Source organism: Equus caballus, chromosome 12 (genome assembly GCF_041296265.1).
Source record: "Equus caballus isolate H_3958 breed thoroughbred chromosome 12, TB-T2T, whole genome shotgun sequence".
In the NCBI taxonomy this organism is placed as follows: domain Eukaryota; kingdom Metazoa; phylum Chordata; class Mammalia; order Perissodactyla; family Equidae; genus Equus; species Equus caballus.
In genome coordinates this window covers 36985894-37095262 of record NC_091695.1, presented here as the reverse complement: position 1 = coordinate 37095262, position 109369 = coordinate 36985894, and the positions used below count along the sequence as shown (strand labels likewise).

Below are 109369 nucleotides of genomic sequence, written 5' to 3'. Positions count from 1 at the left end.
CTTTTTGATAATAGCCACTCTAACAGGTATGAGATGATATGTCATGGTTTTGATTTGCATGTCTCTGATGATTAGTGATGTTGAGCAACTTTTCATATATCTGTTCGCCACTTTTATGTCTTCTTTGGAGAAATGTCTATCAGGTCCTTTGCCCATTTTCCCTTCCTCGCTTAGTACTTTTTTCCTCAAATACATCATTTATATTTTGCAGGTTTTGGTACACAAAATTTATTCCCATTTGTTCCAGCAGTCGTGGCTTGAATTTCCTCTAAGAAATCACCATTCCCATACTCCCAAATTATGCTGACTCTACCCCTTAATTCTCCTTGATTGGAGCAATGGCAGAATTACATCAACCCAATTACAGTAACTAGTTCTTGTACCACTTAGCCTTGTGAACTAAGAAAAACCAGTTGTACCAATGACTGACATTTCCAATGAAAGCTATTCTCAGCAGGAAAGAGAGGAAAGAGAGTCTACTTATTTTCTCTTTCCTTTTGGGCTTGTGAGGATGTTGAACTGTGACAATGTAAATCTGGTGATATTAGCAGCCTTCATGATACTCTTTGAACCTGATATCGAACCTGAAGTGAGTTTAGTCACCCATCACAGCAAGCCAGTCTCTGGTACCAGGTGTAGTGGAAGAAAGTAGGAATTTTTTATTACACAGCACTGAAAAAGGGGAATGGGTATCTAACGCGACAATACCAAACTCTTCAAAAAGCTACAAGCAAGGGTTTTTACTTGGGGTTTTAGCTAAGGGAGGGGGAGCAAGTGGCCTTGCTGGTCAGCAGTTTCTAAGCAGCCTGTGTTTTGTCTTGCGAGGCTGCTTGCAGAGAGGAGGAGGAGATAAGGGAATCCATAGACGGCTTCCTTGGTTTTCTGCCTCAATGCTGGATGGTGCATTCCATGCCAGGGAGCCAAGGAGTTGGGCTCTGGGAAGCTTCAATTCCTTGATATTCTCTGGACATGAGTTTCCCTGTCATAAACTTCAAGGAGCTGTGATTAGCCAAAACTTTAGTGTGAGCCCAGCGTGAGGCCACCTGGTTTTAATAACTTGTAACTTCTTGGTAGTAAAGATCAGGGAGTCAAAGGTTAAAGAAACAGATATTTACATATGGTTGTAACTAAAGAAGCAGGGAAAAGCAATGGGTGCTTTTGGTTTTAACCCCCTATATGCTGGGTTCAATGTACGGGAACTGGTATTAGGGCAGGGATCAAACCTATCAGAGACAAATGCTTACTGATGAGAGCAGAACTGAGAGGTATCTAGTAAGAGGTCAGTTCCTAACAATGTCAGTTGTGTCTCTAAGTCAAGGTATACCTGGAGATGGATCAACATCTAGGGTTGGGCCAATCCCTGAAGTTCTAAATATATAAAGAAATTAAAATACAACTATTCAAGTAGGGCAATAACTGGGCAAAATCTTCCAATGGTTTCCTTTCGGCCTAAAACCCCAGCTGAAAACATTTACCTTTTTCCCTTCATGGAGGTGGATCTGAGTTTTAATTCCCGTCTCCTTGACTGGCTACCTTTCAATAATAAATCTTTTTCCTTGTCACAAGCCTGGCCTTCCAGTTATTGGTCTTCCTCTGTGGCAGGCAAACAAACCTGTGCTTGTGTTCAGTAACTATAACTTTCCTGGAAGTCTTTATCCAACACCCCGAGTGTTCATGGAAGACTCTGCGTTCCAGCTGCTTGGAACTTGAATGTTTCCCACCTCTGTGTGAGTTCTAATAATCATTCAGCTTGGACCTATCTAACTACTTGGGTATTCTATGGTTGGACTTTTGGAATTTCAGCCTGTAAATGTATACTATTTGATGATAAATTTAAAAGGACTCTCTTCCGGATTTCAGGAACTTTGTCTCCCCATAACTACCTACTTTATGCTTCTCTACTCACTAATTCTAGCTGCCTCAGCTCCTTCAACCTCTGATTTCTATCTTCTCAGTGCAATAATATCTGCTGAAGTCCATCTTCTTGACCATGATCTAGCAAGTTCCTTCAAGCAGAAAATCAAAGCAACTGTTATATTCACATTTGTTTCCATTTTCTCAATGTGGAAAGCCCTGCATTGACTACTGTCCAATGTCTGCAAGTACTATTTAAATTTTTCTCCACTTTTATAATTGTGCAGAATGGGAAAGTAAACCTGGTTCCAGTATGACTGGGAGAATTGTGCTTTAATTTTAAAAGGATGCTTATAAACAGAGATGGCTTTTCCTCATTCTGTTGACTCGATTTGGAAATCCCTTACTCTCCTTTGTCTAACTCTCATTTCATTTGTCTGTCTCCTCCTTGTTCCACAAGTCTCCAGCTAGATGTCCCCTTCTGCAGGAAGTTTCCTCTGCATCACCACTGTAGGATTAATTGATCCTCCTATAATCTCTCTTAGAATACTCTTCTTTACCTTGCAGAGAACTGATTATCCTGAATTACAATGCTCTGTATGCTCCATAATCTATAAGCTCATTGAGGGCAGGATCTCTATCATTTTTCCCCATTTTGTCTGCAGCACATAGCACACTGCTTGGCTCATAGCAATTTTTTTCTAATAGAATGTTAAATGAAAAAGAACTGAACACAGCTTTGCTTTCCTCCTCCATATAAAGTAAATATTGCTTTTATATTACAAGTGGAGAATCTTAGGTTCAGAGAAATAACAAAGTCATGCAATAAATGGCTATTAATTAAAATGGTTTTAATAAACATTGGGCTTGTCTTAGTCAAAGTGCAGACTCTTTCTGTAACACTAGCTTCCTCATTTATATGGAAAGTGCCAAATTAATCACTGGTATCCAATCAACCTTTTGACATTTTACAGACATTCATCTCTAATTGTGGGGTTTCATGTAAACAATACATGAAAGTTGTGTATAGCATGGCAAGACTCAGTTCTCTAGGGAGACAAGGGGAACTTTTGAAATTGTGAAAAGCTTCTCAAACGATTTTAAATGCCATTACATTAGTTTGTGCATATAAAGATCTTTGAGCAGAGTCCGAAATAGAGGAAATCCTCAACCACTGATTTCCACTGATATTCACTATGTACCCGACATACCATTAGTAGTGGTAGTAACCACCATTATTTTCCTGTAAAAGACTCTATTAGGCAGTCACTACTTGTTCAATATATTTTACAGTAGACATCTGCACACATATTAGGAACACAGACTCAGGCAGCACTTCCAACATGAAAAAGGAAGTAACTGTGCATGTGAGACATATTTAGCACTGCCTTTGGGGTTTAGAAAAGTGTCAGGAGAGGAGGAAGGCAGATTAAAACTGAGTGAGGCATGGAGCAGGGGCAAGTGGTTGTATCTGGACTGAAGGCACTTGCCCAGAGTCTCTGGCACTCATAAGACACACGCACGTGTTGCCGGCTTAAAGGTTTTTAGGTTGATGGTTTCCTCATCCATTGGTTCTAAGATCACTGGGAGAGGGAGAGAAGAGGAGGTCACCTCCCATGGTACAAGGTGATATTCCAGGTTGGGGTGGGTCGAGTGCAACTTTAAATGTATGTTTGGGAGGTTCAAGGAGCCAATCTTTGCTGCAGAAGATGGAGATAAGGACAGGCACCTGACAGATGATGCTGGATTAGCTTGTTTTAGTTACTTTTGTTCTCTAACCCCCCAGGCTATGAGAAAACGGAGAGCAATATTTTACACTTTTGACTAATTACTTCATGTAGTCTTCATGCTCCTTCTTCCATGGTCTTATTCTCTGTCTCTGACATGTTAGTTTTATATTCAACATTTAAGAAAAATATCCGCCACATGCAGAAATTGTTGGAGATGTTGTAGGGCAAAGGTGCGGTCCCCAGTCTTATGCAGGCCCTGGGATAGTCTGGGGCCTGACCTGGTTCCCCAACTATCTTTGGCATCATTCATGAGAACTCAAGGCATAAAGTGAGGCTGCTCATAGGAAGTTTGCTAATGAAAGAGACTTTGTAGATTTCTAGCATTCTTGGGATCAGCAAGAAGCTTGAAGGCAATTTTGCCCAATGCATTCTTTACTTGGATGAAGTAAATGAAACCCAGAAAAAGGAAATAACTTATCCAGAGTCATACTAGTTGCTAAAAGAGCTAGGAATAGAACCCAGACTTCTTGATTCCTATTACCAGCCCTTTCCCTGCCCAAGTCACCATTCTCTACGTTGAAATCACCATCCTTCTTTAAACCATCCAAGTTCAGGCCTCATTTGGGGCCTCTATTGTATTTCATAAGTTTGACAAGGAAGGAGATGCAGCCCCGTCAGACCATCCTTGGTATTCCTGGCAATTGTGACCCATAAGGGGGATGGTGACATAAAAATAATGAAACAAAAGATTAACGTTGGTGCTGATCCACAAGGAAATTGGAGCCAGTAGAAGCAGAAGGGAGTTTTATAGATTTCTCCACATCTGTAACAGGAACAACAATAAAAAAAGACACTGTAGTTGTCAGTCCCAATGTATGTGACAGATGATGTGACAAGACTAGGATTCAGCGTCTTCCACAATCTGGAAGAAATGTCCCTCATCTCTATCCAATATTCTCTGTTGTTTTGGTCTCCTTGAAATATGAATATAGAAAACTGAAGCCCTGGAGGATAAACACAAATTTTTGTCCTTCGGGAATTTACATTCTGGAGGTAATTAACACATGGATTTCTATGATATGCAGGTAGGAGCAGTTATATGAACTTATAGCCAGGATTTTTAGAAAAACAGAGCACCAGGTCTGAGAGACCAAGACATGACATGTATTACCACAGAACAATGGAAAGAACATAAGAGTCATTTGAAAGCATTATTTTAATATTTTGTCTGCTCTGGGGGAGCTCACAGCCTTATGAAACACGGAGGGAGAACCATAAGTGATGTTTGATAAGACTGAACCTAAATTTCCTGAATCCTCAGTCTGAAGGCATGTCTGAGAGATCAATGCAGAGGTTCCTAGTACTAGTTACTATGTATTTAGTATTCATGCACTGGTTTAAATGCACCATCTCATCACTAAATCCCCACAGTAGGTAGGCACTATTAGTATAGTATAGACTTATAGAAACAGAAGATTAAGCAACTTGAGTAAAGAGTGGCAGAGCTGGAATTTAAATCTAGGTGGTATAATTCTAGAGCCTCTTTGCCTAAGAAGATCCACTCTACTAGTCTGGTGAGTGGAAGAACTATTTTGTTTGCACATTTGTCAACTCATCAGTTCATGGACATTTGGTGTGTTTCCATCTTTTGGCCATTCAGGATAATACTGCTAATAAAATGTGTATACAAGTTTTTGCATGGACATACATTTTTGTTTCTGGGGTATATACCTGGGAGTGGAATGGTTGGGTCATGTGGTAAGTCTCCCTTTTACATTTTGAGGTACTCCCGAACCATTTTCCAAAGTAGCTGCTCCAATTTTCAACCTCAACATCAATGTTTGATGGTTCCAATTTCCCCACATTCTCACCACCACTTGTTATGGTCTGTTTTTATTTTTTCCATCCTAGTAGGTGTGAAGTGCTATCTCATTGTGGTTTTGATTTATATTTCTTTAATGACAAATGATGTTGACATTTTTCATGCTTATCAGTCATTTGCATATTTTCCTTTGAGAAATACCTATTCAAATTCTTTGGCCGTTTTTAAGTTTGGTTTTTATTTTATAATTGAATTTTAAGGGTTCTTTATGTATTTTGGATACAAGTCCCTTATCAGATATAAGATGTACAAATATCTTCTCCCATTTGGTAAGTTTTCTTTCCACTTTCTTCATGGTGACCTTTGCAGTAGAAAATTTTCTAAATTTGAAGAAATTTAATTTATCTTTCTTTTTAGTTACTTGAGCTTTTGTTTTTATAGCTAAGGAACCATTGCTTAACTCAAGTTCACAAAGACTAACTCCTATCTTTTCTTCTAATAGTTTTTATTTTTAGTGCTTGTATTTAGGGCTTTGACCCATTTTGAGTTTTGGGGTTTTTTTTTTTAGTGTGAGGAAGGGTGTAACTTTGTTCTTTTATATTTTTTTACAATGAATTAGGAAGTGTCTTTCCTCTTCTCCTTTCTCAAAGAGCTTATTTATTTTTCTGTGAGGAAGATTGGCCCTGAGCTATAATCTGTGCCAATCTTCCTCCATTTTGCTTTTGGGGTGCCACCACAGCATGGCTTGATGACTTGCGTGTAGGCCCCGATCAGGATCTGAACCACTATGCCAGGTTGGCCCCTACATTTATTTTTTCAATTATCAGTCATTTGTTTTCTCATAATATTTTCCTCTCCACTAAAAAATTACACAACCCACTCCTTATCTTTATTGATAACTGTTGCTTTTCTTCATTCTTACTTGAAATCTAAAGTTACTCTCTTCACCCATCTCCCAAAGAGCACAAGGACAGTACAAGACAAATTCTCATCATTCTAATGTGAAATTTTGCTTTTTGTGGATCTAGCATTTTATATTTTGTCCCCATGCTTAACCTAATAAATTAGATACTGTTGTTCTTATTTTGTACAAACTGTGTACACATGCATGTTTACCAGTTGCTTGGCTCACCATTCCTTCTTGTAACATGCAACATCCTTCTGGGTTTTGTGTTTTTTTTTTTTGGAGGAAGATTAGCCCTGAGCTAACTACTGCCAATCCTCCTCTTTTTGCTGAGGAAGACTGGCCCTGAGCTAACATCCATGCCCATTTTCCTCTACTTTATATGTGGGACACCTACCACAGCATGGCTTTGCCAAGCGGTGCCATGTCCACATCTAGGATCCGAACTGGTGAACCCCGGGCCGCCAAGTGGCGGGATGTGCAAACTTAGCCACTGCACCACCTGGCCAGCCCTCCTTCTGGGTTTTATATGCCTTATTATTATTATTTTCTTCCTGAGGAAGATTCACCCTGAGCTAACATCTGTGCCAATCTTCCTCTATTTTGTATGTGGGTTGCCACCACCTTAGGGCTACCAATGAGTGGTGTAGGTCCACACCCAGTAACAGAACCTGGGCCACCAAACCGAGCATGTCAAACTTAACCATTAGGCCACAGGCCAGCCCCATGCCTTACTTTTGAAGCACATTGTTTAGAAGTTCTGTTTAGTAAATGTTTGTGCTAGTAAACTCTATCACGTGTTTACTTATCTTAAAATGTCTTTATTTTACCCTTGATTGTTTTTTTTAAGATTAGCCTTGAGCTACCATCTGTTGCCAATCTTCCTCTTTTATTTTTCTCCCCAAAGCCTCAGCACATAGTTATATATCCTAATTTCAAGTCATTCTAGTTCTTCTATGTGGGATGCCACCACAGCATGGCTTGATGTGTGGCATGTAGGTCTGTGCCCAGGATATGAATCAGTGAACATTGGGACACTAAAGCAGAGTGCACAAACTTAACCACTTGGCCATGGGGCCAGCCTCTTTACCTTTGATCTTGAAGTACAGTTTTGGTGCAGAACAAATTCTAGGTCTATAGCATTTGAAAAATACTTTCTGCAATTTTCTTTCTATTCAGATGTGAGCCACGTGACATCTTAATTTGTATTCAAATGAGTAGATGAAATGTTCATGTGACTTAAACCTATCCCCACATAACCTGATTGGGTTACTATATTGGGGAGAGAACATGGCATAAGAGCATTATGTTTGTGCTTTCTGTCTCAGAAAGATAATTTTATGTGTCCTTGCTATTCATTGGCAAGTCAGGATTTAAAGCATTTTAATGGGACAAGAGATTAAATTCTTGGTGCTAAGGATATGACTCAGAATCATAAATTCCATCCCAAAGTCCAGTGTTTATAGGGTAGAATCCAGGATTACACAAATTGTATTTAGTAAAGATGAACCTGGAGAAGGTTTCCAGCTCCGAGCATGTCACTGTGCTCTGGTTAGAAAAGGTAGACTGCAAAATGCTGGAAATTTGAATGTAGATGATTCTGTGAAATTTATTACTATTACAAAAGTTATCTTTTGAGCCAGCCCTGATGGTCTAGTGGTTAAATTCGGCTCTCACCACTTCAGCTGCCCGGGTTTGCTTCCCATTTGGGTAACCACACCACCCATCTGTCAGTTGCCATGCTGTGGCAGCTGCTCACATAGCAGAACTAGAACTACTTACAACTAGGATGTACAACTATATACTGAGGCTTTGTGGAGAGGGGAAGAAAAGAGGAAGGTTGGCAACAGATGTTAACTCAGAGCAAATCTTTCCCTGTTAAATACCAAATGGAAAAAGACTTAAAAAGAACAAGTTTTCTTTCAAAGGAGAAATGACTGTAATCAAGGGAATATGCAATAATAGGGATAGAGATAAAATCTGGAGTGTAGACTTGACTTATGAACTTGAGGACATTTCCCTAATTGGTGGGGCACTGCATATTTCCCTCAATTCCATCCATATTTCTATCTTTCCAATACTTTATAGCATCTTTATGTCACATGGCATTTCTCTTTCTCTCTTTCTCTCTCTCTCTCTCCTGGTTCTACTTTCCTGGCTGGATTTTGAAATGATGACATTTTGCAAAGATTTCCTAATAGCTGTTATAATAGAGGAAGGGCATGTAGACCAGAGGTTGATCTATCATTTCCAGAACCTCATCCTAAATTATATTTCTTATTGTAGCACCTTTTCTGCTGCAATGACAACCATGCAAGGAAAGGAAGAGACCACAACAACGGGTGGCCCTGTTGTATACCAGCCGGGAGATCATGCTTCTCTAAATACATATCTGTGGAAAGGGATGCCAGAGAAGTTCTTGAAGGGGAAACCCAAAGTCCTCGGGGTAAGCCAGCTACGGACCTTGGAGAAGACCAATCATGTTGTAGAATCACATGGATGAGATCTAAGACCAAATACGCTGTCCCACTACCACGTAATACATCAGCCAGACCTAGGAAGATCAGTATTTTGTGTTCAGGCCTTATCATTTGAAAAATGACACAATATTCTATTATATCATGCTTCTGATTAAGCTGTACTTAAAACGTAGTGAATTCAGGTCTACTCTAAGGTTGTGGGTCATCCAAGATAAATATATTTAACCTTAGCATGGAAAGCAACAAAAGAAAAGGACACATGTGCCCCAGCTGGTGTCCCATCCGCAGACCCTCCTAATAGCTGATGGCCCCATATTGCTACTATCTCTCTCTCAGTAATTTTCTTAGCCTTCTTCTATCTTCTGTGCATTTCTGTCTGGAGTCTCAGGAGGATGTGACTAAAAGAAATGATGGTTTAAAGAAAGATAGGTGAGTGCAGGTGGGAGGACAGTGAATACAGAGGTTTATCTCTAGCCCAAGCTTTAAACCAATGGGACAAAGTCATGATGACACTTTGGATCCTTTCGAGTGCCACGGGGTAATGTACCCCAACTTCTCTATTTTATACCCCTATACTCACTCATGTACTCAAGCCCCAGACCCCAAGAAAAGGGCATATTGCTCTTCTCTTTGTCTTCCCCTGTACATACTCTCCTTCCTTAGATTACTCCTCCTTACTAGAATATTTGCTTCCTAATTTCTGGATCACATCTATTTGAGCATGTGTGAAGAAGAGCAACAGTTGTGGTAAGAGTAGCATCATAGGTAGGTATCATAAAGCACCTCTGGGTAGGTCCTGTTACACTCTTCTTTATGTTGAAATCAATGAGGCAATTGGGATAGACCAAGAGATAATTTTAGTAAATTAATATATCCACAGTACTTTATATGAAAGAAAAGTGACAGGACAATATCAAGAAGACCGTCTGACTATTTCAAAAGATAGAGAAGGAGGGTAACTTAGTGGTTGGAAAGGGGGTGGCTTGGGTGCCATTTTGTGGTAGGTAGTCCATTTTTACTTCCTTCATCATTCCTAGGTTGTGCAGATCCTGATTGCCTGATGAACTTGGCCTCGGGGATAATAATGATTAGCGTCACGCTGACATTTCATGGAGGTTATTATGACTGTCCCATATCAGTGTACACGGGGTAGACAGTTTGAGGGTCGGTGATGGTGAGAAGAATACCATCTGATGCAGCTGGAGACAACATAACATAGTTGTTAATATCCTGAGCTTTGTAATCATATCCCAGCTCTGTCTTGTAGTTCCATAACTTTCAGAAAGATCTCTAACCTGTTTTTATGGTGGGTTTTTTTTCAGGAAGATTAGCCCTGAGCTAACATCTGCCCCCAATCCTCCTTTTTATGCTGAGGAAGACTGGCCCTGAGCTAACATCTGTGCCCATCTTCCTCTACTTTATGTGTGGGACACCTGCCACAGCATGGCTTGAGAAGCGGTGCCTAGGTCTGTACCCGGGATCCGAACCAGCGAACCCCGGGCCACTGAAGCAGATCGTGTGAACTTAACTGCTGTGCCACTGGGCCAGCCCCTCTCTAACCTGTTTTTGATTTAATTTTCTCATATTTAAAGTAGGAATGACAATGTAAAACTCATAGAAAGCTAAGATTAAATATTTAATGTGTATCAGTTAGGATATATTACAGCAGCATGTAGAAACAACTCCAAACCAGACTGGATTAAACATTGAAAGTATTGGATTATTTTACAACAAGAAGCCCAGAGCTAGACATTTCCAAGGTTCATTAACTCAGAAATTACCTCAATGAGGACTACTGGAAGACCATAGCAGACTTGTTGGCACATCTCCTTGTTCATAAATGTTATGTAGTGCATACATGTTTTATATTCCCAAGCCAAATATGGGCAAAGGTCATGGATTTGCCAGTATTGGCTTGAGCTACTCAAGATTCATGTCTGTGGCTGGGAAGGGTTCACTGAAGCTCATGGGAGACTGAACAACATGAGGATTTTGTTAGCAAGGAAGAAGAGGAGACACGGCTGGTATGCAGGATTTTATAGTCAACTATCAAATCTTAGCAAACTGTTAGCCTAGCAAACGCAACTGCTATTGCATACATTTTTTCTCATAAGTTTAATTACAATAACTATTATTAAAATTGAATTAAAATTTAAGAAAGAGTAAAAATTTCACCCCACAACAAAATGCAAGAGAATTTCACTGTAAATTGAGTGTAAATAGAAAATAAAGCAGCAAGTTTTACCTACTGGCAAGAGGAAAATACATTATAAACTGGGTGTATTAGATTCAGGGAACCTCTTCATCTCTGCAGAGTTTACATTTGTGTACAAAGTTGAGAATGAGATGTTCAGAGTTTAAAGTCTACAATGAGCTGAGTTTTTGTGCCTCCTTGCCTGTTTGTAGGAAAAACGCAAGCTTTGAACAACAGCAAATGCTATTTTCTTTCCGGGCAGTTGTGCAATGCTTCATGTATCCGATCACACTGATGTCAGTAGTAGCTTTTATTAAACTCTAACTATGATCTAGGCACTCTGCTAAGTGCTTTGTACGTGCAATTCCATTTCAAACAATCATCCCAAACTTCTGAGAAAGGATTTATCATTGCCCTCATTTTAAGGATGAAGAAATTGCAGCTTAGATTAAGTAACTTGCCCAAGAGCACACAATTTTATGGTATGGCAATCAGGGCTCAAATAGGGCCAGTCCAATTCCAGGATTTCATACATCTGACCACTCTAGTTTTCTGCTTCCCCTTTCATTTCTTTTTCAAGACCACATTGGAAACCAGGTTTTGTAATTTATACCTTTACACATGTTCAGTAGATTACCAGGAACTGCACGAGCTGTGTTTGTCAATTGAGACATCGCTCAGACTCTTGTAGGTATCTCACTAGAGGAACCTTTGTTAACTGGGGGGACACTTTTTGCTGCTACCTTCAGGTATTCTTTCAACCTTCTTTCAGAAACCTCATCTGTGATGTGCCTCCTTCTCTCCCTTATGTAGACAAGAACCGAAACCAAGAACCAGTCACAAATCTCTCTACTATTTGGCCCTTTAGTCTCCAGTAGAGCTAAATGTCCTTTATTGGAATTATATAAAATTATCCCCACATTAGTCTATTTATTCAAGTTTTCTTTTGTGTACTTTTGGAACACTGTAAAGTTTTATTTCTATATATCTTTCACATTCCTTGTTAAGTGTTTTTCTATCAGAACTTTATAAATTTTTTGCTATGGTAAATGAAATTCTCTTATTAAATCTTATCTTCAAGCACACAAACACACACCTATTTATTGTATGTACCTATCATTTCTGTACATAATGTTGTTCCCATGTGGCTTACTGAATTTGCTTAGAGCGTATAGTAGTTTATAGTTGATAATCTTGGATTTTTGCAGTATAACATATTCATATTTAAATAACAGTAATTTCAACCATTTTCTTCATGTATTTTTCTTATATAACCATTTTGGTTAACATACTAGGAATAGTAACACATAATAGTCTTATATGTTTATCTGGATTTTCACTTTAATGAGACAGTCTTAGTGTTTCCCCATTAAACATGATAAAGACTTTTAGACTGTGACTGATGTTTACCATGCAACTCTTTACATTTTATAGATAATTTTTGTCAATAATAATGTAGAAGTCTATTAAATGTCTTATCAAGATTGTAAACATGAATAGCAGTTAGCATATGAGTTTTCTCCCTGAATCCATTAATTTCATAAATTATAAGAATATTTCAATATTAAAAAATGTAGACATTTGAAGAAATATCCACATGTTCATGTTTTATTTCATATAATATGGACGATTCTCCCTGCTGTTTTTTTTCCTGAGGAGACTTAGTTTATGTTAATCATCTCTGTGTCTTGGTGATTAGAAATTTGTTGAGGAAATTTATCAAGGTGGTTCATTAGATCAGGCTTTTTGGGTATTAAGACAGAAGTTTTGAAACTTCTGAAATCAAATACGGAAAGCAAACTCAGAAACTCAAACTGTTAAATAGTTTAAGGCAGGGAGTCCAACTGACTTCACTCCAGTCATTTGATCTAAATGTAAAATAATTACCCAAAAGATGGAATCAAATGAAGTAGTACAAACTAATCATCATCTATATAGAATTTTAAAATTTTCTTTGCTACAATTTTATGTACAACTTTTAATAGTCATTTTAAATGAAAGTAATCCTTAGGTTTTTTTCTTTTGTGAAACCTTAGTAAATTTTGATACCATATTAGAGTTACTTCATATCAGGAAATGAGAAGCTGTCTTTATGTTTCAATCCCCTCAAACAGTTTAAATACCATCACAGTTAGACACTCTCTGAGGCTCAATAAATTCTCCTGTGAATTCATCTGGTAGAATTTCTTTTTTGTTTCTGAGAAAAGGGTATATTTATTTACAAACTTCTTTGTTTCTTCTAATACCGTTGGTCTGTTTAACATACTTATCATATTTTGGGACAAGTTTTAGTAAGTCATGACTTCACATGTTTGTTTAAAGATTTTTATCTGTATTTTTCTTTTTATTATTAGTTTCTTACTTCAGGTTCCTTGTCAGTTGAAGCAGGAACTAGAACTACAAGAGGTCTGGTTATCTTAATATTTCCTCTTTTTTGGTTCCAAAAGAAAGATTAACTAAGAATATGTTCTGACAGAATAGGAAACAAATTTTTCCTATTCTTAAAAAGTTAGGGGAGATGGTAAGTTTTACCTAGTTGAACTGATCTTTCAAAAATTGTAATACAGGGGCTGGCCCCGTGGCCGAGTGGTTAAGTTCGCGCGCTCCGCTGCAGGCGGCCCAGTGTTTCGTCGGTTCGAATCCTGGGCGCGGACATGGCACTGCTCGTCAGACCACGCTGAGGCAGCGTCCCACATGCCACAACTAGAGGAACCCACAACGAAGAATACACAACTATGTACCGGGGGGGCTTTGGGGAGAAAAAGGAAAAAATAAAATCTTAAAAAAAAAAAAAAAAAAAATTGTAATACAAAATTGTCTGACAATAGAATTACTGACATGAGGATGAACAGTCGTTGGGAAGGTACTTCCTGGGAGAATCTTTATGAAAATACAGAGAAGTCCTGAGAAGGTACGTCCAATGTATCGGTCATACAAACCCTACAACCTGAGATCCAGCCCCCATGACTGTGGCAACAAGTGTTGGTGTGGTGTCATATTTATTGACTTATTGATGAAAATATGTACTCCAATTGTACACAGAAAGGATTTTGATTCAGTTTTCAATGAAAGAAATTCATAATAAGGCTGTTAAAAAAGAAGAAGCAAATTTAAAACACAGCTTTCATGCCAAATGTCTTTCCCAAAGCCAAGAAAAGGCAAAAGCCCAGATCTCAATAAAAGTTTTTCTAGCTAAAGCCATATTTGTATTTTCTTCACTCAAAGGATAAATATCAAACTATAGAGATGGTCACTATGGCTTTTCCAAATCTGACCTCAATCCATCTCCCTAGCATGTCCTCCAGTTATAACCATTAAAATCTACCTTGTGCTACAGCCACTCTAAACTTTTCACACTTTCTTCAGGAATTTTAGCTCTTGCAAAAAGCCTCAAAACTTCACTGAGAGAAGAGAATATAAGAAAAGGAATACACAGCAAAGTGAGACAATACGCAACAGGCATAAAGGCATGAGAGGCAAGTGGCATTTAGAAAATAATGAGAAGTTAGGCACCTGACAGAGAACATAGTAGGAGATGGACACAGACAGAACTATCTGACTAAAGCGTAAAGGATATTGAAAGCCTTGCTAAGGAGATTGGAATTAATCTCATTGTCCCATGGGAGTCATCTGAAGGATTTAAGCGTGGGAATAACTAGATCATATTTGTGTTTTGGCAGGAGATTAGAGTTGAAGCTTCTATAAGGAAAGAGACAAGTTGGGAGACTATTGCACTAATCAAGACAGAGAAGATGAAATGGGTTGGACAAGAAGTGGTGGGTGTAAAGTGATTGATGGAGACATATCTGGGGGTGTTGTTGGATTGTTTAATCGCTTTTCCTTCCTTTCTAGGTCCAAGGTAGCCTAGGAGTGAACATCACCAGCTCTGTCTTTGCTGCATCAGGGATCATAATCACTATGATCAGCATGATTATTCTTTCAGACAGTTACTATAACTGGAACTATAGAGAGGGGTTGGAGAATTATTACAAGCTCATACATATTTTAATGGTTAGTGCTTCCTTTTTTCATGGGATACTGTGGTGGAAGCAAGTAACAGGAGCCTGGGCTCTGGCAAAAATAGCAATCAGTATTCCCTAATTGGTGAATCACTTTGGAAAGTTAAAAGTTATTGAGACATAGGGCAATCTTTCATTTAGGAGTCAGGACCACATCTCATCTCATCTTTCTCTTTGTTCCTTCTCTAAATGTGATGAGGAGAAGTAGGAAGAAAGCCCTCGTAGCTATGGGACACAGACTCTGTAATGGTCAGTGTGCTAAGAATTTTGCATAATTTTTCCTGTTTAATTTCAAAATACCTGTAAGTTTGTACTGTTACCTACTCTAAAACTAGAGCTGGATGTCAGTCTCTCTACGTCCCACGGCGTTCTGTTGGAGCCCGAAGCAGTTGCCTGGTTCTCTAATAATAAAGGAAAATTCTCTTGATCATTAGCCTACAAATGGCGAATAACCCAGTATCCCTCCCAACACCTCTGGATGTTCTTACAAGATTAAGCACTTTTGGCCTCAACATCCAGCTCTTGGAAAACTCTCAATCTCTGTTTCATATTTCACTATCTTTCTCTAGCACTTGTCCTCATCCAAATATTAGCTTAATTGCTTTATTCTCCAAATTACCACTTACACAAGATTTTGTAGGTGGTGAAACATCTAGAAGTTTTGGATAAGTGCGGGAAGGAAGAGTTATTGCTGCACCCGTAGCAGACTAAAATGCAATGGAATCTTTATTACTAAAAAGTCTACTAGTCATTCTCAACACCATGGAGTTTTCTGTTACCTCCCCTCCATATGAGCTTCTAGCCTTTCACTGTGCTGCTCAGTTCTTTCTCTCATTGTCTCCTTTCCAAACCCAAATTTGGAAACTCAGCATTCTTTCTAACTTCTCATGCAGGTAAATTGCATTAACTTGTCTTCATTCCTACCTAATCCTAGGTGAGTCTCAAGTGCTATATATTCACGCCAAAATAACCCCTTCAGTGTTTTTGCTGAAATCATTTACTCCCCTTGAGATTTCTAACTGTTCTTACAGTAAGAAATTTTGTTTATTACCACCCCTTCAAGATAAAAAGAAAATTTCTTCCAAGAACTTTAGAGCTTTTTCCAAGATCACGCAGTTAGAAATTGACAAAAGCAAGATTAGATCCTGGAACTTCCTGCTTCTAATCCACCTATTATTTAATGTTTGCCATGTATTTATGCTGAAGAGGAATCTTACTTTCAGTGTCGGAAATTCTCTCCACTCATAGACTTTAAGGGCACAATGATAGGGACAAAATCTACGATGTAACAGCTTCATAGGGCTGGCTGCTGGGCATGGGACTTGTGTGGTCACACAGGGCTTTGTAGACAGAAGTTTTCTGTCTTTGGTTTACTGCTCTGCTGTTGCTGCCTTAAATTCTTAATACTGTTTTAACAAGAGGCCCTGTAGGTGATGTAGCCAGTCCTGCCTTCATCTCAATCACCATCTCCCAGAGGCTGTCACCAGTTCTTACTAAACACTTTTTCTGCCTGTCCTTATAGCAGAGCACATCCATAACGGCTTCTTGGGATCTGATGCATCCAATTTATTCCTACCTGGATACCTGCACAGTTAGTAAACAGGTCTATGAGCCTATACTTTATGCTCAGTCCTGGGTTGGGCATAGTGGGAGACATAAGAAGGAGACCAGTCTTTACCTTTAGGAAGCTCCAGTCCTCCTGGGAGAAAAGTAGAAATATTGGAAAGCAGTTAGAGATTGACAAAGGACCAAGGGCTTACTTTTAACTATAATTTTAAAAAGAGGTTAGAAAAAGGTGAGTTCTTTGTAAGAAAGGTAGAGTGCACACTGCATGGAATCATTAGGAGAAGCAGATGAAATTGCCAATGATCAACTGTACTTGATCTAAAAATACAGTGATTTCATATGGCTCAAATTATATATATTACATGTATTTTTCTACTTATTCCTGGGAATGAGCCTGACACTTGTTTTTTGTAAATAAAGATTTATTGGAACATAGCCACATCCATTTGTTTACGTTTTGTCCATGGCTGCTTTTGTGCTGCAGCAGAGTTGATGGTTAGTGATCAAATGTCCTGCCACACCTGAAGTATATTCCAGCAGGCCCCTGATAGAAAGTTTGTTAACTCCTGTTCTACCTCACTAGATGGAAAAATCCCTGAGGTTAGGGAAATTAACTGTTTTGTTTGCTGCTCTGTCATCTATACCTACAATTTCTGAAACATATAGGCTGCTGAATATGTTGAAGACATGAGTAAATAGATAAAGAAACGATGAATGCAAATATTCTCAAGGTTCACTTGAGTCAGTGTCACTCATGTCCTGGGCTCTTGATCTATTGGCTCTTCCACAGAAGAAGCACCATTCCTATCTGTGGAGAAAAAAGGAAGAATATTTAGACCAAAGAATCCCAGGAATCAATGCAGGCATCTAATTCAAGTTTTTAGGAATAAGAGTACTTGCCAAAGTTTCTAAAATCTGACCATTTTTGGCTAAAGATTAGACCTAAAGTCAATTCTGTAAGAGGGATTCAAGACCAACTAACTTGGTGTTCATTGTTTCATTTGTTTCTTATTGTTGCTGTAACAAATTACTACAAATTTAATAACTTAAGACAACATAAAATTATTATTATCCTGCCTACAATTATTAGTCTGCCTTCAATTACTAAGATATGAGGTCATATTATTGTGCCAACTGTAAGGAATCTGTAGTGTCTGAAAGAACTAAGTTGATTATTATCTTGATAATCTCTTCCCCCATTTTACAGTATTTCACATTCTGTATCTACAATAGCATTGGAAAGTAGAGGGTGGGGGAAAATGCTCATTTCAGTAGTGATGAAAATAACAGGATAAGTGACATTCAACAGGCTATGAACTAGATAAGAGTATGGCTGCAATTAGGAGCCAGTTTTTCTGACCTCTGACCAATGGTTCGTGTCTTTTGGTATTGTAATCAGTGGTCGTTCTTTTGGGTTTCTCATCTCTGTTCTCCATGTTCCCTTGTTATGAATTTGTTCTTAGGGTATGGATGGTATGATGCACATTTTAAGTGTGCTGGAGTTCTGCATTCCTATGACTGTCTTTGGAAGTAATGTAACCTGTTGTAATCGTGATAGGGTGAGCATCAGGCTTCCCTTGAAGATACCTGCATTCATTTTCTATTGCTGTGCAATGGATTACACAAACGTAGAGACATAAAACGACACACATTTATTATCTCTGAGTTTCCATGTGTCAAGAGTCTGGGCACAGCTTAGCTGGGTTCTCTGCTCAGGGTTTATAAGGCTGTAATTAAGGACTTGGCTGAGGCTGTGATCTCAGCTAAGGCCTCTGGTCCTCTTCCATGCTCATATGGCCGAATTTATTTCCTCTCAGCTGTGGAACTCGTGAAAACTTGTTTCTACATTGAGGCCTAAGGGAGAGCAAAAGTCTTTGGTGATTTCAGCCACCTTTAAATGGCTCACATGATTGGACTAAGTCCATCCAGAATAATTTCCTTTTGGATAAACTGAAAGTCAACTGATTAGCAGCCTACTGACAGCGTGATATCCCATCATAAACACAGGTCCCACCCATACTGCAGGAGAGGGAATCACACTTGGGCATGTGTGACTTGGTGTCATCTTAGAATTCTGACTATCACAATGGATAAAGAAAAGTATTTTTCATCATCTTTAACCCCTCAGAGGGCCTTCTCTCCTAGTCCAGATCAGAGAACACTTCGCAATGGAAAGGTCCACGAGGAGTGCTTGATGTTACTGCATTATCCTATAATTCCAGCCTTCCCTGGCTGTTGAAGAAAGGCAGGGTTTCACACTTCTCTGTCAGTGTGCGCATACCTGCCCATTCTCTTACCCTGAGACCTGCAGCAGATACTCCCGGCTGCTGAGCAGAACAAAACGGCAACTGGAAAGGCTTGGAAAATGGGAGGAGAGAAGAGATCCAGAGGCACTAGGAAGAATAGAACAAGGATATTTTCCAACAGTTGAGCATTCCAGGGTGAGAAAATGGGTAGTACAGGCCGGGCAATGGTCATTAGTTTCATTACCCAAAGACATTGTCAAACAAAGGCCAAAAACAAATCATAAAACAATAATAGTTTGATGAGATTATTTTTATGGTGCTCTTCTCCCCCATTTGGTGCCTCTTTACTCTCTTTTGGGGCTCCCATGCTACACCACATACCCCACCCCCAGAGCCCTTGCCCATAGAAAAGAGATTGACTAAATCACATTAACTTTATTGGTGGACTCTTCAATTATGAGACCCTAATAGCTAGTTTCTCAGCAATTCCCAGTGATTTTGTAATTTCATTAAGTGAAGCATTTGAACCAGGGAGCAAACTCCTTAGTAACGTTCATATCATAATATCTAGCACTGTGTCTCCTTCTGCTCCTGGATTAGTTATATAGCTGGGAAATGTTGCTCCTGCTAATTCCACTGCTTATAGAATTAGGAAGTGTGAATCAAGAAAAGCAATGGTGGGACCGGCCCAGTGGCACAGTGGTTAAGCGTACACATTCCGCTTTGGCAGCCCACGGTTCATGGGTTCGGATCCGGGGTGCGGGCATGGCACTGCTTGGCATGCCATGCTGTGGTAGGCGTCCCACTTATAAAGTAGGGGAAGATGGCACAGATGTTAGCTCAGGGCCAGTCTTCCTCAGCAAAAAGAGGAGGATGGGCAGCAGATGTAAGCTCAGGGCTAATCTTCCTAAAATAAAAAACAACAGGAAAAAGAAAAGCAGTGGCTTTGGGCCATATAATGCCCAAGCCTCTATCTCTTCCTGGATCTCCTCCAACACGCACTCTTCTTGACAGTTATGCAAGAACACCACTTGCGAAAGCACCAGAATCCAACTCTTTATATTAATATATATATATACATAAAATTCGGAACTATATTCTCATTTTCCCCCAAGAACTCCACAACACATTTCATCATTCTTTATGCACAATAGCAGAAGTTAAATAAATATATCATGCGTTTTATGAGTCAATAGCCCTTGAAATTTTTCATCCATCTTCAGGATTTTGTAAAAAGACATGAAGGTGGTAAATAAGATTTGGTGGAAAAAAAGGCAAAAAGATATTGTTGAAGTGACGCCTCCATACAGACTATGTATTTCTGCTTCCCTGGCCAATACTCTTCCCACTTGTTTGACTTTCGTTTCCTGCCTTTGGGAATGCAAGGCGTTTTTACTGGTAGAAATTTGAGATGTATGGCTCTTCCCTCTGTGTCCTTTTCCTGCTAGGCTTCTCCCATAGAAAATACCTTTGACTGGCACAGTCAGTACTTGTATGTGCACAAACCATTATTTGAGTATAAATACACGTGGAGTAAAAATCACATCATGGTCAAATTCAACTTATATTTTCTCTCTCTTTCTTTTCACCTTCCTTCTCTTGCCTTTCTCTCTCCTTCTCTTTCCTACAGGGCAGGGTTACATCCTAATCAAATTTGTATCCGGTGCCATATATGATTGAGCACACACATGGTATTTACTGAATGTTCATTAAATACATTTGACTTATTATAGAGCAAAAATAAATTAAATAAAATTAGAAATAATAAGTCCAGGTACTGCCTACTTCCCATTCAGATATGATATGGCGGAAAGAGACTGTTGATATCAGGAAATATAGTATAGTAGTGAAGAATGTGGGTTTTATAATCAGCAACCCTGGGTTTTCATCTCAATAACTCCATTTCTCTCGATTGTTACCTGTGTGACCATGGACATGCTGCGAAATTTCTCTGTACTTCATGTTTCTCTTCATTAATTTTGTGATTATATCACCAGGCTGATAGACACGTGATAAATACTTGATACAATATAGGTAGAGCATCAACTACTCCAGCTGGCACATACTGAACTGTAAGGGTTTTAATTTACACACATACTTGAGTATATGCACATGTGTATTCATTTGTATACATATAATATCAATTCATTATCATTTTTTTCAACACGTATTTATAAAATGCCTATGATGGGCAGGTATTGTTTTAAGCATATGAGAATCTAGTGGTGAGCAAGAGGGATGACGTCCTTCCTCTCATATAGGTTAAACCAACAGGGCAGGACATAATTGAACATATAAGTAACCAGTCAAAATATTTTCATATATTGTTAGAAGCTACATGGAAAGTTATGTGTACGGTAATGAGCTAGAATGGTTGGTGGTAGTGCTGGGGGAGTATGGGACATTAGAAAGAGTAACCAGGAAAGTTCTCTCTGAGAAAGTTGTAGTTTATATAAGCAGCCTAAGACTGGTAAGTTTTTAGCTATAAAAAGTTCCTACAAACATCTAGGCTATTAGAGCAAGATGTTATGATTCTAACTTTTAAAGAAGACTGCCTGCATTTCACATCATGTCCTTTTAAACTTCTCAGTAACTTAGAGGTCTGTTTTAATTGATTGATTTTTCTCCTGGTTATTGTCATTTTTCTGCTTCTTGGCATGAATAATAATTTTTGATTGGATGCTGGATATTGTTATTTTTGTGGTTGATTGCTCAAATTTTTTTCAAAGAGTGTTGCACTTTGTTTCTGGCAGGCAGTTAAATCCAGTTTGAGACTTTTTAAAGCCTTTATAGGGAGGCTATAAACTTGTTAAACTTGTTATGACCCTTGGCTAGTTTAGATGTATTGTCAAGGCATAATGAAAGTGAGGATGAAGGAGTTACAATTTCCCTTTATTAGGGTGAAACTCTGCCTTGTACCCAGAAGGTTAACGTGGGAAACACAGTAACCCAAGTTTCGGGGCTTGCTTTGCAGAAGAGCTGGAGAACCTAACCAAAGTTTCGGGGCTTGCTTTGCAGAAGAGCTGGAGAACCGCTGATAAGAGAGCAGCTTGCTGACTGCCCCTGCCCCACCTGACTAAGCATCACATAGGAGCATTGAGATGCTAAAATGACCAGTTGTCAATTTTAGACATCACAGACTAAAAATCCACTGCATGCAACACAGAGAACGCCCCCTCCCAAATTTGCACATGTGATCCATGTAGGAATATGAAAGACAGTCCTGCCTGTGCAGAGGATTCTTAGAACTTCAGCCCCAAAGCCCCATGTCCCCTTCCTCTGCCCCAAACCCCAGATGAAAGCCTTTTCCTTTTCCCCTTCAAGGAGGAGCATCTGAGTTTTAACTTGCATCTCCTCGTCTGGCTGCCTTTTGATAATCAACCTCTTTCCTTGCCACTAGCCAGGCGTTCCAGTTATTGGCCCTCCTGTGTGGCAGGTAAATGAAGCTGGTTATTCTTTGATAGGACTTCTGGAATGTCAGCCTGTAAATGTGTACTATTTGACAATAAATTTAAAAGGAGTCTCTTTCAGATTTCAGGAGCTCTGTCTCTACAATGGCTACCTATTTTATGGTTCTCTACTCACTAATTCTTGCTGCCTCAGCTCCTTCAAACTCTGATTTCTTTCTCCTCAGTACAAGAAGAGCCACAGGAATCCATCTCCTTGACCATGGTCTGGAAAGATCCTTCATGCAGAAAATCAGAACAGTTGTTATTTGTATATTTGTTGCCATTTCCTCAATGTGTAAAACCCTGCATTGACCACTGTCCAATGTCCTCAAGCGTTGTTTAAAATCTTTCCCCAGTTTTCTAATTATGCTGAGTGGAAGAGGAAGTCTGGTTCCATAATGACTGGAAGATTTGTGCTTTAATTTTAAAAGGATGCTTGTAAACAGAGATGGCTTTTCTTTATTCTATTGACTCTGTCTGGAAACCCCTTACTTTCTTTTGTCTAACTCTCCTTTCATTTATCTATCTCCTACTCATTCAACAAGTTTCCAGTTAGATGTCCCCTTCTCCAGGAAGTCTTTTCTGCATCACCAAGGTTGAATTGAGTTCCCTATAAGCTCTGTTAGAACACTCTTCTTTAACTTGCAGAGAACTGATTATCCTGGATTTCGATGGTATGTTTACTTGTCTGGCTGCCCCATGATCTTTAAGCTCATTGAGGTCAGGAACTCTATCATTTTTCATCATTTTATCTGCAGCACATAGCATACTGCTTGGCTAATGGGAATTTTTCTCTAAGAGAATGTTGAATGAATGAGAACTGAACACCACTTTACTTTCCTCCTCCCTATAAAGTAAATATTGATTTTATATTATGAATGAGGAATCTTATGTTTAGAGAGACAACAAAGTCATGTAATAAATGATTGGTATTGGGTTTGTCTTAGTCAAAGACCAGGCTTTTTCTATGATACCAGCTTCCTCTTTGATTTAGGAAAGTACCATATTAATTATTGTTATGCAAGCAACTTGTTGACATTTTACAGACATTCATCTCTAATGGTGGAATTTCATATAAACAATACATTTAAGTTATGTATAATATAACAACATAGTTCTCCAGGGAGACAAGGAGAATGTGTGAAATTGTCAAAAGTGGCTTTTCAAATGATTTTTAAATGCCATTAAATTAGTTTGTGTGTATAAAGATCTTTGAGGAGAGTTTGACATCCAGTAAATCCTCAACCACTGATCTCCACTGATATACACTACATACACTAATAAACCACTAACAGTGGTAATAGCCACTATTATTTTCCTATAAAAGACTGTATGAGGCAGTCACTGACTGTTAGCAAATGTCACAACAGACTTCCACACCCATATTAGGGACACAGGCTCAGTTAGTACTTCCGATGTAAAAAAGGAACTAGTGGTGCGACTCAGAAATATTCAGCACCACCTTTGGCATTCAGACAAATTGCCAGAAGAGGAATGCACAGGTGTGGAGTGGGGACAAGTTATTGTACCTAGACTGAAGGCACTTGCCCAGAATTTCTGGCACTTATAAGACACCTGCAGACGTTGCTGGCTTGAAGAAAGGTAGGTCCAAGGACATGCCTTCCTAGGCTTTAGGGCTTATGGTTTCTACATCCACTTGTTCTAAGATCCCAGGAAGTGGAATGAGAGAGGATGAGGTCACCTCCCATGGCACAAGCTGGTATTCCAGGTTGGGGTGGGTTGAGTGCACCTTTAGATATATGTTTGGTGTTTGGAGGAACAATCTTTGCTGCAGAGGATGGGGGTAAGGACAGGCTCCCAACAGCTGATGCTCGATAAGGTTGTTTTAGTTACTTTTGTTCTCTAAATCCTCAGGATATCAGGAAACTGAAAGCAATATTTTATACTTTTCACTTATTATTTCATGTACTCTTGATGCCCTTTCCTGCAAGGTCTTTATTCTCTGTCTCTGACTTACTATTTTTAATTTAACATTTAAGAAAATATCTACCACATGCAGAATTTGGTGTAAATTTTGTAGGGCAAATGTGGGGTCCCCAGTCTTACGTAGGCCCTGAGATAGGCTGTGACCTGACCTAGTTCTACAACTGTCTTTGACACCATTCATGTGACACCCAAGGCATAAGCTCAAGATGCTCATGAGGAAGTGGGTGAATAAAAGAGACTTTGTAGTTTCTTAGTATTCTTGGGACCACAAAGAAGGACGAAGGCAATTGTTCCCAATGCATGCTTTCCTTGCATGGGGTTAAAGAAAATCTAGAGAAGGCAAATAACATATCCAAAGTCACACTAGGCAGTAAAACAGCAGGGAGTAGAACCCAGACTTGTTGAATCCTAGTTGAGGTCTTTCCCTGCTCAGGTAACCATCTCTACATTACCATCATCATCCTCCACCAAACCACCCAAGTTCAGGCCTCCTTATGCGCGTCTATTCTATCTTATAGGTTTGACTAGGAAGGAGATGTGGCCCCTTTAGACCACCCTCCTCATGGTCCCTCCTTGGCAACTGTGACCCATGAGGGGAATGGTGACATAAAGATAAGGAAACAAAAGATTGATGTTGGTGCTGATCCACAAGGAGATTGAAGGCAGTAGAAGAAGAGAGGGGAGGTTTCTAAGCTTCTCTACATCTGTAATGGGAACAACTACAAAAAAGACACTATAGTTGTCAATAGCCAAATGCATGTCACAGATGACTGGACAAGACTAGATTCAAAGTCCTCCCCAAACTGGAAGAAATGTCCCTCATCTCTATCCAATATTCTCTGTTCTTTTGGATTCCTTGGTATTTGAATATGGGAAAGTTAAGCCCTGGAGAATAAACACACACTTTTTTCCTTAACACATGGATTTCTATGGTATGAAGGTAGGAGCTGTTATATGAACTTATAGTGAGGGGTTTTAGAAAGACAGAGCACCATACCTGAGTGGCCAAGACCTGACGTGTGTTACCACTGAACTACGGAGAGAACAGAAGAATCATTTGAAAGCATTATTTTAATACAGTGTCTGCTCTGTGGAAGCTCACAGTCTTATTAAGTATAGAGGGAAAACCATCAGAGATGTTTGATAAGACTGAGCCTACATTTCCTAAATCCTCAGTCTGTAGGTGTGTCTGAGAGATCAATGCAGAGTTTCCTTTGCATTAAAGAGAAGTAAGCTCAGGTACACTTTTAGCTGGATTAAGAATTATTGGTACTTACCTTTACAACACTTTTGGTCTCTATGCTGTAAGAGAGAAATAACTAAGATTTCTTAAACTCTTCCTTACCACCATAGATTGAGTAAGCCATGTGTGGGGAATGGAGGAGGTGGGGAGTTGTACTGAGAGAAGGCAGAGACTGTGAAGCACTGTCAGTGTGTGAGGAGATCAAATCCTGGGCTGGTGTGTTTATGGGGGAGGAGGGGTTGTAGTTGTTGCAGGGTGTCTGTGGGAGGTGCAGAACATTCTTGACAAGGGGTTCAACATGTGCAAATGCCGCCATATAGGAATGAAATTACTGCTCTGGAAGTATTAAAATAAGTCAAGTGTATTTGTGGCTTCAAAAATCAAAAGAGAGAGATTCAAGGTAAGATTAGGACAACGGGTGTGGGCTGAGGGAGCAGAGCTGCTCCTTCAACGACATTACCCATTTTAACTTTACAGTGAGGGCCCCGGGGTGCCAAGGGAGGATTTTAGAGAGGAGGGTGACAGAATTCTTTTTGCACTTTAACGCGATCATTCTGCCTACAAAGTGGAGAATGAGCTGGACATACATGCTCACAAGTGGACACAGGAGAACATTAAGAGGCTTTGAGAAAATTCCTGATAAAAATTGGATGATATCTTGGTCTGAGGATGTAGGAGAAAAACTCAGATTTGAAATAATTGTGTAGGGTTGGAAGAACATGATTGATTTGGAGATCGAGGGTGGGTAAGAGAAGGTGTCAATGACGACCTACCAAGTTTTTTTAACATGGAAACCTGAGCTAATTGTTGGGCTTTCCAAAGACGACCTATCAAGTTTCTTAACATGGAAACCTGGTCTAATTTTCGGGCCTTCCATTAAGAAAACTCTTGGAATCCCATAACGCTCTCATGATTCTTGTTACCTTTAGCTTTTGCCATTCTGTATTAGGAACTAATTGTAACACTCTGAAATAATCTGCAAAAGAGAGGAAGACCCAACCCATGACCAAATGGCACAATGAATAACATGCTCTAACTAATCATATAAGCCCCTCTCCTCTGCCTCTCCAGGAGCCCTGTGACAGGAGCAAGTGGGAGCTGGGGATGTCAGGAATAAAGTTCCTCTCTAGCATGTCCTTGAGTGGCAGCAAGTATTAGAGGAAGTTTATGTTTTATACATTAAACATAAATTATCCAAAAATGGATAAATAAGAGTAGAAACAACAATAATAATAGTTAATATGTGTTTAGTATTCATCATGTGAAATGCAGTGATTTAAATGCATTATCTTGTTATTAACTTCCCACAAGAGATAGGCACTGTTATTTACAGTAGAGAGTTATAGAAACACAATAGTAAGTAACTTGAGCAAAGAATGGCAGAACTGGAATTCAAACCAAGATAGTGTAATTCCAAAGCCTCTTTGCTTAATAAGATCCACTATACTAGTCTGGTGAATGGAAGAACATTTGGAGGTTTTCTCTCTTTTGGCTATTAGAGATAACACTGCTAACAAAATGTGTATGCAAATTTTGGGTGGACTTATGTTTTCGTATCTCTTTGTTATATACCTGCAAGTGGAATAGTTGGGTCATATGGTAAGTCTCCCTATTACATTTGGAAAACAAACTGTTTTCCAAAGTGACTGCTCCAATTTTCAATCTCAACACCAATGTTTGAGGATTCCAATTTCTCCACATTCTAACCAACAGCTGTTACTGTCTTTATTTTTTCCTTCTGAGTTGGTGTGAAGTGGTATCTCCTTGTGATTTTGGTTTACATTTCTTTCACGATAAATGATATTCAGCATTTCTTCATGCACTTATCAGCCATTTGTCTATTTTCTTTGGAGAAATGTCTATTTAAATTCTTTGTCCATTTTTAACTTGGATTATTTTTCTCTTTCATATTTGAATTGTAGGAGTTCTTTGTATATACTGGATCCAAGTCCTATATCACATATAGGATTTGCAAATATCTTCTCCCATTCTGTGAGTTTTCTTTTCACTTTCTTCATGGGACCCTTTGAAGTAGGAAAATTTCTAATTTTGAAGAAGTCTGATTTATCTGTTTTTTCTTAGTTGCTTGAGGCTTTTATTTTTATAGTTCAGAAACCATTGCCTAACCCACGTTCACAAAAACTAACTCCTATGTTTTCTTCTAATAGTTTCATATTTTTAGCTCTTATATTACGATCTTTCACCCATTTTGAGTTAATTTTTTTGTTTGGTGTGAAGAAGGGTCTAAGTTTGTTCTTTTACATTCTTTCACAATCAGTTGGGAAGTGACCTTCTTCTTCTCGTTTTTCAAAGAGTTTTTGAAGGAGTTATTAATATTTTAAAAAATGCCTAATAGATTTCACCAGTGAAACCATATGGGCTTGGGCTTTTCATTGTGGGAATCTTTTAAATTACTAATTTAATTTCTTGTTATAGATCTTTGTAGCTTTTGTATTACTTCTTGATTCAGTTTCACTAGTTAGTGCCTCTATAGGAATTTGACTATTTCATCTAAGTTATCTAATTTAATAGCATACAGTTTTTCCTAGTATTCCCTTTTAATTTTTTAAAATTTCTGTCAAGTTGGTAATCATGTTCCCTTTTTCATTCCTGGTTTTAGTAATTTCTTCTTGCACTTTTTCCTGTTCAACCCAGCTAAAGGATTTCCAATTCTGTTGATCTTTTAAAAGACTACTCCATCCCAAGCATTCATTAGTGTTGTGGCTGTTGTCTGTTTTTTTGTTTTTTTGTTGCTATTTTTTGTTTGTTTGTTTAGTGACTCCTTGGTTCTGTGAAGTCTGTATTTTTTGTAATCTGTGGACATTGAACTTTCTGCTTGATTAGTTTAATGGTCAACTAATGATTTAACAGTTGTCCTTAAGAGCCCTAAAATAGTAAGTCTCCTCTTCTTTTCTGTTAGGCTTTTTGTGTGTATGCACTGAGGCAACTTCAGAGTTTACAACTCTGTCTTAGCCTTTCCTTCTTACTTGCATAGATTCTTAAGATCAGCTATAGTTGAGGAATCAGGGACTTCTCAGCTCTTTCTTGGGCATAGACACAACCCTCCACATGTGCATGACTTTCTAGATTTCCATGGATACATTAGGAATTTTTCAAAGCTCCCTGCATGTACCTCCTTCTTGTCTTTTTCTTTTAATTTTTTTTAATTCAGCTTTTCTTTGCCTGAACAGCTATCACTGCCCAGGAAGGTGTGAATTAAACAGTTTCTAATGATTGTTTTTGACAAACACCTTGGAGTTAGGGTTTCCTTCACTGAATGAACTCTTAGTCACATCAAATAAAGACAATATCTACGAGTGTGGCTCTTCTAGGTAGTTGCCAAACAGATCAAATACTCATAATACTCTGGTGATGGAGCTTTCTGGGATTTACAACCCTGTTCTAACCCCTCCATAGCCTGTTAAGCTACTGGTTTTTACAACTTCCGTGGTTCTAAGGCTTCTGGTTTTCAGAGATACCACAAAGCACAGAGTTGGGAGAGAGGAATGGGATTAGAACAAGTAAAAAGATGACAAAGCTCAAAAAAGAAAAAAACAGTGGAGAAAATCAATGAAACCAAGAGTAGCTTCTTCAAAATATCAACAATATTGACACAACTTTAGTTAGATTAACTAAGACAAAAAGATAGAAGAGCCAAATAACTAAAATTAGAAACAGAAGAGAGGACATTCTTACAAATTTTACAGAAAAAATAAAGTGACTATAAGAGTATCATGAGCAATTATACTCCAAAAAATCAGATAATGTAAATGAAATGGATAAATTTCTAGAAACATACAATCTGCCTAGACTGAATCAAAAATAAATAGAAAATGGGGAGGGCCCTATAACTAGTAAAGAGATTGAATGAATAATTTAAAACTTCCCAAAAATGAAAACTCAAGGATGAGGTAGCTTCATTGGTGAAATCTACTAGATATTTAAAGACGAATTAACATCAATCTTTATCAAACTCTTACAAAAAATTCAAGAGGACCAAACGCCTCCTAAGTCATTCTATGATGTCAGCATTACCCTGATACCAAAGCCAGATAAAGACATTACAGGAAAAGAAAACTACAGACCACTATCCCTTTTGATTATTGATACAAATATCCTCAACAAAGTACTAGCAAACAAAATTCAACAGCACATTAAGAAGATTATATTTCATGACCAAGTCAGACTTATACCTAGAATGCAAGTGCAGTCCAACATTTGAAAATGGATCAATATAATATACTGCATTAACAGAATGACATAAACAATAATACGTGATCATCTCGCGTGACGTAGAAAAAGCAATGGACAAAATTCAACATTCTTTTATGATAAAAACATTCAGAACACTAGCAATAGAAGGAAACTCCCTCAACATAATAAAGGCTATCTATGAAAAAACCCACAGTCCACCTCATACCCAATAGTGAAAGGATGAAAGCTTTTCCTCTAGGCTCAAGAGCAAGACAAGGATGCCTGCCTTTGCTACTTCTAGTCAACATAAAAATGGAAGTCCTGGTCAGAGCAGTTAGGCAACAAAAAGAAATAAAAGGCTTCCAAATTGGAAAGAAAGAAGTAAAATTATCTCTGTTCACAGATGACATGCACTTCTATTTTGTAAACACCAAAGATTCCATACACAAAAAGACGGTAGGTGGAGGAAAATTCAGTTAAGTTGTAGGATATGAAATCAACACACAAAAATAAGTTGCTTTTCTATACACTAACAATGAACAATGAAAAGGAAATTAAGAAAATAATTTCATTTATACTGGCAGCAAAAAAAAAAAAATGTTTAGGCGTAAACTTAACTATTGAGGTGAGACTTTCACACTGACAACTACAAAACATTCCTGAAAGCAATTGAAGATGACACAAAGAAATGGAAAGACATCCTGTGTTCAGGGACGGGAAGACTTAATATTATTAACATGCAAGTATTGAATAGATTCAATAAAATATCTATCAAAATTTGAGTGATATAGTTTTTTCAAGGAATAGAAAAATCAATCCTAAAGTTCAAATGGAATTTCAAGGGAGTTTGAATAGGCAAAGCGATCTTGAGAAATAAAAACAAAGTTGGAGATCTCACACTTCCTGATTTAAAAACTAACCACAAGTCCATGGTAATCAAAAAATTGTAATACTAGCATAAAAATAGATGTGCAGATGATGGAATGAAATAGCACAGAAATAAACTCTCACATATATGGTCAAATGATATTCAACCAGGGTGCTAAGATCTTTAAACAGGGAAAGGACAGTCTTTTCAACACATAGTGTTGGGAAAACTGGATATCTGTATGCAAAAAACTGACGTTGGACCCTTACCTTACACCATATAAGTACAAAAATCAATTCAGAATAGATCAAAGACCCAATTCTAAAAGCTAAATTATAAAACTCTTAGAAAAAAACATAGATTGAAATTTTGATGACATTAAATTTGGCAATGATTTTTTTGGATTTGACACCACAAGTAGAAGCAATGACAACAAAAAAACAGATAAATAGGACTTCATGAAAACTAAAAACTTTTGTTCATAAAAGGAGAATATCAACAGGGTGAAAAGGCAACCAATGGAATGGAGAAAATATTTGCAAATGGTATATCTGATAAGGAATTGATATCCAGAGCATATAAAGAACTCAACAACAAAAAAACAAAACAAAACAAAAAAAACTGATTAAAAATTGAAGAAAACTTGAATAGACATTTCTCCACAGAAGATATACAAATGGCCAAGAATCATATGAAAAGACGTTCAACATCACTAGTCACTAGGAAACTGCAACTCAAAACCACAGTAAGATACAACTTCACACCCATTAGGAAGGCTATTGTCAGAACAACCCCCCAAAACAACAAAAAAACCCCAGAATGTAACAAGTTTGGCAAGGATGTGGAGAAATTGTAACCCTTGTGCATTGCTGGTGGGGAGTAAAATAGTGTCACAACTGTGGAAAACAGTATGTTGATTTCTAAGAAAATTAATCTTACAATTACCTTATGGTAATATGATCCAACAATTTCACTTCTGGATATACACCCTAAAACAGTGAAAGCAGGGACTTGAACAGATAATTGTACATCCATTTACACAGCAATATCATTCACAAGAGTCAAAAGGTGGATGCAACCTAAGTGTACATTGGCTGATGATTGGATGAACAAAATGTGGTTTATACCTGCAATGGATTATTATTCAGCCTTAAAAAGAAAAGAAATTTTGATGTGCGTCTACAACATAGGTGAACTTTGAAGACATTTTGTTAAGGGAAATGTCAGTCACAAAAGAACAAATATTTTATGATTTCACTTACGTGAGGTTCCTGGAGTAGTTAAATTCATAGAAATGGAAAGTAGAATGGTGGTGGCCGCAGGGCTGGGGGAAGGTGGACACGTGGAGTTAGTATTTAACGACTACAGTTTCAGCTGAGAAAGTTGAAAAAGTTTTGGAGATGGAGATGCTAATTTTTGCACCAAAATGTAAATGTGCTTAAAACCACAGTACAAAACTGCAGGCTTAAAAATGGTTAAAATGGTGAATTCTAGGCTATGAATATTTTACTACAAACAAAATGACCATGCTCAATATTTTTACTGAGATTCGGCCATTTTCTTTGAATAAATGCTCCCAGGATTGAAGCAAGGTCTTGGTTAGTGTCCAGAGTTCTGAAAAAGTTGATTTTGATAATTTTTGCAGTGTTCTCATTGCTTTTAAAGAGGAGAGGATTCTCAGATGCCCTCGCTCGGCAATTCTGGAGGTGCCTTGCTCTCTACCATATTTTTGCTTACTGCTTGTCTCACTTATTTTTCTGCTCATTTCATCTCCTTTTCTGCTTTTTTAGTTGATGGATTGCATTTATTATTTTAATTATCATTCACTTGTTTTGTCATAACATTTTCCTCTCTTTACTGAAAAATTAAACAACCCGCTCCGTATGCTGAGTGGTAACTCGATGTTTTTCATTCTTACTCGAAATCTAATGTTACTTCCTTCACCCATCACCCAAAGAGCACAAGGACATTAAAAGACCAACCCTTGACATTCCAATCCCAAATTTTGCTTTTGGAGGGTCCAGTATTTTATATTTTGTCCTTATGTTTAACCTAACAAGTTAGATATTGTTCTTAATTTTTGCAAACTATGTGTGTACATGCATGTTTACCAGTTTCTTTGCTCACCGTTCCTTCTTGTATGGTGGAACATCCCTCTGGGTTTTATATGCCTTACTTTCGAAGCACATCATTTAGAAGTTTTATTTAGTAAATGTCTGTGCTGGTAAACTCTGTCAGGTGTTTACTTATCTGAAAATGTCTTTATTGTACCCTTGATCTTAAAGCGCAGTTTTGGTGCAGAACAAATTCTAAGTCTATAGTTGTTTGAAAAATATTTTTCTGTGGTTTTCTGGATTGTTGTCAGTCTAATTGCTGTTCCTTCGTGTGTGATCTGACTTTTCTTTTCTACGACTTTGAAGATCATCTTTGTTCTTTGCTATCTTGTAAATTCACTACAATGTGTTTCAATATAGATCTGATAAAGGTACTCCTTGGTGTATGTTATGTGACCTGTGTCTGTGGGTTTAAGTATTTCATCAGTTAAAGAAAACGTACAGATATATTACCATGCCAAACGTTGCCAATTTTGCCCATCCTCTGGTTAATATTTTCTCTTTCTAGTACTCTAATTATACATATTCTCGAACTTTTACTCTTTATTTCTAATCTTTTAACCTGTATTCTTTTATGACCATTTCCTTTTCTCTCTATATGGCTTCTGGGTGATTTCTTCAGATTTACCTTCCAGTTCACTAATTCTCCTTTCAGTTGTTCCTTGCTGTTTAACACTTTGGTCAAAATTTTTTTTAATGTCAACGTTATCTTTTTTCATGACATGTTTTAAATGTGTCATGTCAGTTTTTGCACTTTATCCATGCTTTCTCGCTTTTTTGATTCCATTTTTTAAAATACTTTGTCCATATTTATTACATACTGTGTATTTGATTATGCTAACATCTGACACACTTGCTGTTTCTCCTGGTTAAATCTCACAGACTGGCTTTAGTGCATCTTATGATCTTTGGTTGTGATGATATATTCAGGTGATCCTAATCTGTGGGATTTCTTGGAGACTCAGGCCAAGAATGCTTTCTTCCTTCTTTGTGGACTCCAGCCTAAGACTTAGTCAGAGACAGATGGCCATCTACAAAAGTGGCTTTTTGATGTGATTTCTCTTTTATTCATGCCTTTTACTTCCCAGAACTATACTTGCCCAGAGAAACTACTGCTATCAACTGGTGCATATATTCTCAGGATTATAAACAAGAATATATGTTTTATACCTCAGTGAGTCTCTCATCTTTGAGAAGTGTATTCTGAACATCTGCGGCAGTAGTGTCCTGTTTTTTCTGATGATGTCTCTACTTTTCCCCTAAATTCATCCTCACACAATCTTGGTTGTTTTCGACAATCATTTCATCTAACTTATGGGGATTTTAGTTATTTCCTAGTTTCAAAATGCACTTCCAAATTTCTTTCTCTGTGTTGATTTTAGAAATTTTTTAGAACAGAAAAAGAAATATTGAATTTTTGGTTACATTCTCTTGTTTACTTCTTGATCTCAACTATTTTAGTCTCCTTCACCTTATGTATTGCTTATGAATTTTTAATTATATTTTTCTTATCATTTTCTTAATTTTTATTTTACTCATTCTTTTATGATTTGCTCTTTTGTACTTTTCAGAACTTAGAATGCATATGTAACTAAAATTAAAATAATGTTTTAAATGATTAATCTTGTATTTTGATTTTGGACTTTTTTTTCTATCTATCTTTAAAATAGACTCTTTTTTGGATCTCCGTCAGTTTTATTGCTAGTTAACTAATAATGTAGTTCCTTTGGCAAACTGAATATAAATACAGGTTAATAATCCTTTCCATAGAAATCTGAATTAATCAAAGTACACACATCTCCAACCTTGAGACATTTATCAATACCAATGAAGCGTAAATGGTATCAGAATTGATTGGCTTTGGCAGAGTCTTACCAAGTTTCACTTCCCTCAAAATTTATGGAAGAGAGCCATGCAACATCTGAACATGGATTCAAAAGAGCAGATAAAAATATTCACATGGGGGCTGCCCGGTGGTGCAGCAGTTAATTTCACACATTCCGCTTCAGTGGCCTGGTGTTGGCCGTTCGGATCCTGGATGCGGACTTGGTACCGCTTGGCAAAGCCATGCTGTGGTAGGCGTCCCACATGTAAAAAAGCAGAGGAAGAGGGGCATGGATGTTAGCTCAGGGCCAGTCTTCCTCAGCAAAAAGAGGAGGATTGGCAGCAATTAGCTCAGGGCTAATCTTCCTCAATAAAAAAAAAAAAATCATGTGACTTAAACCTATCTCCACGTAACCTGATTGAGGTTACTATATTGAGGAGAGAAAGTGGCAGTAGAGTATTGTGTTTGTGCTTTGAGTCTCAGAAAGATAATTTTACGTCCTTGCTGTGCATTAGCAAGTCAGTTTTAATTAATTATCAATTTAAACATTAATTTAAAACATTTTAATGGGACAACAGACAAATTCTTGGTGCAAGGGATATACTTCAGAATCATAAATTCCACCTCCAAAGTCCAAAATTTATGGGGTAAAAGCCAAGATTACATAAATTGTATTTAGTCAAGATGAACCTGGGAAAATTTTCCAGCTCTGAGAATGTCATTCTGCTCTGATTAGAAAAGGAAGACTACAAAACGCAGGAAATTGGACTGCAGGTGATTCCATGTGTTATTACTGTTGAAAAACTTGACTCTCAAAGAGGAAATGATTGTAATCAAGGGAATATGCAGACATAGGGATAGAGATAAAATCAGAGTGCAGATGTGATATATGAACTTGATGACATTTCCCTAATTTGAGGGGCCCAGCATATTTGCCTCAATTCTATCCACATTTCCCTCTCTTCCATACTTTCTAACATATTGATGTCACAGGGTATTTCTCTCTCTCTCTCTGTCTCTCTCTCTCTCTCTTTCTCTGTCTGTCTCTCTCCCTCCCTCTCTCTCTCTGTGTCTCTCGCCTTCTCTCCTTGTTCTACTTTCCTGGCTAGTCTATGAATAATTACATTATGTAAAAATGTCCTAATAGATGTTGTAATAGAGGAAGCGCATGTAGACCCGATGTTGTTCTATCATTTTCATGACCTCTTCCTAAATTACATTTCTTACTATAGCATCTTTTCTGCTGCCACGACAACCATGCAAGGAATGCAACAGACGACACCAGGGGCTGGTGCTGGTTTTTACCAGCCAGGACCTCATGCTTCTCAAAACGAGTACCAATGGCTAGGGATGCCAGAGAAGTTCTTGAAGGGGGAACCCAAAGTCCTCGGGGTAAGTCAGCAGCGGATCTGGGAGAAGACCAATCCTGTTGTAGAATCACCAGGGATCAGATCTAACATCAAATACTCTGTCTCACTAGCCTCATAATACATCAGCAGGCCCTAGGAATATCAGTATTTGGTGTGCAGAGCCTATCACTTGAAAAATGATACAATATTTTATTACTTCCTGCATCTGATTTAGTTGTATTTAAAATATAGTGACTTCAGATCTACTGTAGGGTTGTGGGTCATCCGTGACAACTATATTTAACTTCACCACGGAAGAGCAACAAAAGAAAAGGACATATGTGCAGCAGCTCGTGTTCCATCTACAGAACTTCCTGATAGCTGATGGCCCCATATTTTTTACTATCTCTCTCTGGGGAGTTTTCTTAGCCTTCTTCTGTGCTCTGTGCATTTCTGTCTGGAGTCACAGGTGGATGTGTCTAAAAGAAATGGATGATGTAAAGAAAGACAGCTTAGTGCAGGTGGAAGGACAGTAAATATAGAGGATTATCTTTAGCCCAAGATTTAAGCCAATGGTACAAAGTCATTATGATGCTGTGGATCCTTTCGAACTCCATGGGTTAATGTACTCCAATTTCTCTATTTTGGACCATGTACTCACTCATGTCCTCAGGCCCCAGGCCCCAGACCCCAGGAAAATGGCATATTTCTCTTCTCTTTGTCTTCTGCTGTACATACTCTCCTTCCTTAGATTACTTCTCTTGCTAGAACATTTGCTTCCTAATTTCTGGATCACTCCTGTCTGAGCATGTGCGAAGGAGATCAACAGTGGTGGTAGGAGTAGCATAATAGGTAGGTATCATAAAGCACCTCTGGGAAGGTCCTGGTACCATCTTTTTTATCTTGAAATTAATGAGGCAATTGGGATAGATATACCAAGAGATAATTTTAGTAACTTAATATTTACACAGTACTTTGTATGTAAGAAAAGTGACAGGACAATATCATCAAGATCATCTGACTATTTCAAAACATAGAGAATAAGGGTAACTTAGTGGTTGGAAAGGGGGTATCTTGGCAGCAAATTTTGTGGTAGGTAATCAATTTTTACTTTCTTCATCATTTCTAGGTTGTCCAGATTCTGATTGCCCTGGTGAACTTCAGCTTGGGAATAATAATGATTACTGCTGTGGTGTCATTTAATGGAATTTATGATCGTCCTTTAACAGTGTACTCAGGGTACACAATTTGGGGGTCGGTGATGGTGAGCAGAATACCGTCTGACATAGTTGGAGACAATATAACATAGTTGTTAATCTCCTGGAGCTTTGGAATCATATCCTAACCCTCTCTTGTAGGTCTATAACTTTGAGAAAGATCTCCAACCTCTTTTGACTCAATTTTCTCATAAATGTGAATAATAACATAAAACTCAAAGAAAGCTAGGCAGACTAAATAATTAATGTATCAGGGTATATTACAACACCATGTAGCAAAAAATCTAAACCAGAATGGTTAAAAAATTGAAAGCATTGATTACTCCACAAGAAGAAGCCTGGTAGTTAGTCATTTATAGGGTTGGTTTTTCAGGAGTTACCTCATTGAGGACTGCTGGCATAGCATATCAGACTCATTGGCACATCTTCTTGTTCATAAACGTTCTATAATGCATAAATGCTTTATATTCCTAAGCCAGCTATGGGCAAAGGTCATGTATTTGCCATTATTAGCTTGGGCTACTCAAGATTCACCTCTATGGTTGGCAAGCGTTCACTGAAGCTCATGGAGTCTGAAAAAAATGAGAATTTTGTCAGCAAGAGAGGAGAGGATACATGGCTTGTATGCAAGCAATTTACAGTCAAGTCTCAAATCTTTGCAAATACCATTCCATTAGATACATTTTATCTCATAATTTCAATATTAATAACTATAAATTAAATTAAAATTTAAGAAAGTTTAAAATTTCCCCCCAGAAAAAATTGCAAGAGAGTTTCTCTGCAAATTGAGAGTGTAAATGAAGCATAAAGTATCAAGGTTTATCTACTGACAAGAGGAAAATACATCTATGAACTGGATGTGTGTTAGACTCAGGGAATCTATTCAAGTCTGCCAAGTTTCCCTTTATCTACAAAGTTGAAAATGAGACAGTTTAGAGATTAAAGTCTATAATGAGCTGGCTTTGTGCGCCCCCATGCCTGTTGCAAGCTTTGAAGAACAGCAAATGCTAGTCTCCTTCTGGGCAGTTGTGCAATGCTTTATATATCTGATCATATTCATGTCAGTAGTAGCTTTTATTAAATTCTTACTGTGCTCTAGGCACTCTGCTAAGTGCTTTATATGTGCAATTCCATTTCAAACAATCATCCCAAACTTCTGAGAAAGGATTTATCATTGTCCTCATTTTATGGATGAAGAAATTAGGGTTTAGAGAGATTAAGTAAATCGCCCAAGATCACACACTTATTTGGTAGGGGAATTAGAGCTCAAATAGGGTCAGTGTAATTCCAGTATTTCATGCATCTAACCACTTGGGGTTTCTGCTTCCCTTTCCGTTTCCTTTTCAAGACCACTTTGGAAACCAGTTTTCATAATTTACACCTTTACACATGTTCAGTAGATTACCAGGAACTGCAGGAGCTGTGTTTGTCAATTGAGACATTGCTCAGACTCTTGTAGGCGTCCCACTAGATGAGCCTTTGCTTAACTGGGGGAAAATTTTTTCCTGCTACCATCAGTTATGCTTTCAACCTTATCTCAAAACTTCACCTTTGAAGTGCCTCCTTTTCTCCCTTATGCAGTACAAGAATAACACCAAGAACCACTCACACATTTCTCTTCTATTTGGCCCTCTAGTCTCCAGTAGAGATAAATGTCCTTTATCACAATCCCATAAAATTATCCTTACATTAGTCTATCTGTTCAAGTTTTCTTTTGTGTACTTTTGGAATATTGTAAAGTTTTATTTATACGTACCTTTCATATTCTTTGTTAAGCGTTTTGTCTCAGAAACTATAAATTTTTTGCTATGGTAAATGAATTTCTCTTATTAATTCCTATATTCAAACACACAAACACATGTTTATAGCATATATATATATAATTTCTGTATATAATGATGTTCCCTTGTGCCTTAGTGAATTTTCTTAGAGTGTATAGCAGTTTTTAGTTGATAATCTTGGATTTTTGCAGTATAACATATTTATATGTAGAAAGAAGTAATTATAACCATTTGCTTCAAATATTTTTCTTATATAACCATTTTGGTGAATATACTAAGAATAGTATTACATAAGAGTCTACATCTTTATCTTGATTTGATTTTATGAGATGACCCCAGTGTTTCCCCATTAAACATAACAACCTTAAGATTGAGACAGATGTTCTATCATATTATAGAAATTGCAACTCTTCATATTTTATAAATAATGTTTAAGTCAATAAGAACATCAAATGCTATTAACTGTCTTATCCACATTGTAAACATGAATAGCAATTAGCATCTGAGTTTTCTCCTTAAATTCATTAATTTCATAAATTATAAAAGCATTTCAATACTAAAAAAACTAGACATTTGGAGAAATACCCACTTGTTGTTGATTCACGTTATATTACATGATGGGTGATTCGACCTGCTATTTTTTTTCAGAAGAGACTTAGTTTACATTAATCATCTGTCTTGGTATTCATAAATTTGTTGAAAAAATTTATCAAGCTACTTCATTAGATCAGTCTTTTTTGGTATGAAGATAGATTTTTTGAAACTTCTGAAATCAAATAGGGAAAGCAAACCTAGAAACTCAAACAGTTAAACAGCTTAAGGCAGGGAGTCCCAGCGACTTCACTCCAATCATCTGAGCTAAATGGAAAATAATTACCCAATTGATGGAGTCAAGTGAATCAGTATATTAGAAATATCATCTAATATAGAATTTAAAATTTTTCTTTGCTACTATTTTATTTACAACTTTTAATAGTCATTTTAAAAGAAAATAATCATTAGGTTTTAATTATATATTAATAATAAGATATTAATCTTGTTAAATTTGGCCTCATATTAGGATTACTTCATATCAGGAATTGAGAAGCTTTCTGTATGTTTCAATCCCCTTAAACAGTTTAAATGCCATCACTGTTAGACATTTTCTGAAAGGGTTGATAAATTCTCCTGTGAATCCATCTAGTAAAATTTCTCTGTTGTTTCTGGGAAAAGGCTACCGTTATTTACAAATTTTTGTGTTTCTTCTAATATAATTGTTCTGTTTAACATAATTGTGACTTTTGAGGATAAGTTTTAGCAAGTGATCCCTTTACATATTTGTTTAAAGTTTTTTACCTGTATTTTTCTTCTTGTTATTAGTTTCTTATATCAGGGTCCTTGTCAATTGCAGCAGGAACCAGAACTACAAGAGGTCTGGTGAGTAATGCTTCCTAGTTTTTGCTCCAAAAGAAGAAAGATTAATCATGTATGTATTCTTCCAGAATAGAAAACAAATTTTACTTTTTAAAAATCAGAAGAAATTGTAAGTTTTACCTGGTGGGATTGGTCTCTCAAAAATTGGAATAAAAAATTGTCAGATAAGAGAATTATTGACATGAGAATGAACATTTGGGAAAGTACTTGCTGGGAGAATCTTTATGAAAATACAGAGAAGTCATGAGAAGATACATCCAAAGGATCGGTTAAACAAACCCTACAGCTTGAGATCCAGCCTCCCATGACAGTAGCACCAAGTGTTGATGTAGCATCATATTTATTGACTTATTGATGAAAATATGTATTCCAATTATATACAGAAAGGATTTTGATTCAGTTTTCAATTAAATAAATTCAGAATAAAGCTGTTAAATAAGGAGAAGCAAATTTAAAACAAAGCTTTCATGCCAATATGTCTTTCCCAAAGCCAATAAAAGGCAAAAGCCCAGATCTCAATAAATGATTTTCCTAGATAAAGAACATTTTTTAGTTATCTTCACTCAAAGGATAAATATCAAATTATGGAGGTGATCAATATTGCTTTTCCAAATCTGACCTCAATCTGTCTCTCTAGCATCTCCTCCAGATAGAAACATAACCATTAAAATCTACCTCGTGCTACAGCCACACTACGCCTCTCATACTTTCTTGAGGAATTTTAGTTCTTATAAAAGCCTCTATAACTTCACTGAGAGAAGAGAATACAGGAAAAGGAATAGAGAGAACAAAGGGAGATAATATGCAAAAGGCATGTAGTCATGAGAGGCAAGAAACAGTGAGAAAATAAGAAGTCAGTCACCTGAAACAGAACGTGATGGGAGATGGACACAGACAGGACTGTCCAGCTAAAGGGTAAAGGGTATTGAAAGCCCTGCTAAGGAGATTGGAGTTGAGCTCACACGCCCATGGGAGTCGTCTGAAGGCTGTAATGTAGGAATAATAGTACGATATTTGTGGTTTGGCAGGAGATTGGAGTTGCAATTACTATAACAAAAGAGACAAGTTAGGAGACTATTGCTATAATCAAGACAGAGAAGATGGTTGGACAAAAAGTTGTGAATGTAAAGTTATTGATGGAGACGTATCAGAGAATGTTGTTGGATTAATTGATTTTCCTTCCTTTCTAGGTCCAAGGTAGCCTAGGGCTGAACATTACCAGCTCTATCTTTGCTGCATCAGGGATCTTAGTCACTTTGAGCAGCATAATCGTTTTCTCAGTTACTTACCCTTTGTGTAACTATCATCAGAACTCGGAGAATTGTTCCATGCTTGTATCTGCTTTACTGGTTAGTGCTTCCTCTTTTCATGGGATACTGTGGTGGAAGCAAGTCACAGGAGCCCGGGCTCTGGCAAAAGTAACAATCAGTGTCATCTAATTGATGAATCACTTTGGGAAGTTAGAATTGATTGAGAAATAGGGCAATCTTTTATGTAGGAGTCAGGCCCATGTCTCATCTCTCTCTTTGTTCCTTCTCTAAATGTGATAAGGGAAAGTGGGAAGAAAGCTCATAGTAGTAGAACATCCACTCTGTAACAACTAGTGTGCTAAGCATTTTGCTCAATTCTTCCTGTTTAATTTCAAAACACTGGTAAGTATGTCCTGTTATCCACTCTAAAAATGGAGCCCAGATGTCAGTCTCTGTATCTTCCAGGGAGTCCTGATGGAGCCTGATACAGTTGCCTGGTTCTCTAATAATAAAGGAAATTGCCTTGAACGTTATATTACAAATGGTGAAAAACCCAGTATACCTCCCATCTCTGGATGTTCTTGCAAGATTAAGCACTTTCTGCTTCAATGTCCAGCTCTTGGCAAATTCTCAATCTCTGTTCTGAATTTTACTACTTTTCTGTGCCCCTTGCCCTCATCTAGATAGCATCCTAGTTGCTTTATTCTCCAAATTAGCACTTACACAAGATTTTGTAGGTAGTGAAACTTCTTGAAGTTTTGGGTAAGTGCGTGGAGGAAGAGATATTGCTGTACCCATAGCAGACTAAAATACAATGAAATCTTTATTATTAAAAAGTCTATTGGCCATTCTCAACACCACTGAGTTTTCTGTTGTCTCCTCTCCATTTGAGCTTCCAGTCTTTCACTGTGCTGCTTAATTCTTTCTCTTATTGTCTCCTTTCCAAACCCAAATTTGGAACTCAGCATTCTTCCTAACTTCTTAAGCAGATCAATCGCATTACCTTTTCTTAATTCCTAGTAAATCCTAGGAGAATCTTGAGCGCCATATATTCACTCCAAAATCACCCCTTCAGTGACTTTGCTAAAATAATTTACTTCCCTTAGGTTTCCAGCTCCTGCTTCCACTTATAAGTGTTCTGTAGTTATTTTGTGCTCACTGCGTAATCCATAAAACCCCTCCATCTCATGGTCAGCTATTAACCTTAGTTCCATCTACAAACTTAATTCTCCTTTTCCCTGTAACTTGAAATATTCACTGGTTCTGGGGACTAGGATGTGGACTTCTTTGGCTTATTGTTATTCTGCCTAAAATTATCACTCCACCTACAATTACTAAGATATGAGATCATATTATTGTGTCAACTATATGGAATTCCTAGTTTTGAAAGAACTAAGTTGATAATTATCTTTATGATCCTTTCCCCCCTTTTATAGCATTTCATATTCTATATCTACAATAGCACTGAAAGTAGAGGACAGGGAAAAAATGATAATTTTATTGGTGAAAAAGTGAGAGGATAAATGACATTCAGCAGGCTCAGAACTAATAAGTGTATGTCTGCAATTAGGAGTCAGTTTTTCTGACCTCTGGCCAATGGTTCTTCTCTTTTAGTATTGTAATCAGTGGTCAATGATTTGAACTCATCATCTCTATTCCTCATGTTCCTTTGTTATGAATTTGTTCTTAGGGTATGGATGGTATGGTGCTCATTTTAAGTGTGCTGGAGTTCTGCATTGCTGTGTCCCTCTCTATCATCGGGTACAAAACAATCTGTTGTAATCGTGGTAAGGTGAGTATCAGTCTTGCCTTGAAGATACCTGCCTTCATTTTCTAGTACTGTGTAATAAATTGCTCAAACATAGAGTTATAAAGCAACCTACATTTATTATCTCTCAGTTTCTACAGCTTCTCTCAGTTTGGGCATGGCTTAGCTGGGTTCTCTGCTCAGGATTTATAAGGCTGTAATCGAGGAGTGGGCTGAGGCTGTAGTCTCAGCTGAGGCCTCTGGTCCCCTTCCATGCTCAAATGGCAGAATTTATTTCCTCTCAGCTGTGGAACTCATCACAAATTACTTCTACATTGAGGCCTCCAGGAGAGCAAAAGTCTCTGTTGCTTTAAGGCTTTTTAAAATGTTCCCATCATTAGATCATGTGCATCCAGAATAGTATCCTTTTTGGTAAACTCACAGTCAACTGATTACTAACTTACTCACAGGATTGATATCCCATCAAACACAGAGGTCTCACCCATACTCTAGCAGAGGGAATCATGCAGGAGCATGGGTGACCGGGTGCCATCTTAGAATTCTGCCTATCACAATGGATAAAGTAAAGCTATTTTTCTTCATCCTTACTCCTTCGAAGGGCCTCCCTTCTTACTTAGGATCAGAATATTTTACAATGGAGAGGTCCCCAGGCAGTGCCAGATGCTGCTCCATTATCCTATTATTGCAGCCTCCTGCTGCAGAAAGTCAGGGTTTCGCAATTCTCTGTGAGTGTGTGCACACCGGCCCATCCTCTCACCCTGAGACCTGCAGCAGACCCTCCTGGCTGCTGAGCAGAAAGGATGTCACCTGGAGAAGATTGGGAAATGGGAGGAAAGAAGAGACCAAGAGGTACTAGGAAGGATAGAACAAGGATATCTTCCAAGAACTGAGGGTTCCAGGGTGAGAAAATGGATGTTAAAACCTAGGAGGTGCTCATTAGTTTCACTACCCAAAGGCCTGGGTCAGACAGAAGCCAAAACCAAATCATAAAATAATAATAGTTTGATCAGATTATTTTTCCACTACTTTCTTTTTTTTTAAAGATTGGCACCTAGGCTAACAACTGTTGTCAATCTTCTTCTTCTTCTTTTTTATTTTTTTAAGGATTGGCACCTGGGCTCACAACTGTTGCCAGTCTTTTTTTTTTTTTTTTCCTGCTTTATCTCCCAAACCCCCCCATACACAGTTGTATATCTTAGTTGCAGATCCTTCTAGTTGTGGGATGTGGGACGCCAGCTCAACGTGGCCTGACAAGCGGTGCCATGTCCGCGCCCAGGATCCGAACCCTGGGCAGCTGCAATGGAGCACACGAACTTAACCCCTCGGCCACGGAGCCGGCCCCTCCACTACTTTCTTTTGGGGCTTCCATGCTAGACTACATCCCCCACCCTACAGCCGTTCCCCGCAGAAAAGAGATTGACTAAATCAAATGAACTTTATTGTTGGACTCTTGCATTATAAGATCCTAGAAGCTAGAGTTTCTCAACAATTCCCAATGATTTTGTAACTTAATTAAGTGCAGCATTTTTTTCATTACATGAAACATTTGAACCAGGCAGTAAACTCCTTAGTAATGCTCAGATCGTAATATCTAGGCTACTGTTGCCTTCTGCTCCTAGATTAGTTACAGAGCTGAGAAGTTTTGCTTTCCCTAATTCCACTGGTTACAGAACTGGAAAGTGTCAATCAAGAAAAGCAATGGCTTTGGAGCATATAATGCTTAAGTCTTTATCTCTTTCTGGATCTCCCCGCCACATACACTCCATTTCACACTGAGTTTGTGGAAGAAGAACCAGCATTTTCCTTAGTTTCCTGATGATTCCTCCTATTTTGGGTCAATGTGTTTTTTTGCAATGCTTTACTCATGTTCAGCAAATCAGTGATTTGGATAGGTTGTTGCCATCAGCATGAACGACCAGGTTTGGAAGAAGAGCTCTGTATTTTCCACAACACTTGGGTTTACCCGACGTGTTGAGCACCATCATCCACATGTATGATTGATCTACTTGCAAGGCCACAGTAACAGCAATCAAGATCTCAGGCCAAGAGCTATCACTGAGTGTTTTTCCTAGATCTAGCCTCATCTAAAGAATGCCTGAAAAACCCAGAAAATTGATGTTGAGACTGAATTCAGAGAAGAAATTGTAGACTCTGATGATGGTGACATTGTGTAGACAGGTAATGCAAACCCCAAGGTTATTTGTTGACTCACCTATGGCATTCTGATTGATTCCGCAGGTTGTGTTCATTGCTTCGTCAAATCCTCACGTGGCATAAACAGCATCTCCTGCACCAGTTACAGGATATTTGATGCCACCAACAGATCAACAGGGAAATGTTCCAGAAAACCTTTCTTGACAGTTATGCAAGAACCCCACTTGGGAAAGTAACAGAATCCAACTCTGACTTTAATATATTTATCTATATAAAATTCAGAAATATGTTCTCGTTTTCTCCCCAGAGCTCATTTCGCTGGCTCTTTATCATCAATAGCAGAAATTAAATAAATGTAAAAGTCAATAGGACCTGAAAGTTTTTCATCCAGCTTCAGGACTTTTATAGAAGGACATAAGGTGGTAAATAAGATTTGGCAGAATAAGGGCAAAAAGATATTGCTGAATGAGGCCTCCATGCAGACTACATATTTCTGCTTCCTTGGTCAATACTTCTCCCTCTTGTGTGACTTTCTCTTCCTGCCTTTGGCAATACAAGGTATTTTAACATTTAGAAAGTTGAGATGCGTGGCTTTTCCTTCTCTTCCCTTTTCCTTCTCCTATTGAAAATAACTTCGAATAGCACAGTCAGTCCTTGCATGTGCACAAACCATTATTTGCGTGTAAATATACATAGAATAGAAATCATATCACGGATCAGATTCAACTTTTATTTTTTCTCTCTCTCTCTTTACCTTCCTCTCCTTCCCTATCTCTCTCATTCTCTTTCCTACAGGGCAGGGTTATATCCTAATCAAATTTGTATCCAGTGCCATATATGTGATAGAACAACACATGGTATTTACTGTTTGTTCATTAAATACATTTGACTTATTACAGAGCAAAAATAAATTAAACAGAATTAGAAACAATGAATATCCATTTCTCTCATTTGCTAACCAAGTGGCCATTGCTATACAATAACATTTCTCGGTACTTCATGTTGCTCTTCAGTAAAGTAGTGATAATATCACCTAGCTCATAGACCTGTGATAATTGCTTGATACAATATAGGCAGAGCAACCATTACTCTCATTGGCAAATACTGAGGCTTAGGTTTAATTTAGACACATACATGAATATATGTACATGTATATGTATTTGTATATATGTAATACCAATTCATTATCATTCTATTCAACACGTTTATAAAGTGTCTATGATGAGTAGGTATTGTTTTAAGCAAATGAGAATATAGTGGTGCACAAGAGATATGACATCCTTCGTATCATGTCAGTTAAACTCATAGGGCAGGGCATAATTGAACACATATGTAATTAGTCAAAATATTTCCACATGTTGTTAGAACCTACATGCAAGTTAATGGGCTAGAGAATAGCTGGTGGTATTGGTGGGGGAGTGTGGTACATTAGAAAGAGTAACCAGGAAAGTTCTTTCTGAGGAAGTGATAATTTTATTATGATAGGAGAAAAGAACAAATCTTTGCATTTTTACAGACTTTTTTTTGGTTTCAGTTTTTTCCAGCTTTATTGAGGTATAATAGAGCAATAAAAATTGTAAGCATTTAAGGTATACAACATGATGTTTTGATGTAGGTATTCATTGTGAAATGATTACCACATATCCATCACCTCACATAATTAGCTTTTATTGTTTGATGAAAACACTTAAGATAAACTCTCTTAGCAAATTTCAAGTATAAAATACAGTATTATTAACTATAGCCAACACGCTGTACATTAGATCTCTAGAACTTATTCTTCTGACTGAACTGACCAACATCTCTCCATTTCCCTCACCCCCCAGCCCCTGGGAACTACCATTCTACTCTCTGTTTTTATGAGTATGACTTCTTTAGATTCCACATTTAAATGAGATCATAGGGTATTTGTCTTTCTGTGTCTGGTTTCTTTCACTTAGCGTACTATCCTCCAGGTTCAACCACGTTGTTGTGAATGGCAGGATTTCCTTTCCTTTTAAGGTTGAAAATATTTATGTCTATACATACGTGTGTGTGCATGTATACATATGTATGTAAGTTATATACATAAAAATTTTCTTTATGCATTCATCAGTTGACAGACCCTTGGGTTGATTCCATATCTTGGCTATTGTGAATAAGACTACACTGAACATGGGAATGCTGATATCTCTTCTAGATAGTGATTTCATTTCCTTTGAATATGTACCAAGAATTGAGATTGCTGGATCATATGGTAGCTCTATTTTTAATTATTTGAGAATGAACATACACTTTTCTCTAACGGCTGTACCAATTTACATTCCCAACAATAGTGTACAAATGTTCCCTCTTCTTCACAACCTCGTCAAAACTTAGTATCTCTTGTCTTTGTTTTTTGTCCTGAGGAGAGATTTTCCCTGAGCTGACAACTGTAGCCAATCTTTCTCGCTCTCTTTCTTTTTTGTTGCTTGCTTGGGGAAGTCTAGCCCTGAGCTAACATCTGTGCCAATATTCCTCTACTTTGTATGTGTGTCACCATCACAGCAAGGCTGATGAGTGGTGTAGGTCCATGTCTGGGATCCCAACCCACGAACCTGGGCGGCCGAAGCAGAGTTTGCAGACTTAACCACCGTGCCACAGGGCTGGCCCCCTCTCTTGTCGTTTTGACAACAGCCACTCCAGCAGGTATGAGGTGATATTTTATTGTGTGTGTTTTTTTTAAAGATTGGCACCTGAGCTAACAACGGTTGCCAATCTTCTTTTTTTCCCCTGCTTTTTCTCACCAAATCGCAGCAGTATGCAGTTGTATATTTTTCTAGTTGTGGGTCCTTCTTGTTGTGGTATGTGGGATGCCACCTCAATGTAGCCTGACCAGCGGTGCCGTGTCTGTGCCCAGGATCTGAACCAGCAAAACCCCAGGCCACCCAAGGGGAGCAAGTGAACTTAACGGCTTGGCCACCAAGCTGGCCCCTCCATTGTGGTTTTGATCTGCGTATCTCTGATGATTAGTGATGTTGAGTGCCTCTTCATATATCTGTTGGCCATTTTTCATCTTCTTTGAAGAAATGTGTGATCAGGTAATTTGCCCATTTTCCCTTCCTTACTTATTATTTTTTCTCCAATACTTCATTTATATTTTACAGCTTTTGGTACATAGCATTTATTGCCATTTTTTCTGATAGTCGTGGCCTGAATTTTCTCTAAGAAACCACCACTCCCATAGTCCCAATTTATGTTGACTCTACCCCCAACTTCTCCTAGATCTGGGCAATGACAAAATTACATTAACCCACCTAGAGTGACTGGTTTTTACATCACTTAGCCTTGTGAATTAAGAAAATTATATGAATGACTGACATTTCCAGTCAAAGCTAATCCCAGCATTTCTGCTTCACTGACCAGGAAAGAAAGTCTGCCTCTTTTCTCTTTGCAGTTGGGCTTGTGCAAATGTAAATCTGCTGCTATAAGCAGACTTCATGCTACTATTTGAATTCTATCAGAGACAAATGCTTACAGAGGAGAGCAGAACTGAGAGGTTCCAAAGGAAAGATGTGTTCCTAACAACGTCAGTTGAATCTCTGAGTCAAGGTGTACCTGGAGTTGGGCCAACCCCTGGAGTTTTAAATATATAAAGAAATTAAAATAGAACTATTCAGGTAGTTCAATGACTGGAAAAAATCCTCCAGTGGCTTATTCTCTAATTCAGAATAAAAGCCAAAGCTGATACTAAGCCCTACTACACCCTACATCACCTGATCCTTTGTTATCTCTTGGATTTTGTAAAATACCCTGCACTCATATTTGCTGAGCTGTTACTTTGGATTTATTTTAAATGGCCAGCGAATGTCATCTTTGGGTGAAAATTTTTGCATCCATGAACCTTTTTGTCTTCATATTTACATAAGCAATCTAAGAGTAGTGCGTTTTTAGATGTAACAATTTATGTGAACATCCAGGCTATTTGAGTAAGGTGTGATGATTCTAACTTTTTAAGCAGATGGCCTGCATTTCAGATCCTGTCCTTTGAAATTTCTCAGTAATTTATTGGTCTGTTTGTATTGATTGATTTTTCTTCTGGTTATTGCCATTTTTCTGGTGCTTGGCGTGTATAATAATTTTTGATTGCATGCTGGATATTGTCATTTTTATCAGTTGAGTACTCAAATTGTCTTTCTTCGAAGTATGTTGCACTTTATTTCTGGCAGGTATTTAAATATGACATCCAGGTTGATTCTTTTGAGACTTTTTAAAGTCTTCAAAAGGAGCGTTTAGACTTGTTATTACTCTTAGCTAGTTTAGATTTATTATTAAAGCATAATGAAACTGAGGATGAAAGAGTGACAATTTCCCTGGATTAGGGTGCAGTCCTGCCTTGTACACACAGGTTAAAATGGGAAACAAAATTACCAAAGTTTCAGACCTTGCTTTTCAGAACAGCAGGAGGGCTGCTCATGCTGACAGCACCCCACATCTGACTAAGCATCGCACATCGCACAGGAGCATTGAGAAACTAAAATGTCAGATTGTAAATTTTTGACATCACTGACTAAAAATTCATCACATGAAACACATAGCACCCCCCGAACTTGCATGTGATCCATAAAGAAATATGAAAGACAGTCGCGCCCATGCAGAAGATTCTCAAAACCTCAGCCCCCAAGACCAAATGCAGCCCCTCCTCTGCCTAAAATCCCAGATAAAAGCATTTACCTTTTTGCCTTCGAGGAAGTGGATCTGAGTTTTAACTTCGCCCATTCTGTTGACTCTTTCTGGAAACTTTTTATTCTCCTTTCAATAACTCTCCTTTCATTTGTCTGTCTCCTACACATTCAACAAGTCTCCAGTTAGATGTACCCTGCTCCAGAAAGTTTCCTTTGCATCACCAAGATTGGATTAATTGATCCTCCTATGAGCTCTCTTAGAATACTCTTCATTACCTTGCAGAAAACTGACTATCCTGGATTATGATGGTATGTTTACTTGTCTGTATGCTTCATAATCTATTAGCTCATTGAAGGCAGGCTCTCTATCACTTTTTACAGTCTTATCTGCAGCATAGCACACTGCTTGGTTCATAGTAAATTTTTCTAAGAAAACATTGAATGAAAGAGAACTGAAAATGACTTTGCTTTCCTCCTCCATATAACATAAGTATTGATTTTATATTACAAATGAGGAATCCTAGGTTCAGAGAAATAACAAAGTCATGCAAAAAAAATGATTGGTATTGAGTATGTCTTAGTCACAGGCTCTGCTCTTTCTATGATACCAGATTCCTCTTTCATATGGAAAGTGTCATATTAATTATTGCTATGTAACCAACTTCTTGCCATTTTACAGACATTCCTCTCTAATGGGGGAATTTCATGTAAACAATACATTTAAATTGTGCATAGAATGGCAACACACAGTTCTCTAGGGAGGCAAGAGGAACAAGTGAAAATGTGTGAAATTGTGAAAAAGGGCTTTTCAAATGATCTTAAATGCCTTTAAAATAGTTTGTGTATATAAAGACCTTAAGCAGAGTCTGATGTGCAGTAAATCCTCAACCACTGATCTCCACTGATATGCACTCTATACACTGATATACCACTGACAGTGGTAATAACCACCATTATTTTCCTGTAAAAGACCCTTGTGAGGCCATCACTGCTTGTTCAGTAAATTTCACAATAGCTATCCACACCCAGATGAGGGACACAAAGTTAGTGCTTCTGACATAAAAAAGGAACTAGCTATGCATGTCAGAAATACTTAGTACTGCTTTTGAGATTTAGAAAAACTGCTAGGAGAGGAGTTCGGACCTCAACTAGTGAGATTTGGAGTTGGGGCAAGTGATTGTATCTAGAATGAAGGTATTTGCCCAGAATCTCCAGCACTCAAAAGACAGACACACACAGACGTTGCTGGCTTGAAGAAAGGTAAGTCCAAGGACATGCCTTCCTAGGCTTTTGGGCTGATGGTTTCCTCATCCACTGGTTCTAAGGTCCCTGAAAATGGAATGAGAGAGGATGAGGTCACCTCCCATGGCACAAGCTGGTATTCCATGTTGGGGTGGGTCGAGTGCACCTGTAAATGTACGTTTGAGATGTTTGGGGAACAATCTTGCTGTAGAGGATGATGGTAAGGACAGGCACCTGATGGCTTTTGCTGAATGAGATTGTTTTAGTTGCTTTTGTTCTCTAAATCCCCAGGCTATCAGGAAACTGAAATCAATGTTTTACACTTTTGGCTAATTATTTTGTGTACTCTTCACGCCCTCCTTCCATGGTCTTTATTCTCTGTCTCTGACATGTTATTTTGTTACTTTTCTTTTTTGAGGAAAATTGGCCCTGAGCTAACATCTCCTATCAATCCTCTTCTTTTTGCTCAGGGAGAGTGGCCCATCTGTGCCCATCCTCCTCTATTTTATACGTGGGAATCCTACCACAGCATGGCTCGATGAGCAGTGCATAGATCCACACAGGGGATCCAAACCATCAAACCCCAGGCAGCTGAAGTGGAGCACGCAACCTTAACTGCTACGCCAGCAGGCTGGCCCATGACTTCTTAGTTTTATATTCAACATTGAAGAAAAAAGTCTGCCATTTGCAGAAGTTGTTGGACATGTTGTAGGGCAAAGGTGGGGTCCCCAGTCTTATGCAGGCCCTGAGATAGACTGTGGCCTTACCTAGTTCTCCTACTATCTTTGGTACCATTCGTGAGAATGCAAGGCATAAACTGAGGCTGCTCATAGGAAGTCTGCTAATGAAAGAGACTTTGTAGATTCCTAGCATTCTTGGGATCAGAAAGAAGCTTGAAGGCAATTGTGAACAATGTATTCTTTCCTTGGATGAGGTAAATGAAAAACAGAGAAAAGAAATAACATATCCGGAGTCATGCTAGTCAGTAAAAGAGCTAGGAATAGAACCGAGACTTCTTGATTACTGGTACAGCTCTTTTCCCTGCCCAAGTCACCATCTCTACATTACCGTAGTTAGCATTTTTAAAAACATCCAAGTTCAGGTCTCCTTTTGGGCTTCTATTTTATTTCTTAAGTTTGACAAGGAAGGAGATGCAGCCCCTTCAGACCATCCTTCTCATGCTTCCTCCTTAGCAATTGTGACAAATGAGGGGATGGTGGCATAAAAATAAGGGAGCAAACGTTGTTGTCGGTGCTGATCCACAAGGAGATTGGAGCCAGTAGAAGAACAGAGGGGAGTTTTCTAGGTTTCTCCATGTTTGTAACAGGAACAACAATTAAAAAAAAGTCACTGTAGTGTCAATGGCCCAATGTATGTCACAGATGATGTGACAACACTAGGATTCAGAGTCTTCCACAATCTGGAAGAAATGTCCCTCATCTCTATCCAATTTTCTCTGCTGTTTTGGTCTCCTTGATATATGAGTATGGGAAAGTTAAGTCCGGGAGGATAAACACAAATTTTTGACCTTAGAAAATTTACATCCTGGAGGTAATCCATGGATTTCTATGGTATGAAGGTAGAGCGGTTATATGAACTTAAAGTCAGGGTTTTTAGAAAGACAGAGCACCAGGCCTGAGTGACCAAGACCTGATGTGTATTACCACAGAACTACGGAAAGAACGTAAGAGTCATTTGAAAGCATTATTTTAATATAGTATCTGCTCTGGGCAGACTCACAGCCTTATTCAATACAGAGGGAGAACCAGCAGCGATGTTTGGTCAGACTGAACCTACATTTCCTAAACCTTCCGTCTGAAGGTAAGTGTGAGAGACATCAACGCAGAGGTTCCTTTGCTTTAAAGAGAAGTAAGCGCAGGTAAACATTCAGCCAGATTAAGAAAAATCATTGGTAGTGACCTTTACAATAATTTTGGTCTCTATGATATAAGAGAGAAACAACTCAGATTTCTTAAACCCCTCCTCCTCATCATAGATTGAGTAAGCCCTGTGTGGGGAATGGTGGATATGGGGAGTTGTACCTGAGAGATGGCAGAGACTGTGCAATCCTGTCAGTGTGACGAGATCAAATCCTTGGGGATCGTTGTTTCAGGGTGTCTGTTGGAGGGGTGGAACATTCTTGACGATCGGTTCAACACGTGCAAATGCGCCCTTATAGGAATGTAACTGCTGCTCTGGAAGTATTAAAATAAGTCAAATATATTTGTGGCTTTAGAAATAAAAGGAGAGATTCAAGGTAAGGGTAGGATAATAGATGTGGGCAGAAGTAACAGAGCCTCTCCTGTCAATCACATTACCTATTTTAACTTTACAGTGAGGGTTCGGGGAGGCCAAGGAAGGATTTTAGAGAAGAGGGTAACAGAATTGTTTTTTCACTTTTACGTGATAGTTCTGTTTACAAAGTGGAAAATGAAATGGACATACATGCTCACAAGTGGACACAGGAGAACATTAAGAGGTTTTGAAAATATTCGTGATAAAAACTGTATGATAGCTTGGTCTGAGGATTTGGGAGAAGCACCCAGAGTTGAAATGGTTGTCTGGGGTCAGAAGATCATGATGGATTTGGATATCGCAGGTGGGTAAGAGAAGGCATCAATGACAAACTAACAGGTTTCTTAACATGGACCACTGAGTTAATTGTTGGGCCCTCCTTTAAGAAAACCACCTGGAATCCCATAATCCTCTTACGGTTTTTGTTCCCTTTAGCTTTCGTCATTCTGTATTAGGAACTAATTGTAACACTCTAAAATAATCTCCTCTACATACTTTTCATTGCACCATTAATTTTTTGAAAGAAAAATGTTGAGGAAGACTGGATATCTTCTGTTTTGGTCTTCTAATGTTCAAAGTGAAAATTCTCCCTATTCTTCTCTGGGACAAGTTTCTAAGTGAGGATCACATTATGGGCTTTATTATAATTACTTTAAATTCTGCACAGAGGGGCAGATCACCCAGGAAAAATTGGATTAGAGGAGGTGGATTAGATTGAAGGCTAAAAAGAAAGCTATCTATTTTATTCTCTTTTCTCTAAATTGAGATATTGGGTTCTGTTCAGGGAATGCTCAAGTATGCAGAAAAGTCTGAACACACCTACTCAACATGTAATATGTGACCCATCTCACAAACTCAGTTATCATTGGGACAGACTGCAAGATAAAAAGTAGAGTCTCCTGGCCTGCCTCTATGTGGTCTTATATGTAGCTTATTCCATGAGAGCAGAAAATAGAGGACAACCTTGACCTTTCTAACCAATCTTTGAGACAAACTGCAAAAGAGAGGAAGACTCAACCATTGACCATATGGCAGGATGAATAACATGCTCTGACCAGTCATATAAGCCTCTCTCTTCTGCCTCTCCACATGCCCTAAGACAGACGCAAGTTGCAGCAAGAGGATGTCAGGAATAAAGTGTCTCTCTAGCATGTCCTTGAGTAGTAGGAAGTGTTTGAAGAAGTTTATGTTTTATATGTAAATCAAGAAATGGGTAAATAACTAGTAGCAACAATAGTAATAGTAATATATATTTAGTATTAGGTATGTGACATGCATGGTTTAAATGCATTATCTCATTATTAAATTTCCACAAAAGGTAGGGACTATTATTCACAGCATAGAGTTCTAGAAACACAAGATTAAGTAACTTGAGTAAAGAGTGGCAAAGCTGGAATTTAAACCCAAGTAGTATAACTGCAGAGCCTTTTTGCTTAAGAAGATCCATTATATTAGTCTGGTGAGTGGAAGAACATTGGGTGTGCTCCAACTTTTGGCTATTATGGATAATGCCGCTAACAAAATGCGTATGCAAGTTTCTGTGTGGACTTATGTTTTTGTATCTCTTTGGTATGTACCTGAGAGTGGAATGGTTGGCTCATATGATAAGTCTCCCTTTCACATTTTGAGGTACTGCCACACTGTTTTCCAAAGTGGATGCTCCAATGTTCAATCTCAGCATCAATGTTTGAGGGTTCCAATTTCTCCACATTCTCACCAACACTTGTTACTGCCTGTCTTTATTTTCCCCTTCCTGGTTGGTGTAAAGTGGTGTCTCATTGTAGTTTTGATTTACATTTCTTTCACGACGAGGATGTTGAGCATTTCTTCATGTGCTTTGGCCATTTGCCTATTTTCTTTGATGAGATGCCTATTCACATTCTTTGTCCATTTTTAACTTGGAGTATTTTTAAGTTTAACTTGGATTCTTTTTCTTTTTTTGTAGTTGAATTGTAAGATTTCTTTGTATATTCGGGGTACAAGTCCTGTATCAGATATAGGATTTGCAAACATCTTCTCCCATTCTGTGAGTTTTCTTTTCACTTTCTTCATGATGCCCTTTGAAGTAGGAAAATTTCTGATTTTGAAGAAGTCTAATTTATCTGTTTTTTTTTTAGTTGCTTCAGCTTTTATTTTTATAGCTAAGAAACCATTGCCTAACCCAAGTCCACAAAAACTAACTTCTATGTTTTCTTCTAATAGCTTCATGTTTTTACCTCTTATATTTATGCCTTTGATCTATTTTGAGATAATTTTTTTGTTTGGTGTGAAGAAGGGTTTAACTTTGTTCTTTTACATTCTTTCACAATCCATTGGGAAGTATTCTTCCTCTTCTCACTTTTCGAAGAGTTTTTGAAGAAGGGTTATTAATTCTTTTTAAAATGCTTAATAGATTTCACCAATGAAACCATATTGGCCTGGGGTTTTCTTTGCGATAATTTTTTAAATTACTACTTTAATTTCTTGTTATATATAGATCTTTGTAGCTTTTGTATTTCTTCTTGATTCAGTTTCACTAGTTAGTGTCTCTATAGGAATTTGACTATTTCATACAAATTATCTAATTTAATGGCATATAGTTCTTCCTAGTATTCCCTTATAACATTTTTATGTCTGTAAGATTGGTAATCATGTTCCCTTTTTCATTACTGATTTTAGTAATTTCTTCTCGCAATTTTTCTTGTTCAGTCTAGCTAAAGGTTTTCCGATTTTGTTGATATTTTCAAAGAAAACTCCATCCAAGGGTTCATTATTGCTGTGGTTGTTGTCTGGTTTTTGTTTGTCTGTGGTTATTTTGTCTTTGTTTAGTGACTCCTTGATCTCTTCTGTGAAGTTGGTGTTTTCTGTAATCTGTGAACATTGAATTTTCTGCTTGATTGGCTCAATGGCCAGCTAATGATTTAACAGATCTCCTTAGGAGCCTTAAAATAGTGAGTCTCTTATTCTTTTCTGTTAGGCTGTGTGTGTTCATGCACTGGGGCAACTTCAATGCTCCAGTAGTTTGCAACTCTTTCTTAGCCTTTCCTTCAACTTGCACAGAGTTTTAAGACCACCCATAAATGAGGAATTAGGAACTTCTCAGGTCTTTCTTTGACAGGCACATAACCCTCCACATGTGCATGACCTTCTAACTTCCCAGGAATATAACAGAAATTTTTCAAAGCTCCCTGCATGTACCTCATTCCTGTTTTTCTTTTTTATAATCTTTTTATCAAACTTTTTCATTGCCCCAACTGTTATCACTGCCTCAGGAAGCTGTGAATTAAGCAATTTCTGATTGTTTTCAACAAATGCCTTGTGGTTAGGCCTTCCCTCACTGAATGAATCCTTGGTCAGATCAAATAAAGACAATACCTATTAGTGGGGCTCTTCTAGATAGTTGCCAAGCAGATCAAATTGTGGTAATTCCATGTGAATGAGGCTTTTTAGGGATTTACAATCCTGTTCTAACCTCTCCATAGACTGTTAGGCTACTGGTTTTTACAGCTGCCATGGTTCTAAGGCTTCTGGTTTTCATGGATACCACAGAGCATGGAGTTGGGAGAGAGGAATGGGGATAGGACAAGTTAAAAGATGACAAAGCTCAAGGAAAAAAAAACCAATAGGGAGAATCAATGAAACCCAGACTTGGTTCCTCAAGAGATTTAAAAAAAAAAGTGAAAAATTTAGGTTAGCTAAGACAAAAAGATAGAAGACTCAAATAACTAAAATTAGAAATGAAAGAGAGGACATTCTTACCAATTTTTCAGAAATAATAAAATGATTATGAGAGTACTATGAACAGTTGTTCTCCAAAAAAAACTGGATAATCAAAATGAAATGAACACACTTCTAGAAAACACAACCTACCTAGACAGAATCATAAATTAATAGAAAATTGGATGAGTCCTATAACTAGTAAGGAGATTGAATGAATAATTAGAAACCTCCGAAAAATGAAAAGCCAAGGATGAAATAGCTTGACTGGTGAAATTTACTAAATATTTAAAGAAGAATTAACCTCAATCTTTATCAAACTCTTCCAAAAATTTCAAGTGGGAATACTTCCTAAGTCATTCTCTGAGGTCAGCATCACCCTGATACCAAAGCCAGAGAAAGACACTACAAGGAAGGAAATCTACAGACCATTATTCCTTGTGATTATTAATGCAAATATCCTCAACAAAGTACCAGCAAACCAAATTCAACAGCATATTAAAAGGATTATATTCCCTGGCCAAGTGGGACTTCTACCTAGATTGCAAGGATAGTCCAAGATGTGCAAATGTACCGGTGCAATATACCACATTAAGAGAATGACATAAGCCATAACACATGATCATCTCAATTGATGCTAAAAAAGCATTGGACAAAATTCAACACATCCTTTCATGGTAAATACCTTCAGAAAACTAGCAATAGAAGGAAACTACCTCAACATAATAAAGTCTATCTATGACAAACCCACAGTCAACATCATCCCCAATAGTGAAAGAATGAAAGCTTTTCCTCTAAGATCAAGATACAAGACAAGGATGCCTGCTTTGCCACCCATATTCAACACAGAAATGGAAGAGCATTTAGGCAACAAGAGAGATAAAAATTCTTCCACATTGGAAAGAAAGAAGTAAAATTATCTATGTTCACAGATGAGATGCTTTTGTATGTAGAAAACCCCAAATATTCCATATAGAAACAGAACTAAGAAATGAATTCAGCAAAATTGCAGGATACAAAATCCACACACAAAAATCAGTTTCATTTCCATAACCTTACAATGAACAATCTGAAAAGGAAATTAAGAAAACAATTTCATTTATAATAGCATCAAAAAATAAAATTTTTAAGCATAAGCTTAACTATAGAGGTGAGACTTTCACACTGAAAAGTACAAAAGATTCCTGAAAGAAATTGAAGATGACACAAATAAGTGGAAAGACACCCTGTGTTCATGGACAGGAAGATTTAATATTGTTAATGTGTAAATATTGAATAGATTCAATGCAATATGTAAAAAGTTCAAATGACTCATATTTTTTGAAGAAATCGAAAATCCATACTAAAATTTAAATAGAATCTGAAGGGAATCTGAGTAGCCAAAATAATCTTGAAAAATAAAAACAAAATTGGAGGTCTCACAAGTCCTGATTTAAAAACTCACAACAAATCCATGGTAATGAAAGAGCGTGGTACTAGCATAAAAATAGACATATAAATCAATGAAATGAAATAGCCCAGAGATAAACTCTCACATACAGGGTCAAATGATATTCAACAAAGTTACCAAGACCATTAAGTGGGGAAAAGACAGTCTTTTCAACAAATAGTTTTGGCGAAACTGATATCTATAAGCAAAAATGAAGTTGGACTCTCACCTTACACCATATACATACAAAAATTAATTCAAAATAGTTCAAAGACCCAGTTATAAGAGCTAAATTGTAAAACTCTTAGAAAAAACATAGGTGAAACTTTCATGACTTTAAATTTGGCAATGATTTCTTGGATATGACACCAAAAGCATGGTGACAACAAGAAAAAATAGACAATTGGATTTCATCAAGATCAAAAACGTTTGTTCATAAAAGGAGACTATCAACAGAGTGAAAAGGCAGCCCATGGAATGGAGAAAATATTTGCAAATCGTATATCTGGTAAGGAATTGATATCCAGAATACACAAAGAATTCAACAGCAAGAAATCAAAAAAGTGATTCAAAAATGGACAAAATACTTGAAAAGACTTTTCTCCACAGAAGATACACAAATGGCCAAGAATCACATGAAAAGATGCTCAACGTCATTAGTCACTAGGAAACTGCAACTCAAAACCACAATGAGATACCACTTCACACCCACTAGGAAGGCTATTGTCAAAACAATGCCCCCAAAACAACAACAAAAAAACCCCCAGACTCTAACAAGTTTGGCAAGGATGTGGAGAAATTGGAACCCTTGTGCAAACTGGTGGGAATGTAAAATAGAGCCACCACTGTGGAAAATAGTACGGTGATTTCTAAAAAATTAATCTTAGAATTACCTTATGGGAATAAGATCCAACAATTCTATTTTTGGATATATATTCTTAAAAAGGTGAAAGCAGGGACTTGAACAGATAATTGTATACCCATGTACAAAGCAATATTACTCACAATAGCCAAAAAGTGGATGCAACCTGAGTGTCCATGGACTGATGACAGGATAAACAAATGTGGTTTATACATACAATGGAAACTTATTGAGCCTTAAAAATAAATTTTGCCACATGGCTAAAACATGGTGAAATTTCACAACATTTTGTTAAGTGAAATAAGCCAGTCGCAGAAGAACGAATATTGCATGTGTCCACTTATATGAGGTTCCTAGAGTGTTCAATTCATAGAGATGAAAAATAGAATGGTGGTTGCCAAGGGCTGTGGGGAGGTGGACACGTGGAGTTAGGATTTAATGGGTATCCTGTTACCTGAGGAAGTTAAAAAATTTTGGAGATGGAGGTGCTAATGTTTGCACAGCAATGTCGATGTACTTAACACTATAGAACTACACACTTAAAAATTGTTGAAATGGTAAATTGTAGGCTGTGAATATTTTGCCACAAAAAAAAATTGACACAGCTCAACATTCTTGTTGAGATTCAGCTATTTTCTTTGAATAAATGCTCCTAGGATCATTGCAAGATCTTGGTTAATGTCCATAGCTCTGGAAAAGTTGATGTTGACAATTTTTGCAGTGTTCCCATCGCTTTTAAGAAGGAGGGGACCCTCAGATGCCCTCACTCAGCAAGTCTGGAGATGCTTTGCCCTCCAGGATATTTTTGCTTTCTGTTTATCTCACTTATTTTTCTGCTCATTTTATTGCCTTTCTTGCTTTTTAGTTGATGAATTAAATTTATTTTTTTAATTATCATTCATTTGTTTTCTCATAACATTTTTCCTTCGTTACTGAAAAATTACACAACTCACTTCTTATCTTTATTGGTAAGTCTTGATCTTTTTCATTCTTATTCAAAATCTAAAGTTACTCCCTCCACCCATCTCCCAGAGAGGGCAAGGACATTAGAAGACCAACCTCCCGTCATTCCAATCCCAAATTTTGCTTTTGGGGGATCTAGTATTTTCTTTTTTGTCCTCAAGTTTAACCTAATAAGTTAGATATTATTGTTTTTATTTTGTACAAACAGAGTGTGTAGACACAAGTTTACCAGTTTCTTTGCTCACTGTTCCTTCTTGCATCGTGGAACATCCGTCAGGGTTTTACATGCCTTACTTTTGAAGCACGTCATTTAGAGGTTCTATTCAGTAAATGTCTGTGTTGGCAAACTCTGTCAGGTGTTTACTTATCCGAAAATGTGTTTATCTTACCCTTGATCTTGAAGTACAGTTTTGGTGCAGAACAAACTCTAGGTCTACAGTTGTTTCAAAAATATTTTTCTGTGGTTTTCTGGCTTGCATTGTTCTCAATCTAATTGATGTTATTTTACACGTGATCTGACTTTTCCTTTCTGTTACTTTGAAGATCATCTTTGTCCTTTGTTATCTTGTAAATTCGCTATAATGTGTTTCAATATAGCTCCGTTACTGTTTTGGTGTATGTTACATGACCTGTGTCTGTGGGTTTAAGTATTGCATCAGTTAAAGAAAACGTACAATTACTATCATTTCAAATGTTGCCTATTTTGCATATCCTCCGTTTAATATTTTTTCATCTTTCTAGTACTCTAATTATACATATTCTACAATTTTTAATCTTTACTTCTAATCTTTTAACTTGTATTCTGTTATGCCCATTTCCTTGTCTCTCTATGTGGCTTCTGGGTGATTTCTTCAGGTTTATCTTCTAGTTCACTAATTCTCTTTTCAGTTGTTCCCTGCTATTTAACATATTGACAAACTTTGTTTAAATGTCAACATTATCTTTTTTCACATTTGAAATGTGTCATGTCAGTTTTTGCACTTTATCTGTGTTTTCTCTCTTTTGTGATTCCATTTTTTAAGAATATTTTATCCATATTTATTACACATTCTGTACTTGATAATGTTAATATCTGAAGCACTTCATGTTTCTCATCACTAAATCTCATGGTATCTTGGTTTTTGTGCATTTGATGATCTGTGGTTGTGATGATATATTCAGATAATCCTAATCTGTGTGATTTCTTGGAGACTCAGGCCAAGAATGCTTGCTTCCTTCTTGGGGATTCCAGTATAAGACTTATTCAGAGACAGACAGTTTTATTCAAAAGTGCCTTTTTGATGTGATTTCTTTTATTCCTGTCTTTTACTTCTCAGAACTATACTTGCCCAGAGAAGCTACTGCTATCAACTGGTATGTTCATTCTCAGGATTATAAACAATAATATAGGTTTTATACCTCAGTGAGCTTCTTATCTTTGAGAAGTGTACTCTGAAAATCTGTGGCCAGAGGGTCCTGTTTCTTTGATACTCTCTCTAGATTTTGCCAGAATTCATCCTCATGGAGTCTTCGGTGTTTTTGACAATCATTTCACCTAAGTTATGGGGATTTTAATTGTTTCCCATTTTCAAAATGGAGTTCCAAATTCCTTTCTCCATGTTGCTTTTTGAAATTTTTTAGAACAGGAGAAAAAACATTGACTTTTTGATTACATTCTCTTATTTACTTCTTGATCTTAACTATTTGAATCTCCTTCATATTGTGTATTGCATATGAATTATTGATTATTTTGTGTCTTCTTTATTTTTTAAATTTTTACTGTACTTATTATTTTATGATTTGCTTATTTTGTATTTTTGACTTTACTGCTTTCCATAACTTAGAATGTATATTTAATCAAAATGAAATTAATATTTTAAATGATTAATCCTTTATTTTCATTTGGGTTTTTTTCTCTATCTTTAAAATTGACTCATTTTTTGATGATTTCCATCAGTTTTATTGCTAGATAAGTAATAGTGTAGTTACTCTGGTCTACTGAATATAAGCATATGTTAATAATCCTTTCCAGAGAAATCTGAATTATTTTCCAGTACATAGAAAATCTGTGCTACTAGAACGTTCTTTTACTTTGTGCTATCAATAAATCGCACACATCTCCAAACTTCAGACTTTTACAGAGCACCAATGAAGCATAAATGGTATAAGAATTGTTTGCGGTTTTGTAGACTTTTAACAAGTTTTACTTCCTCAAAATTTATGGAAGTGAGTCGTGCAACAGCTGAATATGGATTCAAATGAGTAAATAAAAACGTTCATGTGACATAAACCTGATTCGAGTTACTATATTGAGGACAGAAAGTGACATAAGAGTGTAATGTGGTGCTTTGAGGTTCAAGAAGATAATTTTATATGTCCTTGCTATGCATTGGCAAGTTGGGATTTAAAGCATTGTAATGGGACAAGAGATTTAAATTCTTGGTTCCAAAGATATAACTAGGAATCATAAATTCCATCTCAAAAGTCCTGAGTTTCTAAGGTAAAATTTAAGATCACACAAATTGTATTTAGTATAGATGAACGTGGTGAAGGTTTCCAACTTGAGAAAGTCACCATGCTTTGATTAGAAAAAGAAGACTGTAAAATACAGTTAATTGCAATGCAGATGATTCTGTGCAGTTTATCACTATTATAAAAGTTATCTTTCGAGCTCACCCTAGTGGACTAGTGATTAAAGTTGGTGCTCACTACTTCGGCAGCCCAGATTCATTTCCTGGTCACAGAACCGCACCACCCATCTGTCACTTGCTATGCTATGGTGGCGGATCACTTGGAAGAATTTGAATGACTTACAACTAGGATATACAACTATGTACTGGGACTTTGGCAGGTAGGAGAGGAAGACTGACAGCAGGTTTCAGTTCAGGAGGGAATATTTCCCTTGAAAGAAAAAGATTTTTTAAAAAGTGATCTTTCAAAGGAGAAATGGCTGTATTCAAAGAAATATGCAGTAATAAGGAGAGAGATAAAATCTAAATGCAGACTTAATGTATGATCTGGAACACATTTCCCTAATTTGAGGGGTCCTGTATATAGGCCTCAATTCTATCCATATTTCCATCTCTCCAATACTTTCTAGCATCTTGACATCACCTGGCATTTCCCACTCTCTCTCTCCCTCTCTCCTTGTTCTACTTTCCTGGTGGGCCTAAGAAATGATGATATTTTGTGAAGATGTTTTAATAGCTGTTATAAAACATGGAGGGCAAGTAGACCAGAGATTTTTGTAAAATTTCCAAGACTTAATCCTGAATTACATTTCTTGTAGCACCTTTTCTGCTGCTATGGCAACCATGCAAGGAATGGAACAGACACACCAGGGGCTGGCCCTGTGGTGTACCAGCCGGGACATCATGCTTCTCTAAACGCATGTCTGTGGAAAGGGATGCCAGAGAAGATCTTGAAGGGAGAACCCAAAGTTCTCAGGGTAAGTCAGTTGCAGATCTGGGAGAAGACAAATCATGTTGTAGAATCACAATGGATCAGATCTAACACCAAATACTCTGTCCCAATAGCCTCATAATACACCAGCCAGCCCTAAGAACATCAGTATTTTGTGTTCAGGCCCTATCACTTGAAAAATGATACAATATGCTGTTACATCATGCTTCTGATTTAGTTGTATTTAAAACATAGTGGCTTCCGATCTATCTAGGGTTGTGGGTCATCCCTGATAATTATATTTAACTTTAGCATGGAAGCGTAGAGAAAGAAAGGACACATGTGCACCAGCTGGTGTTACATCCACAGACGTTCCTGAAAGCTGATGGCCCCCGTTTCTTAGCCTTCTTCTCTGCTCTGTGCATTTCTGTCTGGAGTCACAGGTGGCTGTACCTAAAAGAAATGGGTGATTTATAGAAAGACTGGTTATTGCAAGTAAAAGGACAGTGAATGGAGGGGTTTATCTCTAGCCCAAGCTTTAAACCAATGAGACAAAGTCATTATGACACTTTGGATCCTTTTGAATACCATGGGGTAACGTACTCCAACTTCTTTATTGTAGACCCCTGTGCTCACTCATGTCCTCATGTCCTAGACCCCAAGAAAATGGCATATTGCTCTTCTTTTTGTCTTCCCTTGTACATACTCTCCTTCCTTAGATTACTTCTCCTTGCTAGAATATTTGCTTCCTAATTTCTGGATCATTCTTATTTGAGCATGTGCAAAGATCAACAATTGTGGTAAGAGTAGCATCATAGGTAGTTATCAGTAAAACAACTCTGGGAAAGTCCTGGCACACTCTTTTTTATCCTGAAATTAGTGAAGCAATTGGCATAGGTGTACCAAGAAATAATTTTAGTAAGTTAATATATCCACAGTTCTTTATATGAAATAAAAATGACAGGAGAATATCAAGAAGACCATCTGACTATTTCAAAAGATGGAAAATGAGGGTAACTTAGTGGTTGGAAAGGGGGTGGCTTGGGCACCATTTTTGTGGTAGATAATATGTTTTACTTTCTTCATCATTTCTAGGTTGTGCAGATCCTGATTGCCCTGATGAATTTCAGCTTGGGAGTAAAAATGGTTACTGTCACGTTGTCATTTGAGTCAGCTTATTATGAACGTCCCTTGTCAGTGTACACGGGGTACACAGTGTGGGGTTCGGTGATGGTGAGCAGAATACCCTCTGGTTTAGTTGGAGGCAACACAAAATTGTTGTGAATATCCTGAGCTTTGGAGTCATGTCCTAACCCTATCGTTTGGTTCTATAACTTTGAGAAAGATTTCTAATGTCTTTTTAAGTCAATTTTCTCATATTTAAAGTGGGAATAATAATATAAAACTCATAGAAAGCTATCAGATTAAACATTTAGTGTGTATCAGTTAGGGTGTATTACAGCACCATGTAGCAAAAAATCCACAGCAGAATGGATTAAACATTGAAAGCACTGATTATTTCACAAGAATATGCCCTGGTAGTTAGTCATTTCCAGAGTTGGTAAATTCAGGAGGTACCTCATTGAGGTAACCTCTCTGAGGACTGCTGGCAGACCATAGCAGACTTTTTGGCAAGTCTCATTGTTCATAAACGTTTTATAATACATAAATGTTTTATAGTCCCAAGCCAACCGTGGGCAAAGGTCATCGATTTACCATTATTGACTTTGTACCGATCAAGATTCACCTCTGTGGCAGGGAAGGGTTTACTGAAGCTCGTTGGAGACTGAACAAAATGAGGATTCTGTTAGCGAGGGAGAAGAGGAGACATAGCTGGTATGCAGGCAATTAATAGTCAACTATCAAATCTTAGCAAACTGTTAGCTTAGCAAATGCCACTGCTATTAGATATATTTCGTCTCCTAAGTTTAAAAATAACTATAATTGAAATTAAATTAACTTTCAAGAGAGTTTAAAAATTTCCCCCCAGAACAAAATGACAGAGAGTTTCTCTGCAAGTTGAGAGTGTAAATAGACTATAAAGTATCAAGTTTTACTTACTGACAAGAGGAAAATACATTTATACACTGGGTTTGTGTTAGACTCAGGGAATCTATTCAAGTCTGCAGAGATTCCATTTATCTACAAAGTTGAGAATGAGGCAGTTTAGAGATTAAAGTCTATAATGAGCTGGCTTTGTGCGCCCCCATGCCTGTTGCAAGCTTTGAAGAACAGCAAATGCTAGTCTCCTTCTGGGCAGTTGTGCAATGCTTTATATATCTGATCATATTCATGTCAATAGTGGCTTTGTCAAACTCTTACTAGCTCTAGGCGCTCTATCAAGTGCTTTATATGTGCAACTCCATTTCAAACAATCATCCCAAACTTCTGAGAAAGGATTTACCATTGTCCTCATTTTTACTGATACAGAAATTGGAACTTGGAGAGATTAAGTGAGCCACCCAAGATCACACAGTTTTTTGGTACGGGAATGAGGGTTCAAATAGGGTCAGTTCCATTCCAGTATTTCATGCATCTAACCACTGTAGTTTTTCTCTTCCCCTTTCACTTCCTTTTCAAGACCATTTTGGAAGCCAGTTTTCATAATTTATATCTTCTATACATGTTCAGTAGATTACCAGGAGCTGCAGGAGCTGTGTTTGTTCAATGGAGACTTCACTCAGACTCTTGCAGGTATCCCACTAGATGAGCCTTTGCTTAATTGGGTGAACAATTTTTGCTGCTACCTTCAGGTATTCTTTCAATCGTATTTCCAAACCTCACCTGTGAAGTGTCTCCTTCTCTCCCTTACGTAGTACAAGACCCAACACCAAGAACCATCTACAAATTTCTCTTTTCTTTGGCCCTTTAGTCTTCAGATGAGCTATATGTTCTTTATTACAATCCTACAAAATTGTCCCCACATTAGTCTATTTGTTCAAGTTTTCTTTTGCGTACTTTTGGAACACTATAAAGCTTTATTTCTGTATGTCTTTCACACTCCTTGTTAACTTTGTTTCTCTCAGAGACTTTATATATTTTTTCAATGTAAATTAAGTTCTTTTATGAAATCCTATCATCAAACACACAAACACGCACATATTTATAATATGTATATATAATTTCTTTGTATAAAGATGTTCCCGTGTTCCTTAGTGAATTGTAGTTTATAGTACTTTGTAGTTGAGAATATTGGGTGTTTGAAGTATAGTAGTATTCATATTTAAAGTACTTCAATGTTAACCATGTGCTTCAGAAAGTTTTCTCTTATAATTATTTTGGTTAATATACTAAGAATAGTAGTACATAAGAGTCTCCATCTTTATCTTGATTTGGCTGTATGAGATGGCCCTACCATTAAACATGATAAAAGATTTTAAGACTGAGACATATTTTCCATCATGTTATGGAAAATGCAACTTTTCATTTTTTATAAGTAATGTTTGTCAATAATAATTTTGAATTCTAATAAATGTCTTATCAACATTATAAATGTGAACAGCAATTAGCATGTGTTTCCTCAAATCCATTAATTTCATGTTATAAGAATATTTCAATACTAAAAAAATCTAGACCTTTGAAGAACTACACCACATGTTCATGATTTGTTCCATATAATATGATGGATGATTCTCCCTGCTATTTCCTTCCAGAGGAGACTTAGTTTATGTTAATTATCTCTATGTCTTGGAAATTGGAAATTTGTTCAGGAAATTTATCAAGGTGGTTCATTAGATCAGTCCTTTTTGATATTGAGATAGAATTTTTGAAACTTCTGAAATCAAATATGGAGAGAAAACCCAGAAACTCAAACATTTTAAGGCAGAGATTCCAATCGACTTGACTCTAGGCATTTTAGCAAAATGAAAAATAATACCCAATTGATGGAGTCAAATGAAATAATATATTCTAATTATTGTCTAATATAGAATTTAAAAATTTTCTTTGCTACTGTTTTATTTACAATTTTTAATAGTCATTTTAAATGAAGATAATCTTTAGGCTTTTTCTTTTGTAAAACATTATTATATTTTGGTGCCATATTAGGGTTACTTCATCTCAGGAATTGAGAAGCTTTCTTTATATTTCAATGCCCTCAAACAGTTTAAATACCATCACGTTAGATACTTTCTGAAAGGCTTGACAAATTCTCCTGTTAATCCATTGGGTGGAATTTCTCTCTTGTTTCTGAGGAAAGGGGACAGTTATTTACAAACTTCTGTGTTTCTTCCCATGTAATTGGTCTGTTTAACATATTTATCACATTTTGGAATAACTTTTAGTGAGTTATGACTTCAATATTTGTTTAAAGTTTTTTACCTGTACTTTTCTTCCTGTTAGTTTCTTATTTCAGGGTCCTTGTCCATTGCAGCAGGAACTAGAACTACAAGAGGTCTGGTTAGTAATATTTCCTCTTTTTTGTTCTCAAAGAAGGATTAACCATGTATATATTCTGCCAGAAGAGAAAACAAATTTTGTTTGTTTTTAAAAAATCAGGAGAGATTGTAAGTTTTACCTAGTTGGATCAGTCTTTCAAAAATTGCAATAAAATTTGGCTTATAATAGAATTACTGACATGAGAATGAACAGTTTGGGAAGATAGTTGCTGAGAGAATCTTTATGAAAATATAGAGAATTTCTGAGAAAAAAGTCAAATGGATGGGTCATGCAAACTCTCTAAATTGAGATCCAGCCCACTATGACAGTGACACCAATTGTTGGTGTGGCATCATATTTATCCATTTGGACGAAAATGTGTATTCCAACTCTGTGCGGAAAGGATTTTGATTCAGTTTGCAATGAAAGGAATTCACAATAAAGCTGTTAAAAAAAGAAGTAAATTTAAAACAAAGCTTTCATGCCAATATGCGTTTCACAAAGCCAGTAAAAAGCAAAAGCCTAGATCTCAATACATGTTTTTCCTGGCTGAAGACCATATTTGAGTTTTCTTCACTCAAAGGATAAATATGGAGATGATAAATATGGTTTTTCCAAATCTGACCTCAATCTCTCTCTAGTATTTCCCCCAGATATAACCATACCCATTAAAATCTACCTCGTGCTACAGCCACACGAAACCTCTCATACTTTCTTGAGGAATTTTGGTTCTTATAAAAAGCCTCAATAACTTCCCTGAGAGAAGACAATGTAGGAAAAGGAATAGACAGCAAAGGGAGATAATACACAAAAGGCATATAGGCATGAGAGGAAAGCAGTATTTGGAAAATAATGTCAGGCATCTGAAACAGAACATGGTAGGAGATGGACACAGACAGGACTGCCCAGCTAAAGTGTGAAGGGTATGGAAAGCCCTGCTAAGGAGATTTGAGTTAATCTCATGTGCCCATGAGAGCCACCTGAAGGATTTAAGTGTGGAAATAACAGGGTCTATATTTGTGTTTTGGCAGGAGATTAGAGTTGAAACTACTATAAAAAAAAGAAGACACAAGTTAGGAGACTATTGCAATAATCAAGACAGAGAAGATGGCCTGAGTTGGACAAGAAGTGGTGGGTGTAAAGTGATTGATGGAGACACATCTGAGGGTGTTGTTGGATTGTTTAATTGATTTTCCTTCCTTTCTAGGTCCAAGATAGCCTAGGACTGAACATCACCAGCTCTATCTTTGCTGCATCAGGGATCTTCACCACTGTGATCAGCATGATTATTTTTTCATCCAGTTACTTTTTCAGTAACTATGATCAGAGGTCGGACAATTGCTCCATGATCCTATGCATTTTAATGGTTAGTGTTTTCTCTTTTCATGGATTACTGTGGTGGAAGTAAGTCACAGGAGCCCAGGCTCTGGCAAAAGTAACAATCAGTATTCCTTAGTTGATGAATTGTTTTGGGAAGTTAGAAGTGATTGAGAAATAGGGCGATCTTTTATATAGGAGTCAGGCCCACATCTCATCAGCTCTTTGTTCCTTCTCCAAATGTGATGAGGGAAAATGGGAATAAAGCTTACCTACTCTGTAAAAATTAGTGTGCTAAGCATTTAGTTTAATTTTTCCTGTTTAATTTCAAATCATCGGTAAGTATGTACTGTTATCCGCTCTAAAAGTGGAGTCCAGATGTCAGTATCTATATGTCCCAGGGCTCTCTGATGGAGCCTAATGCAATTACTTAGTTCTCTAAATATACATTAAAATTGTACTGAATATTATCCTACAAATGTTGAATAATCCAGTATCCCTCCCAACATCTCTGGATGTTGTTGCAACATTAAGCAATTTGGCCTCAACATGCAGCTCCTGGCAAATGCTCAATCTCCAATGTATATTTTACTACTTTTCCGTACCACTTGCCATCATCTACATATGATACTTATTGCTTTATTCTCCAAATTACTGCTTACACAAGACTTTCAGGGTAGTAAAATCTCTTAAGGTTTTAGATAAGTGTGGCGAGGAAGACTTATTGCTGCACTCATAGCAGACTAAAATGCAATGAAATCTTTATCATTAAAATGTCTATTAGCCATTCTCAACACCACTGAGTTTTCTGTTATCTCCCCTTCATATGAGCTTCAGCCTTTCAGGGTGCTGCTTGTCTCTTTCTCTCATTGTCTCCTTTCCAAACCCAAATTTGGAAACTCAGCATTCCTCCTAATTTCTTATGCAGATCAATCGCATTACCTTTTCTTCACTCCTTGCTAACCCTAGCTGAGCCTTGAGTGCCACATATTCACACTGAAAGAATCCCTTCAATGTCCTCGCTAAAATAATTTACTCCCCTTGAGATTTCTACCTGCTCTTGCAGTAAGCAATTTTATTTCATGCCACTCACTCAAAATAAGAAGAGTTTCTTTAGGGAACTTAAATATTTTTTCAAATTCATACAGTTAGAAATTGATAAAAGCAATATTAGATTCTGGAACTTCCTGCATCTCATCCTCCTTTGATTTAATTTTGTTCAAGTATTATCTGAATAAGAATCATACTTCCCATATCTGAAGTTCTTACCACTCAGACTTTAAGGGTACAATGACAGGGACAAAGTCTACAATGGACCAGCTTCATAGGGCCGGCTTCCTGGGCCCCGGACCTGTGCCGTCACACAGGGATTTGCAGTGACAAGAGCTCTCCACTTAGTTTACTGCTCTGCTGTTGCTGCCTTGAAGTTCTTAATACTTTTTTAACAAGAGGCCCTGTAAGTGTCCTAACTTCATCTCAATCACCTTCTTCCAGAGACTGTCACAAATTCTTATCCTGTCCGCATTTTTTCTGCCTGCCCTTAGAGCAGAGCACATGCACAAGGGCTTCCTGGGATCTGAAGAATCAGGTCAATTCCTATGTGGGCACCTCAGTCCAGAGGTCTACAAGCCCACACTTTATGCCCTGTTCTAGGATTGACACTCTGAAAGACGTAAGAAGACCAGGCCCCTACCTTCAGAAAGCTCCAGTCCTCCTGAGAGGAAAAGACAGAATTATTGGAAAGCAGCTAGAGGTTGACAAAGGTCCAAGGGCTTACTCCGGAGTATAATTATAAAAAGAGGTTAGAATAAGGTGAGCTCTTTGTAGGAAAGACAGAGCACCCACTGTCTGGGATCATGAGGCAGAACCAGATGAAACTGCCAATCATCAACTCTCCTTGATCGAAAAATACAATAGTTTCATATGGCTGAAAACACATATATTACATACGTTTTTTCTACTTTTGGTTGGAAATCCAGGCTGTCACCTGTTTTTGCAAATAAAGTTTTATTGGAACATAGCCACACTCGTTTGTTTACATATTGTCCATGGCTGCTTTTGTGCTGTAACAGCAGAGTTGAGTGTTTGTGACCCTATGGTCTGCAAAACCAAACATATATGCCAGCTGGACCCTGATGGAAAGTTTGTTAACTCCCCATCTACCCCACTAGATGGTAAAATCCTTGAGGTTAGGGAAATTGTCTGTTTTGTTTGCTGCTCTGTCTTCTGTGCCTACAATTCCTAAAACATAGAGGCTACTGAATATGTTGAAGAGGTGAGTCACTAGATAAAGAAACGATGAATGCAAATATTCTCAAGGTTCACTTGCGTCAGTGTCACTCATGTCCTGGGCTGTTGATCTACTGGCTCTTCCACAGAGGAGATACTATCCCTATCCACGGAGAGAAAAAGAGAATATTTAGACGAAAGAATCCTGGCATCAATTCAGGCATCCAATTCAAAGTTTTAGGAATAAGAGTACTGCCCAATGTCTCTCAAATCTGACCATGTAGTTTGGCTAAGGATTAGACTGAAAGCCTATTCTCTGTGGAAAAGGATTAAAGACCAACTAACTTGGTGTTCTTTGTTGCATTAGTTTTTTATAGTTGCTATAACAAATTACTGCAAACATAGTGACTTGAGGCAAGATAAATTTATTATTTTACAGTTCTGAAGGCCAAAAAGTTAGAACGAGTCTCACTGGGCTAAATCAAATTGTCAGGGCTGTATTCCTCTCTGGAGGCTGTAAGGGAGAATCAGTTTTTTGCCTTTGCCGGCTTCTGGAGGCTGCCTACATTCCTGGGCTTGCCGTCACATCCTCCATCTTCAAAGCAAGCAGTGTAACATTTTCAAATCTCTCTTGGACTTTGACTCTTCTGCCTCCTGCTTCCACTTATAAGGGTTCTGTAACTATGTTGGGCTCAGTGGATAATCCAGGATAAACCCTCCATTTCGTGGTCAGTTTTTAACCTTGATTCCATCTGCAAACTTATTTCTCCTTCGCCATGTAACTTGTCATGTTCATAGGCTCTCGGGATTAAGATGTGGACCTCACTGGTTTGTTATTATTCTGCCTAGAAGTATTACTTTGCCTTCATTTGCTAAGATATGAGATCATATTATTGTGTCAACTATACGGAATTCCTAGTGTTTGAAAGAACCAAGTTGATAGTTATCTTGATGATCCCCTCCCCCCTTTTACAGCATTTTCACATTCTGTAGCTACAATAACACTAGAAAGTAGAATGGTGGGGGAAAACATGACTATTTCATTAGTGAAAAAGTGAGAGGATAAGTGACCTTCAGCAGGCTCAGGACTAGATAAGGGTATGGCTGAAATTAGGAGCCAGTTTTTCTGAACTGTGGCCAATGGTTATTCTCTTTTGGTATTGTAATCAGTGGTCAATGATTTGGACTTATCATCTCTGTTTGTCAAGCTTCCATGTTATGAATTTGTTCTTAGGGTATGGATGCTATGGTGCTCATTTTAAGTGTGCTGGAGTTCTGCATTGCTGTGTGCCTCTCTGTCTTTGGATGCAAAGTAACCTGTTGTAATCCTGGTCGGGTGAGTATTGGGTTTACCCTGAAGATAGCTGCATTCATTTTCTACTGCTGTGTAATAAATTACCCAAACTTAGAGTCATAAAACAACACTCATTAATTATCTGTGAGTTTTCATGGCCAAGAGTCTGGGCACAGCTTAGCTGGGTTCTCTGCTCAGGGTTTATAAGGCTGTGATGAAGGAGTTGGCTGGGGCTGTGATCTCAGCTGAAGCCTCTGGTCCTCTTCCAGGCTCACATGGCAGAATTTATTTCCTCTCAGCTGTGAAACTCACGACAACTTATTGCTACCTTGAGGCCTAAAGTACAGCAAAAGTCCTTGGTGATTTAAGCCTCTTTTAAAGGATTCACATGATTAGATCAAGTCCACTCAGAATAATGTGCTCTTTGATAAACTCAAAGTGAACTGATCAGTAACCTACTCGCAAAATTGATATCCCATCATATCCACAGGTCCCACCCATAATCCAGAGAAAGGAATCATACAGGGGCATGGGTGACTGGGTGTAGTCTTAGAGTTATGCCTACCACAATGGATAAAGAAAAGCTATTTTTCTTCATCCTTACTACCTTAAAGGGCTCCCCTTCTAGTCCAGATAAGGGCACACTTCACACTGGAGAGGTTACCTGAGGGTGCCAGATGTTAATCCATTATCCTATTATTGCAGTCTTCCCTGGGCTGCTGAAGAAAGCCAGGGTTTCACATTTCTATGAGAGTGTGTGCACACCTGCCCATCCTCTCACCCTGAGACCTGCAGATCCTCCTGGCTGCTGAGCAGAAAGGATGTCACCTGGAGAGTATTGGGAAATGGAAGGAGACAAGAGACCCAGAGGCCCTAGGAAGAATAAAACAAAGATATCTTCCAACTCTTGAGGGTTCCAGGGTGAGATAATGGATATCAAAACCCAGGAGATGCTCATTAGTTTCATTACCCAAAGGCCTGGTCAGACAACGGCCAAAACCAATTCATCAAATAATAATAGTTTGATGAGATTATTTTCTGGTGCTCTTCTCCCCCATTTGGTGCCTCTTTACTTTCTTTTGGGGCTCCCATGCTCTACCACATCCCCCACCCCACAGGCATTCCCCACACAAGAGACATTGACTAAATCACATTAGATTTGTTAGTGGACTCTTGCATTATAAGACCCTAGAAGCTAGAGTTTCTCAGCAATGCCAAGTGATTTTGTAATTTCATTAAGTGAAGCATTTGAACAAGGGGTAATGTCCTTAGCAATGTTCATATTGTAATGTCTAGGCCAGTGTTCACTTCTGCTCCTAGAGTAGTTACAGAGCCAAGAAATGTTGCTCCCCCTAATTCCACTGGTTACAGAGCTGGGAAGTATGAATCAAGTAAAGCAGTGGTTTGGGGGCTTATAATGCTTAAATCTTTGTCTATTTCTGGATCTCCCCCTACACACATTCCATTTCACATTGAATTTGTGGAAGAAGGGCCTCCATTTTCCTTAGATTCCTAATTATTCTTGCCTTTTAGGGTCAGTATGGGTTTTGCAATGCTTTTGACATGTCCAGGAAATCAATGATTTGGGTATTCTCTTGCTATCAGCATGAACAGCCTTTTTTGGAAGAAGAGCTCTATATTTTCCATGACACCTTGGTTTGTCCACATTATGGGGCACCATCATCCACATGTACCACAGATACACTTTCAAGACCACAGCAACACCTATCAGTATCTCATGCCAAGAGTTATCACTCAATGTTTTTCCTAGATCCAGTCTGTTGTAAAGAATTCTTGAGAAGCTCCACCAAACTGATGTTGAGACTGAATTCAAAGAAGAAATGGTAGACTCTGGTAACGATGACATTGTGTGGACAGGAAAGGGAAACCCCAAGGTTGTTTGCTTGACTCACCTATCGCATTTTGATTGATTCACAGGTTGTGTTCCTGGTGCCGTCAAATCCTCACATGGCAGAAACAGCATCTCCTGCACCAGTTACAGGAGATTTGATGCCACCAGCTGACCAACAGAAAAATCTTCCGGAAAACATTTCTTGATAGTTATGCAAGAATCCCCCTTGGGAAAGTACCAGAATTCAACTCTGACTTTAATACAGATCTATATAAAATTCAGAACAATCTTCTTATTTTCCCCCAAGAGCTCAACAACGCATTTTGTTGGCTCTTTACCAACAATAGCAGAAGTTAAACAAATATGTCACACATTTAATGAGTCAATAATGTTTCAAAGTTTTTCATCCACCTTCAGGACTGCATAAAAGGACATGAATGTAGTAAATAAGATTTGGCAGAATAAGGGCAAAAAGCTATTGCTGAAGTGTGGCCTCCGTGCAGACTACATATTTCTGCTTCTTTGGCTAATACTCTTCCCACTTGTTTAACTTTCCTTTCCTGCCTTTGGGAATGCAAGCTGTTTTTACCTTCAGAAAGTTGAGATGTATGTTTTTTTCCTCTCTTTCCTTTTCCTGCTTTCCTTCTTCCACAGGAAATACCTTTGAATAGCACAGTCAGTCTTTGCATGTGCACAAACCATTATTTGAGTGTAAATACACATAGAGTAATAATCAAACAATGGATCAAAGTCCACTTATATTTTCTCTCTCTGTCTCTTCTCCTTCCTCTCCTTCCCTGTCTCTCTCATTCTCTTTCCTACAGGGCAGGGTTATATCCTAATCAAATTTGTACCCAGTGCCACACATGGAATTGAGAAACACGTGGTATTTACTGGATGTTTATTAAATACATTTGATTTATTACAGAGCAAAAATAAATTAAATAAAATTAGAAACAATGAGTTCATGTACTACCTACTTCCCATTCAGATGAGATATAGTGGAGAGTAACTAAGTCTTGATATAAAGAAATACAGTATGGTGGTGAAGAATGTGGGCTTTTTAATCAGGCAACCCTGGGTTTTCGTCTCAAAAATTCCATTGTTCTCCATTGCTACCTGCGTGGCCATGGATATTCCACAAAATTTCTCTGTAGTTCATATTTCTGTTGAGTAAAATAGTGATAATATTACTTGGCTCATAGACCCATGATAGTTACTTGAAACAATACAGGTAGGGCAACCACTACTCTGGTTGGCAGATACTGAGCCTTAAGAGTTTTAATATGTTCACTTAAGTGAATATATGTACATGTACAGCTGTTTGTGTGGATGTGTGTGTGTGTATATATACACACACACACATATATATCAATTCATTATAATTTTACTCAACACACAGTTAATGGTCTAGAGAATGGCTGGTGGTAGTGCTGGGGGAGTGTGGCACGATAGAAACAGTAACCAGGAAAGTTTTTTCTGAAGAGGCGATAAGTTTCATTGTGATAGGAGAAAAATGATCATTGCCTTTTTACAGACATTTTTTGGTTTCAAAATTTTTTCCAGCTTTATTGAGGTATAATAGACCAATAAAAATTGTATATATTTGAGGTGTACAATGTGATGTTTTGATATATGTATACATTGTGAAATGATTACCACATATCCATCACCTCATATAGATAGCTTTTATCTGTTTTGGTGAGAACACTTAAGATAAACTCTTTTAGCAAATTTCAAGTATAAAATACAGTATTATTAACTATAGTCACCATGCTGTACTTTAGATCTCTAGAACTTATGCATCCTACTCAATTGAAATGTGATACCCTTTGACCGACATCTCCCCATTTCCCTCACTGCTCCCCAGCCCCCGGGCAACCACCATTCTACTCTCTGTTTTTATGAGTATGACTTTTTTAGATTCCACATTTAAGTAAAATCATCATAGTGTTTCTCTTTCTGTGTCTGGCTTATTTCACTTAGCATACTGCCCTGCAGTTTCAACCGTGTTGTTGTGAATGGCAAGATTTCCTTCTTTCTTAAGGCTGAAAATATTTATGTGGCTATACATGTATGTACATATATACATAGAAGTTATATGTGTATAATATTTTCTTTGTCCACTCATCAGTTGACAGATACTTAGGTTGATTCCATATCTTGGCTATTGTGAATAATACTACAATGAACTTGGGAATGCAGACATCTCTTGAAGATAGTGATTTCATTTCCCTTGAATATTCCCAGAAGCGGGATTGCAGGATCATACGGTAGTTCTACTTTTAACATCTGAGGAGCCTACATACTCTTTTCTGCAATGGCTGTACCAACTTACATTCCCAACAACAGTCTACACATATTCCCTTTTCTTCACATCCCCATCAACACTTGTTATCTCTTTTCTTTTTGATAATAGCCACTCTAATAGATACGAGGTGATATTTCATTGTGGTTTTGATTTGCATATCTCTGATGATTAGTGACGCTGAGCACGTTTTCATACATTCTTGGGCATTTTTCATCTTCTTTGGAGAAATGTCTAGTCAGGTCCTTTGCCCATTTCCCCTCTTCCACTTTTTTTTTTTTTCAATACATCATTTATATTTTACAGCTTTTGGTGCAAAGCATTTATTCCCATTTGTTCTGATAATCATGGCCTGAATTTCCTCTAAGGAATCACCATTCTCTTATTCCCAATTTATGTTGATCTCCCCTCAAGTTCTCCCAGATCTAGGCAATGGCAGAATTACATCAACCCAACTAGAATGACTGATTTTTGTGTCACTTAGCCTTGTGATCTAAGAAAGTTCAATTGTATGAATGAGTGACATTTCTAACCAAAGCTAATCCCAGCATTTCTGCTTCACTGACCAGGAAAGACTGCCTGACTCTTTTCTCTTTCCTATTGGGCTTGTGAGGATGTTGAGCTGTGACAATGTAAACCTGCTGCTATCAGCAGCCATTATGCTACTATGTGAATCGTGTCAGAGACAAATGCTTACAGAGGAATGCAGCACCGAGAGGTTCCAAGTGAAAGATCACCCCCTAACGATGTCCTTCCAGGCTCTGAGTGAACATGTACCTGGAGTTGTGCCAATCTCTGGAATTGAGCCAATCCATGAACATTTAAATATATAAAGAAAGTAAAGTAGAACTATTCAGGTAGTGTAATAATTGGCAAAATCCTCAAATGGCTTCCTCTCTAATTCAGAATAGAAGCCAGAGCTCATACCAAGCCCTTAAGACCCAACATCACTTGATTCTTTGCTATCTCTTGGATTTTGTAAAATATCTTACTTTCATTTTTCCTGAGCTGTTGCTTTGGGTTTATTTAAAATGGCCAGAGAATGCCTCCCTTTGGTGAAAAGTTTTGGACACATGAACCTTTCTGTGTTCATATTTATATGAGCAATTTAAGACTAGTGCATTTTCAACTGTAAAAAGTTTATATGAACACCCAGGTTATAAGAGCAAGATGTTATGATTCTGACTTTCAAAGAAGACTGCCTAGGGCCAGCCTTGTGGTGCAGCGGCTAAGTTTGCACGTTCCACTTTGGTGACCTGGGGTTCACAGGTTCCGTTCTGGGCGTGGACCTACACATCACTTACCAACCCATGCTGTGATAGGCATCCCACATACAAAGTAGAGGAAGATGGGCGCGGATGTTAGCCCAGGGCCAGTCTTCCTCAGCAAAAAAAAAGGAGGAGTATTGGCAGTGGATGTTAGCTCAGGGCTAATCTTCCTCAAAAAAATAAACAAGAAAAACAAAAGAAGACTGCCTCCATTTCATCTCATGTACTTTTAAACTTAGGTATTTTTTCATCTGTTTTTTCTAATTGATTTTTCTCCTGGTTATTGTCATTTTTCTGCTTCTTCGCATATATAATAATTGTGAATAATGTGAATAATTGTGAATAAAAGTGAATGGATGCTGGATGTTGTCATTTTTATGTCATTAGGCACTCAAATTGCCTTTTTAAAAAGAATATTGCACTTTATTTCTGGCGGGAAGTTAAACTTCAAGTCCAACTTTCCTGGAGGCCTTTATCCAACACACAGAGTGTTCATGGAAGAGTCTGCATTCCAACCGATTGGGACTTGAAAGTCTCCCAGCTCTGCATGAGTTCTGGTAATCATTCAGCTTAGAACTACCAAACTATATGGTTATTCTTTGATTGGACTTTTGGAATTTCAGCCTGTAAATTTGTATTAACTAACAATAAATTTAAAAGGATTCTCTTGAAGGTTTCAGGAACTCTGTCTCTGCATAGTTACTTCCTTTGTGGTTCTCTACTCACTAATTCTAGCTGTCTCAGCTCCCTCAACCTCTGATTTCTATCTTCTCAGTACTGAAAGATCCATTGGAATCCATCTCCTTGACTATGGTCTGGAAAGTTCCTTCATGCAGAAAATCAGAGCAATTGTTATATTCACATTTGTTTCCATTTTCTCAATGTAGAAAGCCCTGTGTTGACTACTGTCCAATGTCCGCAAGCATTGTTTAAAATATTTTCCGATTTTATAATTGTACAGAGGAGTGCGAAAGTAAGTCTGGTTCCTTTATGACTGGAAGAATTGTGCTTTAATTTTAAAGTGATATCTATAAACAGAGATGACTTTTCTTCATTCTGTTGACTCTGTCTGGCAACCCCTTACTCTCCTTGACGCAGCTCTCCTTTCATTTGTCTGTCTTCTCCTCGTTCAACAAGTCTCCGGTTAGATGGCCCCTCCTCCAGGAATTCTCCTCTGCTTCACCAAGATTGGATTAAATGATCCTCCTATGAGGTCTCTTAGAATTCTCTTCTTTAAGTTGCAGAGAACTGATTATCCTGGATTTCGATGGTATGTTTACTTGTCCTGATGCCCCATAATCTATTAGCTCATTGAGGTCAGGATCTCTATCATTTTCCACCATTTTATCTGCAGCATATTATGTACTGTTAGGCTCATAGTAATTTTCTCTAAGAAAATGTTGAATGAATGAGAACTGAACACCACTCTGCATTCCTCCTCCATGTAAACTAACTATTGATTTTATATTACAAATGGGGAATCTTAGGTTTAGAGAAATAACAAAGTCATGCAATAAATGATTGGTATTGAGTTTGTCTTTGTCAAAGGGCAGGCTCTTTCTATGATACCAACTTCCTCTTTGATATAGGAAAGTGCCACATTAATTATTGCTATGCAAACAATTTGTCGACATTTTATAGACATTCATCTCTAATGGTGGAATTTCACATAAACAATACTTTTAAGTTGTGTCTAGAATGGCAACACACAGTTCTCTAGGAGACAGGGCAAATGTGTGAAATTGTGAAAAGGGGCTTTCCAAATGATTTTCAAATGCCATTAAATTAGTATATGGATATAAAGGCCTTGAGCAGAGTCTGACATACAGTAAATCCTCAACCACTGATCTCCACTGATAAACACTATATACACGGATATACCACTAATAGTGGTAATAACCACTATTATTTTCCTGTAAAAGACTCTATGAGGCAGTCACTGCTTGTTTAGCAAATTTCACAATAGACTTCCACACCCATATTAGGAACACAGGCTCAATTATCACTTCCGATGTAAAAAAGGAACTAGCTCTGATTGTCAGAAATACTTTACACCGCCTTTGGGATTTAGAAAAATTGCTAGGAGAGGAATTCAGATCTAAACTGAGATGTGAAGTTGGGGCGAGTGATTGTAATCTGAACTGAAGACACGTTACCAGAGTCTCCAGCACTCTTAAGACACACGCATATGTTACTGGATTGAAGAAAGGTAGGTCCAGGGACAAGCATTCCTAGGCTTTGGGACTGATGGTTTCCTCAGCCACTGGTTCTAAGACTCCTGGGAGAGGAATGAGAGAAGATAAGGTTACCTCCCATGGTACAAGGTGGTATTCCAAGTTGGGGAGGGTTGAGTGCAACTTTAAATGTACATTTTGGGGGTTTGGGGAATGATATTTGCTGCAGAAGATGGGGATAAGGACAGCCTCCTAATGGATGATGCTGGATGAACTGGTTTTAGTTACTTTTGTTCTATAAACCCCCAGGCTCTCAGGAAACTTGAAATCAACCTTTTACACTTTTAACTAATTATTTCATGTACTCTTGATGTCCCTTCTTCCATGGTCTTTCTTCTCTTTCTTGACTTTTTTTTTTATATTTGACATTTAAGAAATGATCTGCCACCTGCAGAATTTGGTGGAGATGTTGTAAGGCAAAGGCAGATTCCCCAGTCTTATGCAGGCCCTGAGATAAACGGTGCCCTGCTTTAGTTCTCCAACTATCTTTGACACCATTCATGAGACACCCAAGCCATAAACTGAGGCTGCTCATGAGGAAGTTTTCTAATGAAAGAGGTTTTGTAGATTCTTAGCATTCTGGGGATCAGAAAGGCTTGAAGGCAGTTGTGCACAATGCATTCTTTCCTTGGATGAAGTAAATGAAAGCTGGAGAAAGGATGTAACTTGCCTAGAGTCACACGAGTTAGTAAAAGAGCGAGGAGTAGAACCCAGACTTCTCAATTACTAGTACAGGCTTTTTCTCTGCTCAGGTAACAATTTCTACATTACCGTCATCATCTTCCATCAAACCATCCAAGTTCAGGTCTTCCTTTGGGCCTGTCTTCTATTTCATAAATTTGAGAAGGAAGAAAAGGCAGGTCCTCCTCATGCTCCCTCCTTGGCAATGGTGACCCATGTGGGGGATGGTGACATAAAAATAAGGAAACCAAAGATTGATGTTGCTGCTGATCCATAAGGAGATTGGAGCCAGTAGAAGAAGAGAGGTGTTTTCTAGTTTCTCCACATCTGTAACAGGGACAACAATAAAAAAAAGACGCTGTAGTCGTCACTGGCCCAATATATGTCACAGGTGATGTGGCAAGACCAGGATTCAGCATCTTCCCCAATCTGGAAGAATTGTCTCTCATCTCTATCCAATATTCTCTGCTGTTTTAGCTTCCTAGCTATATGTATACAGGAAACTTGAGCCCTGGAGGATATCCACAAATTTTTGCCCTTGAGGAATTCACCTTCCTAGATAATTAAAACATGGATTTCTATGGGATGAAGGTAGGAGCGGTTATATGAACTTATAGCCAGAGTATTTGGAAAGACAGAGCACTGGGCCTGGGTGACCAAGACCTGACTTGTGTTGCCACAGAACTATGGAAAGAACACAAAAGTCATTTGAAAGCCTTATTTTAACGTAATGTCTGCTCTGGTTATCCTCACAGTCTTATTATATAGAGAGGGAGAAACAATGTTTGCTAAGACTGAACCTAAGTTTCCTAAATACTGAGTCTGAATGTATGTCTGAGAGATCAATGCAGAGGTTCCTTTGCATTACAGAGAGGTAAGCTCAGGTACACATTCAGTTGGATGAAGAAGAATCATTGGTACTGACCTTTACAACACTTTTGGTCTCTATAATGTATGAAAGAAATGACTAAGATTTCTTAAACCCCTCGTTGCCATAGTAGGTTGAGTAAGCCCTGTTTGGGGAATGGAGGAGCTGGGGAGCTGTACCTGAGAGAAGGCAGAGATTGTAAAGTACTGTCAGTGTGTGACGAGATCAAATCCTTGGGGATTGTTGTTGTGGGGTGTCTGTTGGAGGGGCGGAACATTCTTGAAATCGGTTCAACGTGTGCAAATACCCCCTTATAAGAATGAAAATGTTTCTCTGGAAGTATTAAAATAAGTCCAATATATTTGTGTCCAAAATATAGTCCAAAAATAAAAAGAGAGCGATTCATGGTAAGGTTAGGATAATAGATAGGAGCTGAAGCAGCAGAGCTGCTCCTATCAACAACATTACCCATTTAAGCTTTAGAGTAAGGGTACTGGGATGCCAAGGAAGGATTTTAGGGAGGAGACTGACAAAATTGTTTTTGTACTTTAACATGATCATTCTGGCTACAAAGTAGAGAATGAACTGGACATATGGGGTCACAAGAGGACACAGGAGAACATTAAGCGGCTTTGACAACGTTCCTCATGAAAATTGGAAGATAGCTAAGCCTGAGGATGTGGGAGAAAAGGTTGTGTAGGGTGAGAAGAACATGACTCATTTGGACATGGAGGGTGGATAAAAGAAGGCATCAGTGGAAAACTACCATGTTGTTTAACATGAAAACCTGCGTGAATTGTTGGATCTTCCATTAAGGAAAACACTTGGAATCCCACAATCCTCTTATAGTTCTTGTTACCTGTAGCTTTTGCTGTGTGATGTTAGGAACTTCAAAATAATCTCCTCTACATACTTTTCATTGCACCATTAATTTTTTGAAAGAAAAATGTTGAGGAAGACTGGATATCTTCTGTTTAGGTCTTCTAAGGTTCAAAGTTAAAATTCTCCCTATTCCCCTCTGGAACAAGTTGTTAAATGAAGATCAAATTATGGGCTTTATTATAATGACTTTAAATTAAGTTCAGAGGGGTAGATCTGCCAAGAAAAACTGGATTAGAGGATGTGGATTCGATTGAAGGCCAAGAAGAAAGCTACCTATTTTATGCTCTTAGCTCTAAATTGAGATCTTGGGTTCTGCTCAGGGGATGCTCATGTATACAGAAAAGTCTGAACATACCCACTCAATAACATGTAATATGTAACCCATCTCACAAACTCAGTTATCATTGGGACAGACTGCAAGATAAAGAGGAGAGTTTAATGGCCTGCCTCTACGTAGTCTTGTATGTAGCTTATTCCATGAGAGCAGAACACAGAGGACAATCCTGACCTTTTTGAACAATCTTTGAGACAAACTGCAAAAGAGAGGAAGCCTCAACCACTGACCACGTGGCACACTGGATAACATACTCTAACAAATCATATAAGCCCCTCTCCTCTGCCTCTCCACATCCTCTATGACAGGAGCAAGTGGGAGCAGGAGGATGTCAGGAACCAAAATCCCTCTCTAGCATGTCCTTGAATGGCAGGAAGTGTGAGAAGAAGTTTGTTTTATATGGATAGCCAAAAAATGGGTAAATAACAGTAGTAACAGGAATAATAATAGCATGTATTTAGTATTCGTTACATGACGTGCACTGGTTTAAATGCATGATCTCATTACTAAATTCCCACAAGAGGTAGGCACTATTATTTACAGTACAGAGTTATAGAAACACAAGATTAAGCAACTTGATTAAAGAGTGACAGAGCTGGAATTTAAATCTAGGTGGTATAATTCCAGAACATCTTCACTTAAGAAGATCCACTCTACTAGTCTGGTGAATGCGAGAACTATTTTGTTTGCACATTTGTCCACTCATCAGTTCATGGACATTTGGTGTGTTTCCTTCTTTTGGCCATCCTGGATAATACCACTAAAAAAATGCATATACAAGTTTTTATGTGGACTTGATACGTTTTCGTTTCTCTCTGGTATATGCCTGGGAGTGGAATTGTGGGTCATATGCTAAGTCTGCTCTTAACGTTTTGAGGTACTTACTTCCAAACTCTTTTCCCAAGTGGATGCACCGATTTTCAATCTCAACATCAATGTTTGATGGCTCCAATTTCTCCACATTCTCAATATCACTTATTACTGTGTCTCTATTTTTTCCATCCTAGTAGGTGTGAAGTGCTATCTTACTGCGGTTTTGATTTACATTTTTTTTGATAAGGAATATTTGCCCTGAGCTAACATCTGTGCCGATCTTCCTCTATTTTTCGTATGTGGGATACTTCCACAGCATGGCTGGTGAATGGAGTAGGTCCGCACCCAGGATCTGAACACCCGCCAAAGCAGAGCTCACAGAAATTCAACAACTCGGCCACGGGGGCTGGGCCCTTGATTTACATTTCCTAAATGACAAATGATGTTGAGCATTTTTTTTCCTGTGCTTGTCAGCCATTTGCATATTTTCTTTGGAGAAATACCTATTCAAATTCTTTGCCCATTTTTAAGTTGGGTTTTTTTTCTGCTTTTGTTATCATTGAATTGTAAGAATTCTTTATATAGTCTGGATCCAAGTCCTTCATCAGATAAAGGATTTGAAAATATCTTCTCTCATTCTGTGAGTTGTTTTTGCACTGCTTTCATGGTGCCCTTGGAAGTAGGAAAATTTCTAATTTTGAAGATGTCTAATGTATCTGTTTTTTTTTTCTTTTTGGTTGATTGAGCTTTTATTTTTACAGCTAAGAAACCATTGTCTAACCCAACTTCACAAAGACTAACTCTTATGTTTTCTTCTAATAGTTTTATATTTTTAGCTCTTATATTTAGGTTTTTAATACATTTAGAGTTAATTTTTTTATTTTGTGTGAGGAATGGTCTGACTTTGTTCTTTAACATTCTTTTACAATGAATTGGGTTGTGTCTTTCTCATTTTTTAAAGAGCTTTTGAAGAAAGGTTATTAATTCTTTTTAAAATGCTTAACTGAATTCACCATTGAAATCATACGAGCCTGGGCTTTTCTTTGTAGGAATTTTTTAATTACTAATGTAATTTCCTGTTATAGACCTACATAGCCTTTGTATTTCATCATAAGTCAGTTTTGCTAGTTAGTCTCTCTATAGGAATTTGACCATTTCATCAAAGTTATCTAATTTATTGGTATACAATTGTTCCTAATATTTCCTTATATTTTTTTATTTCCGTTAGGATGGTAATCATGCTCCCTTTTTCATTCCTGATTTTAGAAATTTCTTCTCATACTTTTTCTTGTTCAATCTAGTTACAGGTTTTCCAACTTTGTTGATCCTTTCAAAGACTATCCCATCCCAAGAATTCATTTTTGTTGTGGCTATTGTTTTTTTTTTTTGCTTGTCTGTTGCTATTTTTTGTTTGTTTGTTTAATGACTCCTTGATCTCTCTTGTGAAGTCTGTATTTTTTGCAATCTGTTGACATTGAAGTTTCTGCTTGATTGGCTTAACGGTCAGGTAATGACTTAACAGATATCCTTAGGAGCCTTAAAATAGTTTGCCTCCCATTCTTTTCTGTTAGGCTGTGAGTGTTTATGTATTGGGACAACTTCAATGCTCCAGTAGTTTACAACTCTGTCTTTGCCTTTCCTTCTTATTTGCACAGAACTTAAAGATCAGTCATAGTTGAAGAATTAGAGAATTCTCAAGTCTTTCCTGGCCTTGCACACAACCCTTCACATGTACATGGCTTTCTAGATTCCCAGGGATATATCATGATTTTTTCAAAGCTCCCTGCACGTATCTCATTCCTGTTATTTATTATTTTAAGTTTTTAATTGTTTTGGGGGGGAATTAGCCCTGAGCTAATATCTTCTGCCAATCTTCCTCTTTTTGATGAGGAAGACTGGCCCTGAGCTAACATCCGTACCCATCTTCCTCTACTTTATATCTGGGACGCATGACATAACATGACTTGACAAGTGGTGTGTAGGTCCACACCCGGGCTCCAAACCGGTGAACCCCAGGCCACCAAAATGGAACATGCCAACTTAACTGTTGTGCCACCAGGCCAGCCCCTAAGTTTTTAATTTTTATCCAGCTTTTTCTTTGCCCCAAGACCTATCACTGCCTCAGGAAACTGTGAATTAAACAATTTCTGGTGATTGTTTTTGACAAACACCTTGAGGTGAGGGCTTCACTCACCGAAGGAACCCTAAGTAAGATCAAATAAAGCCAAGATGCATGAATGGAGCTTTTACAGATAGTTGTCAAACAGATCAAATAGTGGCAATTCTCTGGGGATGGGGCATTTTAGGGGTTTCCAATCCTGTTCTAACTCTCTCATAGGCCGTTAGGCTACTGGTTTTTACAGCTGCCTTGGTTCTAAGGCTTCTGCTTTTCAGGGATAACACAGAGCACAGAGTTGGCAGAGAGGAATGAGACTTGGATAAGTTAAAACATGAAACAGCTCAAAAAAAAAAACAAAAGCTAGTAGACAGAATCAATGAAACCAAGAGTCGGTTCTTCAAAAGATCAACACAATTGACAAAAATTTAGCTAGATTAACTAAGACAAAAAGATAGAAGACTCGAATAAGAAAAATTAGAAATAAAAGAGAAGACATTTTTACCAATTTTACAGAAATAATAAAATGATTATAAGAGAGTACCATGAAAAATTGTACTCAAGAAAATGGGTTAACCTAAATGAAATGGACAAACTTCTAGAAACATACAACCTACCTAGACTGAATCATAAAGAAATAGAAAATGGGGAGAGCACTATAGCTAGTAAGGAGATTGAATGAATAGTTAAAAACTTCTCCAAAAGAGAAAAGTCAAGGACAAGAAACCTTCACTGGTGAAATCTACTAAACATTTAAAGAAGAATTAACATCAATCTTTATCAAACTCTTACAAAAAATTCAAGAGGAAGGAGCAACTCCTAAGTCATTCTCTGAGGCTGGCATTACCCTAATACCAAAGCCAAATAAAGACATTACAAGAAAAGAAAACTACAGACCACTATCCCTTTTGATTATTGATACAAATATCCTCAACAAAGTACTAGCAAATCAAATTCAACAGCATACTAAAAAGATTACATTCTATGATCAAGTGGGACTTAGACCTAGAATGGAAGGATAGTTCAACATATGCAAATGGATCAATGTAATATATCATATTAACAGAATGACACAATACATGATCTGAATTAATGTAGAAAAAGCATTGGAAAAATTCAACATCCTCTCATGAATAAAACATCCAGAAAACTAGCAGTGGAAGGACACTACCTCAACATAGTAGAGACCATATATGAAAAACACACAGTCAACATCATACCCAATGGTAAAAGAATGAAAGCTTTCCTCTAAGATCAGGAATAAGACAAGGACGCCTGCTTTTGCCAATTTATTCAAGATAAAAATAGAAATCCTGGTCAGATCAATTAGACAACAAAAAGAAATAAAAGGCATGACATGCTCTTATATGTAGAAAACTCTAAAGATTCCATACACAAAACAGTCGTAGAAGTAAGAAATGAATTCAACCAAGTTTCAGGATACAGAATCAGCACACAAAAATTAGTTGCTTTTCTATACAATAACAAGGAACCATCTGAAAAGGAAATTAAGAAAATGATTCCATTTACAATAGCATCAAAAAAATATTTAGGCATAAACTTAACTAATGGAGGGGAGACCTTCACACCAAAGACTACAAAACATTGTTGAAAGAAATTGAAGATGACACAAATAAATGGAGAGACACCCCGTGTTCATGGCCTGGAAAACTTAATACTGTTAAGATTGAAGTATTGAAAAGATTCAATGCAGTACCTATCAAAATCCCAATGACACATTTTCTCAAAGAAATAGAAAATTCCATCCTAAAATTCATATGGAATCTCAAGGGAATCTGAATAGCCAAAACAATTTTGAAAACTAAGAACAATTTTGGAGGTCTCACACTTCTTGATTTAAAAACTAACTACAAATCCATGGTAATCAAAACAGTGTGGTACTAGTATAAAAATAGACATATAGATCAATGGAATAAAATAGCCCAGATATAAATCCTCACATATATGGTCAAGTGATATTTAACAAGGGTGCCAAGACCTTTAAATGGGGAAAGGACACTCTTTTCAAAAAATAGTGTTGGGAAAACTAGATATCCATATGCAAATGAATGAAGTTGATGGTCTGGCCCTGTGGCGTACTACTTAAGTCCAGCACGCTCCAATTCAGTGGGCCAGTTTCATGTGTTTGGATCCTGGACATGGACCTATACCACTTGTCAGCCATGCTGTCCTGGTGACCCACATACAAAATAGAGGAGGATTGGCAGACATGTTAGCTCAGGGCGAATCTGCCTCAACATCAAGAACAAAAAATTGAAGTTGACCCTTACTTTACACCATATATGTACAAAAGTTAGTTCAAAATACATCAAAGACCCAAATTTAAGAGATAAATTATAAAAGTCATAGAAAAAAACATAGATTGAAATTTTCATGACATTAAATTTGGCAATGATTTCTTGGATATGACACAAAAAGCAAAGCATGGGCAACAACAACAAAAAATAGATAAGTTGGACTTTATCAAAATTAAAAACTTTTGTTCATAAAAGGAGACTATCAACAGAGTGAAAAGGCAATCCATGGAATGGAGAAAATATTTGCAAATCAGTTATCTGATAAGGGATTGATATCCAGAATATATAAAGAACTCCACAACAAAGAAACAAAAAACTTCTTTCAACAATGGGCAAAATACTTGAATAGACATTTCTCCGATAAGATATACAAATCGGCAATAATCAGGTGAAAAGAGGCTCAGCGTCGCTAGTCATTAGGAAACTGAAAATCAAAACCACAATGAGATACCACTTCATACCCACTTAGAAGTCTATTTTCAAAAAAACAGACACTACGAAGTTTGGCAAGGAGGTGGAGAAATTGGAGCCTTGAGTGGTGTGGTGGGAATGTAACATAGTGCCACCGCTGCGGAAACCAGTATGGTGATTTCTTTAAAAATTATAGTACTGGAGTCTTTGGCCAGAGCAATTAGGCAAGAAACAGGAATAAAAGATATCCAAATGGAAAGGAAGATCTAGTATTTTATGTTTTGTCTTCATTTTTAACCTAATACATTAGATATTGTTGTTCTTATTTTGTACAAACAATTTGTGTACACGCAAGTTCACCAGTTTCTTTGCTCACCGTTCCTTCTTGTATCGAGGAACATCCTTCTGGGTTTCATATGCCTTACTTTCGAAGCACATCATGTAGAAGTTCTGTTTAGTAAATGTGCTGGCAAACTCTGTCAGGTGTTTACTTATCTGAAGATGTCTTTATTTTACCCTTGATCTTTTTTTTCTTTTTTTGAGGAAGATTATCCCTGAGCTAACTACTGCCAATCCTCCTCTTTTCACTGAGGAAGACTGGCCCTGAGCTAACATCTGTGCCCCTCTTCCTCGACTTTATACGTGGGACGCCTACCACAGCATGGCTTTTTGCCAAGTTGTGCCATGTCCACACCTGGGATCCGAACCAGGGAACCCTGGGCTGCCAAGAAGCGGAAAGTCTGAACTTAACAACTGCCCCACTGGATGGGCCCCTTACCCTTGTTCTTAAAGTACAGCTTTGGTGCATAACGAACTCTAGGTCTATAGTTGTTTCAAACATATTTTTCTGTGGTTTTCTGGCTTGCATTGTTATCAATCTAATTGCCCTTACTTTGCGTGTGATCTCACTTTTCTACTACTTTGAAGATCATCTTTGTTCTTTGCTATCTTTAAATTCTTTATATTGTGTTTCAGTATAGATCTGTTAAAGATACTGCTTGGTGTATGTTATATGACCTGTGTCTGTGGGTTTAAGTATTGCACCAGTTAAAGAAAATATACAGTTATCATTCCAAATGTTGCCAATTTGGCCTATCCTACATTTTTTTTCTCTTTATAGTTCTCTACTTATACATATTCTAGAGCTTTTCATTCTTCACTTCTTATCTTTTAACCTGTATTCTATCATGAATATTTCCTTGTCTCTCTACATGGCTTCTGGTTGATTTCTTCAGCTTTACCTTCCAGTTCACTAATTCTCTTTTCAGTTGTTCCTTGCTATTTAACACATTGACTAATTTATTTTAAATGTCAACATTATCTTTGTTCACATTTTAAATTTGTCATATCACTTTTTTGCACTTTGTAGATTTTAGCTTTTGTGATTCCATTTTCTTTTGAATGTTTTATCCACATTTATTACATAGTCTGTGTTTGATTATGCTAATATCTGATGCACTTGGTGTTTCTCATTGATAAATCTTATGGTATCTTGGTTTTTGTGCATTTGATGATCTGTGATCGTGATGATATATTACAATGATCCTAATCTGTGTGATTTCTTGGGGACTTACACTAGGAACGCATGCTCCCTTCTTTGTGGACTCCAATGTAAGACTTATTTAGAGACAGATGGCTTTCTACAAAAGGGGCTTTTTCATGTGATTTCTCTTTTATTTCTGCCTTTTACTTCTCAGAACTATACTTGTGCAGAGAGTTACAGCTATCAAATGGTGCCTTCATTCTCAGGATTATAAACAAGAATATATGTTTGTAGAAAACATATGTAGAGGTTCAGTGAGCCTCTTAACTTTGAGAAGTGTAATCTCAAAATCTGTGGCCGTAGGGACCTGATTCTTTGACACTCTCCCTACATTTCCCCTAATTTCATCCTCATGCAATCTTGGTTGCTTTTTACAGTCTTTTCATCTGAGTTATGGGGATTTTAGTTGTTTCTCAGCTTCAAAATGGAGTTCCAAATTTCTTTCTCTATATTGATTTAGGAAATTTTCTAGAATAGAAGAAGAAACGCTGAATTTTGGGTTACATCCTCTTATGTACTTCTTGATCTTAACTATTTTAATCTGTTTCACATTATGTATTGCTCATGAATTATTAATTACAGTTTTCTGTCTTATTTTTTTAATTTTTTAATTTAACTTTTTATTTAATGATTTCTTATTTTGTACTTTTCATTTTACTGCTTTACATAGCTTGGAATGTATATTTAACCAAATTAAATTAATGTCTTAAATGATTAATCTTTTGTTTTCATTAGGACTTTTTTTCACTGTCTTTAAAGTTCACTCATTTTTTTGCTGATTTCCATCAGTGTTATTGCTAGATAACTAATAATGTAGTTCTGAGGGCCATCTGAGTATAAACATAAGTTAATAATTCTTTCCAGAGAAATCTGAATTCTTCTCCAGTACATAGAAAATTTGTGCTACTAGAACATTCTTTTACTTTGTGCCACCAATAAAAGGGCACACACGTCCAATCTTGAGACTTTCACAGAGCACCAATGAAGCATAAATGGTATCAGAATTGATTGTGGCTTTGCAGAGTCTTAACAAGTTTTACTTCCTTCAAAATTTATAGAAATGAGCCATGCAACATCTAAATATGGAATCAAATGAGTAGATAAAAATGTTCATGTGACTTCAACTTATCTCCACATAACTTGATTGGGGTTACTGTATTGAGGAGACAAAGTGGCATAAAGAGTATCACGTTGGTGTTTTGAGATTCAGAAAGATAATTTTTTATGTCCTTGCTATGCATTGCAAAGTTGAGATTCAAAGCATTTTAATGGGAAAAGAGATTTAAGTTCCTGGTGCCAGGGATATGACTCAGGATCATAAATTAAATCCCCAAAGTCCAGAGTTTATAGGGTAAAATACAAGGTTACGCAAATGGTATTTAGTAAAGATGAGCGTAAGGAAGACGTCTGGTTCTAAGAGTGCTCTGAGTCACAGTACTCTGATTAGAAAAGGAAGACTACAAAATACAGTAAATTGAAATGTAGATGATTCTGTGCAGTTTATTACTATTTTAGAAGTTATCTTTCAAATAGGAAATGTTTGTAATCAAGGGAATATCCCGTAGTAGGGATAGAGATAAAGTCTGAGTGCAGTCTTGATATATGACCTGGAAGACATTTCCCTAATTTGCAGAGCCCAGAATACTCACATCAATTCTATTCATATTTCTATCTCTTCAATACTTTCTAGCATCTTGATGCCACATGGCATTTCCCAATCTCTCTTTCTCTCTCTCTCTCTCCTTGTCCTACTTTCCTGGCTGGACTGTGAAATGATGACATTTTGCGAAGATGACTAATAGCCATTATAATAGATGAAGGGCATGTAGACCAGAGGTTGTTGTAACGTTTCCACAGCCTCATCCTGTATTACATTTCTCATTGTAGCACCTTTTCTGCAGCTACGGCAACCATACAAGGAATGGAACAGACCACACCAGGGGCTGGCCCTGGCATGTACCAGCCGGGACATCATGTTTCTCTAAACTCATATCTGTGGAAAGGGATGCCAGAGAAGTTCTTGAAGGGGGAACCCAAAGTTCTTGGGGTAAGTCAGTTGCAGATCTGGGAGAAGACAAATCGTGTTGTAGAATCACAATGGATCAGATCTAACACCAAATACTTTGCCCCACTAGTGTCATAATACATCAGCCAGCCCTAAGAACATCAGTATTTTGTCTTCAAGCCCTATCACTTGTGAAATGATACAGTATTCTATTACATCATGCTTCTGATTAAGTTGTATTTAAAACATAGTGACTTCAGATCTACTCTCGGGTTGTGGGTCATCCCTGATAACTATATTTAACTTCAGCGTGGAAGATTAGAGAAAGAAAGGGACACATGTACACCAGGTGGTGTCCCATCCAAAGACCTTCCTGATAGCTGACAGCCCCATATTGTTACTATCTCCTCTGCAAAATTTTCTTAGCCTTCTTCCACCCTCAGTGCATCTATGTCTGGAGTCACAGGTGGATGTGCCTAAAAGAAATGGAAGGTTTAAAGAAAGACAGGCTAGTGCAGGTGGGAGGACAGTGAACATAGAGGTTTATCTTTAGCCCAAGCTTTAAACCAATGGGACAAAGTCACGGTGACACTTTGGATCCTTTCGAGTGGCATGGGGTAATGTACCCCAACTTCTCTATTTTATACCCCTGTACTCACTCATGTCCTCAGGCCCCAGACCCCTGGAGAATGGCATATTGCTCTTCTCTTTGTCTTCCGCTGTACATTCTTTCTTGCCTTAGATTTCTTCTCCTTGCTAGAATATTTGCTTCATAATTTCTGGGTCACTTCTATTTGAACATGTGTGAAGGAAAGCAACAGTTGTGGTAGGAGTAGCATCACAGGTAGGGATCAGTAAAGCACCTTTGGGTATGTCCTGATACAATCTTTTTTATCCTGAAATTACTGAGGCAATTGGGCTAAATGTCCTAAGAGGTCATTTTAGTAAGTTAACATATCCACAGTTCTTTATGTGAAAGAAAAGTGACAGAAGAATATCAAGAAGACCATCTGACTATTTCAAAAGATAGAGAATGAGGGTAACTTAGTGGTTGGAAAGGGGGTGGCTTGGGCACCATTTTTGTGGTAGGTAATGTGTTTTTACTTTCTTCATCATTTCTAGGTTGTGCAGATCCTGATTGCCCTGATGAACTTAAGCTTGGGAATAGTAATGATTACTGTCACGTTGGAATTTGCGTCAGCTCCTTATGAATGCCCCTTATCAGTGCACTCGGGGTACACAGTTTGGGGGTCGGTGATGGTAAGCAGAATACCCTCTGGTTTAGTTGGAGACAACATAGCATGGTTGTTAATTTCCTGAGCTTTAGAGTCATGTCTCAACCCTATCTTGTAGTTCTATAAGTTTGAGAAGAATCTCTAACCTCTTTTTGATTCAATTTTCTCATATATAAAGTGGGAATAATAATATAAAATAATATAAAACTCAAAGAAAGCTAGGCAGGTTAAATATTTAATGTGTATCAGTTAGGCTGCATTACAGCACCATGTAGCAAAAAAATTCAAACCAGAATGGATTAAACATTGAAAGCATTGATTATTTCACAACAAGAAGCCCAGTAGTTAGTCATTTCCAGCAGGTGATTAATTCCAGAGTTACCCCATTGAGGTAACCTCGTTGAGGACTGCTGGCACAACATATCATACTTGTTGGCACACGTCATTGTTCATAAATGTTATGTAGTGCATAAATGTTTTATATCCCCAAGCCAACTATGGGCAAAGGTCATCAATTTGCCAATATTGCCTTAGACTAATCAAGAGTCGCCTCAATGGCTGGGAAGGGTTTATTGAAACTCAAGGGAGACTCAACAAAATGAGAATTTTTTTAGCAGTCACCAAAAGAGACATGGCTGGTATCCAGGCAATTTATAGTCAAGTATCAAATTGTAGCAAACGGTTAGCTTAGCAAATACAACTGCTATTAGATATATTTTGTCTCATAAGTATAACAATAATAGTTATAATTTAAGTTAAATTAAAATTTGAGTTAACAAATTTCCCCCCAGAACAAAATGGAAGAGTTTCTCTGCAATGTGAGAGTGTAAATAGAGTATCCAGTGTCACATTTTACTTACTGACAAGAGGAAAATACATTCAGAAACTGGGTTTGTGTTAGAATTACGGAACCTATTCAAGTGTTGCAGTTTCCATTTATCTACAAAGTTCAGGATGAGATCATTTAAAGTCTATAAGGAGCTAACTTTTTGTGCCCCTTCATCAGTTTATAGAGAAAAATGCAAGCTTCGAAAAACAGAAAAGGCTGTTCTCCTTCTGGGCAGTTGTGCAATGCTTCATGTATCTGATCACACTGATGTCAGTAGTAGCTTTTATTAAACTCTTCCTATGGTCTAGGCACTCTGCTAAGTGCTTTACATGTGCAATTCCATTTCAAGCAATCATCCCAAACTTCTGAGAAAGGATTTGTCATTGTCCCCATTCTATGGATGAAGAAATTGGGACTTAGAGAGATTAAGTAACTCACACAATTATATGGTCTGGGAATCAGGGTTCAAATCAGGCCAGTCCGATTCCAGTATTCCACGCATCTAACCACTCTCGTTTTCTGCTTCCCCTTTCATTTCCTTTTCAACACCACTTTGGAAATCAGTTTTCATAATTTATACCTTTACACATGTTCGGTAGATTACCAGGAGCTGCACGAGCTGCGTTTGTCAACTGAGGCATCACTCAGACTCTTGTAGATGTCCCACTAGATGAGCCGTTGCTTAATTGTGGGAACATTTTTTCTATTTTCAGTTATTCTTCCTACTTTATGTCTACCTGTGAAGTGCCTTCTTTTTCTCCCTTATACAGTACAAGAACCAACACCAAGAACCAGCCACAAATTTCTCTTCTATTTGGCCCTTTAGTCTCCAGTAGAGCTATATTTCCTTTATCACAATGCTTTAAAATTATCCCCACATTAGTCTATTTGTTCCAGTTTTCTTTTGTGTACTTTTGGAACATTTTAAAGTTTCATTTCTATATGTCTTTCACATTCTACATAAAGTTCGTTTCTCTCAGAAATCTTATATATTTTTTGCTATGTAAATATGTAGGTTCTTTTACCAAATCCTATCATCAAACACACAAACACACACATATTTATAATATGTATATATAATTTCTGTATATAAAGATGTTCTCATGTGCTTTACTGAATTTTCTTGGAGTTTATAGTACTTTTTAGTTGATAATATTGGGTGTTTGCAGTATAATATTATTCATATTTAAATTACTCTAATGTTAACCATTTGCTTCAAATATTTTTCTCATATAATTATTTTGGTTAATATACTAAGAATAGTAGTACATAAGAGTCTCCATCTTCATCTTGATTTGGCTGTATGAGATGGCCCCAGCGTTTCCCATTAAACATAATAACGACTTTAAGACTGAGACAGATGTTCTATCATGTTATGGAAAATGCAATACTTCATATTTATAAATAATGTTTAAGTCAATAATAATTTTGAATACTATTAAGTGTCTTATCAATATTGTAAACATGAATAGCAATTAATGTTTTCTCCTTAAATCCATTAATCTCATAAGTTAGAATATTTCAATATTAAAAAAATTTAGACTTTTGAAGAAATACTCCACATATTCAAGTTTCATTTCATATAATTTGATAGATGAGACTCCCTGCTACTTTTTTCCTAGGAGACTTAGTTTATGTTAATCATCTCTATGTCTTCATAATTAGATATTTGTTGAGGAAATTTATCAAAGTGGTTCCTTAGATCCGTGATTTTTGGTATTAAGATAGAATTTTTGAAACTTCTGAAATAAAATATTGAAAGCAAACCCAGAAACTCAAACAGTTAAATAGTTTAAGACAGGGCGTCCCATCAACTTGACTCCAGTCATTTTAGCTAGATGGAAAATAATACCCAATTGATGGAGTCAAATGAAATAATATATTCTAATCATCATTTAATATAGAATTTAAAATTTTTCTTTGCTACTATTTTATTTACAACTTTTAATAGTCATTTTTAAACGAAAATAATCATTAGGTTTTTTTCTTTTGCAATATCTTATTAAATTTTGGCACCATATTGTGGTTACTTCATATCTGAAATCGAGAAGCTTTCTTTATATTTCAGTACCCTCAGTTTAAATACCATCACACTTGGGCATTTTCTGAAAGGCTTGATAAACTCTCTTGTGAATTCATCCAGTGGAATTTCTCTCTTGTTTCTGGGAAAGGGGAACAGTTATTTACAAATTTTTGTGTTTCTTCCAATATAATTTGTCTGTTTAACATATTTATCACATTTTGGCATAAGTTTAGGTAAGTTACAACTTCAAATATTTATTTAAATTTTTTTTTTTTACCGTATTTTTCTTTTCATTAGTTTCTTATTTCAGGCTCCTTGTCAACTGCAGCAGGAACTAGAACTACAAGAGGTCTGGTGAGTAATGCTTCCTCATTTTTGCTCGAAAAGAAGAAGGATTAACCACATATGTATTCTGCCAGAAGAGAAAACAAATTTTGTTTGTTTTTAAAACATCAGGAGAGATTGTAAGTTTTACCTAGTTGGATCAGTCTCTCAAAATTGCAGTAAAATTTGGCTGCTGATGTGAAGTGCTGATATGAAGGCGAAGAATCGGGTGAGGGTGGCTTTGTCTATGGAGAATCCACCTCAGATTCACTCGACGAGGTTGGTGCCAATGTAGGGATGGCTGACGGAAGGTTGGGGGTGACTGTTGCTCCTCAGAAACATATTTGGACTCGAGGTAGGACATAACCTATGAATGCTGTAGCTATTACTGTAAAAAGTAGAGTGATTCCAATGTTTCAAGTTTCTAGAAAGGTGTAGGAGCCGTAGTAAAGGCCTCGTCCTACGTGAACAAAAGGGCAGATGAAGAATATGGAGAATTACTGACATGAGAATGAACAGTTTGGGAAGATACTTGCTGAGAGAATCTTTATGAAAATATAGGGAATTTCTGAGAATAAAGTCAATTGGATGGGTCATACAAACCCTCTAAATTGAGATGCAGCCCCCATGACAGTGACGCCAATTGTTGGTGTGGCATCATGTTTATTGACTTATTGATGAAAATATGTATTCCAACTCTGCTCACAAAGGATTTTGATTCAGTTTGCAATGAAAGAAATTCACAATAAGCCTGTTAGAAATGAAGAAGCAGATTTAAAACAAAGCTTTCATGCCAATATGCATCTCACAAAGTCAATAAAAGGCAAAAGCCCAGATCTCAATAAACGTTTTCCCTCGCTAAAGACTGTATTTAAGTTTTCTTCGCTCAAAGAATAAATATAAAACTATGGAGATGATCACTTATGGTTTTTCCACATCTGACCTCAATCTCTCTCTAGTATCTCTTCCAGATATAACCATACCGGTTAAAATCTACCTCATGTTACAGGCACGCTAAACCTCTCATACTTTCTTGAGGAATTTTGCTTCTTGTAAAAAGCCTCCATAACTTCACTGAGAGAAAACAATGTAGGAAAATGAATAGACAGCAAAGGGAGAGAATACACAAAAGGCATGTAGGCGTGAGAGGCAAGCAGTATTTAGAAAATAATTAGAAGTCAGGCACCTGAAACAGTACGTGGTAGGAGATGGATGCAGACAGGACTGTCCAGCTAAAGTTTAAAGGGTTTTGAAAGCCCTGCTAAGGAGATTGGAGTTGATCCCATGTGCTCACGGGAGACTTCTGAAGGATTTAAGTGTGGGAATAACAGGATCATATTTGTGTTTGGGCAGAAGATTAGAACTGAAAATACTGTAAAGAAAGAGACAAGTTAGGAGATTATTGTACTAATCAAGACAGAGAAGATGGCCTGGGTTGGGCAAGAAGTGGTGGGTGTAAAGTGATTGATAGAGACATATCTGAGGATGATGTTGGATGGTTTAATTGATTTTCCTTCCTTTCTAGGTCCAAGGTAGCCTAGGAGTGAACATCACCAGCTCTATCTTTGCTGCATCAGGGATCTTAATCACTATCATGAGCATGATTAATTCTTATTTCCATTACCCTTACTTTTACTATGATCGGAAGTTGGCGAATGGTTCCATAGTCCAATCTGTTTTAATGGTTAGTGCTTCCTCTTTTCGTGGCATACTTTGGTGGAAGTAAGTCACAGGATCCCGGGCTCTGGCAAAAGTAACCATCAGTGTTCCCTAGTTGATGAATCACTTTGGGAAGTTAGAAGTGATTGAGAATTAGGGCAATCTTTTATTTAGGAGTCAGGCCCATGTCTCATCTCTCTCTTTGTTCCTTCTCTAAATGTGATGAGGGAAAGTGGGAAGAAAGCTCATAGTTATAGAAAACTCACTCTGCAATAATTAGTGTGCTAAGCAATTTGCATAATTTTTCCTGTTCAATTTCAAAACACTGTTAAGTATGTCCTATTATCTATTCTAAAACTCGAGCCCAAGTGTCACTCTCTGTATGTCCCAAATCTTCCTGATAGAACCTGATGTAATTACCAGGTTCTCTAATTATAAATTAAAATTCTTTTGAACTTTATCCTATAAGTGGTGAATAACCCATTATCACTCCCACCATTTTTGGATGTCCTTGCAAGATGAAGCACTTTTTGCCTCAAAATCCAGTTCCTGGTAAATTCTCAATCTCTACTCTGTATTCTGTACCAGTTGCCCTCATCAAGACATTATTGTAATTCATTTTTCTTCAAATTACCACTTAAACAAGATTTTGTAGGTAGTGAAACTTCTAGGGGCCAGTCCAGTGGCGTAGGGGTTAAGTTCTCACTCTGCTTCTGTGGCTCAGGGTTTGCTGATTCAGATCCCAGGCGTGGATCTATGCACCACTGATCAAGCCATGCTGTGGCAGGTGTCCCACATATAAAATAGAGGAAGATGAGCACAGACGTTAGCTCAGGGCCAATCTTCCTCAGCAAAAAGAAGAGGATTGGTGGTGGATGTTAGCTCAGGCAAATCTTCGCAGAAAAAAGAATATTCACAAAAAATAAATAAAGTCTTTTAATAAAAAAAAAACTTTTAGAAGTTTTGCATAAGCGTGGGGAGGATCCCACACCACAGCAGACTAAAATGCAATGAAATCTTTATTATTAAAAAGTCATGGGACCAGCCCCATGGCCGAGTGGTAAAGTTTGCGTGCTCCACTGCGGCGGCCCAGGGTTTCGCTGGTTCAGATCCTGGTCTCGGACATGGCACCACTTGTCAGGCCACAGTGAGGTGGCATCCCATGTGCTACAAATAGAAGGACCCACAACTAAAATATACAACTATGTATTGGGGGGATTTGTAGAGAAAAAGCAGGAAAAAAAACCAGGGAAGACTGGCAACGGTTGTTAGCTCAGGTGGCAATCTTTGGGAAAGAAAAAAAATGTCTATCAACCATTCTCAATACTACTGAGTTTTCTGTTATCTCCCCTCCATTTGAGCTTCCAGTCCTTCACTGTACTGCTTAGTTCTTTCTCTTATTGTCTCCTTTCTTCATCTAAATTTGGAAACTCTGCATTCTTCCTAACTTCTTATGCAGGTCAATCACGTTACCTTTTCTTCATTCCTGGCTAGCCCTAGGTGAGTCTTGAGTGCTATATATTCACCCCAAAACAAACCCTTCAGTGTCTTTGCTATAATAATCTACTCTCCTTGAGATTTCTAGCAGTTCTTACAGTAAGCAATTTTATTTCTTACCGCTCTCTCAAAATCAGAAAAGAGTTTATTTGTAGAACTTAAAACTTTTTTTCAAGTTCACACAGTTAGAAATTGGCAAAAGCAAGATTCGATGCTGTAACTTCCTGCCTCTCATCCTCCTATTCTTTAATAATTTTTGTTTAGGTATGCTGAAGAAGAATCTTACTTCCAGTGTCAGAAGTTCTCTCTGTTCATAGACTTTAAGGGCACAATGATAGGCATATAATCTACAATGGACCAGCTTATAGGGCTGGCTTCCCTGGTACAGGACCTTTGCAGGTAGAAGAGCTCTACACTTGGTTTGCTGCTCTGCTCTTCCTGCTTTGAAGTTCTTAACACTTTTTTAACAAGAGGCCCTGTAAATGCTGTAGCCAGTCCTGCCTTCATCTCAATCACCTTCTCCCAGAGACCGCCGTAAATTCCTATTCTGTCTGCATTTTTTCTGCCTGCCCTATAGCAGAGTGCATCCATAAGAGTTTCCTGGAATCTGGAGCATCAGATCTATTCCTACCTGGGTATCTGCACAGTCAGTCCAGTGGTCTATGAGCCCACACATTATGCCCAGTCCCAGGGTTGGCACACTGGGAGGAATAAGAAGACCAGCCTCCACCTTTAGGAAGCTCCAGTCCTTCTGGGAGGAAAAGATAGAAATATTGGAGGGCAGTTAGAGGTTGACAAAGGCCCAAGGGCCTACTTTTGAATACAATTATAAAAAGAGGTTAGAAAGAGGTGAGCTCTTTCTAGGAAAGGTGGAGCGTACACATCATGGAATCATTAGCAGGAGCAGGTGAAATTGCCAATGATCAAGTCTACTTGATCTAGAATTACAGTGGTTTCATATGGCTCAAACTATGTATATTATACGTATTTTTTCTTCTTTTTGTTGGAAATCCAACCTTACACTTGTTTTCATAAATGAAGTTTTATTGCAGCACAGCCACACTCATTTGTTTACAAATTTGTCCATGGCTGCTTTTGCACTGTAACAGCAGAGTTGAGTGTTTGTAATCATATGTCCTGCAAAATCTAAAGTATTTGCTAGCTGCCCCCTGACAGAAAGTTTGTTAACTCCTGGTCTGCCCTGCTAGATGATAAAATCCTTGAAGTTAGGGAAATTGTCTGTTTTGTTTGCTGCTCTATCATCTGTACCTACAAGTCCTAAAATGTAGAGGCTACTGAGTATGTTGAAGAGATGTGTAAATAGATAAAGAAACAATGAATGCAAATATTCTCAAGGTTCACTTGAGTCAGTGTCACTTGTGTTCTGGGGTCTTGATTTTCGGTTCTTCCACAGCAGAGTTACTATCCCTATCCATGGAGAAAAAAGAGAGCATATTTAGACCAAAGAATCCTAGGCATCAATTCAAGCATCTAATTCTACTTTGTGGAATAAGAGTACTGCCCAATGTCTCTCAAATCTGACTATGTGTTTTGGATAAACATTAGACCTAAGCCAATTCCCTGGCGAGATGGATTAGGACCAACTAACTTGATGGTCATTCTTGCATTAGTTTCTTATCGTAGCTGTAACAAATTGCTACAAACTTAGTGACTTAAGACAACATAAATGTATTATTTTATAGTTCTGAAGGTCGAAAGTTTGGAGTGAGTCTCACTGGGCTAAAATAAAGAGTGGTCAGGGTTGTATTCCTCTTGGGACGCTGTAAGAGAGAATCAGTTTGTTTGCTTTTTCTGGCTTCTGGAGGCTGCCTACATTCCTGGGCCTGTCGTCCCATCCTCTATCTTCGAAGCAAGCAGTACAACATCTTCAAATCTCTCTTGGACTTCAACTCCTCTGCCTCCTGTTTCCACTTATAAGGGTTCTGTAATCATTTAGGGCTCACTGGACAATCCAGGATAACCCCTCCATCTCATGATCAGCTGTTAATCTTAATTCTACTGACAAACTTAATTCTCCTTTGTCACGTAACTTGTCACATTCATAGGTTCTGGGGATTAGGGTGTTGACCTCTTTGGTCTGTTACTATTCTACCTGCTATTATTACTCTGCCCACAATTACTAAGTTATGAGATCATATTGTTGTGTCAACTATGTGGATTTCCTAGTGTTTCAAAGAACAAAGTTGATTATTATCTTGATGATCTCTTCCCCCCTCCTTTATAGCATTTTCACATTCTGTATCTGCAATAACACTAGAAAGTAGAGGGTGGGGGAGAACATGATTATTTCATTAGTGAAAAAGTGAGAGGATAATTGACATTCAACAGGATAAGAACTAGATAAGAGTATGGCTGCAATTTAGGAGCCAGTTTTCCTGACCTCTCGCCCATGCTTCTTCTCTTTTGATGTTGTAATCAGTGGTCAGTGTTCTGAACTTGTCAACTCTATTCCTCATGTTCCTTTGTTATGAATTTGTTCTTAGGGTATGGATGCTATGGTGCTCGTTTCAAGTGTGCTGGAGTTCTGCATTGCTGTGTCCCTCTCTGCCTTTGGATGTAAAGTAACCTGTTGTAATCCTGGTCAGGTGAGTATCAGGTTTACCTTGAAGATATCTGCATTAGTTTTCTATTGCTGTGTAATAAATTCCACAAACTTAAAGGCATAAAACAACCCACGTTTATTACCTTTGAGTTTCCATGGTCAAGAGTCTGGGCACAGCTTATCTGCATTCTCTGCTCAGAATTTAAAAGGCTCTAATCGAGGAGTTGGCTGGGGCTGTGGTCTCAACTGAAGCCTCTGGTCCCCTTCCACACTCACATGGCAGAATTTATTTCCTCTCAGCTGTGGAATTCATCACAACTTAATTCTCCTTTGAGGCCCACAGGAGAGCAAAAGTCTTTGGTGATTTAAGCCTCTTTTAAAGGGCTCGAATAATTAAATCAAGTCCATCCAGAATAATTTCCTTTTGGATAAACTCAAAGTCAACTGGTTAGTAACCTATTCACAACTTTGCTATTCCATCATATACACAGGTCCCACCCAAACTGCAGGGGAGGGAATCATACATGGGCATAGGTGACTGGGTATCATCTTACAATTCTGCCTATCACAATGGATAAAGAAAAGCTATTTTTCTTCATCCTGAATCCTTCAAAGGGCCTCCCTTCTTAGTCCAGATCAAAGAATACTTCACTATGGAGAGGTCCCTGGAGAGTGCCAGATGTTACTCCATTATTCTTTTATTGCGTGATTCCCTGGGCTGCTGAAGAAAGTCAGGCTTTCACACTTGTCTGTGAGTGTGCACACCGGCCCATCCTCTCACCCTGAGACTTGCATCAGATCCTCCTGCCTGCTGAGCAGAAAGGATGTCTCCTGGAGATGACTGGGTAGTGGGAGGAGACAAGAGACCAAGAGGAACTAGGAAGAATAGAACAGGATATCTTCCAAGAACTGAGGGTTCCAGGGTGAGAAAATCGATATTAAAACCTGGGAGATGCTCATTCGTTTCATTACGCAAAGGCCTAGTCAAATAAAGGCCAAAACCAAATCATAAAATAAGAATAGTTTGACAAGATTACTTTTCTGGTGCTGTTCTCCCCCATTTGGTGCCTCTTTACTTTCTTTTGGGGGGCCCGTGCTACACCACATCCCCACTCCCACAGCCCTTGCCCATAGCAGAGAGATTGATTAAATCATGTTAACTCTAGTAGTGGACTCTTGAGTTATAAGACCCTAAAAGCTAGAGTTTCTCAGCAATTCCCAGTGATTTTGTAATTTCATTAAGTGAAACATTTGAACCAGGGAGCAAACTCCTTAGTAATATTCATATCATAATATCCAGGCCTGTGTTCTCTTCTGCTCCTAGATTAGTTACAGAGCTGAGTTTTTCTCTCCCTGATTCCACTGGTTACAGAACTGGGAAGCGTGAATCAAGAAAAGCAATGGCTTTGGGCCATATAATGCCTAAGTCTTTATCTCTTCCTGGATCTCCTCCAACATCCACTCCATTTCACATTGAATCTTTAGAAGAATGACCAGCATTTCCTTAGTTTCCTAATGATTTCTGCCTTGTTGGATCACTGTGGTTTTTGCAATGCTTTAGTCATGGCCAGCAAATCAATGATTTGGGTATGCTGTTGCCATCAGTATGAACAACCAGTTTTGGCACAAGAGTCTATATTTTCCATGACACCCTGGTTTACCTAACTTGTTGGGCACCATCATCCACATGGAAGATCAATCCACTTGCAGGACCACAGCCCCAGCTATCAGCATCTCATGCCAAGAGCTATGGCTGAGTGTTTTTCGTAGATCTAGTCTGCTCTAAAGAATGCCTGAGAAACCCCACCAAACTGATGTTGAGACTGAATTCAGGGAAGAAAGGGTAGACTCTGATGATGGTGACATTGTGTGGACAGGAAAGGGAAACCCTGAGGTTATTTGATTGACTCACCTATGGCATTCTGATTGATTTCACAGGTTGTGTTCCTGGTGCCATCAAATCCTCACATGGCAGAAACAGCAACTCCTGTACCAGTTGCAAGAGATATAAGGCCACCTGCAGATCAACAGCAAAAGGTTTCAGAAAACTTTCTTGACAGTTGTGCAAGAACCCCACTTGGAAAAGTACCAGACTCAAACTGATTTTAATATATATGTATATTTAGTTCATAACTATGTTCTCATTTTCCCCCAAGTACTCAACAACTCATTTCACTGGTTCTTTATCCACAATAGCAAAAAGTAAATAAATACATCATGCATATTATGAGTAAATAGCCCTCGAAAGTTTTTCATCGGTCTTTGGGACTTTATAAAAGGACATGAAGGTGGTAAAGAAGATTTGGTAGAAGAAGGGCAAAAAACTATTGTTGAAGTGAGGCCTCCATGCAGACTACATATTTCTGCTTCCCTGGCCAATACTCCTCCCACTTGTTTGACTTTCTTTTCCCGCCTTTGGGAACGCAGTGTTTTTACCTTTAGAAAGTTGAGATGTGTGGCTTTTCCCTCTCTTTCTTTTTCCTGCTTTCCTTCTCCCTTCAAATAGCACAGTCGGTCCTCTTATGTGCACAAACCATTATTTGAATGTAAATACAACAGAGTCAAAATCACATAATGGTCAGATTCAACTTATATTTTCTCTGTCTCTCTCTCTTCACCTTCCTCTTCTTCCCGTTCTCTCTCAATCTCTCTCCTACAGGGCAGCGTTATACCTTAATCAAATTTGTATCCAGTGCCATATAGGTGATTGAGCAACACATGGGACTTAGTTAATGTCTGTTAAATACTTTGATTTATTACAGATCAACAATAAATTAAATAAAATTAGAAAGAATAACTTAATGTATTTCCTGCTTCCTATTCAGATGTGATATGGTGGAAAGAGACAAAGTCTTGATATCAGGAAATACAGTACGGTGGTGAAGAATGTGGGCTTTTTAATCAGATAACCCTGAGTTTTTGTCTCAAAAATTCCATTTCTTTCACTTGCTACCTGTGTGGCCATGGTCATAGCATAACATTTCTCTGTACTTCATATTTCTCTTCAGTAAAATAGTGATATCACCAGACTGCTAGTCCTGTGATGGTTACTTGATACAATATAGGAAGAGCAAATACTGCTCTGATTGGCACATACTGAACCTTAAGAGGTTTAATTTATACACATACATGAATATATGTACATGTATATGTATTTGTATATATGTAATACCAATTCATTATCATTTTATTCAACACATATTTATAAGGTGCCATTGATAGGCAAGTATTTTTTAAGGATATGAGAATATAGTGATAAACAAGAGAGATGACATCCTTCCTTTTATGTAGGTTAAACGTATAGGGCAAGACATAATCAAACATAAAAACAATCAATTAACATTTTCATTTGTTGTTAGAAGCTACATGGAAGCTATGTGCAAGGTACTGGGCTACACAATGGCCTGTGGTAGTGGTGGGGGTGTGGGACATTAGAAAATGTAACCAGGAAAGTTGTTGCTGAGGAAGTGTTAGTTTCATTATGATAGGGGGAAAAACAATCGTTGCATTTTTCTAGACATTTTCTTCTTTTTCAAAATTTCAATTTTTTCAAGCTTTATTGAAGTATAATACACCAATAAAAGTTGTGTGTATTTATGGTGTACAAAATGATGTTTGGATGTATGCATACATTGTGAAATGATCACCGCATATCCCCTACCTCACACAGTTAGCTTTCATTTGTTTTGGTGAGAATACTTAAGATAAAGTCTTTCAGCAAATTTCAAGTATACAATATAGTATTATTAACTATAGTCACCATGCTGCACATTACATTTCAAGAACTTATTTATCCTACTCAAGTGAAATTTCATACCCTTTGACCAACATCTCCCCATTTCCCTCACCCCTCAGCCCCTGGCAACCACCATTCTACTCTCTGCTTGCGTGAGTTTTACTTTTTTAGATTCCACACATTAGTAAGATCATACAGTATTTGTCTTTCTGTGTCTGGCTTATTTCACCTAGCATAATTTCCTCTCGTATCAACCATGTTGTTCTGAATGGCAGGATTTCCTTCTTTTTTAAGGCTGAAAATATTTATGCATTTATGTGTACATGTGTCACATTTTCTTCACCCATTTATCCAGCAATGGACACTTAGGTTGTTCCTACATCTTGGCTATTGTGAAAAATGATACAATGAATATGGAAATGCAGCTATCTCTTCTAAATAGTGATTTCATTTCCCTGGAATATATACCCAGATTGCTGGATCAGATGGTAGTTCTATTTTTAATTTTTTGAGGAACCTACATACTCTTTTCCATTATGGCTGTACCAATTTACATTCCCAATAATAGTGTGCAAATCTTCTCCTTTCTTCATATCCTGGCCAACACTTGTTGTCTCTTATCCTTTGGATAACAGCCATTCTAACAGGTATGAAGTGATATGTTGATGTGGTTTATTTGCATGTCTCCGATGATTAGTGATGTTGAGCAACTTTTCACACACCTGTTGGCCATTGTTATGTCTTCTTTGGAGAAATGTCTATTCAGGTCTTTTGCCCATTTTCCAGTCTTCACTTACAATTTTTCCCTCCAGTACTTCCTTTATATTTTACAGCTCTTGGTACACATAATTTATTCCCAATTTTTCTGATAATCATAGCCTGAATTTCCTCTAAGAAACCTCCATTCCTATTCTCCCAATTTATTCTGACTTTACCCCCAACTTCTCCTACATCTGGGCAATAGCAGAATTACATCAACTCAACTAGAGTGACTGGTTCTTGTGTCACTTAGCCTTGTGAACAACTGTATGAATGACCGACATTTCCAATCAAAGCTCATCCTGGCATTTTTGCTTCACTGACCAGGAAAGAGAGTCTGCCTCTTTTCTCTTTCCTCTTGGGCTTGTGAGGATGCTGAGCTGCGAGAATGTAAATCTGCTGCTATTAGCAGCCTTCATGCTACTATATGAATCCTATCAGAGACAAATGCTTACAGAGGAGAGCAGAATTGAGAGGTTCCGAGGACAACATCAATTTCCAAGAACGTCAGTTGAGTTTCTGAGTCAAGGTGTACCTGGAGTTGGGCGAACACTTGGAGTTGGGTCAATCCCTGAAATTTTAAATATATGAAGAAATTAAAATAGAACTATTTAAGTAGTGCAATAACTGGGCAAAATCCTCCAAAAATTTCCTCTTTAATTCAGAATAAAAGCCAAAACTCCTACTAAGCTCTATGTGACTCTACATCACTTGATTCTTTTCTATCTCTTGGATTTTGTGAAACACCCTACACTCAGATTTGCTGAGCTGTTGTTTTGGGTTCATTTTAAATGGCCTAGAATGCCTTCCTTTGGTGAAAATTTTTGCATACATTAAACTTTTTGTGTTCACATCTATATACGCAATTTAAGAACAGTGCATTTTTAGTTGTAAAAAGTTTATGTGACCATCCAGGCTGTTAGAGCAAGATGCTATGATTCTAACTTTTAAAGAAGACTGCCTGTATTTCACATCACGTCCTTTTAAACTTCTCAGGAATAAATTGGTCTGTTTTTACTGATTGATTTTTCTCCTAGTTGTAATTTTTCTGCTGCTTGGCATGTATGATGATTTTTGACAGGATGCTGGATATTATCATTTTCACATGGTTGAGTGCTAAAATTTTCCTTTTTCAAAGAGTATTGCACTTTATTTCTGGCAGGCGGTTAAACTTGAAGTCCAATATGATTCTTTTGAGACTTTTTAAAGGCTTTATAGGGAGGGTTTAGAGTTGTTATTACTCTGGGCTCATGTAGATTTGTTATTATGGCATAACTTTCCTGGAGGTCTTTAATCTATACCCAGGATATTCACGGAAGTCTCTGCATTCCAACTGTTTGGAACCTGAATGTCTCCCAGCTTTGTGTGAGTTCTAGTAATCATTTAGCTTCCAATTACTTGACTATCTGGTTATTCTTTCATTGGTATTTTGGAATTTCAGCCTGTAAATGTATAACTCACTATTTGACAACAAATTTAAGGGGACTCTCTTACAGATTTCAGTATCTCTGTCTCTGTATGGCTATTTCCTTCGTGGTTCTCTACCCACTAGCTGCCTGAGCTCCCTGAAACTCTGATTTCTATCTTCTCAATACAGTCAGATCAGCCAGAATCCATCTCCTTGATCGTGGTCTGGAAAGTTCCTTCATGCAGAAAATCAGAGCAATTCTTATATTCATATTTGTGCCCATTTTCTCAATGTTGAAAGCCCAGCATTGACTACAGTCCAATGTCTGAAAAGAGCTGTTAAAAATTTTTCCCAGTTTTCTAATTATACAGAGTGGGTTCCATTAGGATTGGAACAACTGAGCTTTCATTTTAAAAAAATGCGTGTAAACATAGACGTTTGCATTTTTATTTCATTTTCTAATATTTAAAATTAATTTAAGAATGTCAAAATATGTAATATAAGTAAATTAATACTTACTTGATAATTCAGAATCTTCAACCATCCAGTTCAAGTGTAATAATTTTCATATGCTGATTTTCTTAAAGC

At 37.7% G+C, this 109369-nt stretch overlaps 2 protein-coding genes and 1 pseudogene across 4 annotated transcripts; all 3 read left to right on the top strand.

The window, feature by feature from the left end:
* The first annotated feature begins 23672 nt into the window (after positions 1–23672).
* Positions 23673–46638, top strand: LOC100061252 (membrane-spanning 4-domains subfamily A member 4A). The gene is made up of 7 exons (XM_023654122.2): positions 23673–23866; positions 35688–35847; positions 36934–37068; positions 40162–40218; positions 41406–41564; positions 43156–43257; positions 45472–46638. The coding sequence occupies exons 2-7, from the start codon at positions 35713–35715 to the stop codon at positions 45508–45510; spliced, it is 627 nt and encodes a 208-aa protein (XP_023509890.2). The 5' UTR covers positions 23673–23866; positions 35688–35712; the 3' UTR covers positions 45511–46638.
* A 17154-nt stretch (positions 46639–63792) lies between these two features.
* LOC102149003 (membrane-spanning 4-domains subfamily A member 4A-like) lies at positions 63793–79205 on the top strand (annotated as a pseudogene).
* Positions 79206–80547: 1342 nt separating this feature from the next.
* LOC100061216 (membrane-spanning 4-domains subfamily A member 4A) lies at positions 80548–105113 on the top strand. 3 transcript variants are annotated; one of them, XM_014729587.3, is made up of 7 exons: positions 80548–80752; positions 92631–92790; positions 93871–94008; positions 97133–97189; positions 98685–98843; positions 102820–102921; positions 104817–105113. In XM_014729587.3, the coding sequence occupies exons 2-7, from the start codon at positions 92665–92667 to the stop codon at positions 104979–104981; spliced, it is 747 nt and encodes a 248-aa protein (XP_014585073.3). In that variant the 5' UTR covers positions 80548–80752; positions 92631–92664; the 3' UTR covers positions 104982–105113. The 3 variants fall into 3 exon arrangements, with proteins under 3 accessions (XP_014585073.3, XP_005598252.3, XP_070084856.1); XM_005598195.4 differs by having other exon boundaries at positions 80554–80752; positions 92645–92790; XM_070228755.1 differs by lacking the exon at positions 98685–98843 and having other exon boundaries at positions 80579–80752.
* The last annotated feature ends 4256 nt before the right edge of the window (positions 105114–109369 follow it).

Coding starts and splice junctions, on each gene's coding strand:
- LOC100061252 (XM_023654122.2), top strand. CDS start 35,713: ATGCAAGGAATGCAACAGACGACACCAGGGGCTGGTGCTGGTTTTTAC. Junction 35,848..36,933: donor GGGAACCCAAAGTCCTCGGG/GTAAGTCAGCAG, acceptor CATCATTTCTAG/GTTGTCCAGATTCTGATTGC. Junction 43,258..45,471: donor TCTGTTGTAATCGTGGTAAG/GTGAGTATCAGT, acceptor TTGATTCCGCAG/GTTGTGTTCATTGCTTCGTC.
- LOC100061216 (XM_014729587.3), top strand. CDS start 92,665: ATGGAACAGACCACACCAGGGGCTGGCCCTGGCATGTACCAGCCGGGA. Junction 98,844..102,819: donor TAGTCCAATCTGTTTTAATG/GTTAGTGCTTCC, acceptor ATTTGTTCTTAG/GGTATGGATGCTATGGTGCT. Junction 102,922..104,816: donor CCTGTTGTAATCCTGGTCAG/GTGAGTATCAGG, acceptor TTGATTTCACAG/GTTGTGTTCCTGGTGCCATC.